This window comes from Apteryx rowi, unplaced genomic scaffold, assembly GCF_003343035.1.
Source record: "Apteryx rowi isolate R43461 unplaced genomic scaffold, aptRow1 scaffold_719, whole genome shotgun sequence".
In the NCBI taxonomy this organism is placed as follows: domain Eukaryota; kingdom Metazoa; phylum Chordata; class Aves; order Apterygiformes; family Apterygidae; genus Apteryx; species Apteryx rowi.
In genome coordinates this window covers 11,622-155,800 of record NW_020451004.1, presented here as the reverse complement: position 1 = coordinate 155,800, position 144,179 = coordinate 11,622, and the positions used below count along the sequence as shown (strand labels likewise).

Sequence of the window (144,179 nt, the reverse complement as noted above, 5' to 3'; positions counted from 1 at the left end):
GAACAGCAGCTGTGGCAGGAACACAGGTATTAACAGAGGCACATTGTTCAGGATGGACAGAAATAAAGAAGTAAATGATTGTACCTCAAGGTTACAAARAACTTAATGAAATAAGAAGAGATGATATGGATAAAGCAGAATCTTTTGAAGTCAAAATCATGTGGGGAAGGATGATAAAAGATGGATTGCAGTTATAATACTGGGAGTTTTTTGAGTCAGATGTAGATATGGGTAGAGAGCTTTGGAATTGCTAAAGAAAGAAATCCTGCCAACAGTTATACATCTGTGAGAGACTTCAGACCTGCAGGTGGTAGCTGGCAGATAAATGAAGTGAATATTGATAGGATCAGTTAATCCTGGAGATGGTAGCCAAGAGGTTTCTTCATCAAAATGTGAGAATAGAGAAGAGGTGATGTGATTTTAAACTTATTGTTGGTAAGTACTTAAGATACAGCTGATGTCAAAAATAACCTGAAGTTTGAAGACTGTAAATGAAGTGATAAATAAGTAAGAATAACTATGATTCTTCATTTTGAAATGGCAGACTTGGAAGAAAAAAATGGAACAAATTGGAGAAGATCAAGGAAGCTGTCCCTGCTGAGAGGCAGAAGTATATTAGAAGCCAGAAATTTCTTTCAGCTGAAGTTTTATAAATATGCAGGATCTATATATCTGGAAAAAAAAATCAAAAAACCTTGGAGGAAAGAAAGACTACACCTACTTGCATAAACACCTTGAGATGGATATTAGAACTACATGTAGCATCTGCAAGGAGCAGAAAAAAGGAAGAATGATCAACAAAGAAAACTATGTCAAACTGGAGGTCAAGAAGTATGGGGGTCTATTAAAACAAACAAAACTGTCTCTCAGGGAGAGAAGATGGAGCTAACTAAACAATTAAGATATTAGAGAAGAAGTTAATCTAGTGCATGGTTCCCAAATTAAATTAACATTAAGCCTCAGTTTTCAAAGTTACAAAGACAGTAACATTGGCCATGAAAGCTAAAGGAAAATAAATGTGTGAATGAGGATGGAGATGGAGAGTACCTCAGCAAAGTGCACACAAACCAAGAAGACTGGATAATACTAGCCCATATAAGTTAGTACGAGATACTGCAGATCCAATGGCATTTTTTCTTCTTTTTTGTTTTTTAATCTATCAAGTCCGACTTATGACCAGGCTATTTATATGAGGGTAGCCACATCCATAGAGAACAGTAAATGCAGGTAGAACTCATATTAACAAAGAGGGTAAAATGTGCCACTTTGGTGTCTCTTCAAGGATTATGCAAGGTTTAAAAAAAGGCTTAAAGAAAAGTAAAATGTAACATGGGGACAAATGAAAAATGGGATACAATGCAAGATTAACATATGAAGATCATGCCACATTAACTTAATAGCTTTCTTTAACAGAATGGCTGATTGTTCCGTAGGGGAACTGATTTGACACACTGCCTTATAGGGAATTGCTGATGATGGTGAAGAGGAGATGTATTAAGGGAGAAACTGCAAGACGGATAAAGAACTTACAAAACCTATTAAACACAACAATGCAAGTTTACTGGTCTAAAAGAAGATTTAGTGGAGTTTCTGAGATATAAATTTGGGACTCAATGTTTTAAAATATTTTGATTAAAGTCTTAGAAGGAAAAAATGAAAGGGTATGGATGAAATCTATTGATGCTACAAAATAAGAAAATGTCSTCAGTATAAGGAAGGAAAGATCTATCTCACAGAAAGAGGGGGCAAAATGGCTCTCTGAGCTAGAGTAAAGAAAAGAAATAGGATATATCCAATAGTACAAAAGGCAAATGCTGCACATGGAGACAAAATGTACTTCAGCTTACTAGGAATTCAGTGCCTGGAAACAACTGAAGAGAAAGATAAAACAAATATGAACCTGTATGGATTGAGATATGTCTGGCAGAATTAGCAAAAAATTGTATGAGTATATAGACCATGAAAAGCTCTCATGTTGAATATTATTTTCAGTTCCAGTTGCTCAGACTGGAAAAGATGCAAAAATTGGCTATTAGGGCAACAGCAAACCTTCAAGAAGGAAGCCTAGAAAAGCTGGAGCTCAGCACAGGGGTTGGAAGTAGATGTAATTCTCTGTAAAAATGCCTAAATTGCATTAGCTGGTGAACACCTGTCTTGCCAAGCATGCCCAAACTTCGTAGGATTTCACAGATTTATGTCTAAAATAAGATGTGTCTTGAAGTTGAACCACCAGCCTCTGATGGTTCCTCTCTCTATTCAAGCATGGCCCTTGAGCTCCTTCACTGCTCTTAGTGTCTTGCCGCCTTCACTGGCAATCGATTTCCCCCTGGGCTTAGTCTGAAGGAGATGGACCACTTTGTGTTTGCCATTGCTATCTGGAGATGAACAACTCCTTACACACCTTTGAGAAACCAGTCTTAACTATGTGGGTGAAGATTCATAAGGTCTTTATTTGGTAAGAGTTCACAACTTAGTTGTTATTTTACACAAGCACGGTAGATTAAAACTTAAACCCAAGCCAAGTTTAAAATAGGAACAGTTAATGTTCGTTCTCACAAAGACAACTCCTGTTGCTGATACACAGGAGATAAGGAAATATGTTCGTATTTGAAACTGTGCATGCTCACATAACTGTGAGTAACCTTTCAGTCTGTGAGCAGGGAGTGGGAGGGCTGCTGCAGGCTTGCTGCCACCCCCTGCTGCTTCCACTTAAGTAGAAAAGTTTTAGCAGTTACTCTGTGCTATGAAACTTGCATTGGTTTTGCTACAGAACCTTTTTCTGGCTGGCAACTGCCTGATTGCTGCCTTTGAGGAGACAGGGGAAGAGTCTGACCTCATCAAATCGGGAGTAGAGACAGGGTCCAAGGCAGTTTTGGGTTTATTCATCAGAAGAGAGATTCAGCAAAAATTAGTTCTGCTCTCCTCACTCAGATGCTCTCCTTTCCCAAATCAAAATGAAGTTTCTGGCAGAGGCTGCAGACATGGGAGAACTGTACCAGCAGATGTACACCCTTTACAGGAAGACTTTATTCATTAACCAATAATAGCCAGGCTTTTACTCATTTAATTTTCTCTTGATAACAGTTGACATTTGTGCTTATGTTTTAAACTGTGAAAACAACAGATTAATCTGCAGGGATTTTTTTGCAGGAGGCAATTAGAAACACTGCCATAAGGTATATGCTGAGTAAGAAATGAGTTTATCCCAATTTAATTGAAACCGCACAAGAAAGCGGGGTGGTGAACAAGCCATTCTGGTTTTAGGACCTAATATACTGAACCTGTAAGTGCAGCTTTCACTGAATCAAACAAGCTCTAGAAATAAGGAAGAGTCCTGGATTTTCATGCAAACTGCCGTGTCCTTTAATTCTCCCGGAGCAGCAGGCGTTGTTCCCAAAGGTTAGCAGTGTTAATGAAGGAGGGGACCTCCTGGTCTCCAGGCCACCTCTGAAATTACTGTGCTTCTAGGACATGCATTTATGTAATGCTATGTAATTGAAAAATAATAATGAGAGAAAGAGGATTGGTAGCAAATTCAAGCATGCTAGGCACATCGTGTCAGGCTGTGCATTTCCAGGTTACTCCATAAGATCTGGCACACCAGTTCTCCATTCTGTTTTTTCACTTGAACTCCTGACCCAGTCCCTACTTACGTCAGAGTTGAGGAAAAAATATTTGTTTTTCAGCATCACATAAAATGGATTTTAAAAGAATCCAAGACAGCTCTCAAGCTGTAGACATTGAGCTGGTATAGTAAAACACCCCAATAGGTGAATAGTCTTACTGTTTGCACAGTCTAACTATAAACAACAATTCAGCTATTTCAAATATAAAAACAAATATGTCAGACACAAAAACTGACTATATCTTCTATTTCTTGTCATTTACACTAGTATGAAACTAGTATTAAGTGCACCATCGTGAAAAGCATTTCACAGAAGTTAAAGAAAAGAATTTATAGATCCTCAGTGTGTGGAGAGGTTAAGGTAGAGCCTGTCAGAGAATTATTAAGGCAGCTGAAGGGTGGCAGCAGCTGGTATTTCCACCTTATCACCCTGCCTGAAGGGCAGAAGTAGCTGGGATGAAGCTGGAAATTCTCTGGCTGTTTAAAGTAGCTTGATTTTTTTCTTTGAAATACTTTGTTTTATAAATCAATAAAAGAAAGCCCTGAGGATAAGGACTAAAACTCTGGCGCTGGTGAGAACATTATTCATCTTCCTCAGCTGGTTGTTCTGCCCACTGGCATACAATCTTACATGGAAAGCGATAGACATGCCGAACAGGCATGGGTGATAACTTATCTAAAGGCTATATCTATTGGGTCTATAYGATTCTATTGCAGGTAATGGGAGATTTTTTCTATTGACGTAAAATGAAGATGTGGCTCTGAGTGAGGATACTTACCAATGGGATAAAGCAAGTTTAGGTTTTAAAGCTACAGCGGAAATACAGTAAATATATATTTTTTTGTTATTATTACAGAGTGAAACCCAGTGATATGTATTAAGCCAGCAGAAAGGTTTTTATACTACTTTTTATAGTTTATAGGTACCAGCATTAGAAAACATTGTCTTATACTAATTTTTTAAAAGACAGATGGAGTAAGCTAGAACCTGACTATCTTTATCTCAAAGGTAGAATCAACTGCAAAAAAACAAGCCTTGTGCTAGTGAGGAGAAGCTCTTACACCTGTCTGTCAGTATGTAAAAGAAAATGTGATTTATTTCTCTGAACATGTGCTCACATACACAAAACTGACATGTAGGAATATCACATTTAGTCCTTTTTCACCTGTATTGTGTTCCTTTCCATCATCCTTCATGTTTTGCATACAGAAAGAAGAGCTAGGGAGGAGAGAGAAGGCTTTTCAGAGGGACGAACAGTCCCCAAAACATATAGGAGAAGAGTCTATAGCCACTGGTGACTCAGTCTCACCCACACTTCTGAAAATATCCTCCTTAGATTTCAAGCTCTTCAGAACAGAGACTTTTTTCCTAGTATGTTTGGAAAGCACCCACCGCACTCTTATTATTATAACAACATCCATCATATACAGTTAGTCCAACTGACCAACCTGAAAAATTCCTCTAACTCCTTACATTTGTATTTTGAGTATCTGTTATCTTATATCTATTCATTTATATCTGGCAATGCTAAATGTACACTGTACTTTTCGTCTTTCCTTTAGCATCTTCCTGTAGTCTTTTATGCTTCTCTTGGTGCTATTTTAGATGTGTCAACATTAGTGATCACAGAAAAAGGGAAGACTTCAGGATGATCTAACGGGTAGCCCTACATTAGGAACTGGTTTGACAAAGTAACATAAGCTAACCCTGCTTGGCCTGGTACAGCATGCCCAGTGAGGTAAATGGTAGAAATCATCTTAAGAGACAGCCAGACATTTTTATGGTGAGAGAAAATTGAAGGAGACAGTGACATATCTGAGGGGAAGGGCTAAGATAAGCTTAAAAAGGACAGACATGTTGGGAGAATTTGGTTTTCCTTGTATAAGTAATTCTTATGTTTCTATGACACCTTTTACTTCAATAACTGTTAGTGTGCTATTTTACACTAAGGTAAAAAGTTTGCTAATAAAATCGAATTTGATTTTTTTATAAAACAGCATACAGTTGCTTCAGGAGTTCAGGGCAGGTTAAATGTGACACATCTGAGATTTAATATTTGAAAAACTAGCTATACTAGCCAGAGATACTGCAGATTTAATGTGCTTGATAAATCACTGTCATTGCTACAATGGGACTGACATAGCAGGTGTAGTAATAGAAGCCCAAAGGAAACACAACACGTTGAAGATGGATGATATCAAACAATACCTTTAATGGAAAACGACTTGGACAGAAATGCCCTGAGCTGCTATGGTTCTTTATCACAACATCTTTTAAAATGTTGCAATGCTTCAACAGTAAATCTGAAACTGAGGTGTAGATACATGAATATATTGTGAGGATTCTGAAATGTAAGAATAGCCGATATAGCATATATGGCATACATTACTGAATGTAACTGTTTTTATTTGCCTGTCCCAAAGTAGAATACATGAAAGTAAAGTGGTACAAGTTGCTTGAGTCCTAAGCCCTATACCGACTGGGATCTTTCCACCATATCCTTCAAGTGTTAAGCACACCAGTGTGGAGTACAAGCAAGAAACAGAAAGAATATTATGATACAGGCTATGGACTGAATTTTCTGAAGCAGTTTCTCATCTGAGGAACGTGACTGCATCTGTACATGAACAAAGTATAGCTACAAAAAACCCAAAACAACTAGCTAAAGGCTCTCATTTGAAAATTAGGTTCTTAAAATAAAATCTTATAAACTTTGTGCAGACATTGTCATTGATACTCATAGTATGGTATGCTTGAATTTGCAGGTTATAAATAAGATTTTTTTTCTGTTTAATTGGCATTATTCAGCACTCTAGCATGCCATACATAGCAAAGAAATGATGTAGGTACTGACAAAGCAGTTGTATGGAATTGAAAGTCCTTCTTGGGAAGTGTGGTGTACATTTCATTATGTTTTACTAAAATATTAATTACATCTGTTTTGAAAAAAAAATGTCATAACTTTTATATTCAGCAGGGCTGCCTCTGGGCATGGCTGGATGTGTTATATATGCCTGTCCTTGATTATTTAGTTATCTTTAGGAGCTGGAATTGTTTGTAGGAGTAGCTGTTATTTCTGCTCCTGGGCTACACTGACATTATGCCAAATGTAAATATTAGTAATAAATCGGATGGCAATAGGCTAGTATTCCTGCAGCATTCATCATATTGGTCTACCTTTACTAAATTATATTTAAGTTAAACACAGTGCAACTCAGAGTGTCTGTGAAAAATAGAGCTCTAAGTGAGGAAAAKCCGCCTTGTTCTCTGGCAGCCAGGGAATTATAGGTTCCAGGGTATGATCCTGCTGTCATCGGAGCAAGCGCGAGTAGACCTGGGACTGCAGTAGGAGCGACGTAGATACTCCGTTGTCACAGGGAACACCTAGCTACAATATTCAAGTTGCACCTGATTAAATGCCTTTGAAGCCAAATAAAATATGAGAGTTAAGTAAACTGGAAGAGTGGGATTTACAGAAAGTAGCTGGCACAGTCCCTGTGCCTCTCTCAAATCCAGCCTTGAGTCTAGGGATTTGGGACTTATTGTCAAGCTAATGCTTTGTATTGCCCATTCTGTTCAAAGCTGAATGTACCTGTTTGTTTATCCTCCACACACAGACCTCTGCAATGCTGGTGAATATTGAAGCAACAATCTACGCGAGCCCTATTTTTCACAAACTCCCTGAGCTGCCCTGTATTTAACTAAAATATAATTTAGTAAAGGTAGACCAATATAGCCATTCAATAAAGTAGTTCAATAAATCAGAATATAAACTGTGCTTACTCCCAAAGAATGGTACTCAACATCAGTTTTTAATGTCTTTATCTAAACTGAAAATGATTTGGCTTAAAGGAAGCAAACAAAAGACCCTTACCACTATATTGTTTCCCTGTGTCATTTTACCTTCATTTTCTCTTCAGCAAAGTCTTCAGCAAAGTCATTGTGGGCAAAAATACAGTATAAAGTGGACATCATTTGCCTATACATGAGATACACTATTTTTACTGTGCAAGATTTCATATACCCTGCATTGCTGTTCAGCATTTGTTAATACTTTTTGGGTGCACAAATGGGAAGGCTTGGGTCTTATCTACCCCGGTTGCTCTCCACCTCTGGTTCTTCTGGTCCCATTCAGCAGCTCCCAGCTCTGAAGTCTCTAAAGGTCCCTGTCAGGAGTGAATAAATGTCTCTTTAACTGTATTAGCTACCAGAACTGTGCTTTGGGCCTTCTGAGGCACAACTGGAGCAAGCTGAGACCTGTGAATTAAATTTGCTCCCCTAAATGGATAAAAGACAAGAAATTTCACTGTGCAGTTTTACAGTTTTTGAAGTTTGTGAAACAGCAATAGAATGAAAGTTGTAGTGTCTTTTTCCTTCTATAAGTTATTCAATGTGGTGTGAAAATTGCAGGTCAAATCCTTTACTGGATTGGACCCCCCCTTCACGAGGGGTCCCTCCTTTGGCAAGGTTRTGTCCTTTGGTGACATTCTATCAAAAAAAATTTGCCCTAGATGTCTTAAACAATACTGTATCTTTTCACAGCCCATGTATCTATTATTTTATATATTTATACTTAGGATAACAGTCACCAAACTGAGTTAATAAAGAATATATATTCCATTCAACATGTCAAACATCGTAAACTCTGGGCATAGAAACACTGTAGGTTGGATCTAACTGTCCGTAATATTTTGCAGCTTAAAAAAATTGATCATATAATTTTGGATTCTTAAGAAAGAGCTCTCTGAATATGTTAGATTTATGATTGCTGAAAAGCATTTGAGTGATAAATCCTGTATCAGCTGCATAAGTGAGGTAAGTAATGCCAATCTGGGGAGCAACTTTACCTAATGGAAATGTAAACAGAAAATTTAATTGGTCCAAGGGGATTCCTTATGTCATTAAATATACAGCAGAGTCTGTATGCAACAAACTTTCTCCCAAAACTGATAATAAGACTAGATCCACAGCAGGACTGCCTGCCCCAGTGCTAGGTATGTATGTAATCAATTTATATGTATTGTCACAATTAATGCATTGGATTACTCACTTTCAATACTCGTCCCCCAAAATAAACCAGACTTCACAGTTGGTTGTATTGACACTGATGTGTTGACATTATCACTGTCTGTCGCAAAATTAAGAAAGCTAATAGGCAGAGGCAAACAGAAGTAATTATTTTTGAAGAATTGTCTACCATATTTTTACATGATTAAAATTTATAGTAATATTTGAATATCACACTCTACGCAACTCTTTATTATATTCTATATATGTAGCTAGAATCGCCGGCACTTGTCCATTGGCTGAGGCCACTTGGGCCATGCTCTAAGTAGTTGCAATCCTTTGTTTTTTGTTTTTTTTTTTTCTGATTTTTTTTCTTTTTGGAGAATGTAGGATTAAAAGGAGTATAGAGCTGCCGAACTGTCAGGATAATATAGCTTATATAATTCATTGTTGCTATCATATTTTCCTTTTCTGGGATAAATGCCAATTAGCAGGAACAGGGATCCCCTGTGAAACTCACTGATCTTCTTCATTGATGTTCCTCTTCAAACAGGTAATGATCTTTTTTTAAGATTAGGACCTGTGTTTACTCGTATATCCATAATCATAGGTGGAGTCGTTTATAGCAAAGCATAAAATACTACTGTTATACTTGAAGCCTTCAGCTTCTGACTATACCTACAGACTCCAGCTGTGAAAGAGTTTCATTCCTATTTACTATGAGTAGTAGAAGCTACCTCTACTTTGAAACCCAGAAGCCTAGATTATTGAAGTTCAAAGGCAAGTCTTTATATATCAGGACTGTTGTCAACGTTCTTACTTGACAGAATTTCAAACTGAAGAGCATAAGAGCAGATATTAATTGGCTGGATTACAGCAATTTCTTAAATCCACCATCTTTACTAAAGAAGAAAAATAAGACAAGCAGTTGTTGCATTCTTTCCTTTGCTTCTCTAGTGTCATCTTTTTCTGTATCAACAGAAAAAGCACCCTACATTGGTGAGGAAGGTACATATATAAATTTTTAGTAACCAGAACAATATGAAAAATCAACTGTTAGTGAGCCTGAAAATATCCAGTGCTGAAGAATACTTCTGAAAGCAACCCTCCTCTCTTTTATTGTGTATTAATTTTATTTATGTTCTTGGGTTAATATGAAAATTTATAGAAACGCATTTTTAAAACGGTAAAAATATGTTGAAAATTCTTGCCTGTCCTTCCCTTATTAAATGAATAGTGAACTGTATCTCAGTATGTAAGAGAACAAAGACTTGCTGTCCCCTGCAGGCATTTGGTAAGATAAGAAATAACCTTAAGGCAATATTGCGACTTTTGCAACTATTGCTGTTTTGGAGATGTAGGGTAACAAAGTGCGTTCCTTCAGTTTTAGCTGCCAGCGGCATTCTGCCCATGGAGGACAGAGCTTATGCTTCATGTTTTCTGCCTTACAKGGCTAATGCTAGAACAAAGAAATCTCTGGCATATAAAAGGGGTTTCATACTAATCCCTGTAGCCTCACAATTAAAAACATTTTTAAATGGGAAAGAAATATTGTCTTAATCACTTAAATGTCAAGACATAAGGCTATTTCCAAATTTGTTGCAGGATGCACCATCCTGAAATTCCATCATACAGAATGGGTAAGTGGAAAAACAAGGTGGTGCCAGTAGTACAGGGAGCTCTGCAGATCTAATCTCATTAAAGAAGAGCAAGCCAGATCAAGTGTTTAATTTTTGACTGAGAAAAATATTAAAAATTATTGTCTTAATAGAGAAATATTTCAAGGTTAGCTCTCACAGCACCTTGCTTTGAAAGACAGCTGCTGCTGCAGGGCAGTTACAATCCTGGAACATGACCAGATCTAGCACTGAATGTAGGGTACATGGAAATTAACACAGCTGCAAGAAAAACGTGGGTTATTCCTATTGCATTTTTCTCAGAGACAAAGAGTTGAATCATTTGTAATATAGAAGAATACGAAGACTCAAACAAAAATCTGTAAATTTATAAAGTATAAAATGTTTATTCTTTTCTGTTAGCAAAAGTATCTGAATACTTTAGCATTTTCAGCTGAGCCCAAGAACAGGAGGGAATTTATACTTTAGTTCTTACTATTCACAGTGTTAAAAACATGGCATAAAATCACGGCTGGAACAAAATATTAGCCATTACAAGCTCCCTGGACATACTGCCTATGGATCTCTGGGATGTCACGTGCTTTTGGAAACAAGAAGGCATTGCCTTCCTTCTCACATCATTGTAAACAAGAGGTGGTGGGAAGCAGGCCTAAACTCTTCACAACATGTGTAATAAGGGAGCAGAAATCTATCTGCAGAGCTTGTTAGTAACTTGTCACGGGTTTCGTGCTTGAGAATCATGACACTAGATAGTTCAGGTGTGGCACGCTAAATACATTTCTTTTACTCATTCTTCCAAGACTTAAAATAATCCCAAATGAGCTGAACTGGGTCAATACATTCCCAAATATTCACTGAAGCAAGAAATGTAATCCTGTGCGATCCTAATTGTCTGCTCAAGAGACTCCTAAAAAACAGCGGATGTTATATACATGCCTTGGATTGAAGACACTGAGACAATTGAAATTTGTTTGCCTCTCACTTGCTAGAATTTGATCATTGTTTTATATTACCGGTGTTAGATGTGACAATAGCAGAAATTATTTTTGTAGACACAGATAATCACCCTAACAAGTATTCCAATAGCATTAGGCTCATATAACATTACAGCTAAGACACGAGGCTCTAACCTTATTTATCCTAAGTTACAGCCTAAAGAATTTAACATACAGCAAACATCCTTTCAGGAAAAACAAACAAATTTAAAGTCCTCAGAGAAAAGCACTTACCTTGTTCTACCAGACAAGAATACCAACTGTACTGACTCAAAATTACTGTACTATTTGGATTAGGCAATGATGAGTTTGAATACTGAGTTTAGGTATTTGCCAAATAGGAGCAGTAGTCCAAATTTCACTCAGACTCTTGTCTGCTACTTGAACTGAACTTCAAAAAGCCTAGGAGGTTTAATAAGCTTAGTTTACACTGAAATGGAATTTCAGCCTAATGATAGAGAAAGGATATTGTACAGTTAGTGTCCCATGAGAAACATAATCAAGAAATATGAGTTCACTGTCTTTCCAAAGGTGCCTAAATTTGAATAGCTATGTGCATATTTCTCCATATCTATATATGACACAAGTGCTTGCGTGATGAATTGCCAAATTGGAGCAAACTGACTTACATAATCACAATGCAGTTATTTCTCAATCCATGAACACCACCAGGGAACAAAGAGGAGAAGTCTGTGTATATGGAAACCCTGAATACCTTTGGTGATGAGACTGTTGGGCTACAGCAATGTCCGTTTCTGCAAAGACAGTCTGTCTGTCTCCTGCTCTAATGGGTCCCCTGGCTCCAAATGGAGGTTCCTGGTTGAGGATCCCTAGACTGAGTTACAAAAGCAAGCAAAACTGCTTCTGATCATATTCTAGTGTTGTTACCTCATCTATCTTTCATTTAAGTTTTCCCTTTATATCTGGAATTATTTTCAAAAATTATCTCAATTACAGGCTATTAGAAGTGGAAACAGTGAAAAGCAAAATGCTCTATTAGATTGATTCTGGATTTTCCATGCTGATCTAATTTACCTGTGTGGCACTTAAGTAGTATGATCATGAGCTTTCTGTGAAACCATTAAATAGGATTAGACTACATGAGATCTGGTGCTGTGTATAACAATTCCCTGGAGATTAGTGTGCTTTTCAGTAGAAATAAACTGCTCCAATTCAATGAAGGCTGGCATTTTGCATTAATGTAATAATTGTCTGGAGACATTCTACAATCAAAAAAAAACAAAGAAAGCAATGACAACTACCAGCAAAAACTGTGTAGAATTAAAAGCTCTACCTTTGCCAAATTTTCAGTAGAGAAAAAAAAAACCTCTTCCAACCTCAAAATTCAGTGATTAAATGGAAAATGTAGAATTTCAATGAAATATGTACAATTAAAAATTGACATTTTTTATTACTGTGAACAGGTAACATTTCTAGCCTCTTCTTTTCATAGCTCTTCATTTTTATTCTTCCTGAGCTTGAATCCTGAGAAAACCTGGAGCCGTGCCAAACCACATCTTGAATTTACTTTGCCTCCTCAAAAACTGACATAAAGAGGGGTCTGTTGGGCATTGACTTGGCATATTCTCTGGTGCAGGAACAAACAGGCTGTTCAGTGGCTGAAGAGGAACTGGGGCCCTTGCAAGGAGTAGGATGTCCCTCTTGTATAATGATGAACTTAGCAAAGCGGGTGTTGCGCTTTAGAAGATACTGACCCAAACTGGAAATGATTGAAATTCCTGCTTCCTTACTTAAAACCTTGGTCCCCTTGCTCTATGCCTAAGGGGGCTCAAAAGTTCACTCTTGTTCACTGAGGACATCACAGAAACTGGGAGAMAGACAGAACAGAACTGGTGATTTACAGTGCCAGTCCAAACACCAGAAATCTGGGCTGTGACGGCGCAGCTGTAAATCCCGTGCCTGTGTGCTGACCCTCTCTAGTGACTCTGTTACAGCAGGACAGACTTGAGCTGGATCAGGCTGGAGCTGCAATCACTTTTCTGTTGAAGCGGTCAAAGAACTTGATAAAGAGATTTTGTCGTCCACATTTTAGGCTGTTTTTTTACTTTGTGATATATTTTAGGCAACTGTGGAAGGACAGCTGATTTGGCACGAAGTTAGGATGCGATGAACAGATGATATCTTATCCAAGGTAAAAAACTACAACAAAATTAACCCTTTAAAATTCCCCAAGCAAATTTGAATGGATGGAGTGAATTGATAAATGATGCTTTATATCGTAAAGACTAGATGTTCTGATTTGATGCAAGAAGCCAGGTCAAATCCTGAGGCTTTAGTAAAAAAAAGAGTTTGAAAGGAATACAACTATTTATAAAGAGCCAAGTGAAACCGAATGCACATCTAGTTGTCTGCTAGGATGGAGTCTCGTATATTCCTGTCACCTTCCTGGTACAGAGTTTCAGTTCACTGAATCGCAACATTAATGGCTGAAGAATTGACAAACTGTATTAAACAACCATAAATAATAATTTTGCAGCCCTGGCAGAAGTTCAGTATAGCTGCTCAGCAAGTATGAACTCCACTATCACAGAGGATTTTGAGATTTAAAATGTTATCTTTGTTCTAATTATATGAATTTTTACACTCTGGTGGTGGCCAAACATGATTCTATAAAGTTTTCCTCATATATATAGTAGACCTGTACACAGCTTTTCTGTTTCTGACAGACTACCAGTCACAATATCTTACTTATTCAAGGAAAGTATCACATTTCACAAAGTGGAATAACTCGAGAGTAGAGGAAAGTGAGCGATGGTCTGAGAACGTGCCTGTGTGTCTTTAGACCTCTTGGATCTTGAGTGGTTTCTTTACTTACATCAGAAAGAAGCTCTAGGCATTTCTTGCCAGTTTGTCCTAGGGTGGCTCTCCAGAGCCACCACAGACAGCTGAATCTCAGTGGCTCAATCCTGACACTTTCTGCATCGACTGAATGGCTACAGAAAGCCAGACTGTAAAGGTCCCCAAGTATTAGGGGATTAATATTAGTAGTCTATCTTACCTATGGGTATAACAACCCTCTGGACCTCACTCACCAATTAAACCAGGCCCTGGATTTGTGCTTCAGTCGCTGTTCCACCTGAACAGTTGAATTTTTACAGAATTTTTACCAGATTGCCAGCAGTGATGACTGCCGTGACGCGASGGGTGGGACAGGCCATCACCACCTCCTTTAACTCGCTGACTTCCCACAGCCGTACCCAGGGCACACTTGGCGCAAGGGGCGAGTCAAGGGCATCCCCGGGAAGAGCCCCCGACCAGCCACCCCTGTCCTTCCCGTCCCCTCTGTCCTCCTGCGTCAGGGTCCACGGGGACTTGCCAGCAGCAGCGACTGACTCGTTATATTCATGTCTTAGTCCCTGCTATTAAGAAGAAAATCAAATCAATAACTRGATAAAGAATTTGACAGAGTGGTGGGCAGTATTTTTTCTCTGTTTGGTAATGTGAAGTGCTGCTTTCTCTTCACAGCTGTAAAATCAAAATTATCTCATTTTCAACAATCTGTTTGAACTTTCAATTTTCACCTTTCTTGTCAATCAGAGGATGCAGAAAGTGAAATAACTTTTTGGTGATTGGACACATGGAGTTTTAATCATCTGTCAACTGCTGTAAATCAGCAGAAAGAACAGCCAAAGACTTATTTCAAAGTCTATAACCAAAATGTCTAAAACCAGTCAAGTTTCTCTGACTGATGGATTAAATTAAAAAAAAGAAAATTAGAATTAAAATTAAAATTAGAATTAAAGTACAGTGGGTATTGAAGGATGTTAAATACCTAAGGGAAAAGGTATAATGAGCTTAAAACACTTAAAAGAGTATGTATAACCTAATGGTAAAGTAGACTYTGGAGAACATAATGCACTAAGAAATTTGGTTAAATGGAGATTATATTTAATTTCTGTGCCTAAGGTTTTTGAAGGTAAACACAAGCATTGGTTATTTGCTCTGAGACTACCTAATAAGCACCAGGCAGGCCATCTCTTTCTTCCTGTCACCATTATTCAAAGCCAGAATTAAGAATAACAGTTTGATAGAGGTTAAAATGAAATGGAATTTGAGTAAGGTGAAGCTTACTGTTTACTCATTACTATTAACTCCATAAATACATCAGTCTCTAATTTAAAAATAATGACCTGGCATGTGGCCAGAGCCGTGGTTCCCCTCCCTGTCTCACTGCCATAGCTTCCCACAACTCTGTTTGTTTTCTTTTTTATCTTACTCCATTCCATCCTTGTTGCAATTATCAGCCAGTACTAAATGTAATAGGGTGAATCAGYAAGCAAGTTTTCTGTATGGACAGCAGTAGATGATTTATTTTTGGCATTTCCTTCCCTACTTCTCAAGAATGTTCTTCCTTTTTCTTACCCAACACCTACTTCTCTTTCAGGTTCTATAAATGTTTACTCATATTATTTTTTGCATTGATTTTTGTGCATAAATGTTTACAAAGTCAGATCTGTTGTATCTTTTGAGCCTCTAAAACATCAGTTCTCATGGTTAAAGGAATTCAAATAGTTTTTTCCTAAAGGAGTCATAATTTTTGAAGTTTTCCATTCATGACAGAAAATGAATTCCAAGTTAAGATGAAATTTAATGAATACTGACAATGCAATTAAAATTTTTCATATGATGGGTAAATCCCAAGAAATTTGACAAGAAGCAAATAAAGGTAGTTATGAATCACAGTTCCTTTTTCTTTGCGGAATAAAAAGAATGCAAATTAAGAGACAGAGAGAGTCATGAGCAAAACATTCCAGTACATCATCATCAAAGTAACTTATCTTCACTCTTAGGTTCATTCATCTCCTTTTCCCTACTGCCTTTAATGCTCCTCCATGGATCAGTGCAGAGGATATTAGAACTGAACTCCCCGCCTGTGGCCCGAATGAAGCAGTGGTAAGAAGAATCCTGATAATATCAGTGATGGACAAACCTCCCAAAGACATGGAAGTACAGTTCAGATAAGGCTCAGTACTGTCCCGTGTTAAAGGATCCCAAGACCCTTTACAAGTGGCGCATGCAGGCATTACTCTGTCTCTCAAAGAAGTGCAAACATCTCTGGGATAAAACAGTTGTTTAACAGCACAGTATAGTGATGCTATGGGATGCAGACAAAATAATGCAGATGGGTTTAAATCAGTGGGAATGTTTACATGCTGAGGAAATAAGCATCTGCAGAGTTAATGCTCACATGTAGCAATTCAAAATAATACACTGCAACACCCTTCCCCTTCTCAAAAGGTGAACCATACTCATTAGAATATGAATTCATTAGAATATGAATCATTTCTTAATTTAAAATGTCTAGAATGGTAAACAAGACCCGTAACAGGGCCTAGATGAAGCTCATCAAATTTCTGATATTTCAGAGCAATCAAGGTAGCAAATTCCAAATCCTTGGAACTTCACTGCAAACATTGAGTCAGAAATATTTTCAAATATTTCAAATGGACTCATGTACCTCATCCACTTAGTGCTGTGGTACTCTGAGGAGAAGGGAGGAAAATCACAACTGCTGGGCCAGTAGTTGCACGCACTTATACACTGCGTGTCACCAGTCCTGACTGGGTGCGATCAGGATAGCAACAGATAATAAATGTAAAATAAGACAAGAATGGACATTTTGATGGGGGGAAAAGAAAAAAAATCAGTGGTCAGCGATGCTTCTTTATATTGCTTAGAAAACAACCCTTATCAGGGCAAAGCAGAGAAGCTGTTGATGTACAAATGGCTATCAAAGGGGAGAAACATTAGAAAACAAAAAGAATCCTGCTAACAGAGCTTAATCTCTGCCAAAACAATTATGCAGGTTATTACTTTAGGAACACACTGATAAGATAACAAATGTAAACACTGTTCAACATACTATCAGTATGAACAGATTTTTCTAGAATCAGATGTTATTACTGAAACTTTAAATTATTCAAGTTTTTCTATGTGTTTATCAGGATTCTTTTTAAAAGTTACATATGGAATGGGACACCATTCCTTACAGTAATATATATTTTATAAATATGTAGCCTATCTAACAGGAAAAAAAATTATCAACATTTAAGAAAACTTTGAAAAAACACACTAATAATCAAAATCTGTTTACAACTTTCAGTTAATTCCCATGAAATATTTTCAGAATTGATTAACTCTATTTCACAGTTAAATTTTGCCAACATGCATTTTTTCCCCAAAAAGGTTTATGTGTAATTTCAATTGGTTGATAATTTCACCAACTGTAGTATTATTTTACAGCTTATTAGATACAACATCACCAAATTCAGAAGATTTTATACAATTCTAACATATGTTGGTTCAAGGTCAGTAATTAATTTGTTATATTTAGCATGGACGGGTCTTCTGTTTTGGTTTCTTTGGTTTTTATTTTATTTTATTTTATTTTATTTTATTTTATTTTATACATTCAGCAGAACAATAATTTCTAGTAGGCCCAGATTTCAGTGTATAAAAGTTTTCACTTTTCTTGGTCATATCACATCTTACAGATTACATGGGCAAATCCCAGCTGTGACTTGGACATTCCTCTAGGATAGAGAATTTGCCAACTTTCATTCATTTTCTTGATGTTCACACAAACAAAGATCTCCATTTTCTGGTACGTTTAGAGAACTCCAGGGCCCGCCCTCCTCCAGGCTACAGAATTGATGTAGTTTGTGGGGTGTGATAAGAGAAATGTTGCAAGGTTTTCAGTATTATTTAATTAAGGTCTAATGCCTGGAGTTCAGTAAATAAGCATGTGAAGTAACTGCCTTATAGACTGGTTGGTACCAAGATTTGTGCTAGATCCGTGCAGGGGCGGCACRAGGGCTTTGGGGGCTGATGGGCGCTTGAGAGCGCCCGCGTGATGCCCCCTGGGCGGCCCTGCGGGGAGCGGTGTGACATAGCCTGATGCCTACTTACTAACTCTGCAGCGGGCATTTCATTTCTATTCTTATTCCCACAAATTTTCTAGTGCTTCTTTGCAATTAGAAAAGCATGAAAGAGCTTAAAATCTGGAGTTAGGAGGGCAGAAGCATTCCTTAATGTTTTTTCTTTGTTCACTTCAGGGGAGAAGGAGGGAACAGATTCAGCCACAGGGCTGTTCACCAGCGTGACTGCATTTCTCCTGCTGGCAGCCAGCGCGGATACAACACACCACTCCGTGGAGCGTGCCTTTGCGGGACCTGGGACACCGGACGCGGGCAGGAGCGGCAGGCAGCACAGCCGGCAAGGGGGCTCTCCCTGAGACAGTGGCAGCCCTTGTCAGCAGCCAACTGGTCTGGGAGGGTATGACCGTCAATTTTCTCTTCTGTGATTTCTTTTCATTAGCAAAGATTAGTCTCGATTAAACACTAGTTATTAGATCAACAGGAATTAGATCAGGCAAAGAAGGAGAAAAAAACATTACATTTAGTGATAAAATATTTGGCATAATTCATACCCAACATGCCTGTGAAAAGTGTTTTCTAACTATACATTAGAAAGAAAATAGAAGATCTGTGTTTGTTTATAGCTCGAATCCTGCAGACAACCTTTCCTGCCTCCCCCAAAACATAGAAACATGTCAACTTCCAGGACTCTCTCGAATAAAGGTATCAGCTAATGACAATCAGCCTGTAAGTGGTGCCCAGGTGCAATAGTAAATACAAAATAGTCTTGCCTTGCTGCAAATGAGCCAGCATCTCCAGTTTAGGAGGCAAGAGAATTTGAAGATGATTAAGCAGAAATCTGCTTTAAGAAGTTTTAAGAAGGATTTGACAAGAGAAGCAATTTTCTTTTGCACTTGTCACATTCAGCTTTGAATCTCACTAGAACAGAGCTTTCATTTCACAGGCAGTCACTCACTGCACACCCAAGCTTTAAAATTTAATGAATGTACCCTTTGCAAGGGACTCTGGCAACAGCTTGGATATATTAGTAAGCTCAATGATGTCAATCAGAAAAAAGAAGTGTGAATGATGTCCTTCATTGTTAGAATCACACTGAAAATTTCAAAGCTTCTGTCTGTGTGCTTTGAACTCCAGAACCATTCCCTGTTTTGAACAAAAGCCCTTAAAAAAATTAAAATCATAAAACAAGATATATCTGTTATTTAATTAACTCTAATAATTATATCAATTAATAAGTATATTTTAGAGGAAATATTTCAAATTTAAACTAGCCAATGCTAACTTTCATTTAGCTACTTTAAAAAGTAGCAACAACTCACATTTGTAACCATTTCAGCTAGTGTTAGTGTAGTGACTAGAATTTACATACTGCTCTGACAGGATTTACAAACATGCCACAGCAAGACTGCGGTTAACCTCACGGATTAGGCAGGAGCAGCAGAAAATGGGCCCAGCTGCTGGGAATAAAAAAGCAGGAAGAGGCAGGGGGCAGGTCCAAGGAGAAAGAGGGGGAGTACAGCTAAAGCTGTGCTTCTGGAGAACAAGGTAAGCCTCTGGGATGTGGGTACTGGTGTCCTGAGCAATGGTAGTATGGGACTKGGGTGGAGGAGAGCTGAGCCACCCTGCCGCCTTCTCACTCTCTTCTGGGACACAGGGCTGGCCCAGGTTTAGCAGCTGGTTTCCAGTCCCTTCCTGGTGTCACTGGGACTCTGTGCTGACTGTCTTGGGAGAAGCCTCATGTTCTGCTCCTGCAAATTATTTCTCTCATGAAAGTGCTCAGTGCATGTCTTATGGACTCGGCTCTTGGTGTGTCGTGCTAGAAGCGGAGGGGAACAAACGCAGGTTTCTTGCGTGTGAAATGGTGTGTCTGGCATGGAAGGTTGTTTCAAGCACTGCGTCTGTCTGAGATGGGAGCTTCTTCAGCTGATCAGAGCTGGCTGGAATCGGGCTGTTTGTATCCTTTCCTTGAAGTTAGGATGCCGATGGGCTTGCAGTCCCTCAGGACTGGGTTTTGTTAAGGTACTCTGAAGAAGAATGATGCAGGTCTGTTATGTAAGATGGAACAAAACACAAGGTACGTCATCTCCTGTCRTCTCACCCACTCTAGCCTTGTGGGATGGGTGACTTTCTTCTTCCTAGGTTGCAAGAAACTCCACAGTCCCTCCTGTGCTTGTAGGAAAGGGTGGTCTCTATCGTGTCTGACTTCTGGCTGTGGGTCTGCTCTTTTCTCCTTCAGAGAGAGCCCTAAATCTCAGACTATGCTGTAGATACCCAGCTTGCTCAGACTCTCCCCCAGCCTGCGATCTGGCTCTGTACTTGGGAAACCTCTGCCAGCAGAGCAGGCGCAGGGCCATGTGGTATTCCCCTTCACCCCAGGGCTCTGCCTGGCCTGGACTGCAGCTGGCTTTTTGCCTGTGCTCCCCTTTAGTAAAACATATGCATACACTGAACTGAGCAACCAATCCATACCATCAGGGACTGTATCTACAACAAGTATGTGCAAATGGAGGGGAAGGCCAGTATAGGACAGTATATGGACTTAGTGGGTCTTTTAAAATTTTCCTTTTGAACAATTTTTTTTTTTCTTTTTTTAATTCTCATCCCAGTTTATCCTCTTCTTGAGCTCCCATTCACTTGGAAATAACGGGAACTTTTAACTTGCATTTATAACTAGAAATGTTTCGCGTTTCTCTGTTTCATGTTGCTGATTGTTCTGATTTGGTTTTGTAGTCCTGGCTTATTGTGTTGAAAGTAGTAGCTGAAAGTAGTAGCTGAAATAGCTTATATAGGAGCCATAACTTGTAAACAAAAAGTTGCTTTTTAATATGATACTATTCTAAGAATGATTTAGTCTCTTCATCAGAAAAACTCTAAACTCTTGTTCTTGCCGCATCACTCTTGATTAGGACTTTCAAGACGATTCTGATAATCAGTGCGGTTCTGATAACGTGTGCCCTCTGGAAGCATGAGTGAATAACAACTCAGCCCAGCAGGCTACTAAACTGAGCAAATTGGTAACTAAGCAAGGAGACAACTACTTTGCATAAGAAAAGATTCATGCAAAATGTAATTATTGCTTTAATAAACTAGGATTAGTCATTATCATCTGACTTATTTCATAAAGCTGTAATACTAATTACATAGGAGGTTGCACATCAGATCTACAAGCCCAATTAATCCTATATGTTCTGGTTCCCAAAATATTTATGCTGAGGACATGGCTAATTGTTCAGTAATATCTTTTTTTTTTGTCAACAATAATGAGACTTGCTACACCTTTTTAATTAATGTTTTCTTGAGGCTAACTAGGATACATATAACACGTTTTATACAACTTAGAGCAAGGAACTAAAGGCATCAGGCATAGGATACAAATAACATTTTCTGTCTAATTCTTGCTGTATCCTGTTATTGTTATGTTGGATTGGATCAAGAAAAGCTAACTGTACTAAGAAAAGTATAGTTACCCAAGAAAAAACAAATTTGTAACACTAAAAGATAGTTACCCTTCTTGATCATTAACTGTACATAGAAAGGAAACAGGAAACTTTCAATAAATTTCCAGTGCTTGGATTGTGTTGGATTTAACAAAGAAACATTATGGATTTTATTTATGTATGAATGAAATATGGACACAAGGTGAAATGGCTTATCTTGAAGACTCAGCATCACTTATTTAAAAAATAAAACTACTTGGAAAGCAATAACACTGTAGGMGTGAGTACTATTTTTCATTTCCAGGTTCTTAAGAACCATTATCTCTACTTAGAAGGTAGCATATTGCTCTCCAATTCCTGAARTTATTCAGCAATTGGTAAGCAGTTTGTGTTTCCTGCTTTGTACCTTATGCACACATTTAAATACATTCCTTAATGCCTCTGAGTATGCATCCGCTTCTCCTAAGCTCACAAAAGAGTTGTATTTGAATGTGCTTATACATACATCTTTACAGGATCAAGGCTTAGAACATCTGTACCTTTTGTAAAATTTTTGGCATCTAGCTCTATATTAGATGTGATATTTCATACTGAATTGAAAAGCCACAGGAAATGATAGAGAAGCTATTACTTGAAGAGAAACACTGCCTGTAAAAAGGACAAAGCATGCTTATTATTGGTCTCTGATATCATTACAATAAAATTCCCATCAAAACTGAAAATAAAGAACAGCAGTGTAAAAAGTCTTGGGTGTTTTCTAGGATTTCATTGTTGAGAGCAGCCACTTAARTTATATATGTAACATATATGCTACATAACATATTAACATAAGTTATGTTTAATTACTTTATAGAACTAATTTGCTTTTGGAGGTTGATTCTAGATTTAATAATAACCTGCTGCTCTTAACACAAATCTGTTTTGTTTACTTTAGCCAGTTTGCTGCAGAGGTGTGACCCAATGTCATGCATCAACTGGTGTAGCTTATTTGATAAAACACCTTTCTCAATATTTTGCATTTACTCCAGCTGGGAGGTGATGGTGGTATATGCAGCAAACTATATGCTGATAGGATTTAGAAAGGCAACTACACTTTCTGTTTTGGTGAGGCTAACTAATTGTTTTAGAAAGCTGGTTATCTCCTTCAAGGAAGATAGGCTGGAATGCTAGAGACCATCAGATACTCTGATTTTATTTTATATCTATCTGGAAATGGAGAAACTTTTCCTTGGTGAAATGCCACCTGCAGCATCTTCTCTGTTACTCAGAGTATGGACTGAATAAACTCCTCTTCCTAGCCATTTCCTATAATCAGCATCATACAAAAACTTTTGCTTGTGTTCTCTCTGCTGAAAAATATTGCAGTTGGGTTCTTAGTGAAGATTATGGAGAGGAAAGCAAAATCCTACTCTTGTTCTGAATGCTAGCAATTCCTTACAACAAACTTTCTGCTTTAGGTTATAATACTTAGGAGCAGACTTTTTTCAGTTATTTACCTCAATACTATATACCACTGGCTGCAAATAACACAAAGGTTTAAATAAAAGATTTTCAGCACAGAACACATCTGAATGCAAGTAAAGTTCATGGTGAGAATAAGGCTTAATTCCATTATCTCTTCACAGTACGGACGTTTGCGTTGGGAAGTATGGCAAGAGTGAAAACTGGAAAAGGTACATGAATATCCCTGGTAGTAATCTSTAGCTAGATCTTAGTCACTTTGAGCCTGATACCATCAAGAATGCATTTTGTAACTGTAATCTGTCTACAAAACCACTACATGGTAATACTCTAAATCTGCATTTGAGCAGTACCTTTGCTTTTAGACTTCTGACACTCCTGGGATTACTGCCACTTGCTTTACCCCATCTACAAATCACACTGAAAGCTCGTCTGTACCAGAGACAGTCTATTATACATCTTCCTTTATCTCTATTATCTTGCCCATTTTTTTGTCTTATTAATGCACAGCATACTGGAGCACCACTTAGTGCTGATTTATATTAGTGTCACAAAACCTGGGACCTGCAAAAAAGAATTCCTTCCCTCAAAAGGATGATAAATAACTACTTAAATCTGTAATGACATTAAATGTTAATTGTTTTCTTGAAATGAATCAGTTGCAAGAGGTGTTTGAAGGAAGAGTAACCCAGAAAGCATGATCGATTGAAAACAAAGCCTTTTAATGCACTTCTTCAGGTATCTCTCAGTGTGAATGACACTTGAAAATACTGTGCTAGTTCACAAAGAAAAATGATGATACTTCTGCAGTAATGACAGTAGAGAGCCTCTTGTAGGAACAGTAAACTCTGGCCATTTTTAAACATGCCTAAGATCTGGCAAGAAAAGACGCTGAAACTTTTATTGCAGCTGCTGACCTTCTCCAAAGGAAAACTAGCAACAATGAAGTGAGGGATTTAAGTCAAAAAGAGGTTTAGAAAGGGATACTGGACACCTTGGCTGGTACATAACATTATGTTGTTGCAGAGCTCTTCGTGATCAAAATGTTGTTCCAGTTCTTCATATGACAGTTTTGTAATGAACAAAGACCCCAGAGGCATTCAAATGTCTCTGAAAGAGGTGCAGCAGGATAGTTATCTCAGGTTCTTTTGTAGAAGCCACTTCTGGTGAGGGAGTTACCAGAAAAATAGACTGAAATCTGAATTTTGTTTAGTCTCCTAACAGTTCCTGAATTATACCAGCCGACATGACGATGATGACTAATATATCCCCGAAAAGCATGAGTTGTAACATCTGTTTTTTTGTGTGTGTGGTTTGCTTTATTTAATGGATATGAGTATTAGCACGCGAGTAGTTGTGAGCTGTCTGTCAGAGGAGACTGATATCTTGAGCATCCCTGAGAAAACATGGATATCTCCTAGCAGGAGCCTGGATGGGGACAGAGGTTTTGGACTGTGTATGGTCTTGCCTAAAAGTAAAATGACATTTAGATAATTAAGTAGTTCGGGACTTAATTATATCTACGTAGCCACTTAAGACCAATCTTCTTGCTCTGTTAAGATTTGCCTGACTAGGCAATAATTCAAAACACGAAAAATGCCCTATCTGAAGCTGTGGTCACTAGACTGTGCAGTGTTGTCCGTCTGCTTTACTTATGAATGACAGTGGCATCATTTAATACCACAATGCAGGTATGCTTTCAGCATTCTTATTCTGTGAACTAAAATGTAGTCTTAAGATTTACTGTTATGTATGTAGTTCTGGTTTACATACTTTTTTTTTATTTTATTTTTTTTGGTAGAACTAGTCTGAGGAAGGAACTGTATAGACAGAGGTTAAATACAGCGAGGAGAGTAATTATAGAAAAGAAAGGGATAAAAGCTATTCTGCACCAGGTAAAATTATTCCTAGCTCTGAATACCTTGACTATGGAGGAATTTCTAGTGACACAGATGGATGGCCAAATCAGCTCAATATTGACGTGATGTGGGGTATTACTTGCCACTAGATGTGGTGGTGGTAGATGGCCCTCTCGAGACATGCATGTGAATGTCATCATTAGATTTTAACCATTTCTTGCCTTTTTCTATCTCTGGTACTAACAATAACTTCCACTAGCTCTGATGAATGAAAATATTTTCAAATAAGAAATAGAAGGTTGTATTTTTCCTCTGTTGGGCAAAATGACTCCATTGCTAGTGAAAATACATATTATTACTAAACACGCTATAACTGAATAGGATTCTAACAGCTTTTTTTAAAAAACATAATATAAAGCTTCCTGTTTTCTATCCTTAAACCTGGAGAAGGAAACTTTTGCACCAAATGCTACCAGAGGGGTAACAAATACTTATGGAAGTATGTGTGCTACAGCCTAGATAAATTCATATATTTCACTGTTTTTGGCTGAAGTGCTCCTCAGTAATGAGGCTTTTTTCCCCTCTTCAGAGTAAAATTTCTAAAGCAAAAACATAACTATTAGAAGATGAAACAAAGCTTTCCAACTTGGGAACTTCTGAGACTTCTTCATTACTGTACTATTTTCTCACTTTTTCAAAATGCAAGTTGGAAAGGCTAAATACAAAACAAATATTTTTCAAGTGCTCTTAGACAGATAGACAACTTAGTGATTACTCAAGTTACTAATCTCAAAATACACTGATCTATGTTAACACATAACACATCCACCTTGAAAATATAGGAATGTGCATCTTTTAGCATCATGCACTTATTGTGATGCACAAGGAAAGGAAAGAAATTTGTTGAGAGAATAGCAAGAAATTGTTTTTTCTTATTAGTGTTACCTTGTATAATACTATAGCCAACTGGGGTGAATGGAGGACATGGAATTATAATCTTTGGCATTGGTAAATCAGATTAAAAAACACTCTTCAAACATTTGTTCCCCTGCAGATGGTGGGTTTATATGACAATGGTGAGAGAAAGCTAAAGACCAGGTCTTTTGATCTAACCTTTGTTTATGGATGATGTATTCACYTTTCCACATGGCAGACAATGAATTCTGAGCTTCTATACCTCTTACTCCAGCACGTATTCATACCTCAGAGAACATACAATGTTCCTATTCAGATGAGAACTGCGTGTAGGTGAACGTCTACTCTTGGATTTGAGAGGCTCTAGCATGATGTGGTCAGAGCTCAGAATGTTCTTAATTAAGAACTCCCAGTGAGGCCCGGATCTGCCCAGTGACAGGACTAATACAGCCTTTATGGATTCTAATGATCAGTTCCTTCTATGATAGATGTGGGGGGCAATTTCTCTTGGGTAGAGAACATAAGAAAAAAATTCAAGGCTCAACAAATGAATAAAATCATCAATTCAGGATGAGAGAGTATGCAAGAAGACATCTATATTACATTTTCATCAGAGGCAAAAATTCTAAGTATTTTTTTCTTGAGTCTAGTTATTCAGTACTACCAACCATAAGGAGCAAAATTCATACTTGGTTTATGCACATAAAGAATTGGAAGAATAAACTGCTAGAGGTTCTAACTTGCTCTAAAGGCATCTTAAATCTTTTAAGGATTGGGTCCTGATTCTGCATATGACTCTGCCTTACCAGAAACCTGCATCCATGCGGAGGTCAGTTCTATATCCTTAAAAGAACCCTGAGCGTGTTCATGTCACGTGCATAACTGGGTGGAATTTCGTTCGGCTGTTTGAAGACTATGTGTAGTTGAATTTGACTGGAGAGAGACTGGCGAATTTTTACACTTTCTTAGCAAACTGAGTCCTAAGGCTTTGCAGCTGTAAATCTTTATGATTGGATCCTCAAGTATGGATTTTTATTTATTTATTTTTACAAGTCTGAAGGTGGCTACTGCTGCAAATTTCTACTAGTGAAAAATGTCATTCCCAGAACCATATTCCTTTCATTTAGAATTCTGGGTACCTTGAAAGATGCACACTTATCTCCACCTTCATATTTACACATCCTCCAATTTGCACCCAAATGCTCCCTTTAACAATGACACATATGTAATTCCAACTGTATCAACATCTAGTTAAAATAACTAATAAAGTGCAACAAAACAAATGTATGACGGGGGGGTTCTTCAAAGATCAGTCAGATCCACGCAAAAACTTTAAGGCCTGTGATGTAGCAAAAAAAAAACCACAAGGAAGAAGCTGCTGGTGCCAATGACAGTGAACTAATACTTGGGAAATAGCTTGGAATGAGAAGCCATATAGTGTGGTGTTTTGGGGGTGTTTGGAGTGTGTGTGTAACTAAAAATACACACACACAAAACAAGCCAGCATGATTGAGGTGGAGTAGCATGTGATTCTTATTGTCTCCTGAACTGCACCCAATACTCTGTCTGGCATACTCAAAGGTTTGTGAGCATTTTACAAAATGCGTGAGATGTGAGCAGCTACAAAAGTGGTATTATATATTCCTATATCAGCTTTTCACAAAGCTGTGTGAATGCAGAAAATTGCAATTGCTGTAACTCCCATTCCAACATGTTCATGTATATTTGTTTATAAAGATTGTTCAGGATAATCCATTCCTTTCAATCCTTCTAAAGACAAACGAAAATTATGAATTAAGCAACTTCTGTCCCCCTAGCCTTTTGCCACCACAGAGGCTCAGTCTTGGTCTGTTTAAACTTCTGTGCAAGCTGATCTACTAAATTGATAATGAATCTTAGCCTTCTTGAGTTCAAGATTCCAGAAACCATTTTGAATACCATCCTTTGGCTTGAAAGAGGACACGAACTGAGAATGCACGTGCTCTGAATACTGCTGAGATGGGGGGGGAAGACTAAAATAAGTCTCTAGAGTTTATCTTATATTAGTGACTCGTTTGAGGTGATCAGGGACTACATTAAACACCTTGAAAAGACCCCAGATGGATGCTGACAGGATATTTGTTCGATATCACTCCAAACATGATTAAGTATGGAAACTAGTATTAGTATGTTCTAAATCTTCAAAAATATTGACCCAGAATCTTAAATATGGTTATTAAGTAGTTTGACTAACTGGAGGCTTATTTGATAAAAATGAATGTTACCTGAACAGGCTGGAATTCTCCAAGACTCAGTCCACCCTACCATCTATGCTGTAGCTAAGAGCATGCTGGGTTGTACCATCTCTAGAAGCATCATGGCTACCAAAGGCTATGGGGAATTTTGGGGGAACCTTCATAGCATGGTGTTAGCACAGTTGGTGTACCACCTCTTAAAAATCCTGGGCAGAATCCTATTGTTCCCTGAACTTATACAGTTTCAAGGCAAAGTGGTGGTAAGGGGCATGTAGTTCCCAAATTATGGTTCCCACCATAGTATTTCTCTTAACAGTAGTTGAAAAAAAACATGATATTTTGTTCAGTTTCTAAAGTGCATCTCAAAACCTCACAACAAACTTCAGAGGGAAAATCCTGTCACTTTTTGGACTCATGTTAATGAGGAAGCCTTAAAGAGTCACCTGTTATAATGAACTTTATTTAAACTCTTGACCACTGAGTACACTGTATTCATAACTTTAACATTTCCCAATGGAATGTTTACTGTATGTTTCTATAAATTAAGCATTCATTGCATAAAACTGCATTCATTTGTCTATCAGCATACTATATAACTTATCACAAAAACAGATAAACCAATAAAAGATTCTTGAATACATGTAACATTGGTAAGCAGATAATATCAGTAACAGCTTATCTTCACAGGAAATAGCTCTAAATGAATCCCTCTTGAATTCATTTAATTAAGAAGCTGAAAAGGAAAAAAAAAAAAGATTAAGTGCTGAAAAATGCATATAAAATATGGCATTGCAATTATTTTAACAGAATAAACAAGTATTTCAAAACATTCATTTGAAAAGTCATTCAACATTTGCATGATGATTTCTTTAATTTTTATATCCCATTAATTACTAAGCATGAAAGTTATCAAAATAAATAAAATTTGAGTGACTGAAACTTAAATTTTCCTCTTAAAAAATTTAAAAAACAAAATGTACTTCAAACATTTGTTCTCTTCAATCAAGTTCTGCATCTGCTCTTACTATTTAAATTGAGAACTACCTCTCCCAGGAAATGTTTCAGATTTATTCAAAACATTCTTTCTTCATTGTTAAACTGGCCCGAGTGGGGAGATTCTAGAGGACTTGGCAAGGCTCTGTAGGGCTGCAGACACTTAAATTCTTAATATTTTAATAAACAAAGAAGTTTCAGATGATATTACATCATTGTATACCTATTGTCATTTCTTTTCCCCTGGAACAAAACTTCATACTTCAAAAATACGTATATGTTGCTTGTCATTACTTTCATTTAAGGATTTCCAAGTACCTTACCAAAGAAGAGTTATCTTACAAATGGGGAAGTGGGAAAACAGAGGAAAAGTCTTGTATATGGCCATAGTGTGAACTATGTGAAGTACTGAATGGAGGAGTTTCTTTAACTTCACTGCCTCTAGCTTTCCATAAGAGATCTTTCATCTCCTTACAGATACGCAGTGTGCTCTAGCACATGCATGTTGTAGTAACTTTTAGCAGTCAGTTTTCTATTCATGGCATAACTGCTTAATCATTACAAAACATCCATACAAAACCATAAACTTAAAAGACAGTGCCAGTACAAAGATGTTCCCTGCTGCAAAAAGTTGACAAGCTTACTAGGCAAGACATATAAACCAAGGCAAAACAGATGGCAACTGGCTGGATGCTGGAGGGTGAATTGATTTTTGAAAGGGAAAAGCCATCAAGAACAACTGCACGAACAGGCGAATTGTAAGGTGCTGAACAGAGGAGAATGTATAAGACCAAAAAAAAAAAGGTAATTCAGACCTAGGTTAGAGGTATAAGGTCATRTATAGGAAAAAAATAAGAGGTGAGAGGAACAGTGGTAGTGAAAAAAGGTGTGTGTGGGGAAGAGTGAAGGGCTGAAGATTACAGTTAAAAGGCATGTAGATTTGTAGATGCAAGAGGGCTTAAAGACTTAATGATATGCTTATAACTGTAGAGAAAGATAAATATTGTCATCAATATTGTAAATATTATGTGTGATTTTGGATAAATACGCCACTGCCATATTTATTGTTCCTTACTTTCTGTCTGTAAGCAGACTGTATCTTTAGCCATTAAGAGATAATACAGAACATGGGATAGGGTAAACACAAACTATGTAGAAGTTATAAAACAAGTCTAGGAGGCTAGATACACAAGGAGGAAAAACAACCCTTCTCCCCAAAATCATAAACCAGAGAGCAGCAGAAGAAGGGAAGGGGAAGGAAAGGTTTCTGAAAAATCAAGAATGACAAAATGGACAATATATGTTGGAGTAGTTCTGAAAACAAACAAACAAAAAGCCCCACCATATCCCATTATGGCAAGCAGGGGAAAACAGAACAGAAAAGGTTGGCCAAACTGTGGTCTTTCAGACAACAACTAACTTGACTTAGGTAGAGGAGACAGGAGTAAATAGTAAAGCTAGAAGACTTATGGGAAAGCCATAAAAGTAAAAATAAAGATTGTTACAAGTGGTAATTACATAAAGAAGGTCCTACTTACAGAATGGCATGCACACGGTTTGACACAGGGCATTGCCTTCTGAAGAGCTGTGCTATGGGGCAAGCCACCCTAAAATACAGTTCTCTATTTCTTTAAAGGACTAGAAACCTGCACTGAAATTGGAAGCTTTACACAGATGGGAATGTGGAGGTCTGTGAACTCAGTATGTTGTTGGATGGCTTGGGTAAGCAGAGGAGACTGTGCTGTTTCCTCTTGCATTTCACTGGGCAGCTTCTTTCTGAAGAACACGGTGTCTAGCCAAATTAGGAGAAGGAATACAGAAAATGGTAAATTTAAGATGTATTGTTTTGCATCTTAATGCATCTGTATACATCTGCAAATGTATATTATTGTTCTCTCATATTTTAGAACAATCCTGATTTCCTCAGATTTGAAGATAGCCTCTTTTACGTAATGTTATAGATTTGATGTGAATTTCAGTATTTATCAGAAATAGATTTATGAGTTCATAAACTCTAAGTGAATCAATTTAATTATGCATGAAGTCAATATGGATAACATAACATCTAAAAAGCCGTTAGTATTACTCAGATTTATTAATAAATTTAATTTCATCAGTCTGAAAATACCATTTTTTCTATTTACTAATATTTTACCTGTAGATTTTAAAGAAATAACTATTCAATTTTAATCACTTGTATTTAACTTCAACTGCTCAATATTATACAGGATTTGTTTACTGAAATGAACTTAATTATGATAAGTGTGGACATTTCTCATATGGTATATATAGTGTATGCAAGGAATTTTACACCTCTAGGGCATCTTGCAATTTGTCTTTTCTTGGTGCATTGACTGTTTTTATTTAAGCAATAAACAAATACTTCATGTCTGATTTAACATTTATGTTTCTTTGATGAAAATAAGCCATACCTTCCTTATTATGCTTTCTTGGCGCTTAGTTTCAGTTCTCTGTTAGTCAATACATAATGTATTTTTCCATTCTACCAATATATAGTTCTGAAAGACTGATATTTTTTTATGGTCTAACTAAAGACTTCGTATTACCTTTTCAATACTATCCATGCAGATACAATAGCTACAAAGGATAATCTGATAATGAAGCACTTCACTTATCAAAAAACCTTACAGCACTGAAAGCAACTTAATGAAAAATTACATGAAAACTTCAAATTTTCAGGCATGCAAATCATCTAAAATCAGATTTAAAAAACTGCAAATGGTGCGACATGTAGATTGAAAGCATAATTAGAGATGTTGACAATAAAGAAATTGTTCTAAGAAATTTACCCACAAAACAAAGTAGAAGAGACAACAAAGATCAGCTGGCAAATTTGAGTCAAAGCTCACAAAAATCATTGAGAGACTTTTTTTTTTTTTTAGCATCAGTAAATAGTGAATAACACTTTTATCTGTCTGTCTTCTTGAAGAAATCCATGTTACAAATATTTGCACTCCTAACATTCCCTAGCTGAAAGTGCTCTTACAGAAGCTGGTTAATGTTTAAATTTAATGGTAACACCTTGAAACTATCACCTCAAATCAGTGTCAAGCAAAAGAACTATCCTTGTCTTGAGAAATACTTAAACTTGTTTCAAGAGGTCTGATTTAACTAAGAAAAATAGCAAGACAAAGAGATAGTAATTGCTTACAGCATGTGAAATATCATAGTCTGTATTAGTGCACTGATGTTTTAATTCATTTTTACTGTCTTTCCCCATTCTTTTAAATATTCTATGTGTGTTTTGGACCACAACTGCCTAATGTGTGGTTTCCCTAGAGCTTTCCACTGTAATTTCAAGCTCTTTCCTGACTGGCAATTTAACTTACGGTTCATGGTTTTGGTGTATAGTTAAGGATATTCTCTCCGTTCTTCTCTTGCAGTTACTTGACAGAAAAAAATCTATGCTAATATAATGAGATTTTATTGCTCAGTAACTTAATATATACTTAATATATCACTTAATCACTGAAAATCTTGGGGTAAGGAAAAGTCTTCCCCAAAAGATTCTCTTAGATATATCAATACTCCTGTCTTACCCAGAAAGCATTATAAAGGGAAAAATGTTCAACATGTAAAGTGACATTTATTTGATAATCAAATACAATATCTTTCAACAGTTAATGATAGAAATTAAAAGTTTTAGCAACAGGAAAAATTCCATCTTGCTCCTGTAAAAAAAAAAAAAAAAAAAAGTGGGTAAGTACAAGCACAAAAAGGCCTTGCCATGGTAAAAATGGCTCTAGGAGAGGCATTTGTTACATGTTGGATGAGTATCCATCATGATTCCATTTACTCAGTAAGAAACTTCCATGATGACTCCATTTATGAGTGCATCTTATTGCCAGTTTTTTGCATCACCTCTCCCATTCTGAGTGTTTATTTGTAAGAGTATTTTACCTGCATATTCATTACAWAAAAAAAAAAAAAAGAAAAGAAAATCCAACCCTAGCCTTCAAGAAAAAATATACTATGGAAGGAAGAGTTAAAAACTTAACTGGAAAATGTCTAAAGGGGATGAAAAAAATGTAAACACAGTTCTACTTTCCCCTACCACATACATATGGGCTCCCTAAAGAGCACATTTATAGACCTGTGCTTTTATCTAGGACTCCCCTGGACCCTTTACTGTTTGTCACTGAAAAGAACAATGACAATGGCATTACTGGGGTCAGGGAAATAACAGCATTACCAGTCTTTTGTTTTATGCATATTAGAAAAGGAAATAACAGTCCTTCGCCAGTCTTTGACTCATGATTTATTTTCATCCACCGTTTTTTGATATATCTTCACGACATGCAGGTCAGTGGTGAGRAAGAGGATGCACAGCAGTTGTGTTACTTTTTCAGTTTTTATCAATGCATGCTGCTTCACAGAAGACTTATTTAGTTGTTCAGTGACAGAGTACACAAGTGACTTTCTTTGAAATAGGACAGTAAAGTTGATGCTTATGACTGTATATATAGYATTAAAATTTCAGTTTTCTTTAAATATTGCTTTAGGTATGCCAACATAAATATTTTTTTCTTTTTTCTTTTTTTTAACTGACAGGTCATTAGTATGCCTTGCTGTTAGTATTGTTAAAGCAAAGCTTTGCCAGCCTGAGGATCAGGAGGAGCTATAACACAACACATCACAAAAAGACTGATTGATAGTTTCAAGGTGAAATCTACAACCAGTGAAAGTAAAAAGACAGACAAATTTCACATCTTAAGATATATCTACCCTGGGATTCTGTTGAAGATGCTAAGGAAATGAAACAAAAAGATGAATGTATATAAGCGCAGACAACTTAAAATACAGGATATGAAATTAAAGGGGCAAAGGGAGAAGAACAGAATTAATATACTTGGTCCTATATTCCTCTTTAGTGTTCTGCATGCTCACTTCATTAAAATTCTTTCGAACTATATACATAAATCAAGTAGAAGCTTCTCTTCTTAAAAAATGGTATCTGTTTTTATAGCAAACAGATTTGCCATGAAGATGACATGGCTGAGATCTCTGAAGTGTCAAAGAATCAATAGCCTGTTTATTTACAATAGCACTACAGAAAATGGGGTCAGAGCTCCCCAAGAGACACACAGAAGCCTCAAAGATTTAATGCTGCAAGGAACAGATAAGTAAACAACCCATTTGGAAACTAGCAAATGAAAGTTGATAACAGCAAAGGAGTAGGATCAGTTCTAGTGACAGTTTTCAGTAATTTTGTACTGAGTGAGGATTTAAGACTGAATGATTAGTTAATTTCCATTAATGGAGAATCTAGGGCAGTACAAGCAAGCCTGTAAAATCTTGCTTAATTCTGCAGGAGCAGTAGTGTTGTAAAAAAAAAAACAACCCCCCCCCCAAACCCAAAGAAAACTGAGTAACACTGAGCCAGCTATTAAATGATATTTCTCATGTTCTCATGTATCCACACAGGGTTTATTCTTTTATGAATTTACTTGATGGGTGTTACTGATTAGTAAGTTGCAACAGTGAATCTACTTAGCTCCTTAGAACAGAATTTGGTTGATGGATCTAATAATTCCTTCATAGTAACAATATGATGCAGCAATACCCGATTGTAACAGGGTTGTGATGAATCATTTCTTACAGCACTATCCTGAATTTCTTTTGGTCTTTTCTTCACTTGCTTTAGCACAGGAATAGGTGCACTTCTCTTCCACGTGCATTGTAGATTTAATTAAATTTCTTGAACTTGAACCTTTGGCAGAATTGAGAAGTTCTCTCTCTTCTTGTTTTTCTGCTTCTTGATGTCCTTCATTCTTAGCTTCAATACTAAGTGAGGAGACTAAAATCTACACAGGGCTCCAACTTCTACTAGAAATTCCATAGAAAAGATAGGTATTTTCCTAAAACTTAAACTGGCTTCCAGAATCTCTGATATTTTACCAAATATAGATTCAATGGTGAGAAAAGAAAATCTGTCCCCCCAAAACATACAGCAAACACATAAGCAAGAAAATGTAAGGGAAAACCCTATATTACTTAAAATAAGATGCTTAAAGCTTACAATACAGTAGATAGATAAGTAGCAAAACTGAGCAAATAGGTCTGCATTAACATCTATGGTGCTGTGTAGATAGACTAACTCACATAGCATAATCATGTTCACAAAATACTGTTCAGTCTCAGAAGTCCCAAGCATCATACAGTAGTCAAAAATCCCCACGGCTAATATTCACAAAAAACATACAAGGTCTGAAAGATAACAGTCTCTGCAGTATAAGCATGTTGTTGATAGGTTATAAGAACATTCCTAGGATGAAGAGACTAAAATCGAAGCCATTATACCTTCAGGTTTTCTTTACTAGCTCTGAAATTTTAGAGTAAGGAACAAAACAAACAAAAACTTCTTTCACTTGAATAAACTTGTTATGAAAAGATGCAAGTGAGCTCAGACCATGCGCAGGCATTCTGTAGCAGCGCTGCTTGAGTGAGTCAACAAGCTGCAGACCAAGCTTGTAATCCCTTTAAGTAAGAATATCGCACACATAGGAAAACTGAAATCTTTCACCCCAAGTCCCCCCAGGGCTAAAAGGTAGTCTCTAGAAAGGATATCAAGAGGCTGTACAGACTATCCCAGATGACAAACTATTAACCGCACAGTAATGAAACCTTGCAATATTAGACAACTGGGCTCTTTATATACTTCTTCCCTTGACAGGAAAGACTAAAAAGCAGGAGCAGGCCTTCTGTGGCTATTGCAAAGGGAAGAGTTTTCCTATCTTAAATATGCTGTTACTGAATGCCAGGAACAAATCTAAGATGACCTAGATTAAATGTCAATTAACCTACATGAAGAGAATAGAATAAGAAAACAGGTTAATAGGTCTCACAGCAAAAGCTAAGAGAAAAATTTTATCTATTATCTTAAAAGTAAGATTGGTTTAGTTGGTTTTGCAAGGCTGAATCCTATAAGCAGAACAAAACACAGACTATAAAGCTGCCTGTTGCACTAGTGCACAAGGCCTAGGCATAGAAATCAGCTCTAAGAAGTATCTGAGAAAAACTGTAGAAGTATTCCTCATATGATTCTTTAACAGTGACCGTAAAAACAGCAGAACTCTTAACATTAATAGATACACTTCCGTACTAATGCATCCCTTACTACCAATATGTATCAGATGGGATTTCAGAATGTCAAATCTTTCAGAAAACTGTTACTATACCTACCTTGTACCATGCATGTCATTCACATACTCTTTCATCTATGGTAATGGTAATGCAGACTAATATTCTGTGAAGGATTAGTCTATTGGTTTATAAATTCACTGGAAATAAAGGCAAATCTCATCTCTTTTAAATGCACTGGCCAGCTTGAGGAGAGAAAACAGCGCTCAGATGCATATTATCTGTACTATAAAGTCTAGCATAGCATTTTAAGACTATGTCAACTATACACACACACACACACACACATATATATATATTCAGATGTTTCAAAAGAAAAAACTAAGGCCTAATGTACCTATTTGAAGCTATTACTGACTAAGGCTAAAGTACATAAAATGTTAGTTGCCTGTGAGCATTAACAGGAAAAAAGGTGAAAATGGAACAAAGACTGAGGCAAAAGGAAGAAAAGTATAGTTTCAAATAGGATCAGAAGCTAATGGATTGAAACTGTTGTCTTGGAGGATACAAAGGAGAAGGACTCTTCCTCATTAAAAATATTTTAGCAATCTTAAAACAAAGCTTTGGACGGGAAAGATCAACAGGTCTCTGTTTTGTCCTACAAACTTGATGATTAGGGAAATGTCACTGTATTGCTAAGTAGCCTGGGCCATCATTTCTAAATCACTGATGACTTTGCCTAACTGTACCTTTCCTTGGTTTCCTTATGCTAGCTAGGCTTTTTCATGTACTTCTGAAAATGATAACAGGATCATAAGAAAATGGTATGGGCCATCCATCTCTGTTCATGACAGACTACTAAAAAAGAATAGAACAGCTGATGTGAAGAAGATGTGAATCAAAAGTCCAGACTATCTCTGTAGGTAACCTGCCAGCCAAAAGCATCTACCTACAAAATGCAGAGAGACCTTAAAGAGCCCCTTAATCCTTTCTTTCCTCTTCTGCTGTGGCTGACAAAAGAATGGGGAACTTTCAACGATAAATCAGAACTTAGCACTACACACTGGTTTGTTTTTTGTGTGCCTTCTAGTGGTTTTTTTTTGTTGTTTTCTATGTGTATATATATATATATATATATATATATACATACACACACACACACACACACATATCTTAGCTACAAAGATACACAAATGAATATCTAATAAAGGTTTAAAAATTCAAGCAGGTGTTTCCTTTTGCATTTTTCCTGGCGTACTTGTGTATGCTGTGGTCTGTGCTCAAAACTGCTGGTCTGCAGTGACAGTTATGATAGGCCCATTAGCTTTTCAGACCTTCTTGGTTTGCTTGAATGAATCACCATACTTTCTGCTTCTTCCAGCTCCCATAGACTTCAGTGATAAAAATTAACTAACAAATTCTTAGCTAAAAGCTATTTTAAAACATACACAAAGTTATTAAAATATATAAAAAGTTATCTAAAGTGAGGATTTAATAAGAGATTACCTATATGGGTAGCCATGGTATTTGGAGCGGAATATCGACAACAGGAAGCTGAAGAAAAAGACCACCAGACCCAGGCCTACCAGGCATATTACTGGAAAGAAAATAACTTTGTTTACTAGTACATAAAAGATTTAAATCTAGAATGTCTACAAAGAATATTATTTATGTCAAATCATTTATGAAGAATTTTGACACAGAATACAGAAGTGTTGCTGCCTTGCCTACTGATGCCCACTATCTTCTGACAGGATTGCAGACACATGCGGAAATAATATTTATGGTTATTAAGCAAAATAACTTGTCTGTATGAATGTATTTTCAAGAAAAGGGAGCAGCAATCTGCAACTCAAATGTTTGTGGATGTAAATACCTTACTGCTGATAATGGATTTAATAACCCTGTAAATTATTCATATCAAGCAATGTAATTTACAGGTATTTGCTTTTTCTTTCCAGAAAACAAATTATGTTTAGAAAAATATCTTTTCACTAATGGAGTCATGTTCTCTCTAGTCAACTAAGGCTAAAGTAATGGTGAAGGCAGTATAGTAATTACCTTATCTAGTTCTTAGTGGCTAAAACATTCCACTGTAATAAGATCTAAGGCTGGGGGCCAGATTATTTTTTTCTCTGAACTTGACAGCAGCATAAATCTTTAGGTTTTTAAGATAAGTAACAATGATGCAGACCTTTTGATAGCATCCAGATGCAAGCACTTTGAGCCTTTTCAGGCTAAGAACAAATTAGGAAAGTAAATGCTTAAATTAAATAACATTTGACACCAGTTGGCACCTGTGTAGTAATAGYATAAAACCTTTTCAGTCATGATAGCTTGTTCAACTGTGTGTCAAAAAAAAAGGCAGCATCTTACAAGCTGATGCACATAATTGAGATGCATCTCATCTACATTAGATAATCTTTCAGTTCTAGTGAGCTCATTTGAATTTAAAAGCTTTTCTTCTTATCCTGTTTCTAGTTTAGCCAAACCTTTGCTATTTAATTGCAATATTCATGCTTCAAAAGTGTGCTGGCTTTGAGCAAAGATGAAGCAAGTGAAACTGATGATAAATATTTTTTATTAAAATTGACTATGTGGCAACTAATGTGTCAATTTAAATATAAAATTTCTGCAATTATTTTGAGAAAATTTACCCATATAAAATTTTTATAAACATATTTCATTGTAAAGAAATCATGAATTTCAAATACAATTTCAAGGTATGGATGAATAAATTGTCAAGCATGAACAGTGGAAGGCAGGTACACAGAAACCATTCACATCAGGGTCACAAGCAGAATAGAGTTTGAATTTGTACTGTATCCCACCGTTACTTCACTGTGTCCATCTTCACAGACTCAGATGTCAAACAGGATCTAAGATTACATTCCAATGAAATTCATGTGAATGTCCCTTCTGACATTGGTATCAAAGTTAGTGTAAAAAATTTTAAGAATTTAGACATCTACAGCTCATTGAAGAAAACCATAAAATCACTGTAGACCAGAAATCCCTAGCTAACATTCAACTAGCAATTAGGAAGAGTTACAAAAAGCTTTTACATAAAACAGTCAGCTACTCCTCTCTGAGTGCTGTGTATGGCATGGAAGATACTAAAGAACTGAACTAAGACAGAATGGTGAAGCAGCATAGAAAGTCTGATACCTTTAAAAGGTCCTGAATTCCTTACATTAGAAAAGGGATAAATAAGAGGGGCTATGAAAAAACATATTACGAAAGGTACAAAGGCTGATGGAAGTATTCGCGTAAACTTATGTCCTGTTAAGTAAGAGGCTGTTCAACGCAAGAGTTAGGAAGTTTAAATCTCTGTGCTTAAGCAATTCATTGACAAAAAAAGCTTCTAAATATTCTGAATGATAAAAAAAATCAGAAAAATATAGAATTTGCACTTCAGGATGAAACTCTTTGGACATTACAGATTAAGATATGTCCTGTACCACATCTGCTGTTGGGCTTTTACCTTCCTCTGGGACATATGATACTGGCAAAGTGTACCTAGTAAAATAATTTTCATACTCCTTTGGATGTTGTCATCTTAAGCAACTTAAATGCCTAAATTCATTTTGAAAATGATGTTTTGAAACTTTTGTTCTTTACCTCATTAACTTGCAATACAACTGAAGAGCCAAAAAACCTTCATATTGTACAGTACTGCATTGTGCAGATACTGTGTCAAGTAGTAGCTTGGCTAAGTATGCTTAAGATATTTTTATACTGTTATAACTTCATGTGAATGCACGTATAGTTACACAAGTTTGATACTCTCTTAATCTCCAGCCCACAAAAGGTAAAAATTGGTTTAAGGGAGACTTTTTGAAAACTTAATCAGATATATATTTGTAATTTTTCAATTTCTTTTAATTGTGTAAATATTTTCTTAATTGCACTAAGTAACTTACTTCTTCTTTTTCCAACATCGCCTTTGGATGTAGCAGCTTCATTCAGGAGTACCATTCCCATGGTGATAGCAGCGTCTATATTGCTATTGTCAAGGAAACAGTAGATGTGTGGCAATCTCAAGAAAGCCACAAAGGTACATCCTACAAACTAAAGTTTTCATAAAATGAAATAGTATTTATATATAAAGTTCCACATCACAATCTGTACTGAACAAATACACTCATCTATGGCAAAAATGTGCAGTAACATTTTTATTTACATATTCTATGTAAGAAAGGAAAGACGATTCAAGAAGTTGCAAAGGCCACAAGCGGGGGACACAGTTTTGATCATTATGGAAACAGCTATTCCCCAATACCTTACAGTATGCTGTATCTTGAAGGTGAAGTATTTTAGAAAATGAAGACTAAAAGAACCAGAAAACATTCAGTGTTATTGCACACAGTTCTATTAATTCATTTGTTACTTGATGCAAACTAAAGCCATTAAAATGCTTTTAGATAGACATTATCTCCTTTTTAGTTTCATATTGCTTAATAGTTTATTCAGCAGGGAAACATCTCAGAGGCAAAGTCCTCAGTCACTTTCAGTGTTTTACTGTCTAATTATAAGTGTTACAAGTGTGAACAAGTACATAATGATAAAACAAATTAACTAATCTAGCAAGATCTTAAACCATTCACTTAATTGTTTATTTGAAACTATAAATAAAAAGGAATGGTTACTACTGTGCTTAACACCTGTTCTGAACAGGAGGCATGTGCGAATGCCATACTGAAGTAGGAGTGCATCATGGGATCTCACAATTTCAGAAAATATGAACTTCACTTGGACAATACATATTTTGATAGTTTTCTACTGCATTCATAGCATGCTACAATGTTCTTTGCTTAATCAAATAAGTCTTCATTTCAAAAGACGGACTATTTTAGCGTCTGCTTTTCACACAATAACCTAATCTCCTATCCATCTACCATATTCTTTTATCTTCATGTCTGCAGATACCTCAGTGCTCTATAATTGCATCTGCAGATACTGTTATTCCTCAGGAGACAGAGTATTTTTAACTGTGTCTACATCTTATTTATGTGTTGGTGTATGTTTCAAGAAACGGAATCAGACAACACAATGCAACGTACTTGCAGGTGTTTAGAGAAATACCCTAATATTCAAAGATAACTGAATCTTGAATGAGGAAGAATTTTTTAAAATATTACTTACCCAGGGGTATGTAGGAGGATGACAGACTAACTAAAAACTTAAAGAATGAGAAGACATTTCTATAGACCTACAAAGAGGTATGTCAAATATGCTACATCCATGAACAATATCTGTGTCCTGTAACATTATACAGGACTCAAAATCACCAAGAAATGTGTCTTGCACTATTCCTATCAATGTCCATATTAGTATTTTTCACATTAGACCAAAATTTTAATACTAAATTTCAGTTATACATTTTCAATTAAACTGAGCGTAAGCAAAAGGATTTAGAAATGGCAATGCTAACACCACACTTAATCTGAGAGTAGCAGCCTGATTTGGGTTTGGTATTTCTAAATTTCAAATACATAGAATGAGAAAACTCAAATCACAAATAATAGGACTAACAAAAGCAAACACTGAGGGTAAAAGGAGGCAAATGCTCATCTCAGCCAATAGGCAATATCAAAAAAAAGTATGTTTAAATACCATCTCTTGGATATAGACATCTACCTACAGTCCTAAGTTAGGTGTTTATTAGAAATAGATTAGTAGCCCAAATTGCTTTCTCATACCCGCACAAGGTATAAGGCGCATGCTCACTCTTAGGAAAAAGTGGTTATATTCAAGTTTTGTGTAATACCCTTTGCACAGGAAGTAAAGAATTTAAGATCTATTTCATTCTGAAATTGAGGCACTCTCCATCTTTCTGTTGATGCTGGCCTACTACAGAGGAATGCACAATTCCTTTGGGCAGAGAAGAGCAAGAAAGAGAGACTGCCATTGAAGCCCAGTGATTCTGGGGTAGAGTGTTTTTCTTCGGATTCCCATTTTCAGTGCTATTTATAGATTTTTTTTTTCCAAAGCATCAGAAACGCRTACATAGTCAGTAACATGGGAATTGATGAAGGTTTTAAGATAAACATCAGCATCACTATTTCTCCTCTTTCAGTGGCTGTTTTGAAAGAAAATGTCTGTAATTGCTTGACTCTTCCTAATTTAATACAGTCAAGAGGCATGCTCTGCTGATTGTGTTTAGGGAACTGGTTACTTCATGGTACTTGTGCACCAGGATGCCTCCATTATGAATCCCAGAAGGTCCTAATCATGAAACAGGCATTAACACATGTATGATTTTACACCTAAATACTTTAGTCATTCCAGATACAATTGAAAAGAAAAATAAGCTGGAAGTAATGTGAATGTTCCAGCCATAGTATATCTTCTGTAAGCAGTACAGAGAACCACAGAAAAATCACAGGAGACTAACTTTGTTATAGTTATTATGATGTCATTATATTGCTACTGGGGAGCACTGTGATGGACTAAAATACTGCATCTCTCTAGGATTCATGAATTTCATATGTGCATACTTTACGATCAGCTATTTCAGGAACAATCAACAAAGTAGAATTAAATATTCAGTCCCGTCTGAGTATGAGGTAAAACTTCTTTACTGTGAGGGTGACAGAGCACTGGCACAGGTTTCCCAGAGAGGTTGTGGAGTCTCCTTCTCTGGAGATATTCAAAACCTGCCTGGACATCATCCTGTGCAATGTGCTCTAGGTGACCCTGCTTGAGCAGGGGGGTTGGACTTAGACAATCTCCAGAGGTCCCTTCCAACCTCAACCATTCTGTGATTCTGTGATATATCTGTAAAGAAAAGAAAATACACCACCAACCTATAATCCCATTATGGAGATAAAGGAAATGTACTAAAAGAATTAAAAATTGAACATATCAAATACTAAAAAGTTCTCTGGATTTCAGCTCAATCGAGTTCTCACTATCGGTAAAGTTTCAAAGGGAATCCTATTGGAACCACACTACTATACTGTGCTGCTATCTAATAGGCATTACTGATTCTAAATACAAACAGCAAAAATTAGGTTCAAATCATGTCCAAATCCGACTGAATTAGGGAAAAAAGCAAGGAAACACAAAGATTATACTGTTCTGACCTTGTTTCTTTGGGCAGTGGGAACAACTAAAAACTCCGAGTGTATGTGATCTAGTGGACCATGATCACTACAGTGGCAATGGAATAGGTAGCTGCCATTTATCAGAGTTTATTTCCTCTTATTTTCAAATCCTTACTATTTTGACCTTGTCTTTTACTTGTTCATTATTTTAATGGGTAAGACTGAAGATGAAAAATAAAAGGAAGACCATAATAAAACTAGTAGGGAAGTGTACAAGTCATTTGGAGCTTCCAAAAATAAAGATATTGTTTCGGGAAAATATTTTAAAATGGTCTTTAGGACTTGTAACATTTTCTGTGTATATAGTTTACTCATCACATACTTATAGCAAAACTTATCAAATGAAGAGTAATACAATCCATCTGCAGACTTGTTTCCCCTTATGTCATCTTTGGGCTCGATCATGTTCCCATTAAAGCCGCAGGGTGAAAAACTCGATCCTTAGACATGATTTCTTCAAATGTTCACATCAGACCTAATCCTGCAGCTAATGAAATTGGGTAACATATTGATTTAAACACTGATTTAAAAGGCATCAGAACTAAGCAAAGATTGGTGCTTTGGAAACTAGCTAGTATCTTTAAATGCAGAGTTCATAGATTAGGTCTTAATTTCTTTAGAAAATTCTGTAAAATATTCTAATAAAAAAACTCCTATTAAACTCTAGCATGCAATACGAAAACCATAACAAAAACATTCCAGAAGCTTATTATTGGACTTGACAAAATATTCATTAACCAGAGTACAAATATTATTAATCAGGCCAATTTAGTTTTTAAATTACACAAAAAAAGTGGAATCCATGAGACAAAGTCAATTGAAAGGGCAAAAATTATTTTCTAAAAATTTTGCTTGTTAAAATTGTTGTCTAATAATAATTTTATTTTACCAGATTCCTCATTTAGGTTTATAGCAGTACTTTTGTTCTTAGCTTAACTGAGTCAGGGGAAAAAAACAAGATTTGAGGGCAACTTACCAGAGCCTTTCAGGGAAGTGCTAGTCTCTGCAAAGGTTTTAGACTGCTTCATAAGTGGAATTTATTTGCTTGATTATCTCATGCAATACTGCACTTAAAGTAGTCCTTTGCCATTTCCCTTATCTGCTTGCTTCTGAGAAAAAAAACACTAAAAAGCCATTTGGCAAATGACCATTCTGTAACAGAGTTCCTATTTTCTTATCTGACTGTATTTTTAATCCATTTTTCTTATCATCAGGAAGAACAGTTTCACAAAAGGAACTGTCTCCTCTGCAATTGAGAATTTTAGAGCAGATCTATAACCAATTGAACTGGGCTGACTGTCTTCTCTCTTTTGGAGTCTCACATCATTACCGCTACAGCTTCACTCACACTGTCACTATTTTTGCTTCAACTCTTGCTTTCTAACTCTAGTTGTCATTGTTGAGCTTTCAGCCTCACTTGGTTGATTTTTAGCTTCAGTGACACTGGTTTCAGAGCTTTACACTGTAAMACCAAGCATTTATTTTAACTCTACAATGTTGAAGTAAAAATTCAATCCTACTGAGTTGTGATTTCAATGCAATCATGAGCTGTTTACCACAGAATATTTAACTGAAGTCATTTTTTGGCTCCTGTTTCTAACTTTATATGTTGTGTCTTTTCTTTACTTTAATATTCCACAAAGGACAGCAACAGTCTTACCACTGAAAATAATCTTTTACAACATCATATTCGTCTAGCAGCACAGAATTTAAAGTTTTGGCAACTGGTTACTTGGACAGTTTCCTATTTGCAAAAAAAAAAAAAAAAAAAAAGCATCAAAAGATTTATTTTCTAATTTCTTTTTATCTTCCTCACTGTGTATTATGAAACTATTCTGAAAAGATGAGGGGAATGTGGCACTCAGATAAACTGTGGCTACCAAATATTTCAAATTCAGATGTTCATAGATCCTGACAAATGTATCCCTGTCTAGCAGTGTGTGTGTGTGTGTGTGTAAACCCAGTAACATTTCTTTTAATTTGGAATGATTTTATTTGTACATATTAAACTTCTGCTGCCCCTTTTCCCAGCTGGCAAATGCTTTTCATAGAAATTGACAACACATTATTTAGTTAGTGCTTTTGAAAAGTTTCTGAATGCTTTGATACAGGAGAAAGAACTGTTTTAAAGGAGGATAAAAAAACAGGCTCATCATTAAAATTCATAAGATGAAAAGATCAGCAGCAACAGAACATAACATTTAGCCCTGCAAAAACAAGATGCCTGATTGGCAGTATAAAAAAAATATGATAGGATCAATAAATTCCAGAGTGATAGAGACATTACAAAATGAAAAATGACTGCTAGTAAATTCTGGATTCTTTTTATTAGCATACTTTAATAGAAAATTAAATTGCTATTAATTTCAGCTAGAATGTCCAAAAGGGAGAAAATCTGATAGGTCATTAGTTTCCTAATGTGATATATCATTTATAACTTTCCTTCAGAAATTTAGTACTAATTAGTAGTGAGTAGGGAATAAAAGGAGGTGAGAAAATAAATTGATTGACACTTGGTTACCTTTGTGAAAAAAGTTTTGTGGTCTCATTCATATTCTACTGGATTACTGCCAAGAGTACAAAATCCTGCATTAGCATTATTCATATCAAGAAATTTTACCTTTTAGTTGCAGATCACTTAATAACACATGAGAAAGAAAAGCAAATGAACAAAACACTCACCTACTTACATCTGTGCTCAATTTATTGTTAACTAAAATGGGGACAGGATATCACTCAAACTTTAAAAACTTTTGGTTCACTTTTAATCATACATTGAACAAAGAAAAACATATTTTTTTGCGAAGGTTACTATAAAAACAATATGATCAAAATAAGCAAAGCTGTGTTTTTTTTCTTTTCTGAATTTTTTTTGGCTAGGGGGATAATGATTAAAACAAGCAATCCTTTGCTGGCCCCTTATGAGGTATACTCTAACCTAGAGAGAGATATGTCTTAACTTTTTCCTATTAATATTTAAATGTCTAAAATACTTGCTGTAATTTCAGAAATGCTGACCACATTAGGTTTTTTTTTTTTTTTTTTAACTGAACCATTTCAAGGTGGATTTAAGCAGACTAACTGTAGTCAATTATATTTGAAAATTCTGAGCACAACATGAATTCTAGTGGTTTTATTTAGCAAATATTCTTCAGCTATTTACATTTCTTGAATAAAAGATAATAGTCACACTTCCCCCAGCTGGAGAATCCGATTTCTTATTATATTTCTTATATTTCTTATTATAGGATGATTCTTATTATAGGATGGTTCTGAAAWGAACCAGTTCTCATGGTTTCTTTCAAAGCACTGCTGCTTCAGTTCATGAAATAATGAGCAATGATTCTAATATTCAGCTTATGCTATTCAATGTGCAATCAATTCTGAATTAGACCATAATTGCGGTCTAATGATGGACCATGATGATTCAACATGCCTTGAGGGCTGAGGAAAGGTGGCATCTTTAAGATACCAATCTGTGTATATCTCATCTCAGTGAAGAGGGATGTGTCCTAATTCATAAGCTGAAAACATGAAGAAGAGTTTGAAAGTGATTTATTTGAATTTTAGGATAAACTTAATTTAAACATAAATTGTACACAGGTAATCAAGATGTACTTCAAATTTTTAGTTGATTTAATTCTAGTTGTACTGATGCTCACAATAACAACCCACTATCTTTTTTCACCTCAAAACCTTCTGGCTTCAGCTACACCAACTATTTCAAGAAATTTAGGAATTATTGCATGAGACTTGGCATATTCTGAATGTATCTCTGACCGAGAACTAGAGAACTGGGTATAAATATGCTCAGTGATGTTTTCAGAATACCACTTTAATCAAGCTGTTATCTAAGGCTGTTTTATGAGGGGGAATATTTCAATTTTTTATTATTAAAAGAACAAATAGTCTTTAAAATCCTACATGTCTTTCAGGCACTGCTTATCTCACTTTTGCACTAAACACCCTACTTCCATGGTTGCAACTTAACTTCTACTTGGGATATGGGAACCATGGCTTTTACCCTCTATCATTGTTGCTATTCTGCTCTGATAATCCATTTTACTCATTTTCAACACTTCATACTGGATACTGAACTTACTACGCTTATCTTTTCGTTTTTGAGGGAGGGGAGGGAAGGGGAAATATTAACAAATAATATTCAGAACAGAAAGCCCTGTCCAGCTCTCTTCTCATACCTTTTTAACAATTATAAATGCCTAAGCACTTGTGGTCACTGAGTACAAGGCAGGAGAATCCTGGAAAAATTGCTGATTCATTGTATGACAATGCAGGACACTTGAACGCCTTGTGCTTCAGCCAGCTCAACTGGAAAACTGAAAAAGCTGAATTTCCCTGAAATCCTGATGCTGTATCTGAGTAGAGGTATCCTGAGGATATAAATTACAAATAATATACAGACCAAGTCAGTGGCTTACAATAAACTAGTTACTCAGTTATTCTCTTTAATTTTCATGAGAGAATTGATAAACTGCTTTAACAAATTACAAAGAACCTATGAAACATCAATAATGTCATTGAGTGACTTTGTTAAAAGAACCATCTGAACTTGTGTGCCCTTTGGACAGTCAAAATATCCAAATACCATGGCCATTTTCTCTGATTTCTTGTTAGCATTGCATTAATACTCTGAGATTTCTAATAGGATGTGGTGGGTGCAGCACAAACATTCAAGAAGATTTAGTTTCTGCTATACAAAGACCACAGTTTAAAACAACACAGCTTGTCTATGCTATGCTCTATGCTATGCTCTGCATACTCTATGCTATGCTCCTATTTTCCACCAAAAGCAGAAACTCCATCAGCTCAGGAACCGTACCTCTACAACAATTTTTACTCAACTTTCTACTTTCATTCTCCTAGGCTCAGCTTCAAAACCTCTTTTACCTAATAACCTTAAGTTCAGAATTGCTGTGACATGCACTAAAGAGCTCATCTCAGAAATGTTCCCTCCCACTTTGCAAGCAAACTCAAGATACCTTTCATACCTTCTCATCTCAAGAGTATCCTTAACACACTGCAAGAGTTAGGTCAGAGGTGAAGATGGCTGGGGGAACAGACATCATTTTCAGGGAATGCTATACTTTGCTGACTCCTCTACCAGTCAAAGTGTGATAGAAATTCCAGGAATTAAGTTGAAAGGAAGGAAGTGCAGAGTGAGTTTAGTACTCTCTGTAGGGTATCTATCTCTCAGAAGAGTCTTAGATCTTTATTTTTCTAATTCCCCTGTATTCCTGTAGCCTGTGTGAATGGCCAGAAGGCTGTAACCATTCACAACTCCACAGCTGAGCCAGGTCCAGCTCCATAGGTAGCAGAAGTAGCACAGTAATACTACATTCCTTGTAATGTGTCTAATAACTTCTGCATTAACGAAAATATTATATATATCTTTTGTTATACTAGTGTTATAGCTTTTCATATCTTCCATTTCTCCTAAAAAACTATTAGGACTCCCTTTATATAGAGCCAGGGCAGCCATTTTGAGAGCTTTCTACTCTTCCCAGCTGCTCAACAAAACATAAAATGTGTCTGAACTAGGGATTACATATATTTGAGTATCAACTGACATATCTCAGTTCCCCCCAGAAAACTTTCTCTGGATGGAATCTGAGTATTTTCACTTAGAAGATTTAGCAGGAATGGTAACAGTAGCTTCAACCAGACTTTTGTGCCTATGGAAACCCTGTGTATGTCCATGGTGCCTGCACRGAAAGGTCAAAGTATCCTGCATCAGACCTAATGTGCCTGAACTGCACAGATGGTTGGTACATGCACAGCAACTCCAACACATCCTAAATGAAAAGGTCCACGTTACTCAGAGAACATATATACAGTATGACCAGTGCCTTCTTAGGGAAATATGGCAACACTATAGTTCCGCCTCCGCCCTTGAAATATGCAACCGATAACAGTGAAGAAGCTGGAATCGTGCATTTCAACCACTTAAATGCCATTTAAACCAAAGCATTCTCCTTTACCGATGTTCATCATTTTAACAGAGTAGAGAATCAATTTTATACCAATATAAAATCTCCTAAAGTGAAAAAGAGAGCTTCTTTATTATTTGATTAATTTAATCTTCATTCTAGGAGATTTTCACAAAGATTATCTTTCTAATCCAGAGATAATCTGATGGATCTGCCCTCTTGCAATGTTTTTAGTCATTTGAGAATGGAAAGGCTATATAAAAGCTTTAGGATCAACAGAGAGAAAGATTCTGGAATGCATTTTAATTTGACTGGAACAAGGTAGTCTAAAGATACCTAAGTTTGTACTAGATCGTTAACAAATGTTTATGCCTCTATTTGGGGTTTTTCAGCCTCACTTACATCCTAATTATGCATACTGATGTAGTTTTTTAGGATCACCTTTAAAACTAACTTTGGTGAGATAATTTTTACATTCAATCTTTATGACTTTTTTTGGTTTTGTAAATAATATTTGATGGAATTTTAGGGTTCAAATTCTTATAGTGAAATTCGCCACCATAAAAAATATTTTTTTCTAACCTTACTTACATTTTATAATCTGTTTCTACAAATTTTCTCTCCTAGAGACATACAAATCATGGAAGTATACATATGTCCAGAAGAGGTAGTTGTATAATAGTCCATTAATTTACTTAACGTTAAATATTACCAGAGGTTAAAATAATTGAAAGAATTTTCTTAATAGCATAATTTCTTAACTTTCAAATACAGATACACTCCCTAAAACAAACTGTATTTGAACTATTTGTCAGTATTTATGATGTGATTTCATTTTCTCCCACTCTTCTAACAGTTGTTTACTCTCTTCCAAACACCCACCTTATTTTATTTTCCAGGACTTATTTATTTCAAAAATTATACTTTTTAGTATGCTGTCTCATCTCTTTGTTAGTACACAGTTGATCCTTTCACGTGCACACATCATCTCTTTTGCTCTCTCTAAGCACCTACAGATCTTTTTAAGAATATCACACATTCTTTTTCTATATTATAAGTCATTATCAATAAGACCTAGGCTGGTATTGCACTTTCCCTCACTGTTAAAGACCTGTGGAATACCTTAATCCACACATTTTTTTCTCAGCTGAATGTACTCCAAAACCATTCAATTTAGTAAGAGCCATCTGTGGATCTAAAAGGCCAAAAAACTAATGTTTCCGCATCTTTTAGCCACTGAAACAAATATGTCTCTTAAAAATTAAAATAACCATTAAAAATATAAACTAGTGGCTAAAGAAACCTCTAAAAATATACTGTCCTTGAAAAAGATCATGCTATTGTCTTCAGCCCGTGGTCAGTGAATGTATCTTGGCCTGTGACTAGTGGTCAGATATTTGCAAAAGGCAAACACGAAAAACAGGGTAATTGCCATAGCAGCTGGCAAAAAAATTTGCTTCACAAGAGTTTGTACTTCCAGTGGAAAATTGCAGAGAGCTAGAAATTGAAAATGGTAGAAAAACACTGAACTACAGAGTCAATACATTCATACAGAGGTCACACACCATAATTTGAAGGCAATTCACCAAATACAGTATCCTTCTAATAGCTGGTGAAATAGAATTATATTGTATGCTCTATGTATATTGCATGTTGCTACGATGAATGCCAAGCTGAAAATTTAAAGTTCCTTTGTATTTCACTAACACCTAACAGGCTTTAGAATCTTTCTTAAAAGGTCATATTATGAATTATTTTGAGATCAAAGCAATAGGACAAAGAGGTAATGGAACAAAAGATCAAATACAAAACTTAATTTTTCTAACCAGGATCTCCTTTTGCTTCATTACAGTTTAGGAGGAGTCTGGGAGCCTTCAAAAGAGCCAGAAGAGCCTATGAGATATTTAGTATATCATAGTGGTGGGCAACATAAGTAGAGAGTAAAAACATGTATTAATTTGTGTTTTGCCACTTTGGACATGGATTTCCATAATTAATTAGGAAACGCCTAAAAATTGTGTGCCTTTAGTTATACCTTTTTCCACTGTGTTCTTCTTTCTTATCCTTCAGATCAAACATATAAAAAGCTCACTGATGATAATCTCACTGTTTTAGTTGTCATCTTCTTTCACTTTTACGTAATCTCTGAGGGTCATAATTTGATTCTAGCATGCAYATCTGATAGTCTCTTACTACAAAGAACTAAATAAGGACTGTTCTATTTACTATGACAAAATTTCAAGTTCCTGCCCTCAGTGATTATATTTGCACTAGCCCTACTGACACACAGAATGACATCTTCCATTTTAATTTGTTTTGTGGTTAAGGTTCCTTATACCAAAGAGGCACTTAATACACTTAATTTAATTCATTCTATAGGATAGGAGATGTCTTCCATAATAGGTGTAATTTTAATCTTATATAAAAGATTTGCCTTTTTCTTTGTAACTGATCAGATTTCTTTTTCCTTTTCAATCAACATCTCATACCCACCTACACAGCTGTCACATTAATTCTGTTTTGGGAATTYAAATTAACAAACTGAAGAGAGATTTCCATTTTTACTTAGGTGCATATGTTTTGTCAGCATCAAACTTAAATAAGTTTAATAGTAATAATGAGAAAGATTGTCAGGTTAACAGCAACTGCTAATTCCTATAATAATTCCTTTAAATTTATCACCAACTGTACAAGCAAATAATTTGCTTAGTAACTGAAACCCTTTTGATAATGAAAATATTTACTGCAACTTTTAAACTTAGTATGCATTATAAGGATTTATTATTACTGCAAAAGGAAAGAAACAGGACACATGCCATTCCATTCAATTTCATTCTCAAGGGGATGACACAAACTTGGTGAAAATAGATATATTCATTAGACCTATTGATTAGTGATGTATCAAAGGGACAAATGAAAGAAATCAACTTTCACACAGCTTCTCCGACCTTACTATTCCTTACCTTTTTCCCTATATCTTCACATACAAAGTCATAATTACAGCACAATGCTGCATATTCCAGTGGTAATTTGGCTTACAACAGTCAGCATAGCCTATATTTAGTTATTTTTAATTACAACAATAACACTGATTGTGCAGTTTATTTCATATTGTTCCCCTCAGAAAAAGACAGCTCTTAATCCCACAGTTTTATCTCCTCTGCTTCTGTCTTAATAACCCTACTCCTCACTAACTTTTACACCAATATTTCAATACTCTTTTCTTTAGCTGATTTTACCTTAGCTCTCCAAGAATGTCAAACTACCCTGTATATATATATATATTTTAAGGCCTGATCATTTCCACTGACTCTTATTAACTATGACCCCATTTCTGCCAGGAAAGGGCAGCAAGAACAGACAACAGCTGCCTGAAACAGCATTAGGAAAGAGTTGGACTTTTCAGCTTGGAAAGGAGAAAAGTAAGAGAAATCTATACACTGAATTCTATAAAGCCAAAATTGGAAGGAAAAAGGCAGAAAAAGATTAMGCACTATTTCCCATAACTCAAGAACTAAAATCACCCAATAAAGTTACTGCATGCAAATTACAGGCTAGAAAAACAACCTAAAGGAATAACTTTTGCATGCCACATAAAATTAACACTGAAAATTCACTGCTATGGAATGTTGTGAGTACCATAATTAGTTCAAAAAAGATTAAAAAGAAATGAGAATGTATTCATCAGTGGCTAACAGCTATAATGTTCTGTATGTAACGTCTGGCTCAGAAATCCCTAAATCACTGATTATGGTCGGATGTTTTTTTTCTTATACTCCTTCCCTAACTATCTGCTTAACAGTCACTGTTGGAGACTGGACACTGGTCTAGATACATTCCTGATTTGATCCAATGTATCTGCACTTATGTCCATAGATGTAAACTCTGATGTTAACATGAGAAGATGCTAAATTATATTGTTAAATCATAGTATGTTCAGATACATCCTGTCCTCCTTTTTATGTGGTCGAATTAGGTATCTACCCAACAAATACATTGTCTTAACAGGATTACTTATATGAATAAAGTTATTCATCTGTGCAAATTATGCAGTCCTGGGTCCTCAGAGATCTTCAAACCCTTCAGAAGCAAACACCTTGCACTGTAGGCTGAGCAATATCTAGCATGTTGATAGCTCCAAGTAAGTTACTGCTTTCATATCTGTTTACCAAAAAAAGACTGTATAAATAAACTTATTCTATGCACTTATTTTAAATAACTTTTCTGCAGTCTGCCATATTTATTCAACTGTGGGTATATTTCAGTTTCTGTGATGACTTATTGATCACTTTTTTACTTCTCAAGAAAGTCACAATATTGATATAATTCTACATAAACCCAGAAATTATTATGTGTGTAAATTACACACAGTTGCTTGAAGCAGTGATCATCCGTGTGATCTAGAGATAAATACCTTTATAAATTACATAAAGCTTCATTCTCAATTGCACATGATAACAAATTTCTGTTGCTCCTGGGAAGGAAACCAAAGTTCGCCAATTTCAAAGAAAAATGAAAACAGATGTTTAAAAATACTACTGTATCATTATGCGAGATTAAATCTAACTTCACTTTAAATTTACATCTAAATTCTATTCCTTATTAATTTTCTTCTGCAAGTAAATATATTTAGTTATAATTTATTAAACTATTCCCTGCCCCTCCCCCCAAAAAAAGAAAAAATTGTACCGGACAATCTGTGGCTAGGAATGATCTGTAAAGTAGCATGAATAAAAGTAAAACTTGCCTTTTGTTTTCTCCAAGGCAACAAAAAAGCTGAAACATATTGGATCTCATTATTCAGCCCCATAACATCCCCTTCCTGCCACATTCATCTCAGCCTTACGGCATTGTAATGCCATTGGCTACAACACAATTGACCATCACCATAACAGTTTGGAAAGGAGAATCAGATCCATGTTCTAGAGAAAMTCAACAGGTTGAAATGAAAGAATGAGGAGAGGACAGTAGCTCAAAACCTTGATGCAGAATGTTCTGAAACTATCTCATGACAAACCAACTAATTGTGGGATAGCCAATCTGGACAAAGTTTTTATTTGCGTATGAAAACATTACCAAAGACTCCACTGATTCTACTAGGTTGGCAAAAAAAATCAAATGGAAGTCAAAGCCTTATGGCAGACAAGACTGTTATACACAGTGGCAAGACTACTGCCATGACTTGCAGCTCTGGTGGTTCAGATGGGATGCTAGGAATAGCTTCTTCACTTATGTAATTGCCCAGAGAGGTTATGCAATCTTCATCCTTGGAGTTTTTCAACACTTGGCTAGCCAAAGCCATGGAAGACCTGATTCAGTGTTAGTGATAATCCTGCTTTAAGAAGAAGGTTGGACTATGTGATCTTCAAAGGTCCCTTTTAACCAACATTTATATGATTCCATGATCAGTTATTGAAGTCAACTCTTCACGGCAAGAGAAAAGGGGAGCAGAAAAATAAGAGAAGAATTTGAGTAACAGTTATACTGTCAGCATAATACAAAGCCAGCAAAGTTTCTGTGTAGTAATAGCTAAATACATCACAGTAAGAGAAATGTGCAACACAACAAGCACCATCATATCTGTGCATGTTCCTTCACTCTGATGGCAGATACCCACCCACAAGGGCTTAACTAGCACAGTTTTGGCTGTCAGTTCTATGTATTTGTTCAATACTTGAGATAATAGCCTGTTTCTGAGTGCCATCTGACTGGTGGAGCAGGCATCAGTGTGTGTATTAGCACCAGCTTAGCAACCCTGGATCAGCTTGAACTCGGGCTACTGGATATTTTGCACCATATTCCTACTAATGAGAAAAACTGTATTGGGATGCCAAGACAACTCTGCAGATTTGGATGTATTACAGTTTGGATATACCAGACCTCTGTGTCGCCAGGGTGGAGCTAAACTGTTCTGGACTGAACAGGTCCTGGAACAAGTACAACCACAGCTATGCCATGTTCTACTGGGGTTTGACTGGAGTCACCTCTGCCCACAGCCAACTCAGGCATCTCCCCATGCACTGGGCAGTCATCTTCAAGCTGAATAAATCATCTATGGACAACAGAGACTTGATTCTCTCTCTGTTCCATGAGTGAATTTGACTAAATTACAATGCTAAAGATATGTCTTAACTTGCAGTATCTAGTCTGCAGAGTTTACACTTTAACCAGATGAGACTGATAAATGATGGGAGAAAGTACAATTATCACAAATTCATAGATGGATAAGCCTGGATATCAAGTGATCAAGTTATTTTAAAAAGATCAAACAGCAATTCTGTTGGAGAAATTAAAGATGAAGCCATATTTACAAATTCTTAGCCTCGGCATACGACCACACAACCGTTTCTCCTCAAACAATGCAGTCTAGAACTAACACGTGTAAGTGAAACATACGAAACATCTATAAATCCTCATTCCATAACGTAAAAAGAATAGCATAATTAAGCAGTCTACCTCTTACATAATAAACTATGTTTTTCTCTTTTTAAAAAGCCCATTAATATTTTTTCTTCATTATTCTACAATCTGAAATTCAAAAAGACCTATGTTAAAATAGGGTGATCTTTCTTTCCAACTTCTAAAAGGACTCTTTACTGAAGATGTAAGATACTCTAGACTCCAGCTCCAGTAAGATGGTCCTTGACAGTCATCTCTAAGGAACCCCAGAATCAATCAGGGCCCAGTCTTGGATTTTGGAAATGAACTAATGTCGTCATTCTTCTTCTAAGGGGAAATTCTTCTTGAAATTCTTCTAATTCTTCTTGAATTTTTAATGTGTTCAGAAAGAAAGCATTTAAAATCTAACACACTTGTGGTCTGATCTGTTGCTAAATGCAATGTCAGTATTTTGGCTGTTAGAAAACATGTTATAGAAATAAAATTACTTACAAAAATAATCTTGATAAACAGTAACAGTAGGTTTTTTTAGAAATGTTTTACTGAGGTAGCACTATATGTGCTGTATTATCACAATGACTTTACTTATTTCCACTGTATTACTCCTAAGAGGTAGTAACAATTTGTTAAGACTAAAACTAGTCTTTTTAAATTTTATAAAAATATTGGGTATACACCTAGGATGTACACAGTAACATTGTGTAGATGTTACTGAATTCAATTTAGCTTTTTAATACAATTGAAACAGAATACCTGATACCTTCATAAGTGCTTCCTACCAATGTCCCTTCCTTATGTAGTTATAGCCTTGGAAAAAATAGCAGATCATTATATGGAAATCATCTAGCAGACTGGGTAGAATCACTATCTAAGCTAACAAGAATATAGCAAGAGATACTTGAACAGTTGTGCATTGAATGGAAATTTGTATTTTCTTTTCACATAAAARGTATTAAGAATTCACTTCATAGAGAAATACAACACTCTTTCAGCATCTAGCAGGAAGTGACAATCTTGTCCCTGCTCTTACTACTACTAAGTGAAAAGAAGCAACCAATTGAAGCATTTAAATCTTCAGCATAGTAATGCTTTGCTTTAAAATGCAGTGTATCTCTTAAAAACGAGAGAATAAAGTGAATATGCTACTGTTTATCAATCTGGCATACTTTTTTCTAATTCCTACATTTTATATCTACATTTTCCAAATAAAAATATAATAAAGAAGCAATGAAGCAGCTAATAATTACTACCAGGATTAAAAGGATAAAGAAGTATTAATTCTTTCATGCATAACTGTTAAAATCTGTCAAGACCTCATGTCACTTGTGAAATTTGTGTCCAAAACCTCAGCTCAATAGCATTGAGCCATGAAATGAAACCTTAGAGAATTCTTTTTGCAAGTGACAATAAATAGTCTGACTGAAAATATTCTTTTAGGCAGCTACTTTAATATAGTTAGTCAGCTTCTCACTTTAAAGACCATTTCTGCCAACAAAAAGATAGTACTTTCATGCCTGAGTCAGACATGCAAAATATGTCATAAACAAAAGTTTTGGTTTTCTTAATCTTAACTCCCATTCTCAAGCTGCCAATTTGCAGCCAAACAAGGATTTGTTTTGCATAACATTTGTTTAAATTGTGGGCAGTTTGGGAAAAGCAAAAAACATTAAAAAAAGCATAAAGATGACACCAATAAGCTGCATATTGTTTATTATACAAAATCCTTTTCTTTTAAAATATAATAGCTGTCTCTGTGCACTTAAAGAAAAAAGTATCAAATTAATAATCAGTGAGTTTTGTCTTTGCAATTTTCAGGCAAACCTTTAACTCTCTCTTCCCAAGAAAAGGAGCCCAAATTTAGAAATTATGAACAAATAAATGAGCTTCCAAATCTTTAATTGCTACAATCTCATTTTGACACAATGTTAATCAGGGCATGATCTAAAAACTAGAAAATTCATTAGGGGATACTGCATTTACTCTGAAAAATACGATCATAACTTCGAAATTAAATTTGCTGTGGCTATCCACTGAGCAAATGAGGTTTAACAGGTAGCAAATTGATGTCATGTAACTGAATGGAGTGAAGCAAAAAGATATAACAGATCAGTGTATATCATGGTGTTCTCTTTGGATAGTAAATGCCAAAGACAGAGGTAGCTGGGAAGACAGAGGAAGGGCAGGATCTAAGTCAACATGCCTTCAGGGAGAGGACAAGGCAATAGCTATGATCACTGAACTCTGAGATTTGGCTATTACTTCACAGCTTGGGAAAAGTTATTTTTTCCTCTATTCTCCTTAGAGGAAGGTAATTGTGATGAAATGACTGTGCATTAATGGCGGTTAACGGTGACTACAGTTTTCACTCAATGAACATAGCTGATTAGAAGCGTGACTTAATGAAATCGGAAAGTATTTGAGTATATTTACAGATTATTAAGACATTCACAAAAAATAATTTAGCTCGCTCTGAATCAGTAAGAGTCTTTCTGCCAAGAGACTTGGTATCAGAACAAACAGGACTACGTTATTTATTGTCACAGGAACAAGAGGTAATCTGTTTAGATTAGTTGGAAAAAAAATGGAAAACACAAAGACTACTGGAGGACAAATCACCTTCATACATAACTGGTAAATTCCAGTGTAGAAAACTAGTATGCTCTCCTTGAAAGTTAAAAGAAATAAAATAAATAATTTATAGCTTATCACTTTTAACCTAATAGTGAAAATGAGAAGAAAATTACTTTCTGCTACTGACAAAGATAACAGTGAATGGAAAAACCTTAAGAGTAGTAACCAGGCATTATCATAACAAAGGAGATAACAAAGTACACATTAGTGAAAAGCCATGCCAGTTTTCCTTGGCAGTAAATAGCAACAACACTGAATATTTACTTAATCATATAGTAAGTAGGCCAAAATGCAATACCTGCTCAAAACTTCAAAGATATTCACTGTCAAAGCAAGCTTCAGCTTGCCTTTTTTTATTCAGCACTATTTTGAAGGATACTCAGTAGAAGAATAATATGCGACTCTGCAACAAACTGAGCCTGACTGCTTCCGTGTATGTAACTCTGTAAAATAAAAAGAAAATAAAAAACAATTATCTCTAGAACAAAAAATCCACTGAAAATGGCACAACCAGATGTGTGTGAATCAAAATAAAACCTGTTTTGCATAAAAATGCAGATAACAGCAACAGCTACAGCTGAACAGCACAGTTTATGTACATATATTTAGTAAAAAGGAACGTTAAAAGCAGCGCATATTTAGGCAAAGTACATATATACAGAATGTAGTATTTCATATGCAGTTACATTATGTTGGACTCATTTTCACACTACTGCTAACATGGAGTAAAGAACATACATTTGTTTGCTTAGGAGATACATTTTTGAGAAGGGAGGTGATGAAATCAAAGATGTGCCTTAGCATGGTTTTCACAGAAGTTAAAATCGAACCTTGCAATGTTGTCTTTAAAAAGTCAGCCTATTTTTGTCTTATGCAAATTGAGTGAAGTTTCTTCATACAAAGTCTATTCCACCTTTCTTCCCCATGAAGGCACAGGTATGTCCATAAAAATTCCTAACGCAAAAATAAGATGTCTGGTTTACATGGAGTCGCAAAAAATGCAATGCTAGATGCAAATACTAAATGCCAACCTAACAAAGTCAATTTTTTTAAAATAATTATTGTTAATGGGCTCATTTTGTACATTTATTGTTAAGAACATATAGCATATTATTCAGAAATTGTTAGAATGTCTTTTTCTTAACTAGCTATTGTATCAAAAAAGGAAAGAAAAAATTTGAAGGGCTGCAAATATGTACAAAATGAGGGAGATTTTCTCTCCTCCACTGCTGCATTAATTATATGTAAAATTAAACATATCTATGTTTTCAAAGGGGTGTGTGTGTGTGTGTGTGTGTGTGTGTGTGTGTGTGTGTATCTATATCTATCTATCTATCTATAGATATTTTTTTTCTCATTATTCTGATGCATAGATGCAATTTTCACCCCACTAAAATACACAGAAAAATGCTCGCTCCAAATAAGGGAAAGAAAAGGGAAACCTTTTGTCCTCCTCTTGGTTTCAGGGTTTTGTTTGTTTGTTTTAACTCATACCTTTTGTTTTTATTAATTTTATTCTCAATAGTTCTGCCTGAATACCACCTTTGTCAAGATTCAGAACAATTCAGATTTGACATATTCTGATGTCTCAGCATACAGAAGAATGCCTTGATTCACACTGATTAAATTCTGGTTGATGTACTGTCAAAACATGTAGTTCATAAGATATGATAAAACAGTTTTTATTCAGTGGATGGTTACCTACTGTTTTCAAAATTCAATTATATTATGTTCATTCAAACAACCAATTCAAAGCTAAATCAGGCAAGAACTTCATGTATCTAAATGATTCCATCTCTCAAAAAAACCACCTTTTTTTCTTTAACAAGATAAAAATCACTGATCTCAAAGATTATCTCATTTCAATAGTATATGACAACAATCCAATCTGTACTTCTTGACTGCTTGTCAGGGCTCCTTATAAAACTCACTAAGGCAAAATAGGGTAATATAATGAAGGAAATAGGAATATGTCACATTAAGACAGTTAATGATGAAGTTAAAATGCTACTTAATTGATTGATTCTTAATCACCATTCTTTGCTGTACTGTGCATCGTGGTATAAAGGACCTCTCTGCATTACTCCTGGCATATAAAACTGTCACTAGAACACATCTCCCCTGGCAATACAAATATTCTCATGAGAACATTAACCCAGTCAACCTGATCTTGACCTTTGTATCCAAATATCAGATAAATTAAGGTTGTTTACCCTGTCATTTTTCACAGCATGGTGACTAAACAATGATCCAAAAAAGGTCCTTTCCAGTGGACTCTTGACTTAGTTGTGACCACAGTTATGCGAATAGTGAGCTTCTGTCATTATCCCTCATGCAGCTAAAGCAATACACTTACAGATATAAAAATATGTGTGTGTGTATATATATATGTATGTACGTACATATGTATGTATGTGTAACATATACATACATATGTACATACACATATATATGCATTTGCATTTATCTGAATCCAAGCATGCATTTCATTACAATCATATCATCTTCTGGTCTAAGGCTTTTAATTATTACAATATATACTGTATTTATTAATATAATGTGAACTACTCATAAATAATTTAAATTGCAATTTGGCAAATATATAAACCATTTTGGGTTCTGTTAAGCACAATGAAGAAAGGAATAAATTTTTATATATTCATGCACTTCAGATCTTCAATTCTTTGTTACTTAAAAAAGTAAAAAATAGGCATTTTAAAAGAAAAGTATAACAGGGTCTAGTAACATTATTTRGTTACAAAATACATATATGCATATATACTTTACTACTACCAGCCTTTCGCTGTGACATGCTAAATTGCATCAAAAAGGTACAATGGGAACTAAAGAAATAATTCTGTCTTGAACAGACAACATTATTATCACAGTCTAATCAAACTGACTGGTTGTCACATGACTGTTGAGACTCTAAATGCCTTCTATATTTGTAAAACACTTAGACAAGAGAGGTCATTTTTACTGATATCCTTTAAATTGTACCATATCCATTAAAGCAATTAAAAATTGATTTTCAAAAGTGTCTGAATAATACGAACTGATCTTCCCTTATAAAAGCAATTTGACATCTCCTGTTTTAGCCTCAATTATATACTTCATTAAAATAAATTATTTTTCTCTTTCTATATCTGGTAGCAATTTAAATTACCATAACACCATATATTAAACAGAATCCAAAGTATTTGTATACACACATACACACGTGTGCGCACACACACACAGAACACATACAGAAATCCTTCCCTTCCTCAAGATAATTTACTGTTAAAACTGCTTAGCTTTCTTCCCAAGAGACAGGCAGATTGTTACCCTCCAAAAAAGTAAATTTTATACTACTACTTCTGAAGACACAATTCTATCCRCCACTGGGGAGGAATCACATTTTAGGTGCTAGTCTTAGTCACCCAGCATAGTAATTTTGTTAAAAAATATCACTCAAGTTATTTTGTGGGGCTTCTTGTTTCAATTGGGAATATCAAGTAACTATAAAATATTTAGGTAATGAGACAGGTCAGTCTCATGTGTATCTAGCTGCCAAACCTGTACATTAATGATCTTTTAAAAATGCCAGCAAGTATGCTTTCAAGTAGGAAAATTTTAAGCATGACTCTTCATTAGTTATTCACAGTTGACAAATTGACTGAAAAATTCTCTCTCAATCTGAGGATGATGAGAGTTCTCTAAAGGTAAACACACTTGAAAGAGGTACATGTACAGAGTATTTACAATGCAAAACACTATAGTACTCAAGGCCCAGTTGAAATGCCACAAAGAATAGGGTAAAAGCTATAAAAAATAATTTCATTTTCAATGTTTTTATTTCTAAACATAACCCGATCTAAAAAATTTAAGTCTTGTCTATTTGAGAAGACACATTTTGCTATGTTACAGCAGCGGTATGGATCATTTGAAGTAATGAACTAGCAGGGTTGTCAGTACAATGATATAACAAGGACATGACTATTGGAAAAACATTCTCAATCAGGAATCTTCACCCGCCTGTTCATTAAATCCCCAAAGTAACGAACTTTATTGCATGATGCTATATGTGTATATTTTTCTCAGCATTTTTTAATTTGAGGCTTTTCCAGGAGCTGTTTGTGAAGCTCTCAAGGTATGAAGGGCATTACCAGCTAGCTGGAGCAGCTGAAGTCCAGCGCCTAAAAAGAAAAGTCTTTAAGAAGCCAAAATCATGAAACCATAAAGATCTCTTTACCGCTATTAATCAGATGACAGACACAATCCTAACTAAAACCTGACACTCAGTCATGAAAGAAAAACAGCATGGATTAGAAAAAATTTATTTGCAAATGCTGAAACCTGAACCAACCTAAAATGAACAACCCCAAACCTAAAACAGACAAAACCTGGCTAGAAGACCTAAATCAGAGACTATAATTTGAAAACTAGCTGATGAATATGAATTTTGGGCTAAGCATCTCAAGGGGTATAATGTTACATCTCTATATTTTTTAATGTGAGTTGCTAAAGGCATAGTCTTGCTTGCAAGGAAGAAGGAAGTTCTTTGATATAATTCTGAAGATATTATATGTATATAAAAAGCTAGTAAGACACAATTGTTGCCTGCTGCTCTTTCCCCAAGGAGAGGAGAGGAACGGATACAGGCAAAGTGAGCAGCCATCTTTATTTAAGACAGAGAAAGACTTCAGGTAAACTTGAGAGAGAGAGAGAGAGATATGGAAGCTAGGTGAAATGTTAAACAAGATAGATGTTCACTGTCCAGTAWTTTTAATTTCTCATTTATCTTTTAGTTTCTTTGTTCCATTATTACAAATCTGTTTAGGCAGATTATTCCYAAAATTTGCCTAGTAATAAACCTAACTCTGGGTGATCATGACACTTCTCAAATAGCTTTCCAAGACATTATTCCCAGAATATTCAAAGCGACAGGGTGTATCTCTACAGAAGTTGCAGGTCAGTCAGAGAAATAGTAGTGAAGAAGTCAAAGAGAGTTTTCCAGTGACAAAGGTTAACCAAAAAAACTTCCATTCAATGATATGACGAGAATCACCTCAAGTTATGAAAGTACTTCACTACACTTCTAATGAAAAATGGATCGTAATATTTGGTGAAAAGCATTACAGGGTGTGTTTTTGCAAATAAATTTTCAGACAGATGTTCTGAACAGCAGACAATAAGCAAGCAGAGTAGAAGTTTTTAGAATACAGAAGATAATTAGTTCATGTAAAAATGATGGCAAATAGCTTTACCTGAAGACACAATAGTGAGAGTTGTGTGGCAATTGTTCTTGTGTCTTATCCTACAGGCACATGATGACATYGTAAGGCCACTCAAGACACACAGATTTTATTTGAATAGATATATATTTATGCATATGAACCTGCACACAGCAGACTTGTATACTGCAATGGCCATTGATGACTCAAATTTCAAAATGCATGGCCATCTGGAACTCCTATTTACCTAAAATAGAGCACATTTTAAAGACAGTAATTTTTAAAGGAATTTTAATTTTGACAAATTGACTTTCCAACAGTTCTCAACCAGTTTTCTGCATACTTTTTTGTGGTTCCACAGCAGCTTTTAATCAGGTAAAGTTCTTGAATTTATATCCAGATAATCAAAATAAAGGATCTGGTCACATATATTTTCAGTGAGATGTCATTATTTCACACTTCTTCTGTAAGAAGACTGCTGAACTGCCTACATACAAGACATAATTCTTGTGAAATTTTACTTGAGACTATGAACTAACTATTAAATGACTGAGAAGTAARGTTTCTGGCTTTGCTATCTTCTCTGCTTCTTGACACTGAAGCCATTTAACATCTGGAAGCTCTGTAAAGTACATCTGGCTGTAAATGCTCTATGCAAGTGCTTTAAACAAATACATGGATAAACTCAGTATTTCTCTTTAATTTCAGGGGTATCAAGAGAGAGGACCATATAAGATGCAAAGCCAAAGCCCATTAGAATAGATGCAGCCATGATTTAAGCAGAAGAGCTGTGCAGACACACGATTACCACAAGTGGTGCAAACGCAAATGCTACACTGGCAGGACTAATAGTGGAACGGAAATGCAAGTGAGTGATATTTTGAACAACTGGTCCCTTTCCAGCTTTAACGTTCTACTACCTTGGGTCTGACTGCACAGAAGCCATTTGAATTGCTAACCGAAATAATCAAGTCCCCACATCAGGCCATTTTGTTTGGCAGCTAGAAACAATTGTTCAATGCATACAAATTTCTACAAAGCAGTGTTAAATATTTATCTACTGTTCCTAAACTCATTAAATATTTAGWGTTATTGAACTGCAGATGCCACATATAAATAATCCCTTGCTATGAGAGTCAAGGATAACAACTATGTAATATATTTTTAGATTTCCCTACATACTGCATATGCTTGTGATTTCCATTCAAGAGTGATAATTGTCATTGTTCAGAAAGACACTTGCATTAAATGCAATCTCTGCTCTTTCCTTCCTTTCTGTTATGCAATGTAAATAAAATAGAAACAAAGTAATTGGAAATAAAGCCTTGTTAGTTGTATTTTAATTCTTAATGCAATAGAATTAACTTCTGGTGTAGTTCACATCAAAACTGAAACACGATCCTGTATTTCAGGTGCCCCAATACTCCTTCCTAAAATAAATACCACAATGTTTATTTTGTAAGAGTATGTGCATGAAGAATGCCAGGGTGCAGGGAATTAATTAAACTGAGTTTGATTTCATAATAGCATGCCACAAAAAGCTATTTCCTGAAATATTATTACTATGGATAATTGAGAAATAGCTTGCCCTGACTTTACAAGACATGACACATGTCTAAAAGCATATTTGAGACCAAAAATATCTGAATCAAAAGCAGACTACTGCAATAGCCAAGGTGTGTATTTTTCATTTCATACCAWACTTTCTAAATATATTTCATTATTTGATCTATTCTATTTAGCTCATAGCTCACTTATTTGAAAATTAAAAGGTTATTTCACTTATGACACAGAGCATTTTTTTTTAAGAACTAAACATACAAAACAGAATAAGCTACAAAAGAGTACATTACATTTGTCAGCGATTGTATTTGTCACTTACAYTGTGTCTGGAATTTCTTGGACTAAATATTCTGGCAAGTAGTTTCTATTAAGGTATGCAAGCAGATGTTCAGATTTAGCTAACTGAATAAATCCTGAGGAACTACTGTATATAATGTGAGAAACTGTTGGATGTAACAAATAACAGACTTAGAAGCTGACAAAAATTAGTGATTGCACTGTGAGGAATGGTTGGATTTCACAGATGGTTAAGGTGAAGTTAGATGAGAGATGGCCAATTTCCACAAAAAAACAAAGGGAGCCTTCACAGCCTTTGGGGAAATCAAATCTTGCAAGACTGGTGCTACCTTGGTAACAGTATCAATAACACCATGTAAGGCCAAGATGTCACCTTTTCAAAAATACCAAATTTTATTATGGATGCAGCAAAATTGGGGCTAATGGGCAAAATGTAATTAGGGGCCGTGTGCTTATTCGGGAGGAGAAAATTGCAGAGGAAAGGAAGGAACAAGGTGGAGAGAGAAAGAACAAGCATGGAAAATGGAGAGAAGGAGGGACAGAAGGGGCCAGTCCAGCGTAAGCAGGCTGCTGGTCAATACACTTGTCTGAGCCCTGTACCTGATCACTGCAGTCTGTCCTATCTTCTTATTAGACTTATGCCTGACTATTCATCTATTCTCTCTGTGTGTGCCTGCCAGCAAACTTCAAGCTGGACTAGCTGGTGAGTAGGACAACATGTCTAGATGCCAACAACTAGAGACAGGGGACATGGGTGATGGGGCCCTTAGGTCTGGGGGCCAGCAGCTGTAGGGGCTGTCATCTGCAGGCCACTGATGGACCAAGTGTGTATGGAGGGGTGTGCGTGCACAAGAGACTGCTGGCAAGTTCTATCTTGATCAGCCCAACAGAAGGAGCAGGATTAGGCTGTGTTGTTCACATTTATGAGAAGACTGTTTATATGACTGCTGGTTGAGGCGCTGCTCTCTGTGTTGATTCGTGAGGCCAGCCGTGTTAGTGCTGTGTGTATCTACATCTTTGCAGAACCAGCTCAGGTGCCTTCCTGGCTGGACCTCAGGGAACTGCGGCAGCTTGGCTCTGTGGGGCTGGGACGGGAGGCACTCTGGGGTCTCAGAGCCCACTGCTTTGGCCCTAGCAAACTGAGAAGGAGCACTCCTCTGGGACCCAAAGTTTACGGGATTTGGTTTCTCTTTACAGTTTCTTTTTTTCTTTGATAGTTTAGATACAGAGGAAAATAAACTGGTTGAAGTATGGAGGCATGGACTAACTAGCTGTCCAACTTTGAAACTGCTTGTTGACCTTATGAAAAGGAGAAGGAAAAAGTGCTTCTGGAAACTTTGTAAGTGTATCCAGGTGGATATAAAAACAGAATTCCTGATTACACATCCTGTCTACTTTAGGTTTTATCACCAATCTAGCCCTACTTTTTACCAGATGTTTGTTCTGGACCAGATTCTGTTCAACACTGCTTTTGACTGCTCATGGTCTAAGACCCTATTCTTTGAGAGAAAAGGTGGGAGAACACTATCAACAAGTTCCTGTAAATTACACTAAAGTTTCCAAGGTTTTGGACTCTTCTAAAATGCAAAGGATAATAGTTAAATTCTTATCTCAACAGCTTAAAAATGTTTTTTAAATATCAAAACTTATTTTTACTCCAATCTGTCCCTCATCTTTTTCTCTCAAGACTAAAGAGCTCTTTCTGTAGCAGCTTTCTGTAATTTCACCTTCCTCAGTTATACCTAAATCAGCAACACAAAACCACAATATATTGGCAACTCTTTTAAAGCAAATAATCTTTGAAGCTATAAGACTTTCAGTCTATCTTCTAGTCCTGCAAGGAAATGGTGGAAGGGGTGGGAGGAGAGAAGGAGAAATAACAGAACAAACGTTACATGTTAGGAAATTATCCTACTCACCTCTCCACTTCAGCCCTTTTTCTCTTCCCACAGCATAGTTTATACTATTTCTTTGAAGGAAATGCCTTTTGACAATGTCTACAGAGTTAAAGGTTCTATGTCACATTATATTTATTGAGATGATTTTCCTACAACATATTTAAAAGGTTATTTTAAAGGCTGGGATTTTTATTCAAAGAAATCTACATTCTTTAATTAGTCATTTTCTTGTGCATCTATTCAACTTCTAATATACTGCATTGTAAGATTAATGTTAACCATAGATTCACACAGCGTTTTTCTCACATCTCTCCTCATTATTGACTTAACTTTGTAAACCTCTAAAAAATGCCTAAAACCAAAACTAATTCTAAATTTTCTGTTCAGAGTTGTCAAATTTGTTATATTTACAGGACAAGAACAAGGAAGCTTCAAATATCTCAGTATGGTTTTGCAGATTTGATGAATAAACCAGATATTCATCAAAAAAATGAATCTCAGCATTTCATTCTTTGCACCACTTCAGCTTATCTTGTGCTTTTTCAGGTTCTTTAGATCATTAGGTTTCCCCCATCCATAGTTTTCCTTTTTTCTAATGCCATGTTAATCCTGTTCCAATACGCTGTATTAGGAGCAGAGAGAGAGAAAGAGAGAGGGGGAGAGGGAGGGAGAAAGAGAGGGAGGGAGAAAGAGAGAGGGAGAGAGAGTCCAGTCCTCTTTAGCAAAGCTCCATCCCCAGGAAATAATAATACTACAACATTTGCTTCTGATGTGCGAAAAGTATGAGAAAGGACAGGCAGGCTATGCCTTTAACAATTCACATTTAAGGAGATGCAGCTCTACAACTTGGGATCACCCAACTAAAGACACTTTTGATATTATCCATCTTAATGATAAGCTGAATTTGGATTGTGTGTTGAAGAAATCTCTAGATGGGGACTATCTCCTGGAAGAGAAAGCAGGACAAATTCAAACTAATATACATAGAAAGAGGTGAAGCAACATCCTAGTTAACTAACCCCCTAAAAGAGAAAGTTATAAGCTCTACACCAATAGAGAAAAACACTTGATTTGTCTTCCTTTCCTATATTAACATTCAGGGTGAAATTCATCAAAAATAGGAACATTATGCAAGGCTACAGATTACTTAATTATGACTAAGCCTTCAGAATGGCCTATTTCAATTCAAGACCAGCAATTTTGCTAAGAACATACACTAGATATAACAATTTTGTTCTTTTCTCTTAATCTAGGGGACAAAACCCCAWAATATTCTTTTTCACATCAGAATTTTATATGTTTTAAATTAATGTCCAAGACTAGTATGATTTTCAGCAGTATTTAAATGTCTAAAAAGCAAAATTTCTAAAACATTCTCTCAGAGTACCATTTATGTGCTTTATCATTGTAAGTGTGTATGCAAAAAAAGATGAAGCATGTTACTGCAGTACTAATTCTACACTCAGCAAAGCATACACTTTGAGGCCAAACACTAGGGTATATTAATTTAATGTTTTATTATGTGTTTTCACAATCATATGCGTATTTCTCCAGAATTTTTTTTTCATGTGAACTATATAACGCTTCAGGAACAACACCCTGCCCAGCAAGATAAAGAATAGAATCTTATGAGGGCTCAAAGAAACCTAGCTTTCAGCCTCCCTTTATTACAGCTGTTTGTTTTAATATTATGTTTTCTAAAGAACAGCATAGTCTCACTTGGAGCATGCTTACCATATATCCTTATTTTATTATTAGATAGTAGAATCGTTCCTACTATCAGGTCAGTTCAGACATGCAGATCAGAGTTTTAACTTGCTTCAGAACCCAACAGGAGACTAGAAAATTAGACTAATCATATGCAGTTATCAGCCTAGGCAGGTCTTTGAAAATCTGAAAAATAGAATCTTAATATATTTCATTATATTCTTTCAATCATAAAAGATACTGTTATCTGCTAGGGATAGTATATGTACAGTAGCCTATTTCATTGTAGCAGCCAGCCCTCAAAAGCCCTTGTCATGGTCACTGAAGTGAAAAACCTGAGATGATGCTGTCTTGGGCCTAAATCATTCACATGAGCAAGAATGGCTATCACAGTAGTGTATGGACATGATTTACCAAAATTATTTTAAACYCTTTTTTTGGACAGGGGAGGAATTGTGGGTAATGGGTTTAAACAATACCAAAACCAAATAGCTAAATATATGAAGCAATATCTTAAAAACAAGAGACATACATAATATCTTGACTCCCGTTCATTCACTGAACAACTCATGAACCTTTGACTATTCTAATCACATATTAATTTCAAAAAGTTAGGAAAATGTCCAAGCATTTAATAAGGCAATTTGTTTTATTGTAGATATTCGGTTATAAAAGGGCAAATGATGCTTAATTGCTTCAAAATTTAATGTAGTATTAAACACAAAATAAATCTAAACTCACTTACTTCCAACAGAAATCCTGAGTCATTTAATTTGTATTTCTGGCAAAATGAAGACCATATATGACTAAAGCAAGAAATGTGCAGCCAGGTATTTGAACCCGTAGTTTTTTCAGGGGTCCCAAAATCCARTCCAGCTCAGTTGCAGGTCAACAAGACCAGGATCAACAAACTGCGAGGAACATGCCAATGACTGATCTCATACCTACAGAAAAGAGGTAACTCTAATAATTCACACTGTGTGAGAACTGCTGAATCATTACTGCATATTATTGTTTGTAGCTGAGGCATACACAAAATGGTGAGGAATAAACAGAGCAACTACTCCAGGGAGTGCTTATGCACTCTTACTGATTTTGCTCAGCTGGTGCTCAAGCATTGCACTGTAAAATATAGTGGGATATCGGGAAAATCAGCTTTGGACCCTGCAAATAGGAYTCTGTGCATGAAAACATTCTCAGCATCCTTTGTATGAAAGTTAACATAGATGTTGAGATTCTCACTTACTAAACATGACCATAAAAAGTAACAGGTACTTTTGATGGGAGAGTTTAACAGCTACTGCTAAAAGGCTGATAATTTTTACCCTATTTCAGAAATATTTAAGGCTGATTTTTAAAAAAATGTGTATCCTACACACACGCATGACAGAATCTTATACAGAATCCTTGGTACACTTGCAGAGTTATTAAATGAATATGAGTTRCATCTTCCATGCCTGAGTGCACTGCTGTGCTCACTGTTGCCCCAAACCAAAACATACTACTGAGAGAGCAGCCAGCTTTCGCAGGACTGGCTGGCCAAAACAGACTGTGCTGGCTGGCTTCCACAAAGTCCATCTGGCACGAAGCAGCACAATATGATCTGGGTTCCCAACCCGAGAGCAAAGGTGGATAGAYGCTGCCTGGTGTTGCAGACTAGCTTGTTGGAAAGGGCAGTTGATATCACTTAAAACTGTATACAAATCCCAGTTGATGCTACTGCTTTGATTGCCCCTGACAGCTTTTATGGGTATACTGCATCACTTTACATACTTAGGGTATCTAGAAGTGCTATCAAAGGAATTAATTAGTAGAGGTGATCCCACAAAGGCAGAAACTGTGAACACTCTGCTCAGCTATACAGAGGCTTAGATACAGGCTGCTGAATAAGAATTTATTTTAATGAGAGAATTCTCCCACATTTATYAACTACTGAATAGTAACAAGAAAGAGAATAGAGCAAACCTTTGATGGATCATTACTTTGTAGGTTAAATTTAATTTTAAAACAAATAGAAACTGAAGTTATAGAAGACGTTGGGAGGACTGAGAGTATCACAAAAGAACAGTAAACGAGGGACTGGAAATGATACAGAGACAGTGCAGAGATTTAATGTGTTAGGAGTATGTATGAGTTCAAACCCTATTATTATTCTGTCCAAGATAGGAAACTAATCAGATTTCCCTCGTCTAGTAAGATTACCATGGGATTTAATAAGCACGCAGGTTACTTGTCTTTGCATATGTTTTCTCCCCACGTAGTTAGGGTTAGGATACATGAACATAGGTTGGTTACATGCCCACATTCATAATGAAGTTCTGTAAAAGGCTAGCATCCAGTGGGTCTATTTTCTGATTTAAGAACAGCAGTTGAGACCATGGTGGAACTGCATAGTCTCACCTGACCTTTAACATTGTATTATCTACACAACTGAAGCATTTATTTGACTAGCAGACCTTTAGTTCACAACTAGTTCTATCACTATTTTGGTGCTGAGATTGTGAGTCAAACTTGGTGACCTCAAAATTGAAGAAAACAATAGTACTTCTATGTTAATTCAAGTGTGTAAAGTCTATTCCTGATATTGTGCTCATCAGGTCTTAAAGCATGAATCTAGCTTCATTTCAGATGAGGTAATCTGCAGAGACTGGAGAAAGTAAGATTTTTACCCTTGCCATGGTCAGATCACAAGGTCTCACCAAATACAGCACACCTTTATTTATTGTAGTGATAGAGAATATATTTTTAGTGAAATGCCTTTAGAGAACATCAGAAATGCTGGCTGCTCTACAGGGAACAATTTAACTTAATCCACTTCACCAGAACACTGTAGTGGTCTATGACTGCTACTGATGACAGCCAGCTTCTTTTCCACATAAATTTTGGTTGAGTTCTTATATAACTATCAAGTACAATTTCTGCAAAGAACATTTTCACACACACAGGACAAAAATGTCATTGACTGTAATTTGTTATTTCCTAAATTCCTCTGGCCCTTTTTCTTCTTCAGTTAACATGTACAAATTGCTTTAAAAAAAAATCTGATGATGCTGAACTATCTTCCATTATTTTCAATCTCAAACATTCTGCTTCCATCTGTCAATGAATATTCCCTTTTAATTTTATTTTGTATTAGACTTATAATTAGATTGCCTCATCCCTTAAATTTAATGGTAATATTTATCAATTTTCACCATATAGTGCCTTAGTTTGAACATCTAATGTTAGATTACAAAAGAAGTGACTAGCACAGCTCAACTACAGCTACAAAAGGTCAAAATATCTCATAAAAAAGTGGATAAAGTGTAGTATTTCGAGACGTTTTTCATGAATGGCATTCCCCTAAAAACTCCAACATACTATTAATAAGAATTATTTTCTTAACTCTAAAATATACTTGTATTTTTTCCATCATTTTAACATTAAGCGTACTATGGAACCTATCTCATTGGTCATTTATCTTTCTTGTAATAATCAAAGGCTAAATATTCACACAGATACTATCATAAACCTATAGTTACTTTGGATATAGGAATTAGGAAGCAATGAAGACACAGTGTGTCCAGACAATCACATGAGACTGCAGTTAAATAAGTCTACTTTTCTCCTAGACAAGTTCTAGGGTAAGACAATTTGATGTCTCTCCCCTTCCTAGCACCCCAATCCTGTTATCCAAGACAGCATGAAGATTGGTGTGCTGATAAACCCTGGATCCCTTTTTTACCATTTCTGACAAAGAATTGGTCATGGAACTGAAATAGCCATTCAACTGACTTCATTTTGTTGTTATTTAAATTATGGTTTAGAACCCAAGATTAGTAAAGTTTCATATGCTTTTAGATAAGAAGAAAACATCCATGCCCCTAAATTCCATTGATTTTTCTGTGTTTGTAATAAAAAATTTCTTTTGTCAAAGAGAAATTACAGCCCTTTTGGATATAGGCTTCACCATAATAGCCAATACTTTTGCCAGCCTTAGGGTAATATTTGTTAACCCAGAGATATTTTTAATTTCTTAGCTAAGAACTAGGATATTTTCTCTTTTGAAAATCTGAAGTGTTCTTTCAATTGGTTTCCAAGTTATGAGGCAAAAAAGGTATCTGACCTGAATGGGAAGTGCTGGAAGCACAGGTGAAGAAGAGAGGCTTTACAATGACACTACCCCAAAATATACTTGGCTGAATTCAAACATCTGTGAAAACGACAAGCAGAAGCAAGGAGAGGTGCAAACTCCAAAATTACCCCAAAAACCAATTAACAGCAAATAATTCAGAGGAATGTAAGATACAGAGGATAATCATGTGTTTAATGCATCTCCCTACCCCAGCAAACTGGATGCTGCCCCTGTTTCAGCTACAAAGAGTGCAGAGAAATACTGAGTTATTCCAAGTACAACTTTCACAGTTGACCACCAACAGCAAGTTCCGTAGCTGTGTAAGTTGAGCGATATAGGATCTTATCTGCAATATTGCATGTATAGGGAAAATATTTTTATATGTAGAATGCTGTTTTAAACTCTGAGTAACTGGGGAGATGAGAGAAAGGTTGACCTACAGGCATGCTAAACTGGGTATGAAATATTAAAATACATTTATGACAAATATTTGCATTAACAGTTCTCAACTTCAGTCCCTCAGCTAGAGTGGCGTGTAACAATTCTGTGTATTAATATTATTGTCTATATGATTGAGCAGTTAGATACATGTCAGAGAGGAAAACCTTGGTAGTCGTGGTAGCCATTTTTGCCAAAGCCATTTTTAGTACCAACTGCAACACTGCCTGCACATCTATTTTTAAAACCTTAATATTTATTTTGAAAAGAGCTGAGTGAACACAGTTTGGATTAATAGACTCACAATTAAAAGGTATACTTCAGTAGGACTGGGGGAGGTCTTTGCTTCCCATTTATGTTACACATTTAAGTAACCACTGGACTGTTCTTCAGAGGAAGACTGACAGCTAATTGACACAACAGGAACACAAGTGAATGGAGCTACAACTGCCATTAAAGTACAGTATTCATATTTGTACTAAYGTATTTGCTTTTGGCTACTCATATTTCAGGACTTTTTTGATAAAAAAAAAGCAACTGTTGTTTGTGTGAAAAAAATTAACTGTTTCAAAAACTCAAAAGTTTTATYAACAGAGTTTTTATTAACTTGCATACATGTGTGCCCTGGGATTTTGTCATTATTTGACAGTAAACCAGAATAAAACCTTAAAAATTGGTATTCTTTATTACAAACAATTTTATGTACCTAATTATTCAAGTACCTAAAGCATCAATATTTAAGTCATTTAATAAGAAAGGGTATATTTTCCACTACAGCAAGAGTTTTATTATGCTGTTCAGATGCAGGCGTATCTCACTATCTGATGTTGTTATAATAAGATACTATTTCAGTGATCTAAAGCTTTAAGCACTGATGCTTAAAGTTTATTACATACTGTAGCTCCACAACCCTACATGTTAACATTACTCTTGGGATAAGGAGGACATCTCTAATCAAACTTCTAAGAAAATAGAATTCAGGCTGGCACACATTATTTGAGGAAAAGTAATTTACACTCCTTTTTTAATTCTTATTTTTCTAAAACCTATTTTTCATATTTAATAGCTCTTCTCTTCTCCCCATGCCTCTACAAGCTACCTTAGCAGCCTCTGTCACAACGGAATACTGGAATTCTTATCTGCATTAGAATTTTCTCAGTGAAACACAGGTCTGTTTGTATCTTCTTCTCAGTACAACCTCACTCATTGGTCTTTGTTTCTGCTAATTAATGATTAATTTACACTTTCCAGAATTACAAAGGAGAAGGGGACTAAGAAAAGAGACAGGCCTAATATGACTGAACAAAAAATTAAAAAGGCAACTGAGTCCATATTCTCCAAAGAAAAAGGGTCAAGACAAATTCTTAGTAAGTTTGCTGTAGTGTTTTTTAATCTTCACATCAATATTCTAGAATAAGCCTATATTTTTCAGAATTGCACAGCTGAGCTATTAAAATATTTGCTCTGTGTTGCCCAGAGCAATTTTTTGCACAGGATATTAAATCCAGTTAGCATACTTGAAGAAGTAATGCTGACATGACATAGAAACTAAGAAAAACTATTCTCAATTTGTCCTGGTAAAGGCTTAAAGGAATAACTCCATGTTTTAGAGTATAAAATTTGAAAGTAGACACACTTGACAAATAGGAATTTATTTCATAATAAAAAATGCTTTGAGTTCGTGATTTATGAAGGCAGCTATGGGAGTCACTTATTTAAATTCATTGTTTAACACACTGGCAGATGCTTCCTAATTATTAGAATATAAGAGAGAATTTTTTCAATGGACATGCTATACCATTAAACATCTTGTACTTCAGCAACTATGAAATTTGTGATGATGAATTTTCTAAAGTTCTGTTTAGAATGACAAGCATTAACTCAATATACCATAAAAGTCAGTAGCTAAAAATTTTATGCTATGATACAAAACTTCAGATCTATTTACTGTGCTACCCTAAGCAAGTATTCCAGCCCGCAAYGAATAAAAATCAAACACTGCTGTCAGCAACACAAGCTGCATTTCAGCTTCTTTCAGTCAGCTATCTCAAGCAAAAAAAAAAGACAAGAACTGAAAAGTTCTAGGACTACAAAAAACGTCTTACTGACATTCAGAATGATCATTACATTCATACATAAATATTTCTAAATATTTAAAATGCTAGTTCCACTAAAGAAGCCATAAAAATTAACACCTAGAAGAGCATAATCAATAGAACATAGAATGTCCATGTATTTGGGAAGAAAGAAACCTGGGAATTACTTGAAGTCAAATGAAAAATTCTATTAAGATGTAGTATGTGCTTGTTCATGTGTTCATGTGTGACTTTGACAGCTGTACTACAGTATGCGCAGAAGTTAAAAGAATTTTACAATGTATTGAATTTATGCCATATGGAATTGCAGTATATTTCAGCTCAAATAGGAGAGGATAAGCATAGTCGCATTCTACAGACAGCAGAAGTCAGAGGTATTCACAGCTCAAATATGATGTCTAAATTCACAAAACAACTCTAATTTTAAACTATGTTTTCACAATGCATTTAGTGTTTTGAAATAAATAACAATGAACAGGCCACTGTGGACAAATAAGCATTTAGTTTAAAGGCAAAGGCCATATAATGAATTTCGTTAACAAAGACAATTGAAATACAAAGTAGATACCTGAAAGAGCAGAGCCACCATTTCATAATACATGATTCTTCTTTCTCTGTGGCAAAGGACAGAGGAGATATAACTTTTCTTTAGTAGATCATGGCTTTAGCATGGAAGATATGAGGGCAAAGACAGAGTTATCTATATTAAAAACACCAATTAATGATCTACAGTAAATTTTCAAAATCCAAACTACCTCCATTCTGCACACACATCTGGATTGCTGAAGATGCTGAAACTCAAATAAACTCATTGTACAGAGCTAAACTCATTTTATTAGTCAAGAATTTACAACACTGATATGCAATGTGAGTTTTTCTGCCTCTGTTACAGACCAAAAATCCATCTGAGCTACCTAACTTAGCATTCAAATTCTAACTTAGTAATAGAACACATTAAACTATATTAAGTTACAGCTAAAAAAAACACAAAAAACAAAGCTTTATTCCACAGAACAAAATAAAATTATTAATATCTCTTGAAATCCTCCTTTATTCAATTTCCTATAGCCTTTATTATGGTCTCAACAGTTTCTTTCATGTACTGCTAAATTTTGTTGACATTGCTTTCTTCAAATGAGAACAGTATTAGTTTATCTTTTCCAACAGACAGTATTTATATTAGTTTTTTTTTTTTTTTGATCTGAAGGACCAACACCTGATTTGGTGATCATTAGGTGTGGTAACGTAAGAGAACTGACTGCTCAGTGATGGTGGGGAGGGGAACAGGACTCACAGCTTTTCTTACATTGTAAAATCTATACGTTTTTGTTGCATTGAATTTCACAGATCTCTAGTGCCTCTGTTCAATTCTAGCATTAGGGCTACAGACAAAGGTTAAAAAGCTCCCCAATAAGATTTTGTTTCACTGCTCACTGCATGAGTTTGAGTAAATTTTACTGTAACTGCATAATTCTAATATTAGAGCAGATAAACTACTCAGGGTTACACAAAACGTTAAAAAGTTAAGCATGCATAGACTAAATTCCCAGCAACACACATCTTTGAAGTTACRATTAAAGTTACGGTTAGATTTTCAAATCAGACTTTGGAGTAAGCCCCTATCAATTTGCAATAAAGTACTGTTAATTTGGACAAGGTAGCTGAAATGCAAAAACCCTAGATTGTTCGGTTTTTAAGAGTGTATTAATTTACCCAGAAAAGAGTACAGATGTCAACAACAAATTTTATGTAGGGGCATTCATATGTTAAATGTGAGAGTGCTATGATGCTCCTGAAAGAGGAGGATGAGAACATATTAGTAAGAAAAAGGAAAGAAAGAACAGATCAATATCTCATCTGAGAAGGTCACTGGGAATAGGCCAAAAGGATAGAACAAAGATAAATAATCCAGAAGTTAAATTGCTCACATGAAGTTCAGGAAAGCTGGTATGCCATAAGGGATATGGCAATAAAGTAAGTAAATCCAAAAAAGATGTCTAAGATATTGAAGGCTCTTATGGGTTAAACCTCAAAATACCATTATTAAAAAAGGAAAAAAAAGGCGATCCTGATTAGAAGGGATGGAAACAACACTACAAGAAACCACGCAAGAAAGAAGTACACTACATGATATTGATTAAGCAGACAGAATATCACAGTAAAATATAAATATAAATGAAATATAAAATACAGCACGTACTGAACAGTTCTCCCAATTAAAATAGTCAAGAATAGAAAAGTTCCAGGTCTGAAAAATGTTTCTATGGATGTTCTCAAGCTGAATAGGAGAAGTAGCAGTGAAAAGATGCTTCACATTTGTGCAGACTAGATGTTTGGAGAAGACTGACATGCATTCCAAAACCAACAGTAAGTGCAAGGAGCTAACAAAATACAGAATACTTTTTTGGTGCTTTATGCTGAAGGTGATTCTGAAAAGATTTTAAGAGAAAATAAAACCAGAAGTATTAATTGAATAGTAACAATAAAAAATATGATGAGCCTCAAGAAATTGTAGCAAGCCCCAGGGCCATAATAAATATTATGCAAGAATTAAAACAATCCTTAAACCTCACTCAGGGCATTTCATTTGGTGAGACATAAGTTACACCTAGCAGTGGTCAACACAGGATTTCTGTATATTGCACTGAACTATGGCATTAGTTCTGTTGCAATTAAAGTTGGTAATAAAAGTTGCAGGTATAATAACATCAAAGTGATCTGTTTTGGGGAAAGGTGTAAAACAAAGTTAGTCTTATCCATGAAATGTTGTAAAATAGATGGAAAAGGAAAGCTTAAGAGGCTTTAAGTGGGAGAACAATTTTCTCAGTAATTCTAGATACCATGTATGGATTACTTCATCRCATGAGCAACTACAAGATTAGGTCAATAGGTAGCATATATCAGGAAGAAAAATTTAGACTCAACATCTTAGCACAAAAACAATCACCAAGACAAAAGAAGACTAAGACTTGAAGATTCTAGTGGAAGAGAAAAGACTTTGAACAAGTTAAGGACTGAATGTTGGCTAGTTACCTCACATAAAYGAAATGTTCAAAGAAGATTAATGCACAGCAAGAACCGCCATCACAAATTGATCTGAAAGCATCATCAGATCTGGATCTGGTCAGCTTGAGAACATAAACCAGACTTTAAAGTCAATAACATATAAAATATAACAGCTACAAAAGTTAGACTAAAGAAAAAAACAGATTCAGGATCTAAAAAGACAAGAATTTCACTGTAACTGAAGAATACTGATAGTTCAATGGACAACAGAAGAACCTCCTAAAGACAGAAGGCTAACGCAGCAAGAGATCTGAATAAAAACAAGAGAGCTTTGGACACAAGGTTAGAAGAGGAGTAACTATCTAGAGAAAATAATTATTCAATCATCTATGGAAGAAAGAAAGAGGAAGGATCTTGGTGGTAGCAATGATCATGAGTAAAGGCCAGATAACTGGATGGCATCAAGAATCAATCAGTCCTCAAGATTAGAAATTAACAAGCTACTGCGGGAAGATACAGCATATTATCTTTTGCTTTCTTTCCTGGTATACCTTCTTCTATCCTCCCAAGCCCTATCCTTCATCTTAAATATTTCTAAACATTTCAGTATGGGCAACATAGAATCTTCCAGAAAAATTTCTGTGCTGCTTTGGCTGCAATATACAGAGCTAAGAGGTACTAAAACCAGGCTTGTGAATTATTTCATGTTTAATATAGCTTAGGCTGCAAGCTTGATGCTTTTGTCCATTCAGAATTCCTTAGCACTTGGAGAATAGGGAAGAGAGAAATAATGAAGAAAAGGTTTTCTTTTGGTTTATTTTTTATTCTTTAAGAGAACACAGATTTCTTCTTCTGGTAAGCTATTATCCTATGGGTAATGAACATACAAAACACAGATCTGTGTTCAAGCAGTAGACATTTTAAAAAACRTCAAAATGACTTAGAAACTTCCATCCCATTTTTGTACGTACTTAAGTAACTAAAAGTCTATCATTCAGATACTTAGAAGCATCAGGGTACCAGATCCAAATAAATGGCTGGATGTTTTTGAAAACATTCAAAAACCTTGTCAAGTCTTAAATATTTTTTTCTCTTTTCCTGGCATCCGGAGAGATCCAAATTTCTAGACTTTTTAAAATCTAAGTTACATTTGAACTAAGAAAATATTTTTCTATTAAAAGTGTATTTTTACTGAACATTTGTTCCAAGCCACAAATGTTTGTACTTTATTGTAGTGCCTACAGTAGTTATTTGGAAACTAATCTATTAAAAATATCTAGCATAGGAACGCTCAGTGCATCTAAGGTGAACCTGAAACATGGTTCTCTTGCAAAGTGGCAGAAAGAGCACAGATACCTTGGTTTATAGAGTTGGCATGAAGTAAGGGTGCAAAACACAATCTTCACATATGTGAACTGGTCACTAACTTATTGAGTTCTTCAAGTTTAGCCCCAATGTATATAATCCTTTCTATGCAAAAAAATAAAGAATACATAATAATTCTTAAATATTTTCATTGATACATTTGATTTGTCACAACAATATTACAAGATTGTAAATCAAATCTGATTAAAGACTTTCACAAAATGTATAGTGTTTTCTTAATACTTCCAGAGTATGTGCAGTCCATCTAAACTGAGCAAAAATTCCAAGTTTGCATTTTAGATGCGTGCTGGAGTGAAACATATTCACTAGCTAAGCCTGAACCTGGATCTGACAGACAGAGCACTGACTCAATCTGCTGCATTTCTCTGAATTTAATTAATCCATTAATTTACTGCTGACAGAGACAAGCAAATCCCAGTGTGCTGTTTCTTGTTTTCTCTAAATGAATTATAACAAAACTCCAGTCAACAATTCCCAGAAACCTTAGTAATTTTGTCAGTTTTCAAAATTCATCTAAACAGCCAAGGTTCTTTTAATTTAACAATACACATGCAATCTGAAGACCATTTCTCCACTCATTCAACAACTTTAGTACAAAGGTTGTTCCCAGCGTTGGAGAAGCAGTTGTTAGCTTGATATGAACTTTGCCTCCTTTCACCTCTCTGGACTTTGAAGATGCCTTTCACTTCTTACAGATTAATTAGGTGATTCTTTTAAGAAAACAGGTGATTTCTCAAATTATCTTTATTAAAAGAATAGAAGAAAAAAAAAGTTTTCTATACCTCCTTAGTTTATGCAAGGTAAGTAATGAATTCTAAGCTCCAGTTACAAAACCTTCCTGTGACTCTCAATCTTCTAGTCCCATGCTATTTGAAAAGAGCACAGAGGCCTCTTCTCTGTACATAAAAACATTGGGGTGAAGCTGATTCCAAAAAACTCAACAAGCTATTGATTGCTATTGCTATTGATTTCAAGAGGGTCCAAACTTCACTCCAATGGTTTACTGGATATAGAATTTTAGGACATTAATATATAGAAAGGCATACAGTAAGCCACATAACAGTATAGAACAAACTATCAAGTTAAACCATTTACTCTATATTAAATTTCAATCTAATATATTTAGTTCTACCTATCTGTTTTAGAGGTTAGAAATGCATCTCCCCTAAGTCCCTTCTAAACTGACCCAGGGAGTGAATTCTTTAGTGAACCAAAATGTGACTACCACTTAGTGCATGAACAAAAACAGTAGCTGGGAGATACTTTAGGACACCTTTGCAGTAATGCTCACATGCAGTCCAGCATCCCATATTTAGCATTTCTAGCTTCTTTGGGATGAACTCTTCTTTTCCCTTGCCCCTTATCAGAATACTTTTTTTTTTTTGTCATGAGGAAAATACTCCTTGCTTACTCAAAAGGCAACTAATAGATGAAACACTGATTTTTACTGCTTATCTCAGCAAGGAACTGTGATTATTAGAAGCTACTGAGGATAATGTATGTGCTCACACTTCTCAAAGATTATGAAGGGAGGGGATTTGATCACACATGATTTTAAGGAGAGGACAGATAGTCGCAGTCCTCTTAAGTACCAAGTCTACTGCCTCTCAACTTCTGCTAGCAAGAGATGAATCTCTCCAAATTGAATCTAAGTAGATCTTACTTATCCTAAAACTTTTTCAAGTGATATGGAATGCAACATCTCCCTTGATAAAAATACTCTAAGATGCAAGTTATTTTCAACACTATAGAAAGTGCACTGTTATCTTTCTGCCTAAGAAGTTTAAAAGCCCCCTACGAGGAAACATTTCTTCTGTGTTTAAGCATCTATCTCCAGTGATATCTCAATATTCTCTCAAAAATGAATCTGAATAGCTGGCTTGCATCCTGATTGCATGTAGCAGGGCTATGCGTTGCAGTCCACATCCCATTTTCCATTGCTCTTTCAATCTGGCTAACCCCCCAAAGATGCAAGTTAGCATATATATCGTGTGAACAACAACGATATCCTGATGTGAAACAAAGACAGCGTTAGCACAACCATATAGAACATACTTCAGTCCTGTAAAAGAACAATTAAAAAAGTTTCTTTTTGATGGTGAAACAATTAAAATCTTTATTCTTGTGACAATACTTCTAGTATTTTCATATCTCTCCAAGTTTACATACTTGAATCATTTTCAGTGAAATTTTATCTTATCAAATGCTGCAGACAAAGCAAGAATAGCGTTGTACTTGGTAGTACAAGTACTTTTCACATACTCAAAATAGATGCTATTAATGACACTGCAGTAAATGTTTATATTGAGATTATGATCTAGGAAGGTCCCGCTAAATCCTTCCCTGAGACACTTATACAATGTTAATAAACATCTACAAATTTCTAAACACCCTTCTATAAATATTCCCCCAAAGTTCTAATCACATACGCACTTACATGCACGCGTGCGTGCGCATGCACACACACACACCCTGCTCTCTAAAGAAACATGGTAACAAGCACACCCTCCTTTCCCAGTACTGCGGTTTCCCCTACTCACACACATCTCTGGTGGAAGATAGGAGTACTCTGGCTTTTTATATATGCATGCTGCTCCCTACAATCCGCTAATGCACACACCAGTAAGAACACACCCCATGAGTCCATGTACACACACCCAAGGTGCGTGTCCCTAGTTATTGCATCCTATACTCTCAGTCTACTAGCTGGATGGCAGCTACTCCTCCACTACCATTGGATGTGGAGGTTGCTCTGCCAGGCCCAAGCAGAAGTCATGATGCCACTGGGGCGACTTCTAGCAGGACGAAACCAGGTTTTGACTGCTGCTTTGTTCCCGCTCTGAGGTCTCTCCCCACGGGTACAAATTCTCAGGCTCCTTTTATACTTATTTTCAAATGGATTCTTTCTTTGTTTCAGAAGTCTCTCTGTAATTCCTTGGTTACTATTTAATCCAGCTGCTAGTGGCCATCCTCTTTAACACTGTTGGGCAAATGCCCTCTCAGAGAGTTTTGGTGCCCCATCCAYGCACACCGTTCACACTCACATTCTAGGCCATTTTGTCAAGGGTAGGCCTTGCAAGGACCCCCACACCTTCTTTTAAAACTGACATCACACTAGCCACACTCCCAGACCTCCAGTACCAAAACTGCCACTCCTATTTGTAATCTCTTAATCACATAGAAAATTTACTCAAAAATATTTTTATAGTAGTGTCTAGATTACTAGGAAGCTCTGGTCCCCAAAAAGTCTTACTGGTTGATCTCTCTGTTAAAAACTGTTTAAGGATTGAGTCAGTTTTTGATCCATTTAATGCGTGCCTTGTACATTCCATGTAATACAACTTAAAAAGAAAAAAAAAAAGAAATGAGAGAGATAGAGAGAGAGAGGTCTGAGAGAAACATGTCACTGTTAAACATAAACAGAATAACCCCACACTGGGCAGCCTACACTTATCAGAACATTCCTCATATCCAGATAAAAAATGGGAACTAAGCTGCCAGAACCCTTAACTTTGAGAATTTTAGCAGCTTCCCAAGACATGAGAAAAAAATAATACTACCAAACCAAAAAGCTTTAGATCTATTATGTCTCAGGTATAATTTTCCTTTTTTATTTGAAAATGTACTTCAGGCATTCTTTTTTATTCTCTTTTAATAACATCTTCATATATATGGTAAACAGTTTGAATGGGTACTTCTTCCTGTTTGTTCCAAATGCAGYTGCATATATCTGAAAGTCGACTGTTTCCATATTTTCAAAATATCTAGAAGTGCAGAATCAGCATCCAGCAGTAAGTTGCTGGAGAGCATAGGGAGATGAAGGGAACCAAAAAAGAAGGTAACATTGATACAAAGTTATTCTGAGCAAGAATTATAGTAATCAAGAAGTAATATGTCAGCAGCAACACTGCATAAATTAATAAGGAACACAGGACAGAAATAAAGGCAAACTAAAGCCCCCTAAAATTAACTCAGTTCAGCCTTAAATTTAATATGCAAAAGTAACCGATAAAGAGAGCCAAAAAATTAGTGATGTATCAATGGTCAGTAGAGCAATAAAGATACTGTAAAACATATCCTCATATAAGGACATGTACATATATATATATATATATGCACACAAACATATCTTTGCATATGTATGTCAGGTGAAAATTTTATGGCTGGTTTATTATTAACTACTTCATTAACAATACTAAAGAAAGTTTCACTCTAGTTATCAGGTGGATTTTTCTCACCTTCATATCCACCTCCTCCACTCTATTAATGATATATTTCTTGAACTAGGGATAAAGAGAGCACACTCAAAATATGCATTGTATACTCATAGAAAAATATCTTTAAAATCCCACAAACTTTGGAAATTAAAAAACAATACATAGATATAGTCAGTAATCATAAGATAAACATTTTATGCAAATTTTCAGGTGGCTTTAGGTTTAACTCTATTGTAATCATTGCAGATTAATCATCTAAAATAACCTTTTATTCCTTTAGCCTCCTGTGTGCCAGCTTCCGATAATTCTTGAAGAGAGGTGACTGGTGTTATACAACAATATCAGTACTGATACATGCTTTTATACTAAAAAGCAAAAAAGCCACTCATCAGAGAGCAAAGCAGTCATATTTAACAAGACTATCTATGACCAAGGAAGCTATTTTTCCCCCATGTTGAATGCTGTATGACTTATTTTGCAGTATTTGCTATAAATACTTTCTAGTGCCATTGTTTAATCTGTTGCATCGAATTCCACATCCTGCTTTGAGACAACGCTGATTAGAAAAGAATGATGCTGAAAAAGAATGATGCTATGCTTCTAGAGGGAGGTCATTCCAAATATTTCAGTATATCTCAGTCTCATCCTAATAGTAGCTCAAGATTCATTACACAGGTTTCTTGATCATTATCTACAGCATGTCCTTCAAAAGAGGTAAGCTAAGCTGGTTAACAAAAAAAGTTAAGAACAACTTCAAATATGGATGCCAATTGTTCAGATATCTTAAAGATATTATAATTTTATTTTTAAAAGTTAGCCTGTGATATTATAACTGAAGATATTATCAGTAAAGCTGTGCTTTTGTTGCAACACTTTGGATAAAGTTCCTTAACGTCCCTGTGTATCTGGAACTTTAAAGACAGTCTTTAGCCTTGCAAAAGATTTGTCTTCTATAATGGAAAAGCTTAACTGAACTACTTCTGTCTGAATTACTGTCTGGTAGATGACTGACTTTGGACACTTCCTCAAAGATTTTATAACATGGTTATATAAGCTAAAGATTGGATTTCTTCAGTCTTGCTTCTGCATTCTCATTTGTTTCAATTCTTTATTTTCATGTTTTTTATCTTCTTAAAACTATAAAAACTACTAGGATTCAACCTGTTAAGGTATGCAGAAAAATATGAAAGTACACATTTGAAAATAATACTGCTTTATGTGTTGAAATTTGATTTCTTTTCTATTTTTATCTTTTTAATTCAATGAATTACTCCATCATCAACAGGAAAATTGAAAAAGGATGCATTAATCCACTGTTTCAAATATATGTGCTTTCTTGGAGACAGGCAGATTGGCAGGAGTAGAGATTAGGCAGCTAACAACAACAAAATGGAACCGGGAAAAGATGGTCCTCATTCTGTAATATAAACACTACAGGATGACCTTTTCATATATTATAAAATATATATTATCAGCTACATCATAGCTCACTAAAATCAGTAATATTCTGACACAGGTATTCTCCACAAGCAGAGTTCTTCACACAGTATCCAAAGTTGATCTAAAGGCCGTCATAGGTAACCGTTTGGAATCTACCAGAAACAATGTGTTTGTTACCAGGCTCTTGAGTGATGCTAGCAGGGAAACACAGTCAACTTTATAAGACAAGGGGTACTGGTAATAACAAATGAAGACCTATGTTTACTACTAATTAGTTCCAATAGTCATAAAATATGGAATTTTTTTTCTGACAGTAACAAAAAAAATGTTGCCTGGTTCTGAGCAGAGCCATGGTTTTGCCTAAATAAAATACACCATCCAGCCTCTAAGAGTATTTGAAGATTACGAAATTTTCCCTATGAAGTAATGGCTATTTTCATACATCTGAAATACTTCAGATTGCTAGTGAAACACGCAGCACTGAAACACTTATCAATCTTTATTTGCTAATCTGTGCATTAGATCAGACATGAGAAACTCAAGTAAATCACAAATATTATTTCAGATTATGTAAGTGCAGTAAGGATTTAGAAGAGCAGCTCTCTGTCCGCTAGCAGTGGTTACCTCCTGTATTAATTTGCATGTAAGTATTAAAAAGTGTGAAGTGAGCCACATGCAAAAGTTTAGTGTTAATATCTTTTCACGTAAAATTCGCTCAGTACTTTGAAATATATTCAGATTTTGTGCTTTAGGTAAGCCGTAGGAAAAAAAACACAATATATAAGAAATAAAAGTCATAAGCCCCTGAAGTCCAGTTCAAACTAACTCATACAGTCAACACTTAAAATACAGGGTTTGAATGCCTTATCAAAGGAAGCACAAAACTCCTAGTTTAGCCATCATAAATAGCTTCTAACGGTATTTGTATATTATACAGGAGGCTTGCACTGATTCTGTGTGCATGTTTACATTCCAGTGCTAAACTCTGAAGTACCAACTGGTAGAAGAAAGCTGACAATTCAATACACACTTCCCAGAAACAAATGCATATTTAATGTCAATTTCCTAAAAAAGAGGTTCGAAATGTATTTGGAAATTACTTTTTTTCCAGAAAATGTTCATAAAAATCTGAGAGAGATCAGAGTGGAAGTTGACACTGTATCAGGACTGACAGAAACATTCAGAATTTATTTTAGAAGTCTGACATATTTATCATTATACTAATATCTAAACCGTATTAAAAACTGCATTTCAGTACATGCAATGAGAAATCGGCTACACTATAAAAACACTGATAACAGTGTTATCTCTTCTGTTCCAGCAAATATAACCTCAAAGAGGAAGCCTCCTCTATTGACAATTCAAAGCCTTCTTGAGTATTCACATTACGGCTCTGACACTCACTTGACTGATAAGAGACGGAAAGTCAGAAAAAGTTTGAAGGTTACTCTTTTGTCTCTCTTGAAACTAGTATTTTTAATACTATCTAGCAAACCCTTTCTGACAAACTCTCTGTAACAGAAATACACTGTTTCTTGGATAGATATTAAAATTCAACCTCTGTATGTTTGAAAATGTTCTATGCCTTTTTTAGCTGACCAAATTAAAATAAAAGCATCAAGAATATTCAGATTGACCTTTAAAACAAAAACAGGAAGCATTATAATTAGGAAATATATACACATTACAATATTTGTTAGAGATCTAGTAAAAGATTGAAGCCTTTTTGAATTGTTTATGTCTAGGATTTTAACATCATCAACTTGAATTTGTATTTCACTAAACTTTCAAAAGAATTGTACAGAGTTGTATATATATAAAAAAAGGACCAACACAGAAATGAATTTATCTTCCTAGTACATTAAAAAGAAAGCATCTATGGACATGAAAGGGGCAGAATTTCATCTGCTGTAATGCTTAAAAAAAGATGATAGAATATCCATATTCAAATGTTTGTTATGTACAAAGAAGGACACAATACTTTTTAAAGTTATTTTCACATTTTAATAACAGTTATTAAATTACTTTAATATGTTTCCTCAGTTGCAAAAATCTTGATTTGATAATTTAACCAAAATTGTATCAACATCATATCTACAAGATCTAAAGTAAGACAGGACAGAAATTGAAGAGCTCATTAAAATTTTCTGCAATTATTATGAGTTAGCCATAATTGTACATAGAGACCCGCAAGGTTAGACTTTATTTAGACACCACACACTTTATTTCCACACCAAAATTGTTTTATAAATTTGGAATGAAAAAAGCAATTTACCTTTTGCTAGTCAGAGCTTCGAAACACTCGTTCTGAGATGTCTATTTGCTGTCAACAGAAAATTATAAGATTGAAGAGAAAAGATCTTTACCTTAACAAGACTCTTCAAAACATATTTTTGTTCACCTGATAACCAGACTAGCAAAGTCTTAAAAGTACAAAGCAAAGCAGACAGCAAAGCATATTAAGTTAGCAGATTCTGAGGAGTCCCCTGAGGATCAGTCTTCTGAAAAAATAGAGAAATGACCAGCATAGAGCTTCGTGGGAGTTAAGAATTGTTCTTTCCTAACTAAATTTATTTCTCAGAGTAATAGATTTCATCTCTTTATAGTTTGCAGGTTATGTGGTTTGCAGTTGGTAACCTGCAAAATTTCTATAATAAGAGGCTTGGATGTTGTCAGACTCATTCCTGCTGAGTGGGAAAGGGACAGGGATGAGGAAAGCAATGTATCTTTGAACATGGAATTTGGCAGCTAAATCTCCACCAGAAAACATGAAGGTAAAGCTGATCAAGGCAATCCCCCCCCCCCCCAAAAACAGCAATCAGAGAACAGAAAATATTTGTGTCTGCATCACAGCCTGGAAGATGTAGAAGAACAGGTATTTGGTCTCTATTTTTCCATCTCTCTTTCTCTGCAAGAAAAGTCTTGGTAGGCTGCTAGGATAAAAGTAGACATGACCCAAAGAATTATTGGATTTGGAAAGTGAAGAATGTTCATTACTGTTAAAGGACACTCTTAAAGGAAAAAGCTCATAAAGGAAAGCTCTATCTAGCTGTACCTTTCATATATATATGTATCAACAAGAAACAGATACATATGCAGTTGAGGATCCATTACCACAACATATCTGGTAAAATGTACCACATACAGAGATATCAGATACAAATCAGTGGTTGAAATGTCCTTATGGAAGCAGAACCTCCCACCATGAATCACCCTTCACATCAGAACAAATTTCACAATTTCACTGGAAGAAATCCACCAGTATGGATGCAAACATGTTTATGTTGTGCTGCTGATGGCTCACAGGCTACATCTATATTAATGAGTAGAGCACAACATTTCCAAAAACCCAATGTCTACACTATACACACTGCAAGTGGTTTTACTTCAGACTAGTTTCTGTCTGGTCCTATGGACTGAACAGCCAGTATCAGCTGGGAGTGCACTCCTGGTGTGCATCTTCTGGCTTAGTTTCATCCAAAAAGAATGCAGTTCGTGTGCTCTACATAATGTGAACCAAAGCATGGAAAGTAGGAATGAAGGTGAGGTGGGCTTCAAAAGACCACTTCTTATCTGAACCAAGCACTGGAGTAGGTGAACTCACAGAAAAAAGGAAATAGGGAAAGGACAAGCAGAACTTCAGTAGAAATTCTGGGACTCTGAAGGAGGAGAAACAGATATTAACAGATAACTCAGACCAGTATGATGGTGGAGGATATGAATGTGGTCCTGGGCAGTCTGCTCTAGGTGACCCTGCTTGAGCAGGGGGGTTAGACTGGATGGTCTCCAGAGGTCCCTTCCAACCTCAACCATTCTGTGATTCTAGATAGATATTGAAACAGATACTACTAACAGCAAATCTCAGTGATCTGAACTTGACAGCTGGCAAATTCCATCTTTAGTTACTCACTAATTAAACAAGAGACAATATTATTTTAAATGCTGTTTTCACAGAAAATAAGGACACTGTAATGAAGCAGGAAGTATAAAATGCATTCAGAAGAAATGACCTCAGTTGATTCAGTAAATTAAACTGAAAGATAAATAGCAACAAATTTAAAACTTTCCATTAAGACCCTACCATTTCAGGAGTGCAAATTGAAATGAAAAATTAACGAGCCATCTACACTAGAAAATCTGGGGACTCGAATGAGCCACAGACTAAGAATCTAAGTTTCTTAAGCTTTTGGAATCTGCATCCCACATTAAAAAAAAAARAAAAAAAAGAAAAAAAAGTGACCTTTCAGGGAAGTATTCCAGACCTAACTGATTAATAATCCCAAATAGAATACAAGAAAAAAACAGAGTTTAGAAAGAATGGAACAAAACTGACTAGCAAATACATTTCCCTCTTAAAAGGTCAAGAAGCTTAGAGATAAAATGAAAATTGTCAGAAGGTAAGCTGAGGTGGATCCTGCAAATGAAAATAAAACAGCTCATATTTCAGCCATTCAAAAAGAGAACAAGCAAAAAAGTAAAGTTAATATGCAGTAAACGATGGTAATGACCCAATCTCCGAATTCAGTTCTCTGCTTTCTGCAATGTTGATGATGAATAAAAGAGAGACAATGGTTATATAGCTAACAGAATACATCTATAATATATCAAAAGTTGAAGGAAAACTCAAAGAGCAGAATTACAAAACTAGTAAATATATTTTAAGGCCTAGTAGCAATTTATTTAGGTATTTATTTTAAACAAGCCTATCATAGGATGTTAGTCTGTATCTACAGAATCATGACCATAGAAACTATACAGATTCTGGAAGCAAAATAGTTAGATTTCAATAACATGAAATGCTTTGAACAAATTTTGAAATAAAGAATAATTAAACATATGAAGGAAAATGAAAAATAAGATGAAATATGGCACTGTCATTCCAAAGATAAAAATAGCAGATTTATCATGCATAATCTGTTTCACTAAGTAAATAATCCTCTTGACAAATAAAGTGTGGTATCATTTATCTGGACTTTGGTAAATCGTTTTATACTGTTACACGTGAAGCTGGAGAAAAAGGGGTTTGGAACCAAGATTATAATGGGCTGAGTAACTGGCTCAATGGGAGACAGAATGGGCTACTTAGATAATAGGAGGCTAGAAGGAAGTCTGGATCTTGGGWTTAATTTATTAAGTATAAAGTTAATTACTTAAGCACAAAAATAGGCACTAATGAATTCTGCTGATGCCAGAAGAATAGAGAAAAAAATCACTACATTATATGGGAAGAAATGAAGGTTATATGCTTGGAAAGTCAGACAAATTTCCACAAATTAGGTTATCATTATCCCAAAAAAAACTCAGCTGGAAAAAGACATGCACTAGAAAAGTACAGAATGAATATGGTTCATTAATGTGATCTGTCTATTAAAAAATTAAGTCAGATCCAGGATACAAAGCATTACATCTGCAATATGTTATACAATACTGGTTGCCTATACTCAAGAACTATCTAGATCTGGCAGAGAGCAAGCCAAAAGAATAAAACATTATTTTAGATTGAAAGAATAAAAGGGCTTGCCCAAGCCTTGGAAAATGGAGGCTGACAGGAAGCATGTCCATAAATATACACAAGAGTCAGGAAGGAACTACTTAATTCCAGCACAAACATTGATACAAACAAATGGCAAATCAGTCAATTCCACACAACAATTAAAAGTAGCTTCATTATAATACAAGGGGCTTCAACAGCACCCTAAAACTAGTATGGGAACAAAATGTTAATCAGTTTAAGTCAAAGCTTTCTATGAGATGTACTTGCCTGTGGAGGGTCATGACAGGGTTAAGTTGGAGGGGAATTGCAAGTAGCAAGCCGTGGGAAAAGGTGAATGGGGGAACTGTTACCAGCTCGGACAAGAAGGAGTCTCAACAGGAGCCTCAGATAAACATACCCAAGGACACCGGTGCACGTGGGAATGATACATCCTGAGAAAGTACAGATAAACCAGCAGAAGCCAGTGGGAACCAAGGTTAAAAACAAAACAGCTTTTCTCCACCTAGGAAGCAAGTAGCAAGATACAAGGCGTGACCGCTGTGTGCGTGATCGATGCAATGACTGGCTACCTGTGACAATCTGCATGATGACTGGCTTAGCAAAGCGTATCTGTGAAATCGCTGAAGCAGCTAACTTCTTAGTATAAATATGCTCAGATACAAACAATAAAGGTCTCAGGACACAAACCCTCCTGAGCCCTTGCCAATAATCCGCCACACCTGCCCATGACTGGAGAATGCTGGAGGTCCCTCCCACTTCTGTGTACTCATGCTTGGAATTAAACATTTAAGTTATTTGCTGGATCAGAGCTATATTAAACAGTGGTCAAGTGCAACACATTTTGGAAGAGGAAGGAGAAAGGAAAGAACTCAAATCAATATCATTATCTGGACAAAATTTGATGATAACTTGCCAGTATGCCTATTATGTTAATAACAAAACCTTACAGTATTCTATCACTCTCAAAGGGATTAAGTTCCACTGAAAAGAGGCTCATTTGCAAGAGTTTAAACATATCAGCAGACATACATACTAATTAGGACTCTACTAGAAAATTTCTTCCAGTTTTCCTTTTCTTCTTCACATTGCTACTGCATTTTAACTATTCCAGTTCAGTTCTCTGCCTATTTTCAGGATTCGTTTTACCTTGTGTTATATCTCCTATCCCTTTTTTGAAGCCATATTCTTCAATTTATGCAAAAAATAATCCTCTGAGTAAAAGTGGTCTGAATATTTCTCTTTTCTGTTTCATCTAGCAGTCTTTCTTCAGCTTTAAAGAGGCTGTTGGGGGGGAGGTTCATTTGTTTATCATTCTTTAGTGAATGAAGCTTTCCCATATTTTAGTAGGATTAGGGAAGGAGGAAATAAACAGTGAAAGAAAAACAGGAAAGAAATTAAAATCTGTGTATTGCTTCTATTTTTCCATATGCTCATGGTTTGCAAGATATAGGCAGGCCTAGGTTTAATATAGTGTGTTTATGGGAAAAGAAGTATATAGTGGAAAGACTAGAGCAGCAAACAAATTATGGTCCCTCTGTGAGCACTACCTAAAGTGGCATATGAATTCATGTCACATCCCCGTGGTTTTGTATTTTCCAGAGGTTATTAATAATAATAATGCAAGGGATCAATTACTGAGATATTAAATGGCTAACAGTTTAAATTTAATTCAGTTTGGTTCTAAAAAATCCATTCTCAAACTGTGCAGTTGATGTTGCCCTCAAACTGTAGAGCTGATGTTGCCAATACTTGCATTATTTCCACTTACTGTAGGATAYTTCTAGTTAAATACACATTCAGAAGGTGAGGTAGCTAAATTTGACACTCTGCAATTCTCTACTATGCCACACGCAAGGGCTGTATGTACTAATATGCACAAATATTTCTGCTCATTTCCAGAGCTCAGTTTTAAAGTTCTATTTTTACACTCACAGCATTTTAATTGCAGTATACTGATTTGTGTACTAGAGACAATCTATGCCTTTTTTTACCCATTTCCAGCATTAATAATGTCTTAATAAATGACAGCATTGGACAAGATCACACGGTGTTTATTCATGCTTTGTACCATTCATCAAAGAGCTCTCAATTTTTAGGCAAATAAAACAACAGCAATTGAAAAATCAATTTTCAGTTTGGTTCTATGACTCTGGTATTTAGCCACAGAGAAGACTATGGCATAATTCTTTCTTTTATCTGACAAGGATTACCTACTCTGATTATGGAAGAATTATGGAAGAGAAAAAGGCACATGAACTAACATTGATATATTTTTTGTTAGAAATTTTTTTTCATAACRGTAATGATAAAAATTCATAGAGCAAAGTCTTCATTCATTCCATTAATGCATACTAACAGTGTGAAGGAATGACAAGTCCAAAAAACTTCCCTATTTATATAATAATACTATTTCCTCTTCATGCAGAGGATCCTGCTATGCTAAGTGATCTCAGGACCAGTGAGCATGAAAGAAGTCATTTTATACTTTTTGTTTATTGCTCAAAACCTAGATTTGCAAGAACTTCAGTACAGAATTCTGTTCTGGGTTGTACTGTACCTGAAGTTAAAGTGGTCCAATCTTTGGCAGCTTTGAAACAAATATTAATGATTGACTTTTTAGGTGAAAAATACTCCCTCATTTCAGTACAAACATAAAGAAGAACTACAGTCTAATGAATGTGGAAGTTTAATTCTGTAAATACAGAATACTAAGAAACTGTGAAGTATATTAAATCTGCTCCCCAACCCAGTTCTGTACATTGTATTAGCTTGATGCAAGGTGATTGTAAAACATTTAAAGAGCAGACTAACCTCAGCTGTGCTATGCAAAAGAATAACACTCCTAAGGGTGGCTCCAGGCCAACTTTTCTAAGAGAGCTATGTGGCAGTGCCACAAGGACTTTTTTTAGATGGAGGACAGCAGTGTGCTTGACTAAAAGGTAGTGCAAGACAAAAATAATTTCTCAAGAGAATGTGTCTAAAGCCCATTCCCTTTGTGAACTTGCTTCCAAACGATATGGACATGAACAGAGTTTGAATCCTGAGCAGCAATCAAGATATACCATAAAAGTTAAATTCTCTCCTTTGCTTCCCCCACGGAAGAAACTTTCTATGTGGAGGGAGCAGTTGAAAGATACTCACTTTCAAGCATTTTTGGTTACTTGTTTTGATAAATATAACTTTACCACTTGCAAAGTAGCTTTATTACTGTACCACTTACCACAGCAAGGCAACTCACTTAGTAATGCCTACTTCTACACACAAGCACCGATAATGTAACAGCCATAGAAGTTATACTTGTAAGCAAAATCTGACTAAACAAGTATCACAATTATTTTACAACTTTCACTTTTCACCAGGCTCCTAGTTTATGAGGCTACAGTTCACATATTAAGTATATTCTACAGAATTCCAACAGTTCAGGTTGAATTTGTCCTTTGGACATAACTGAATAGCAGAAAGCTTTAATAACACAAGCTTTATGGAGTTTATTTTTCTGATGACATAAGCATTACAGATTCAGTAAGCATGTTCTTCTAACAATACTGAAAGCTTTTAAGTGTATTTTCAAGATGTAGAGCAATGAGGAGCATTGGGAAGATGAAAGTGTCTATTACCCAAATATACATTCTAATTTCCTGTATAATTACAACGATTGTAATAAACAAAAGTAAGATTCTAGGAAATGAACATTACAAACAAACACTACAGATTAATTAATCCGAGAAACACAAAAATCGGGAAACAAGGCCCTTCATTTATTCAAACAATCTCACCATTTATTATAACACCAGACCAAATTTAATTTCTGGTAACAGAGAACTACTMCTCCAAAAGAAAAATCAATATATGTTTACTGGATATGTGTTTTGCATTGGTCTAACTTTACCATATTGAAATCAGTGGTAATTTTACTGCTGTCTTGAAAAAATTTCTGCTTAGCCCAGCGGTTAACCCTTTAGTATAGGAATTTTACTATAGGAATAGCTTTGGCCTACCTGAGCATATCTGAAGGCAGAAATGGTTCCTTAGCTACCTGATTCAGACTCTGGTAAGTAGGTTGCTAGGCAGTAGGGAAAAAAACAGAGAGTGGGAAACACTTCTACTATGCATCAAAAGGAATGGTAGAGAGAACAGTAACTGCAGTATCATTAACATCGTTAACCTTCTGAATGTTCATGATGCTTCAGAAGAATATGTGAGGAAAAGAATGAAAACAGTGTCCCTCACCATACTAGCCAGAAGATCTGGCTATCAACACCTATTCAGGAAAAAAAAAAAAAAAAAAGAAAAAAGAAAGAAGTGAGTGATTCAAAGAAAAGAAAAACAAAAACATAGATATGGTGCTATTTAATGTCCAGGACCTCAGAAAAGCATTTGACATCTAGAACGCAGGAGGCGCTTTTCCTGAGGATGTGCAGTACTGTCCTTCTGCTTATTAGAGACTCAGAAGAACAACTAGTATGTAGAAGAAAACTTTTCAGTTTATGTATTAATTTTGTCTTTATGTCTTCTTCTATAGTTTCTTCCTTCAGGAACAGTCAATAAACGTGAAAGATTAACCAAAGAAAGGAATTAATGTTGGCACCAGAGCTAGACAAAAATGTTAGAATAATTTTTGCTTCCTTGAAAACATATGAAACATATTTATCAGAGTATCAAATAGCAAATAACTGTTGCCTTGCAGATGAGGAAAAACATCAAAATTCCTTAAGCTCAATTAAAAAAAAATCATAAAAAGTATCTGTCTGAAACAGAGACTATGGGTGAATTAGTCCAGGAAGGGCTGTCTGCAGTATGCTGCTTCATTTACATTAACACACTCAAATACATGTCCCTTCTCTTGACATTGTTCACAGGCATATGAGAAATCTAATACTGCTATATTGAAATGACAGCATTAGATCTTACTAGCAAAACTATATGGAGAGGAAAGAGCTTTCCAGCTGAAAAAGTCACCAGGTCTATAACACTAGAAGGCTCTGCAGTATAGCAAATATTCTGATACTTGCCTTGTATTTCACAAGATGACTTACAACTGCAGAAAATTTACTTCAGCAAGAGGAACATCTGCATCCTTGTATTATAGGTTATCTTCTGGAGGGAAAAGGAAAGATTCACAAAATAATCCAGCTGAAATAGCGAAAGATTGTGCTGTGCAATAGGGAAAGATTATGCTGTACAATGAAGAAAAAAGTAGAGTTCCTTCCTCCTCTCTTTTCCCTACTCCCTCAAAATCGTTAAAAGCTTTCTGAAAAAATTTAGAACAAAACAGGCATGCTTGATTTTTTTTAATAGTTACATCTTTTTTTAATAGTTGCAGGAAGAAGATCTGCACAGCTCTACTCAGGTACAGAGAAAAATCTCTACGAAGACTCCAGTCTTAATGCTTTCTTGTTTCCAGTATGGATACTGTGGGGATATCATAACAGTGATTGTGCCACTTAAGCAAAGATCTGCCTTCAGGAGCTCTGAAAAGGTGCAGTGTGGAGCTAAGTCAAATTTTATTAAAGTCAGTGGTATATTTTAACTAAGCACTTGGCTAAATCAGCATTCACTGAACAGAAGGACAAAATTTACCCTGACTGTTCCTGAGGGAAATAAAGAAGATAAAAAAACTAAATTAAAGGAATGATGTGGGTGGTCAAACATTGGAACAAGTTGCCTGGAGGGGCTGTGGAATCTCCAGCCTTGGAGATTCAAAGCTCTCCTGGACCAGGTCCGGAGGACCCTGATCTAATATTACCAACTTTGAGCAGGCAGTTGGACAAGATRATCTCCAGAGGTACCTTCTAATCTGAATTACTCAACGATTCAGCTTAGYTAGAGAAGGCCCTTACCTTTAAATACTTACATGATCAGTGAAGTCCTGGAAGAGAGAACAACTAGATTCCTATCTAGCACTCAAATGGATTTAAGGAAACAACTCTTGTTCTAGTAGTAACAGAACAACATGAATAGGTTTTCCCTTGCATCATTCCATTTTTTCCCTTAAAAAAAAACCATATTTTTTCTTACTGCATTGTCATCCTATCTTCCTATCTTCAGCTGCTTCACAGCTTCACAGACAGTTGAGATTTCTTTGACTTCTGACATAAACATAGCTGTTCTATGCAAAGCAGTTCTTCCAAATTAAATTGCTTCTGAAAGTCTAGCTATACTTCACCAAGGAGGGGAGAGGAGGAAGAGGACACTTGTTACTTGGAAGGATAATCGGTCAATTTAAATTGAATTTCTGCTGTTGTGAGTAGCAATTAAAATGTGGRTTTTTTTCATTTGATGTTATCTTGGGAGGCTACTTGCTGCCTGATTACTTGTTCAAAATCTAGTTTTACTTCATGTGGAACATGTTTCTTCCTTACTCTGCCAAAATTACAGTACTGCAATAGCACTGGGGAAAAAATTCATGTTTGAACTTTTATGGAATGCATGTTTCAAGAATTGTTCGTTTCAAGAATTTAGGGGTTCTTGTGTCTGATCTGAGCACTCTTCCATCACCACAATTTGCTCACGTTCTTTTGTTCCCACAATAAAAAGTACAAAATATAGGACAAGATTTTCCTTTTCTGATTTCAAGACAGAAACAGTCATTATACAGAAAGTTACTGAAATGCTAGCTATGATCACCCTTGAGATCTCAAGGATTAGGACAGATTTCTTATATAGGTTAGTATTTCTCCCAATACTATTTTAGACATAATGTTGCCTGTTGGTTAATATGCTGGTCTATTAACAGAGTTATTGAGATAGGTTAATAAAGAGTTTGTTTTATATTAGTTTTACTCCATACACTGCAAGTTGTTAAGTTTTCTTGACTAAATCATGACAGAAGTTTAAATCAGAAGTCTTGAGGAAGCCTTTACTAGCTGCGCTTTCTGGGTAAACTCACTACTTGAATGACCACAGGAAAGCTATTTCATTAAATACATAGTCATAATGTAAATAACCTACTTCTCATTTCTATGGAGTATACTAATACAAATAATTGGCTATTCAAACCAGAAATGTTAAGAAGTATTTTCAAGACCACAATGTGATATACTGTTGACAAATGCACCAAAACATTGCTGTAATACAAGTGAGGACAACCTGAATATCTTAGGCTATGCACTGATATAATAACCTGTATGAACTTTTTTGTTTTTTTATGCAAATGCAACACAAGTTTATAATGACAGATAACACAGCAAAGTGACTTTTTTGTATATTGATACTGCTACCAATCAATCTGGACACTTTCAGAAAAGCTGGGCATTACAAACACAGTCTTGGTGAACTGTATTTCATACATATTTCCATTTAGGTTGAAGGAACTATGATTTACTGAGCTTGAAAGGGAAAGTCATTTTTTAAACCAGTTCCAAGAAATGGTTGTTTCTTTTAATTAGAATCATATGAAAAAGCTATGTAAGAACAACGCTGAAGAATAAATTACAGTAAATGACATTTTGTCATGCTTAGCTATATAGGACTAATGTGAATTAAGAATCTTGATATTCTAAACATAAAAAGTCATGCAGAGTACCTTAATTTTCCATTAACAAATGGAAAAACGAATCACAGCAGTCTAACAATTTTTTCATTTGACTTCAAAAACACACAGATTACTAGATACCCCCATCAGCAAGACCATTTGAAAAGGGGTAATTTAGGAAATGTTCCTGCATAAGGATCAGTGGTTATAAAACTGCTAAAGTAGAAGAAAAAAGTCTGAATAAACAACTCTGCAACTGGACAGATATTTATATTTGATCTGATACTGCAAGGTGTTTTATTTAAAAGATCTACTAAATGGATACAAATTGCTACCTAAGGACAAAATTTTTTGCTATGCTTAAGCAATTTTAACAAGTTTTTAAGATACAAGACACGTAAAAAAATCCAGTAAATATGGTGCAAATAAAACCATTATCTGTGTCACACAGCATCAGCTTTTGTACAAAAACCATCTAATATCTGACAATAAGAGCATCATATTTCCCTCTCCCTGTAAAAACTTTTTCAAYTTCTAATCATTTCTTCTCAGAGAAGGAAGGAAAATTAGGAGCTCTGAAACGGACCTTAACTTGGTATTTTAGACCTAGCCTGTCCTTTGCCCTGTTCTCCTTTATAGTAAATTTTCAGCTATTTTCAAGATGCAGTCTTAACAGTATTTGCACAGGAAGAAATGTAGAATTTGCATCTAAATCAAAAAAGGGCTGGTAATTCCTGCATAGACATACGTCAATTCAGATGAAACAGGTACAGAATTTAGCGTCGCATGTTCACTAAATGCCTAAGCCTAAACAAACTATTAAGTAAAAGGTGAAGAACTCTAAAAGTATAATGGAGATGAAGAGATCATGTGTCAAGTTAGAAGACCAGCACCAGTTAAGTCAACCCAAAACAGAACCAAAAAACATTATCAAAGTTACTGTGTGATTATGCTTTCTACATAAGAAACTATTACCACTTGTACATGGACCCAAATACTGAAAATAGATGAAGTCTGTGGGGAATAAGGGAAGTAACTACAACAACCTCAATAAGAGATTATAACAACTTCACAGAATAGACCCACAGAGAATTACAGAAATATGGTTTAAAAGCTTCATTCAAAGAATACAATTGCACATAGAAAGTAATTAAGGTAATCGAGTGCAGAATCATAAATACAGTGCGTAAGACAAAAATTTTAAAAATTGCAATATTACCTTTATAAGATATTGGCACTCATAAGTAGTGTTGATTAATCAAAGTGGACAAATGGCTTTTCATCTTTTGACAAAACAAGAATTTAAGGAGGAGAGATGAAATGTCATTTAAAATTAGGACAAGAACAAAGCAAACAATAGGAGACGTGAGGTAAGGAACAGTTTATGAAGACAGAATACTATCACTTTCAAAGTGTGGTGGCATTTCAGGCTCCACAGCTGCTTACAGAACTGAACAACTAATTCCTTCTACGAAATGAGAAAAACTAAGCATTAGGAAACTTGAACCTAACATTGAAACAATTAAGGCTGGTACACTATTATATACTTACCAACGCTCTTGAGTATAGAGAGTAGAATTTTAGAATATGATCTTTACATACTAGTACTGATGTTCCTGTACATTAGGGCAAATTTGGAATTAAGACTAAATCCTGGACACTGAAGAGCAGATGATTATTTAAATTTCATCCAGATATAAAGACAGCTTTGCTAACTTAATGAAAGATACTGCTATAATGAATTGTCATGGTTGAATAAATGCCAAARAAGTGTTATGTAGGTAGTTTTATGACTTTTTATGACTTCGAATTCAGAAGACCATATATAAGTGCTAGAAAAATGAAACAGGAAGGTGTTCAATAATATTCTTTGAAAAAAATTAGAATCTAAAATATGTAAAGGTTTACAGAATATTTATGAAGCTTTTTACACTGGTACATTTCATAGCTTTAAGTTACAACTGTACTGCTCAGTGGTATGTTAAATAAACCAGGAATTTGTAATTCTGCACCTAGACCTTTTTTGAATTCTTTGAATCTGACTGGTGCTTGTTTTACTTACTAACACAGACAGCTCCAAAGAGGTGGCAGTACTGACACATAAACAATGAGAGACAGGTGAATCAGAGACACAAAACAACTTGCCTGAAGTCATATAACGGACCAAAAAGAGAATAGAAAGTATATGTAGACCAATCCAGCAGGTTATTAACTAGAATGTGAGATCATCTTTACTAACATTTTTATTATTTGGTTGCTTATGTTAACACTCCCAAAACAGTAGCTTTTCAGACACTCAGGCAGGATATGAAAGTTCACCCTCAGAAAACTAAGACAAGATGGCACAAGTTTAGGAAACAAAAAAATTAATGGGACATTTTTATATGATTTAATGTAGGCTACACATCAGAAACAGGTCTTTAAGAAGGGCAGTATGTATGAAACTAGATATGGTAAAATTAATTTGTCAAGAATGGTGTTTTTTCTATGCAGTATTTCTCCTTTCTGTCACTCTGTAGGAAGGCATCATAAATTTAATACAGCAAGGCAGTAATGAAAAATTCTAAATTTTTATAAACACAGTATTTTACAGACATTATTTATTACATTATCAGTTCTATTTCTGCGTAACAAAGTYGACAGATGGAATCATGTCATTTTATGACATCAATATGCTGCTATATTCCTGATACAAAGCAGATCAGTAATCAAATTCAAACCATCACTTTCTGCTACTCAAATTAAGATATGACACATCAAAGGAAGCTTGGGAGAAAATTTATTCTTTAAGACCTAAGCCAGCCTCTGTTAACTAGTGATGGGCAAAGCTGAAAATAGCTCGATATTCCACAAAGTATGGAAGAGTTTCCTGTCTGAATAACTTAACTGCATGTTTTGTAAATCCCATTCCAACAACTTATTTGAAAAGTGGTAAATGGCAGAGAGTGGTAGAAACCCATGGTACTCTACTTCCCCATTTGGCAAAGAGAGCTTCTCCTTCTGAATTTTAATGAACATTTGCTAATTTGTGAGCAGGGACCAGCAAGGGAGAGAGTTCCTTTACAGACAGCAGTAGTAGAATATAATAGTAATTTTGGCAGTACTGAACTAATAGGAACTTCCTAAGCAAGCTGATAAAACATTTAAATTGAAGGAGCAAAGAGGAAAAAACATTCTGTAAAGTTCAGTGGAAAAGTGACAGATACGATGGAAATCAGTAAAAAGTGCATGGGAACATTTACCATCTCCTCTAATTAAAATGCTGCAAGTAAGAGGTTTCAAACCTCAAAGTTTGTGTAAATGCAGCCTGATGGATTGGGGGGGGGGGGGGGGAAATCAACAGTTCTTGTTTTTTCCCCTTGTGAGGGAGCACATTTCTACAAAAAGGCACAAACCTGTTTATTTTGAGGCAGTTTTATTTGGGAAAGCATGTGGTATTGAACATTTTATAACACATTCACTGCTGCTGGGAGCCTGATAGAGAGAATTTTGAAAAACATGGCCACTTGTTTCAGTGCTCAAATCAAAGATGGTGGTACTTTCTAAACACCTGAAATTTTGTAAAAGACTCTGCTTGCAATTTAAGAATTAAGACCCTGGTCCACTGTCATACAGTGCTACAGAACTGCAATCTTTACAGCTGTAGATAGTCACTGGAGGAAGCGCCTATCTATACATTACTTCCCCACAAAATAAAATTAAAAGAATCCACCCACCACTTGTCCATTCTGAGGATTTTTATGAGCGTATGGGGGTCCACGGATGTGATTCCACATTTGACCAGATGTCATCGCAAACACAACACACTGGAAAACAGAAAAACAATACATTTATTTATCCAGAGGAACTGAGTAGAAACCCATTTTGTTGGTGATGTTACTTTTAGGCACATAATTGTTTACCTAACCAAATACCATATCTACCTCTATTAGATGCTTAGATGTTTTTTTCAGAAGTGTTGTTCTCATAAAATTCTTAATGACTTCTGTTAGAAAATGAGTTAGCTCAAGACAGGGATTTTCAAAATCTCACTTGAAATAATCCTGTTTCTATGTGCACTTGGAATTGCCACATTTGCACATCTAAATGGCAAAAAGCATGCATGGCAGTAAAGGGCATTCATTGCAAATGTTCTGAAAATTACTGTTTGAAATTTATACAACCTTTTATGAAGTTATTTCTGTCTGTATTCTAATATGAATGTTTAGCCTAACTGTTTGCTTTCAGGTGTGTGAAATGATATTAAAAAAAATCAGAAAAAAGATCCAATTCTCAAAAAAAGATCTGTCCCATGTTACGAAATTCTTACATGTGTGTCCTATAAAACTGTTTCATTTTAGCTATGACAAAGAACAATGATGGAGTCTGTAGGAAAGTGAAATTCCCTATGAAAATAAATGTGGAATTACAGTAGGGATGTAAGAAAACTGTAAAAATGGACATAACTTGTTGCAGAAGGTCATACTGTAGAATCTACATGACAAAAATCACAGTCATAGCAATAGTCATTATCACTATCCTAAAGAGAAAAATATAGTATTTTTTGATTGCCAAATGAGAAGAACAGAAATGGAAAGCTTGGATCACCTAACCATGTCTTCTGATGTACTAACACATATTTCTTACAAAAACTCCAAGTTAGGTTCAGTTTCTATAAACACTTACGTATATGCTCATTTTTACTGCATATGAATAGTCCCACCGGCACAGTATGCTCAGAGTGATTTAAGCACATGGATCAGGAACCTAAAAATTCAAGACTAAGAGGGATGGAAAGTAATGTATTGGGTTGCCACAGTACACATTATGATGGTTAGCTAAACCAGAGTGGACTATTTTTTACTAGTAACAACTATGTTAAAGTGGGGAGGATAATCTTCTGCTTTTCTTTAAAGAATGCTTAGTAATATATTTGTGAAGTAAATGACAGCTAGTGAGGCTCTATTGCCCAGTAAACACAATATTGCCATTTCCAGTGATAGGCTTTGTACCAGCTTTGCAAAGTCTTATGATTGATTCTTGTTCGGCTTTATCCAAAGTTGTCTTGGTTTGCTTGGAGTTTTGTTTTAACTTATTTAGCTGTAACAGCAATTTTCCTAAAGACTAGGTGGTCATGCTTAGTTTATATTACTTTTGTTTATCTTTGCAGAATATAATCGTGTTTTATTGTTTTATTTTATACAGATCGTAATAGCAAGTAATTATTCTATTTAGGATGAAAAATTTATAACCAACAAAATGATGCACTGTAGAAGAATAGAGGTATGAGATAATAGCAGAAGTCTCAAAAGTGGGAACACAGGATGCAGCATACCAGTATGGGAGGATAAGAGAGGGGGCACTGTATGACACCRGAGACCCCAGGCCTGTCATTATTTCACCAGTGGTCAAAGAAATACTGACCTGAGAGCTGGTCACAAACCAAACAAAGGACAAGCATCCAACATATTTAAGACAATCCGCATTTACACAGTAAATTCCAATGTACGGTGTAGTCGCAGATCAAGGAAGAAAGAGCAAACTGTAAAAGCGCTGGAAAATGATTTAAAAAAAAAAATAGCCCCAGTGGACCCTACAGTGAGGAGGAAGAAAGCCTCAACATCATACTCCTCTCAGCAAAGAAGCTGGGACACTGATGATTCCCTATAACATCTCCCCGCCCCACACTAAAGACCCCGACCGCAGGATCCATAAGGAAACAGTGGAAGTGTGAGCATAACATTAGAGAAAGGAGAAGATACTAGGAAGTGTGTGTAATTGTATTCTTTTCTTTTCTTTTTTTTAATAATCAGATCCAGATTAATAATAATTCTCTGATTACACTGGTAAGATTTCAATTACACTAAGAACAGATTCTTGGCTTTAAATATAAGGCGTGTTTCATTTTGCCTGTAACAGGATTTGGAGTACAATAGTATTGTAATTAATATGGGAGATGACAACATATTGGTAGTGATTATTAGCAAATGGATTGTGTTTTAATTAATAATAGGCAATGAAGTGAGGAGAGTACACACTTCCATTACTGGAAAAGGGGACTAGATAGTTATTTCTATACTTTGCAGATTGCTTTAGCAGAGAAATTTACATTGTAATTTTGTCAATGAATTACACAGGAGATAGCAGATGCTTATGTGAAGGTAACAAAAGGGCAGAAATTGAAGATAAGAGTATAAAGGTGAGATCAAAGAGATGTTTTGAAAGGTCAAAAGTTAGAAAGCTGAAAAATAAAACACCAAAAGAGAAACAACAGATGCATATGGTTTACAAATCTTGGCTCTCTAAAAGTGAGCTTTCTATGAAAACAGTCACTTTACTCTTTCCTAAATTGCTCCATTTAATTTATGCTCCTCAGGGCAAAATCTGCTTCCATATGGGAGGATAAAATAAAATAATTCACTTTATATACAGTAATATGCTTTATAACTGATAATTCTCTCAAATGACTGAAGATTTTTAATGTTTGCCAGTACAAATACATCGCCTCATAACACAGTAATGTCTAACAAAAAATGGCCATAAAGTGCTTTGTTCTTTAAATGGAGAGAAACTAATTTCAAGTATTAATATTATTGAAAAGGAAAGAGTTAACAGCATGGTTACTTATCCTAAAGGCATCTTTCAAATTCTTCCAGTTCAGATTATTGGATTAGTTTTCTTGATTGCTAACACACTATATCCTGGATCAGGCATGATTTCCTTCCAAGATGCACCTCTTCAATGTGTATTTCAAAATGACCTTTTCAGAAGGCAAATAATGTTCTCCAGCTTTTGACTTGTCCTATTCCACTCTTAATCTATTTTAAGTATACTAAGAACACAGGAATTCCATCATTTTCCTAAAGCAAATATTCAGTATGCTACAGATAGCACTTGACATTCAAGATCAGTTTGCTCCATTCTATATTCTCCTATTGCTACCACCCAGTACCAATCCACTGTATTCATTACTGGAATCTGCACAACTTCAAACACTTGCAAAATATCCTCAGAAGGAATATATACCTCATTACTTGTAGAACTTATACATACATGATAGATACACTGATAGCCAATGCTTACCACTATGAAATTTCAAACTCCCTTGCTTCCATACGATAGCATGCTTTGGGATCCAAAATTTCCAAAACACCTAGTTTACTCCTATACTGATTYGGTGTTTCCCAAAATTAAAGCTTCCCAAATTCCTTCCTATTAATAAGCAATTTGCAACATGTGATTAAGGACTTCACATTTATCTAATGGGTTCATATTTTATGGATTTCAATGGAACAATCCATACACAGAGAAATGGCCCATTTCCAGTTTTCTAGAATTTTGTCAAAGTATAGAAGACGAATAGTGGAGAAGAGGAGAAGATTCAAGCCGAGGCATTTTCCTCTGAGCAGTTCAAAAGACTTACAGCTTCACTTACATGCTTCACTTACACTTACATTAAGCACAGGAAATACTATTGGTTACATACTGTTATTTGATTCTGGAACAAATATATATTTTGGTGTGCTAATTATTGTTTAATTCAGGTCATCTCTAAGATAATTAATTAGGACACCAATAAAAGACTGATGCATATCAATTTGGGCTTTCTGGGGGTAGTGTATCCTAAAAAWATATCATTGAGTAACATATTAATCTAGAAAAATATATGGAACAAAACATGACAGACTATTTTGGAATAGAACTGTTGGAACTCTGTATTTGGGCTCAGGATACTCCAAGTGACAGCCTGGTACTAAGATGACAGATTTTTCTGCCCCTGATTGAAAAGGGGTAGAAAACCTCATTCTGTCCAGGCTCTATAGATCATAATTTACAAAAGGAAATGGTCTACTTGAAATCTAATCCTGTAGGTGGTTCATTTAAAATCTTCTCTCCTACACTTGAATTTTATTCCTTGCTGAATGTATGGGGAAGATTAACAAATTGTTCATTTAAACAAAATGCATGCCACGTACACTGGGAGGAAATGCTAATGACAGCACATGAGAGAAAACAGCATAATCAGTAACCATAATTCAAGAATAATGCCAAATATTAAGGCACTCTAAACACAGAGCTTGCTTTAAGATCTTGTTAATCATTTAGATATAAAAATGAATGAGAGTCCAACAGGTACTAGGCAACTTCATCTCTGAATTGATTCAGTACAAGCTGCCAATGGACTCATCAGCTGAGGGTGTCACAAGAAGATAAATATCCTCTCGCTCAAGTCAGAGCAGAACAACAAACTACCAACATGGGGTGGCTCTGAAGAGGCAAACAGAATCATAGGATATAGCAGTAGCCTATTCCTGCCAGAGCTGCAATATGAATGCCATGCACAGGTAAACTCATTTTACATTCCATCTACAATTCTAGCAACACACTTTCAAGACGTATTAATTCAGACTGATGCAGGTTGAGAAAAATCAAGTGAAACAATTGAGTGAATAAACAGACCTGTATTACAAGGGGAAAGTTGAAAAGCTTGGCTTATGCTGTACAAAATACAAGGACAAAATGAAAAAAATATATATTGTTCTCAATTAATACACTAATATGCTAATGCAGAAGGAAGGAGCAGATCTACTAAGCTGTAAAATGCTGGATTGGACTCAATAACCCTAGATTCTCTTCCAGTCTTGGTACCCATGCTTCTGCCTCAGCGCTTCTGAAAATTAAGCCATAGCTGATGCTTCTCAAATGTTTCTTCTTTTGTCAGTCATATGATGGCAGAAATTGAATCAGTAACAAGCACTTCCTGATGCACCTTAATTGTCATCTGCTATCCTCACAAGCTATATCCCATCTAAAAGTGAGACAGCTATGTGGCACAGATCATATTTTTCCACCAGTCTTCTCAATTATTTGAAAACAATGATATTATAAATGGATACACTACAATACACTGTTAAGCACATTCAAACTTAATTGATCATTTATGGCTTGATGGTTTAGTTTATTAATATTTCGAACAGTCTATTGACTAGTTTAAAAATTTCTCTAAAGTTAACCCTACAAGATCTTCCAACTGTATTTTATGCTAATGGTAGAATGTTAAGGTCAGTACTATTGAAACCAGTTTTTCAAAGAATTTAATCTTTGTCTTTATTTCTTAGTTTTTGTATCACTTTCCCACAGCCACATAAAAGCCTTGGTTATTTTTCTTAACCTTTCCGATTATTCTAAAGTGATACAAACACTGATGTTAATATCCACAGAGTATATCATAACATTACTGCTTTTACCAAAAAAAGCTCTAAAGTTCAATACCAGTAATGAACATCAGTAACATTCTTTAATAAAAACATTTTCCTGCTAAAGTTCAGACAAAAAACTACAGCTAATTATAATATTGATTAATTTGCTGATTTTCAGTGAACAACACCTAGCAACTGATATTCACCATGAATGAGAGTCAGCCCCAAAATCTAGGTTATGAATCTTTGACTGACGGTACCATTCTGAACGATGTACTCATGCAATACCTTCTAACTTATTGTGCAGGTATGGAAACATACATACTAACATACAGAACAAATCAAAAAGCATTTTAGTATGAAAAATCTTCCTACCAGAGCGGCCATGGCCCAGCCGGTCTTGTTGTAGATGAATTCTAAATTATTTCTTCGCAGATATAACAAGCCACCAACAAGAGATACCAGAAGAGCCAGTGCAATTGTACCAGAATAGTTAGGAGGCCTRAATACTCTAATCTAGAAAAGGAAAAAAAATAAATGTATACATACAGATCACCTTCCATTTAAACAATCTGGAAGCATCTGAAATCTTGGTTTGCAAGGACTAATCAGTAAAGTTATCCTTAAATAAGGAAAAGTAGCCCTCTCTTTAATAAATACATAACATATGATAAAAAATAGTTTTAAGTACTATTTTTAAACAGATAACCCGTTACTAATCTGAAAACTTAAAAACAGAATATTCCATTATTATCTCTTCTTTAAGAAAAAGAAACTGTTCAACCCCCCAAAATTATTTCTTCAACGAATTTGCAAATGGGTATGTCTGAATTCAAAAGCAGCTACCTTTTGGATCTATCTGTTTTGTATATAATACTGCATGCATGCATTAATTATTAAGAACTAATTATCACAATATCACTACTTGTTTTCATTTAGAATAAGATTACATAACATTTAACGAAGCAAGACTGGAATATATTCTGCAAGTTGCAGAAGTTACCACAACTGCTATGACTGTAATTCATATTTTGTTTATTTTTAAGAGTCTATGCTTGAGAAGAAGAAAGGTATTAAGGAAAGATGGTACTTACTGTCAGTCCATCACAGACTACCAAGATACATTTGGCTCCAACTTTTAAAACTGTCAAAAGACTTACATGAACATCTGTTCTGTCAGCTATCCATTTAGCTAGCTGCTCAGCTGCAAATCCGATTCTCTGCAGGTCAAATGTGTCAGCTCTCTTGGGTTTACCTTTTGGAGGAAAATGCATGAAAGTCGGAGCAGAGTTCATATTCAGCTATAAAAACAGAAAAAATAGCAAAAAAAAATTAATTATGCTAGGCTTACAGATATTTACCTTTTATGTATCAGACAACAGAAGTCTAATTAGTATGAAAAATATTTGCCTTCTCAAATATAAATTACTCTTTTCATACATCCTCAAGTACAGTGCGGTGGAAAAAAGTGCTCAGAGCATTCCTTCCTGTTTCTTTCTGGTAGATTCTTTAGGAAGCTTAGTTATCCCATAGGGTACTTCATATGCAAACTTTTCTGAGTAAGAGTATCATATGCTCTAAAGTTCTTACACACAGTGCAGTGTGATTAGTAAAACAAAGTCCCCACTCTCTTTCAATTTATTAAAGCGTATTAGGTTCTAATTCCRGGAAGAAAAAAGTTTATACACTTTGACATTGTTTACTTGCCTAACTCTCACCAGTCTGAAGTTATCTAGTCTAAACTATTCATCCAGACTTCCCCTGGTTTCAAGGCAGACCCCATCCAGCAGTGTTTATTCTTTTCTGAATACGCAAAGGCCTAGAGAACTCGCTTAGGCTATGTAACTGCTCCTGGGAATGACACGAATGCTAATCCACATGCTGAAGTCATGGAATTACTCATGGTGCATACAGTTTGGAAGGTTGTTTAAATGAAACTCAAGGGAACTGAGGTCTTTAATTAAAGAAATAAAAAATCCATAATATGATAGATGGTAAGTTCTGTCAGCTATATTTCATAGGGGAAAAAACTCAAAGATGATAAACAAATACATTTATATTTTTTATTTGCCACTTTATATTGCAACTTCATATTTATCTTGCAACTTGATCTGTGCAAGCTGATACAGGATAATATACTTTTGCTATACAAAATTCCTCCAAATTCAGTTTATTTCAGAAACAGTGAAATACAACACTTGAAGACATTTGAAAATTAACAAAAAAATTGGGGAAATATTTAAAGATGGTACAGTATGGAGTTCCTTAAATAACAAATGCAGAGCAAACTTATTTGTTTATTTGTTTTTATTTAATTGTATTCCTGCAAAATGAGTTTTATTACATTAGCAAAACATATTATTTAATCAAGTACAGAACTGAACTTATCATCAAAAATTACCAGTTATTAAAATATTTCCCATCTAAGCAAAAACTAGCCCTCTTCTTTAGTGAGCTGATTCAGAAACACAAATATTCTCAAAAGGTTAAGAGAAATGTTGCAAAATATTTTAATACAACATTTTATAAGATATAGAAACCTCCTGACATTGTATAGAGCTTGCATGCACTGGCTCTGCAACTGCTTTGTCATTTCTCTATAATAAGAATAAAAGCTGAAAATCAAAATCAAATTCCTTTTTTTTGTTATGGCATCAATATTGTATTACTGGTAAGTAAAATTTAAATCTCTTATTATATGCACACATAAACACAAAGTCAAAACAGTATTTATGAAAAATCCACCTTAAAATAGATATCAGTCATTAATGTCCCTTATTCTTAACACTTTATTTCTCAAAGACAGCCAACAAAACTTACACATTTAATGTAATTTGGTGTAATTTTTATATGCTTTTAAATACATGTATCATCTGAAGCAAATTGAATTTGTGCTTTTTTAAACAAGGAACAAATTGGACAGGACTATTATGCATTGATTGGCTGAATGATGAAACAAGATATTTTGTATTATTGTAACCATGTAGGAGGATGGATAATTTTTTTAAAGCCCATCTGAACTAAAATTAATAGCAACATCTTAAGAACAGCCATTTTTTTTATACAACAAATTCCAAGATGATTATTGGAAACAAAAATATTTACTAAACACAGTAATTAAACTTTTATATATATTTAATATTTGAACAATAAATACTAAACATTTGCCCTGAAAATTTTTAGATCACATTTCAGTGAAGGTGGTTAAAAAAAAATCCTGAGAACTTCAACACTTGTTGTTCTTCTTAATCTGTGTTCTTAGTCCAACCAATGGATAAATATCAAACAGGAAAAAGCATTTTGGTATTTAGTATTATTTTTCAAGGGTTGCATTTTACTTTTCTCGACTACTCAATTTCACAGTAGACCTTACACTATTCTCCAAAAATTGATTCCTCACCCTTCATAACCGCTCCACAAAATTGAAAAAAACCTCTGCTCTTTTCCCTGAAGAACTTCCAAACAAACACAGAGTATTAGAGTTGAAGACTACCTCACATAAAGACTTTTAATTAAGAGCTTTTTTCCACAAAGATAAAGTAAAGGAAATATTTAAATGTAAAGTTACTCACACTGCACTTAACTCCAGAAAACCAAATTAACAATGGGTTGACAAAATTTCACATAAATTTACTATCAGCTAAAATCAAATATTGTAAACTATATTTGGAAAATGCTAAAAGTGGCCATTTGTATAATCGGTCTTTGCTAATATCATAGAAACTCTAGTACCTGGTATTTGTAACCAGGGAAAATTTATATAATGAAACACTTACAAAGGTATATACCCACAAACAGAAAACAAGTTTTCTCATGTTATTTAGCAAATTAGCATGCAGTTCTAAAAATAACTGGTCTGTACAAAGCAATTTAAGAAGTTTCACAGTATCTAATATTTACCTGCTGAAAAACATCCGCCCCTTCATCATAATCCACTATTGTGAAAAACAGTTTGTTTGAAAAAGCAGATGAATAGCGCCATGAATTGGCCAGCACTTGATACTCTTCATTAGCTTGCCTGTTAGAGAAAAGAACCAAGCATACATCAGTGTGGCATTCACTAGCAACAAAGAGACTGTAACCATCATTCTCAACACTGATACTATCAATTAAAAGAAGTTTCAGCTAATTACACAAATCTGCTTCTTCCTGCCCACCTTCCCCAGAATTACAAATAYGTAAAATCAAACTAACACCAAAGACATCCCACAATATGTTAACAAAAAAAGGAAAACAAATGTTTTCCAAAATTAAAAGCCTTAAAGCAGGAGTGAAACAGGAGTAGCCTGAGTGGCATCACCCAAATCTGCTAACAGATCCATGCAAAGAGATGCTTGCACGGCTCTYGGGTACAATATCAGGATTTACTCACTGAAGACAGATATACATCAATTCTGAAATTAGTGGAAAAAACAAAGAAATGTGACTATAGTATTCTTCCTGAAGTAGAAAAACCATAGATGGAGGTCTGCCTACTTGAACAAAAACTGCTAAACACTGGAGAAATTATAGTAACTAATGGAACAGCAGCTTGTAAGTAGCATAAAACACTCAGCAATATTTCTATAAAACTTGTTTTACAAGTGATAAAAGATAAGTTTTGCACAACACAGAGGACTAAAAAAATCTTTTCTATCATCATTAGGAAGTCACACTGTTACTACTCAAACTTGTGAAAAAGCCTCCTCATTGCAATATTGTCAGCAGTCCTTCGCTGTCTCTGCATAGAGGAGAAGGATCTGGGATCCTTACCAGCAAAGAAGTTCTCCAAATACAAAATCCCGAACCATACAACCACAGATTCTCCCACAGGACATATCCATATGGACAAATAATTCAGAAAAAAAGAATTGAAAGAATCTTTGCACTACTTCAGGCTTTATGTATTTTCCTTCTCTATTTCCATATTACATATTAATTGTATCTATTATAGAGTCCAAACCAAGGCTTCACCATTTGGCAACTTATCTTTGTATGTGGAAGGATGAAAGAATAGTGTAACTGCATTCTGTAGCTTTTCTCAAAACAGTGTTTCTGTAAAATCAGTTTAATGTATATGATGGTCCAGAATACTATTTATTTAAAAGCTGTATCTGCAAAATTTGCTTTTACTGCAACAGAGAAACTGTGCACTAGTCATTTATATTGTATTTTGAGAAAGCAAAGGAGGGGGGAAGAGGAAGATAGGGGCTCTTCTGACGCCTCTGATCCTATTTCCTTATAACTGAGATCAGCCTCAGGCACAAGCTATATTATAATTCCAGTAAAGCTATATTAAGGAATATACTGTATACAAGAATATCTATCATGAAAAAGAGTTAAAATGAAATTTGATCATCTCTTAAAAAAAAAAAAAWAATCCTATGAAGCACAATGAAACTAAACTTTCACCCTTATTACCTGATTGACCAAAAGCTGCTAATTATCACAGTTACTCTGCAGGCAAAATTTGTAATTATAAAAAATGTGTGATTTACACATTGGCCTGGTTATTTCTAGAATCAGGTATTTTACATCAAGCAGACTAACATATTCACAGCCATCCTGAAGAGGGCAGTCAGACAACATCAAAGGGATGCTGTAAAAGCTTAAGTAATATCGGTAGGGCATTGTTCTGTTAAACCTGCTATATTAAAGCTGGACCATCTTTATTATTTGAACAAGATAAGATCCCTTCATGCTATCATTCTTCTTAGTCTACCTTTAACTTCTGCTGAAACAATATTTCTGGGAAATTCAGATACTCCAGTTATGCTCCAGCTATTTGATAAAACACTCTTGTTCTCCTCGATCTCCATGTATTTTGCATCTTTAAATTAAACTATTTTGAACTAATATAACAGGCATCAACCTTTTCAGAAAGTAACATTTTGCAAAAAGTCCTCTTAAATTTTCTGCAACATATTTGAAGTTCAATTTCTTCCTCTCACTGAAGATAGTAAAGTATTCTGTAATATAAAATTACAGCAACTTTTGGTAAAAAGATACTGAAAAGACAAACTATAAACAACATAGCTGTTTGAATTTAATCACTACAAAAGTTGTTCAAATTCTAAATGCAAATACTTGCATTTACATATTGAAACCTAACTCTTCATTCAAGTAGTGAATAGAGAGCTGAAAAGCAATACTTATGTGCCATTTGAAAGCAATCCTCTTACCATTCTCACTCTGCACACAACTGTTTCCATCTCATCAAATAATTTTATATTATCCTTCTCATTTCCAGAAGTAAATAAGCTCTACTCACTAATGAAATTAAATTAATATTAAAGTATTTTAGAAACAGGAAAGTGCTGAACTTGAAAATAAAGCAAAATAAAGGCCTTTTCCTGTCCATCATCTAGAAGATCCTTTACTTATGGTGTCCATCATGTTTTCCAGTGCTACTGGACATGCATTTTCTGTTGCTGAGAGCCATCCACAAAACACAAGCAGCACACAAAAAAGAAATATTGTTTCCAGTAATGACTTTGGTCGAGATTTGAAAGCCAAAACGTAAAGGAAGAAGACAGCTTGTRAAGAGGTGATAGAGATAATTCAGTGATGGAAATTTAGTACATGCTTTTTAAAGATAACAAACCTGCATGCACTATTACCCAGTCTGGTTTCATTACTTCCTATCACTGTAAATATAATACAAATAAACATATATGCAATGCAAGATAGTTGCTTACTACTAAGTCCCCCAGTTCAGTTCCCCCTCTCTCAAAGATTTGCCTATACGAATAACTTTACAAATTGCAAGTTGTCCCATTTACCACAATGGGACTACTAAGAACACATAAAGTTTACTTTTGTGGGTCTCAGTAGAATTGGGGACTGAATGTGAAGCACAGGCAGAAGTGAGTATTACAGATAACTGAGGGGCCTGCAGGAGTGAGACTGAAATAACAAGGGACAGGGAATACAAAGCTATAGGATTACTACGTACACAACCACGAGAACATCACACAGTTATTTTATTAGAAGTACAATTAATTAATATTCTACATTCACTTTATAATTTCCTATGGACACACTACTAATGTAGTCAGCTGCATTAATAACATTTTGAGGTGTGGGTTACTCCTTTCCACATGAACCAGTATTAAAAAGCACAAGCATTTGGTTCAAAGAACCTCACCTCCAATTAACATCAGCTAGTATCGATACTTGTTAGTCCAACATCATATTAAGGAAAACAGAAACTGAATACTAGAAAAGAGTAAAACAGACTGTGGAATTCTTAGCCAAAGAAAGCAGTAAAAGCTCTTTAATTTTTGGCACACTGTAGGCTGTACGAAACACTTACAAATGTACAATCAGCAAAGAGCGCACTACCAGGTGACCTACCAGGTACTAGCCATCTGTTTAAAGTAAACTATCATCAGTGCTAGCTTACCTCGCCGATTATTTTGCTGTTATTATCYGGAATGGTTTTTGCAAAATGAAGAGAGGAGGAGGTTAAAAAGCATCTGTAATTTCTTCTTGGTATCAAGACAATAAATTCGGAGAGTTTGCTTGTTATATTCTCAGTTAGGTTTTTGTTTTAGGGTTGGTCTGTTTCATTTTACTCAGCTTTCTGCAGACCCATAAAGTCATGGCTAAAAGCATTAAAGACTGTCCAGAAAATTCACCACACACTATGAAATTAAGAGACTATAAATACTGGTTGAAAACTACACCAATTTTACGATCTAGATCTCTATAATAAGAGAAAGCAAGTTAAAATCCATGATATTCTACTTACAGCATCCCACTATCTGCCCAGTATTTGGCAGACGAAAAGAAGCTATGAGAGCAGATTTTGTAGAAGTTGCAAAGTACAGAGTAAACAAATCTGTGACCACAAAAAGAAAAAGGAGCCACCTATGGTCCAGACAAATAATTATTGCCCTGGAAAACTGGACTTCATCCACACTGTTATTGAGATACTGAAGTGCACTGGAAAAGCAACTGCACAGCTTTCAGTTTGCTCCTTCCACATTTCCTGTTCCTTTTTGAACAAAAGTTCAAAAAATTATTCTCTTTCAGTACAGTTAAGAGACATAGCAATGATTTTCACGCTACCTGCTCTTGATCAACAGGTAAAAACTGAAAGGCAGAGGATCCTGGTTTTCCTTTCTGATGACACCTCCTTGTCAGAATTTCCTGATAACTAGAGGATGACTCTTGTTGTTGACCTACTCTTCGATCAGCTACTTGAAAACTGTTTTCTGAGACCTTCTTGAACAAGGAAACCATTTCCTTTCTTTTCTACCAGGATGAAAAACTTCATCTTGGGTGTCTCTTGTTTATAGGATAGACACTAACGAAATTATGTGGAATCTGTTCTCTCAGCTATTTTGTCACTTCTTTCTGCACACTGAGTCAACAGCAGAAGGTGGCTATATTCAGAGCCCTTCAAGCAGCACACACTACGCTAAGCTCAAAATTTAACAACACACCAACTGTATGTTCAATCGTAACTTACCTTTTGTACAATCCCGAAACAAAATACAGAAGCAATAGCTATAAGCAGTTGACTTGGACCTCATTCTCCAGTAGGCTTTTTGCAGTGGCTACAAGCTTTTCCCAACAGATGCCATCAATCATTTCTGACAAAATTCAGCCTCATCACTCAAATGGAACACTAGAAGTCATTAGAAAGCATGGGCCACACCTGCAGAATTGACTCATCTCCCTCATGGCACACACATATATATAAATACACACACACACATATGTATGTATGTATATAAGTATGTATTTATACATACACACACAACTTCAGCTAATGGGAGTAATCGGCGTTCCTCTCAAAACAGTTTAACTTCCAAAGTTTTACAAAACAAGAGTCTGGTCAATACTGGGGGTAAAAAACCACTAGCTACAAAATTTTCTCTATATTACAAGCCATTTCCAGCTTCCTGTTCACAAAAACAGTCCTTGGAAAACTCTGTTTCCAAGTATCAGGAAACAGGTTTGTTACTTCCACAGTGAAATAATACTAAACCTCATCCAGGACTGAAATGACACAATTTTCAGTTTGTGCAGTTTATAACAGTTTGTCTCTACAAATGGATCACCTGCCATTATTATAGTTCCATTTCCATTTTTCTCTATTCCTCTATTCCATTTCCTCATTTTTCTCCTGATCATTTATGATGCTAGTTCTAGGCTTTAATCTTGATTTGCAATGATTCAAACAAGCTCAGTTATGTCTTAAAAAACAAAAACAAAAACAGAAAAAGGATGGAAATGCATAGACATAACCAAACACAAAGGCATACAAAACAAAACGCATTTGTTTCAGGACGCTTGAAATTCACTGAGGGATGTAAATGTCTAATTTACACGGACATGTTTTAACCATTACCAAATTACAGACTAGTGAAACAGATAAACTTAAAGACCCTGTCCATTGAAACACAGCATCTCAAGCCTCTGACACTGCTAGGTTCCTTTGAAGGAACACTATTTAGGGGAAAAAACAATGAAACAAAAATGTGTCCTTCTGTTGTTGATTGGTTTCAATTGCAGGGGGAAAACTTGCAGAAATTATCTGTTTCATTTTTCTAAATAATTTCCCTCCATAAATGAAAACACTCAAACAATGACTTTAAAACTTGAACAGGACAAAAATGTAAAATGTTAGGAAAAAACAAGTCATCTCCAATATATATCTGCATCTAAAGCAGAGATGGTTACTGCTGCCAGTGAGCTGAGAGAAGCAGGGCTCAGAAAGTAAAATAAAGACCTCATGTAATTTGCTTAGGAAGTGATTAGATGGTACGGCAAACAAACAAAATAAAACAAGTTAATGATAATAATGAAAGAAGCAGAGAATAGTCAGCACAGTGACGGCTTCAACAGGCTAGTGCAGCAGAAAACCAAAGCACTAATACGCAGTGAGGGGAAAAAAGATGGTTGAAGTCTGTTTGGTAAAACAGTGCTGATCCCTTTGGGAAAATGTGGCAAAAATAAAAGAGGGGACAAGATCACAGGAGGCAGGAAGACAAAGAGCAGAGAAGTCAGACTTGGAAAAGAATTTTTATCCAGAAATACACTCAAATCAGACTAGTCTTTATGGTTCCTGGATGTAATACACAAAATACAGGCTGAGAAATAATTTCTGCATCACTCTGAAGATGCTGTTGTCAGAGTGACCATCCTTTTGTTCTCTCTCTTACATACATAGGTCATTTTTGAGTAATACCACTGAACGGCATGGGTACCAGACAGAGACTGTCTAGTTGACTGAATGCATAAGCACAAACAAAAAACGGAAGCTGGCTTTATATGCTGAGGACTCACTGTTTAAAGGTAGATTATTTCTGACTGTTCAGCCCAAACCATAAACTTCAAATTGATTCATCATAATAGTGTAATCAACACACACTTAAATAATGGAAGTCTGAAGGTCCAGTGCCGTGTCACTACAGGAAATTATTGTTCAAGGGATGCTGCTCATCTTCAGGATGTACTTCAATAAATTACCCCATTCCAATTATAGGAATACTTGGACTCATAAATTACTGCTGTAAGATTCCCTTTTGATCTCTCTTCCAATGTGCTGTTGCACAGTATACGGAACAAGAATAGGCCTAGCAGGTAAAGTCAATTAAGACTCACCCACTTTAATGTCTTGGGACCTAAATAGTTTCATCAGACATATTTCCAAGCATACACAGAAAAAAAAATCTGACTGTTATAAAATCTCCCCTTTGACTATAACATTCAAGAGCATATAGGATGTCTAATCTGTTATGGTTAATTCATCTCTCAAATCAGTTATGTCATATTGAACCTAAATAAATTTCTCCACAGGAATACTGTGCCACRTATGCAGCTGTGAAGGCACCAAATGGCTTTGAATAGTTTTTGGACCAGAAAATTTAAACTTGGTTGTCCAAAATGCTAGACAGAAATATCCAAATTCTGCTTTAGGATAAAGCCCATAATTTCTTTGAAAAACACACTCKAGAGGCCTGACTAGAATTACCAGTAGCTAGTATACAAAGCTATTGGTTTACAGAAGCCTCTATGCATTAGGGAACTGGATGGATTCAGATAGTCTATAAATACATTTTCTAGTCTACAAGGTTAGTGAAAATATTTCATTAAAATGAATATAGAACCAATCTTTTTGGCTCATAAAGCAAAATTTGTAGTTGTCTTTCTAGAAGCTCCCTTAAACTAATCCAATTTGTTCTGGTCAAAGAGTAAGTTCCAATCAGTAATGAAAACATATGATTTCTGACTTTTAAAAGTATATACTGAAAAAGGACAATGTCAAAAGATTAGAAGAAAATCAAGCAAAATTAAGTAAAGGGAATTAAGTAAGTAAAGGGTAAGCAAGGGGAAAACATTAAATACAGCAATCTTGACATATGAAGTATATCAAGAACAAACAAGCCTAGATCAACAAGTAAGTTTGACAAAAATTGACAAACACAAAACCAGAAATTTTTAATGACATTTTCCAGTTGAACTTCAGGAAGCTAAGGAGAAAGGATCAGATGTTAAATAACTTTTAATAGACAATATCTACAAAACATATAATACGCTTTGATTTTAGTAAAAAATTTATAAACTACTTTGACTAAAAGGATAATTTTTACACACGCAAGTTTCATCCAAACATTTGGAGTCTCAGGCATTTCTTTGTATGTAACATTTTAAAGGTAAGTTGATATCATTTCCACACACTTTCACACACCTTTAAGTGACTTACAACATGACTGAAGTGACAATGCCTTCCTTGCTGTGCACAGAAAAAAACTATTTTCTGAGACAAATGTGGTCACAGAGGTCCATACTATATGGACAGGTAACACTTTTTTTCTTTTCTCTCACATCAGTTGGATTAAATATCACCCTGATAAGAGTTGGCCAGTATCACTCAACCAAGTTTTATTCAAAATTTTGAACTCCTCTGGTGTTAAAAAGGGCAGGAAATATCCATCTTCATACCTTCTAGACAATGTCCAGACTAAAGCACTTTTCAGCAATGGATGGACACAAGAGATTTATACACTTTTAGGCTGGTAGAGAACTTGATCCTACACCGATTCTATATCCAGTTTGAACATGTGCCAAGGTGCTAACTTTCTGGATGCAAGAAACTACCACTCCATGAACGCTGGCATAACCATTCGAAACACTTACAAGATAAGACATATTGATTTGTAAAAGCAGGGGCTCATTTTGATGATAAACTTCTACAATATAGCCAAACGCTAAATCAGATACACAAAGGAAAACAAAGGGTATAGGTCACTTTAACAAGACGGGATACACATGATCTCTACCAGCCTCAGATGTGCAAATCTACAATGGTTTGTTTTAACGACATGGTCTTTCACTGCTCTTCTCCAGAGGAAGAGCACAACCATTACTTTCATCCATAATGAAATGTCAAATATAGCCACTAAAGAGAAAAGACAAAAACAGCTTTTTAGTTGATGGCAGTGGTGCAGGAAACCGAGCAGGCACCCTTTTTAGGGGAAAAAAATATGCTAACACTTGCAGCAACGTTATTCAATGATTTCAGCCTAGGTGCTACTTTATATTTGAAATATCGCACTGATTTTTCGTATGCAATTGTTCTGAAAATATTTTGATGAGTAACAGTTAACTTAAACCTTGGACATAAGTATCCTCACAGAACATTTACAGATTAAGTTAAAAATCTATTTTTGCTTTAGGCAAAGTGGTGAGTGAATAGCTAGTGATAAAGTAATGCATGCATTTTCCAGTTCTGTATATTCATTCAGTGCTGCTGTCAATTAATTAACCGTTGATTTGAAGATGTCGAAGTTCCTGATAATGGTTTTATGTGCAGTACAATCAACCTCATTAAATTCCTTTTATTTCACATGGCAAGAGTGGATCTCAACTTCACATTTAAACAAACCTAACTAAAGGCAATATGTTGATTTTTCCTTCCCTCTCTGCTTCAAGATTTACTGTTGCTATATACATAAATGCCTAAAGTGGCATATTACAGGCTGAAGTTTATAAGCTCTTTTTCAGTACAGTAAACAGTATACAGTTTTAAGCAAAATTAACTCCCTTAATAACAGTAATATTTGTGTTGTTTTCACAGCTGTACATAACACAGGGAAGGAATTTGATACCTCCATTATAATGATGAATAGACTGACCCCTTAAAAAGCTGAACTTAGTGCATCTCTTGTACTTTTAACTACTGGGTAGGAAAATAAGAAATGATTTAAAAGAGTATGGTAATTTCAACTCCCATTTCATCTCCTAAAGTTGAACTCTGGCAACACAAAGAAGAAACAGCAGCAACTAAGCATTGGAGGTGGTAAAGGAAAAATTCCTTTGATGCTGGACCAATGGACAGCTTCTGTACCTACTCTTTGCACTTCACAGTTCAGATGTGGAAGGTGAACTGAAGGAATGCAATTTACATCCTTCTCCTCAACATTAACCAACTGATTCCTATAACAAAAAAATTAATCTATAAAAAAAAAATTATAAAAACATATGATTACAGGTTTATATCTTATGATAGTAYACATGAAAGTTTCTATTGTAAATGTCACATTCCATCACCTAAGAAATCCAGCAAGCTGTTACATCTATCAACTTTGCCTATTGTTTAAAGCACACCTGTTTAAAACCAAGAAACAATATTACTTTGGATAGAGCTTACCTAATTCATAGCCCTGCAGAGCAATTTGCTGCCTATTTAAATACTGGTTAGAACACCCTGCAAAATAATCCCACCTCTTACTAAATGCAGTAATTTTTAATGCATATTTTGGCTGGAGAAGGTTTTATTAGCTCATTTTCTGATTTAGAATGCTAATTAAATACATGACTACCTTTCAGTCCCTTGGCCCTATTCCCATGTCTATAGTTAGCTTATTGAACTAGGAACTTACAGAGAAAGATCTTGGACTTAAAAGAATACCGGTCCCACTCTAATATATATTCTAACAGGAGCCATCAGTATACATCAAAGTACAGTACCAGACAGTATTCCATAATGAGCATGTCCTCATGGAAAAAGGTGATAGCAAGTAAGAACTGCTCAGAGCTGTGAAATCACGGGGTAACTCACATCTGTATCAGAGCCTTGGACATCACTTAACTGGAGGAATTAGAGAACTGTCATATTACTAAATGGTAATTAATCACTTCCATCACAAAGCATCTTTGGAAAGAATAGGGCCAACTGATAATAGAACAAAGCATATTTCTTAAGGAGAAGGTCTTCATCAGTGGTGTACGTTTTATTCAATTGTAATAAAAAACACAAACTGAAACTAACCAGGTATCTAAAATTCATCATACAGATTAAAAGCAAGTTGAAGAAGATGCTATTACAAGCAGTGAGGCTTTAAATTCTCAACACCTGCCCCATGCAAAGAACAATCCTACTTGTACTACACATCGCTTAAAATGTTCACTTGAAAACTGTAGTGAAGACAACAAAAAACATCAGTAAGGTATAAATTACCTGCAAACAGAACACTGCCGTTGTGGCTGGAGAGCAGTGAACATCACTATCACAGAGTAGTTACGAGGTGGAGCCTTCACAAATCTTCGGAATTTGTCTCCATTCATGCGGATGACTGAACGCCTTGAGCTCCACTCCATAAGCTGTTCCACCTTTTCAGCCAAAAGATTCTGTAATCAAGTACAAGAATGAGGAATGCTTACACTTAAACTTCAAGAACTTTGTGGCTATGTTCTGCCTTTGCATCCTCCAAGCTCCTGTTCACTTACGGGGCATATCTATGTAGCTTATAGCACAACTTAGTCTTATACGTACATTTAATAACAAGCTGTTTTTAAGTATCCTAAAATAACTCAATCTCTTTAAGAGAGTAGACATTTAAAATGAAAGGAGACATACAGGTTGCTACTTCAGGCAAAGGAGTACAGTAAAGTTGACCTTCTAAAAGAAAGATACCATTAAAAATTGTAAGCTTTAGAAAATGCAGTATTATGTTACATTCATTCTACACAGTAAAAATTACAGCAGGATATTGTCAGTCTCTCATATATTAAGCTGAAAGAAAAACATAGCTACAAAGAGAGAGAAATAGTCATTATGTTCAGAATTTCCCTACAAACATGCATCTTATTTGAGTGGCGTTTATGCTAATATAAGTTTTGTATTTTGCTATAGACAGAAGTGATTGTACTTTCTTACAAACTTACCCAGGCACTTCCCATTGTGAGATCATATTTTCAGTTGCTTTTAAGATTGAGATCACCAAATCATTYTGGCTGGACTATGAGCATTAAGAAAGAAAATATTTGCTCATGTGTAGTTTTTCTTTCAATGAAGGCATTCAATCACATGAATGATCTAAAAGCAGGCTATGAGATTTATTGAAAGATGGCCCTTGTATCAAATACATTCATTTAACCATTCCTATGAAAATCTATTTAGGGTTTTTTTTTTTTCAAGTAAGTCTGAATTCACACATGCTCAGTAGAAACTTGCTAGAGTTTCATAAGTTGCCTACTTTCACTGTGGTTGCTTTAATCATGCTCTAAGTGAATTGCTACACTTACAGTATACCAGGATCAATGCAACCATCCATCTTGTCTTAAGTGTTCAGTTCCCTGCTAAAGGACACTGTGGAAGCTGCCTATAATGAATAATAGCAGAAATGAAAAAAAAAAAAAAGCTGAGAAAACTGGAATAATATGACTCACACAGAAACTTATTGCTGAGGGAGGGCAGGGAGAAGAGAAAGAAAGAGAGAGACGGATATGGAGACAGAAAGTGAAGAAGGGGCAGCAAGCAAAAGAGAAACTAAGGCCCAAAAACTGGAAGGTGCAAGACCTGCGATAAAATAAGCATGAGCTGGCAAAAGAGTAGACAAACCAGTCAGGATCCACTGTGGAAGGGAAGAACAGACCCGCTTAAAAAACATACTGAAATGGGGACCCTCTAGGAAAAAAGAACAAAATGATGGGCAGGACAAGGGTAAACTTCAAACATTGTACAAGAACAACTGTCTGGGCAAGGAGACAAGGCATYTTTTCTAGGATTTTTAAAAATAAAAAAATACAAAAATGCTCTCATCTAATAACATTTTGACAAATCAGCAAGGCTACATAAGGAGTCAAGATACATATACAGAGGGGGGGAAGGAGCAAACTTCAGGGATAAATGAAAAATACATTTTTAATAGAATTTTTAATAGAGACCTTACACCACAAAAAACTAGCAGAAGATGGCCCTTGTAAGGAGGGCCTTGCCTCCTTACAAGGCACAGCTGGTAATTGAAGTTTTGATACTAACAGAAGCTTTGATCATCATAAATTTTGAACAGCTTTGAGATCACCATGTTTATTTGACCCCATAAGGCCTTAATTTTTTTTAACTTTCATTTCTATTCTTATACATTTGCTGATATTTACAAACACAAATCTGAATGACAAATTACAACTTTGCTTATCATAAGAATACTAATGAATCAATTAATACTATGATTTTTTACTTTTATTTAAGTCTTTTGATTAAAAACAGAATCACCAAGGATATCAGCTAAAAAATAAAGCCTACTCATTTCCAAGATTTCTTAGGATTGGCAGTGTCTGGATTAAATCTTAGTGTTCATTTCAAAAGATACGCTAGTTTTACATGAGGCACTCTAGTTAGTAACATTCAATAAAACATAAGGAGCTAAGAAGAATGTGGAAAATACTAGCAAAAGCTTCAATAACTGAAGCAAAAAGATAAATTGAAATGAACTATTAAAAAGACATAACTTTTAAATTAACACAGAAGGATGCATCATGTTTTACTTGGTACAGAAAACCAGGCACTTTCCAGAATAGGCCTTACTCAGAGGAAAGAAATATAACTCTATCATAAAGTATCAGTAAGTGATTTAAAGCAAAAGCATGACCTTGACTGAAAAATAGGGAAGAAATAAAGCAGTGCTTTATTACTGCTACATTATTTGTTTCTACTAAGTAATTGACAACACGGGAAGAGACTTCCTTAAAGAAGTCAAGTCCCATAAAAAGCTTTATATAGAAACTTAGGCTACCAATAAAGATTTGCCCTGTTTTTTTCAAATTCATCCATGTGTAACATCACGTTCAGACAGCTCTTGAGCAATACTGTGAAGATCACCAGAATGTTCTCAACCACTTATGCCTTTTGTATTTTTTAATGCACTAGGTAACTAAACTGGTATCAAATTTAAAGTAAAGCAGGTAACTAAACTAGTACTTCAGGAGTATAAAATCATCAAGCAAAATTTTATTACTAGCTTCAGTGGATTCAGAAGTCATCGAGTTCTTTCAAATGTAAAATCATCATTCAATGGATGGTGAATAATCACTTGTATAAATGACAAAACATGTTTCTGTAAAGCCAAACCTTCTTAGGGATCTGACTGCATCTAAGTATCCTAACACTCCGATTTACTTCTAGTCCAGAAAGTCTCTTTTTGCAGAGTAGTTGATATAAGATACCTTGAGACTGATGGCTCAAGAATTCACAAGGAAGTCTGTGGAATTTCCTGTATTTTAAGACTTTCTGGTTTAGAACAACTTTACAGATAGAGGAAGGTCTGATACTGTTTTGTCATTTATAAGACATTTGTACAATGCATGCTGCTGTGTAAGCTATCACCTTTTTCTCACCTCATTTAACAATAAAATTCATGAAATAAATCTACTGTTAAATGAGTTTCCATTTTAGCTCTGCATTTCAGTTTTTAAAGTTCAGCACCTGTATTCAGGAAATGTGACACATTTCAAGGTTACAATTGTATTCCGTGACTTCAGATCAAACAGGCACCTACTTTTCAGTCATCACACTCATAAAATTGACCAGTTCTGTCTAAAAGGAAAAAATGTATATTTTAAACAAATGCTAAAATTAGCAGATCGGCCTTAGGAACTTTATAATCCAACATGGACCTTTTGATGTTTTTATAATAAAGAAAATAAAAAGTATAAAATTATAGAATAAAAATTTATTTTAAAAAAAGAAAACAGTGTGCTGAATAAATGTATGAGTATGGGCTGTATCTCCAGTCAAAAATTTTCTCCTCTTTAAAAGATGGGTGTGTTAAAAATAAAGGGAAACAGCAAAAAAGAAAAGCTGACAGAAAGCATGTAGAAACAAGAGGCAGAAGTTTCCCTGTTGCCTTAATGGAAAGAAAAGCTATTAATACCCTGGAAAGCGTTGTTAGAAAAGACAACAGCATATCCCAAATTATTCTTGTCATCTACTTTACATAGAATGAAGAAGACATGAAGTTCAGCCTTTAATATTTTTTTCTTTTACCAGTATGCATCATATGTTTACACTTCATTACCATCCAGCTATACAAACTGTATATAAACTGTCACCAAAATGAATCACCATTAGGATTCTAGACTTCCGCAAAAATTTTACTGAATTGCCTCTTTTCACCCATTTGGCAAACTTTTCTCCCAAAGGAAATCTGGAAATAAGAGGAGATGGCTAATTCCGACTCACTGAACAAGAAACATCATGTGACGACTGAAAGACAAACAATTGCAATTCATCTCTAGAAAAGATGAGAGAGAGAGAGAGAGACATTCTCTCAAATTTGTCCAAGACTGTTGAGTTTTCTGCTGCTTTCCACAGTCTATGGTAAAGACCTTACATTTGTTTAAACTTGTTTAGTTATAGAATTCCTCTGAGCACTTGCTAGCTTTATGCTGCTAACTCAAAGTGACTGTTTTAGCAGAAGCACTGAAAAAACAGCACAAACATATATCTGAGGAAGACAAATTCTTCCTAAAAGAAAGTTGCAATATTGATGGTGCAAATAAAGTAACTATCAAAGGCCTAATGGCTAACAGTCTACTGATAAAAGCATACAGAACATTCACATCAATGAGGGGGAGGAGCAGCCACACCTCATTTATTTATTTTCATTAGCTGATGCCTCTAACAGAATAAAAAGATACATAAGATCTATGCGTGAAAACAGTACAAATGCTCACATCTTAATTGCCATTGCTACAGTGTGTCACAGCAAATGAAAATAGATAGTGTAGCAACATTTTTCAAAACTAAATAACTCTTACAAACAAAATTGAGAAAATCAGAATCCAGGATATTTTTGATACCACAATGAAAGCAGTTCTTTATTTAGGACAGGGATTTCCCCATCAAAAGAACACCTATGAAATCCATTTTTGTTTGGGGAAGGGGTAGAGTCATTAATGTTCTGGCCTCAATCCCGTAAAGCAGATGAGCAGTCCCCGATGAAATACGGCTCTTAGGACAACAATTCTAGTAATTCTGCTTTTGTCTCTATGGCTAGCAAAATATTTTCCCACTTGCAGTTGTTCACATCACTGAGTCAAGAACAAAGAAAAAGAACAAAGAAAAAGAATGAAATTTGTCTGCTATATATCCCAGTTTCCACAAATGTGATGGAACAGACTATGTCACCTGTCCAAAACATAGGCAAACCGTGACAAACTGTGAGCAAGAAGATCCTGGCAGACCTCGTTTCTGGCATCTGCATCTAGTTAGAAGCCCCCCAAGTAATTGCTGGTCAGGACTGCTTCCCAGAGATCCAGCATATCTTCTCCCTGCTTCTTAACCCATCAGAGTTTGGCATCTACCAGCCTTCCCTTTCATACTCTGTGACTAGCAGATTAGCAACTCAAAACACAGCTTTATTTATTCATTCTCCCAAGGTACAAGGCAGACAAAACAAATGATAAACAACAATAACAACGGCCATGTACACACAGATCTCCCCTCACTTGACAGTTAATCTTCCTCGGGCAGATTTGTTAAGTTTCTCTTGGCCCAACTCAAACCATCTCTGCCTGGGGGGGGGCGGGGGAATAAATCATATTTTCCCAGTTGCAGCTTGTTTTGGCTGGCCCTGAACACCACTGACATTCTCAAGACAAGCCTCATTTCTTAGGTCAAAATATTTAAGATTTTAAATTCTTGTTGATTCAGATTGTTGATCTGGCAAATACATATCACACCAAAGAGTATGACAAAGGGTAGTTTTTCCTTGGTTCTCACTAAAGCTTTATCAGATCATCTTTACCATTATTATATTTTCCACTGGTTCCTATTACAGAAACTGTATTTATTATTTTCTTTCTTAAGCTTCCTTTGATTTACTTTGCCTTCACTCAGAATAACATCACACAAGTAACTTAAGGCAAACGGGCCTATTAAAAAAGGCAAAGAACAAAGACCCAAAGCCACTGTTCAGAGTTTCCATTTCTAAATGAGCCTCTCGCCATTTGAAACGTATTGTCTCTACCAATTAGCCTCCTTCAGCTGGCCAGTTTCAGCTCTTCCTCAGCTAAGAGGGTGCCCCTGACTACTACTAGACATATGAATGGGGAAGACATCAGCTCTGGAAAGGCAGGGTCAAGGGTTGTAAAGGGAGACATAGATATTAATAAAAAGTCCTCAAAATAATTTTAAGAATTCTAATTCTAAGAATTAGATGGGGACTTAATCTGCTGGTAGTAATTCTGTCTACTACTAAGGCAGAAGCATTGCTTATTACCAAGCCATTCTCCTTTCCCGATGAAAAATTCACCTTCAGACTGCTAGCTCAGTCTTCACAGTCTCTGCAGCGCAATGAATAAAAGCCAAGAGTTTATAATTAACAATTTCATATTATGTTTGCTAGTGGGGGTGAATTAAATTTAACTACACATTTTAAGGATTCTAAGTTATGATTTGTCAGTCAAAACATTTGAGGTGACTTCCACGTTCCTTTATGCATATGTCACCAAAGACTGCTAATGCGGGCTGAAACACTGCCATTGATGAAGACTTCACTTTGTTCAGTCAGGGGAGTCACAGCCCCAAGAAGTGTTAGCTTTGTAGGTAATTACTTCAGGACAAAATACACTGTAAGAAACAAGGCTGTATKGATCAAGGCACATAAGATGCCTCGTAAACCTCTCTTAATCTGAAGTACATAGTTTAAATTCCAATTTCTTGTAACATTCTTCTCTTTTAGTCTTTAATTACATTAAGAATAATAGGATAGAGAAACTGTACTAAATAGATGCACTTCAGCAGTTCCTTGGTAGCTCCTACTACTAGCTCCTATAAAAACACATCTGAACAAGACTAAACATTCAGAGATATGGAATTAGTGACTCCATTAGTTTAACAGCAGAAAGGACAATGAAATTAACATTTAAAAATGATACAGTTTATTTAGTTTTAGTGATTAATTTCTTGTGTTATTTTTTCTCCTGATACCTGTCTATATGAGAATATAATTTAGATTACCAATATTTCATTTTTCTTGAACATAGGTCCAGAATAGATTTTTCTTTGTCATTCATAAAACCTGATAAAACAAAACTTGCATATTCTCAGGTAATCTTATGTAGTTGTATCATTTCCTAGGCACCAACAAGGGAAAAGAAAGATGACTCCTTTCCTGCACAAACCTTTCTTTGTTCTTCTGGCTATAAACCCTGATACATAGCTTCTTTATTTCCCTACTAACCAAAAACATGAGTTTCTCTAACTATTGCTTACAACTTCTTTCTCTTGTTTGTAAGAGTAAACTCTAAACAAGGGCTCACATGGCACATGGACATTAAGTTACTTAAGAAAAGTAATTTCTTTGGTCTTTCCAGATCTTCACTCTCCTCCCTAACACTTCCAAGGTTATTCTGGAACCTGGCACAAAACTAAAACATACTCTTTATAAAAAAGTTTACTCCTCTTGAAAAAAAGACCTGCAGTATCAGTAGGATTATCTGAAATATTACTTATTCCCTATTATGAAATTGTCTACAGTCAAGCATTGAAACCACTGACCATGTCAAATTTACAAACTTCTTCAAATAAAATTACTTAATAGACAATACAAGAAGCTCAGTCTAATGGAGACCTCCAGGATTAAGTACCTGATTTTACAGAGGGCAAAATGCCTTTCTACAGCAGAAATCAGCATCATTTACATCAAATTCTGGAGGCAATAGAAGCACAGTCTGTTCTATAGATCGCAAATTTTCTATAGATCATCATTCTGTTGAGAATGGCTGTATCAGTATATTAAATGTTTCTCTTCCCTTGCCTCCTTTTCCTCTCCAGCTTTCCAAGATGTTTCAAAGTTTTTGTTTGTTTTAAAAGAACCTGAGTTAATGCAAATACTGCTAACCATTAATGTACAAAGCAATCTGGTATGATACTTTTATTCCTTCCAGACAAATTATTTCTTTAATTTACAAAGAACCATTACCTAAACACGATTAGAGAAGCCATGTAAACTGGCACAGTATGACTGACTTGATATCATGCTCCACTGACTTGAAATAAAAATAGCTGTGATGATTTACAGTTGAGGGTTTGCTTCTTGGAATCAGACACTGATTTTCATCTTTATACTGAGAAGCCTACATTTTGTGATATTAAGCCTAAAATGTCCTTTTAAGTCTGAACAGTTAAAGTAACACAGAACTACAAGTACTGAAGGCTTTTCATTTTAGCCCATATATGTTGCTCTATTAGCAATTAAAGAAAAATCTTGTTGATTTCCTATTAAATAGAGCTGTCATCTTCTGATCATTACACAAAAAAACAATATTAATATAAATTTCTCACTGCACAAAAATGCAAGCTATAAAGTAGCTTGTATAATGGTTTACATGGTTGTATTCTTTGCAGGTGATTTCTTAGGGTACCCTTCACAGTAAAAATGGATTTCACTGAAAGATCCTTAATTGCCATAAAGCACACTGCAAAACTGACAACCGCTTTCAAAATACAGAAAAATTGTTCATTTTTGTAAAGAATACTTCTCAAAATATTTATAATTTGTCACACATTTTATTTTTTAGCAAGTGGAATTATTCATGAAATTATTCACCTAATATTTAATTAAGTCTGCAAAGCCTACAATCTAATTTATAGAGCAGGATGTTAGCACTGCAAACAAGTAAATGGTTAACTTTAGAAAAGAGTACATCTACTGTATTGCACTAAATAAACACAAGTTAAACAATTTAACACAGAAGTGAGCTCAGGAGAGATGCCTTAGACTATTATAGCCTTTTCCCCTACTTTTTTATTTTACTATTGTTTAAGAACATGGAAGCAATTAAAAATGTAACAGGAAATAGCAAAAGGATGAATTATGAATTAGAGAAAAGATGCTACAACAAAAGCATCAGCTTAACCTCAAAATGTATTTTGCTTAGGTCACCTTTACATTGTAAGGATATTACTCTTGGGAGAGCATAATATAAGGCAACCAGGATGATTCCAAAAGTACTTGTTAAACAGAAAGGCTTAAAAAGTCCAACTTATTCTCAGCGGAAAACACTTCAGGGTGACCTAGCAAAAATATTGCAGAAGTGCTTGATTAAAATATGGGGGGAAAAGCCTTTGCAAAATGTTAAAATGATGCAACACTTAAAAATTAGGAAGATTCAGCATAGATATTTCAATTCAATAGTAAGATGTCTAATCTACTAATTCTAAATGACTGTACATTTTTTCAATATTTAGAACCCTTCAGATCCCTGTCACCTGGATATGAGCCTATTTTTTAGAGTACTAGTTTATGATTTTTAAATAGATGTTTCAGGTTAATCCTATGTGCAATTATTATTTCAGAAACAAAAGCTCATTCAGAGTCCAGGAACAAGTCTCACAACTACAGATCATCAAGGCATGCTGTCTGGCAAGACTCATGTAGTCTGCCATTTTCAAAGACTTGTGAGTTTTAGCTAAGACTGAATTTAGCTACAACAGCCTTTTAAACTAATTTCTGTATGTTGAAGCCATTACCATTTTGAGTTTTAGGAATTCTTCCACACATCTCCCAAGAGCTTTAATCAAGTTTAAATTTGTTGTAAGCCTCACCTCACAGCATTGAACAGCCTGGCTGAATTTACAGTAGAAAACTATGAATTAACTACTGGAAGCTAGTCAAGAGCTATTACATAATTTGTGAACCTCTCTCTTACTACAAAGAATACTGACTTCTCAGACACATTATTAATGTGTTTATTTTTAAAAATGAAGTAACTTTGGCTCCCATTCCTTCCCCTTCACTCCTTTAATGTTTGCTGTGATCAGCAGCCAGCCTTACTTAAACTGTCTAGATCACTTGAAGAAATGTCTTTTGTCTAGTAAAAGCCAAGGCTGAATAGTATAGAAAATAGATACAAGCCTTTTTCTCTCTCTCAAATGTCATTCTTCTGTTGTTCTCTAGGCCTAGAGTCCAAAGTGGCTTTGAAAACATCAAAGCAGGGTCTCTTCTCTTGAATTATATTCTTGTTTGACAACTTATCTTCACAAATAGTGCTTGAGAGAAGTTGAGCATTTCTCCAAACAGTGCTACATTACCAACTGTTCCCCAACAACATTATTGCAAATTGTTACGGTCTATTGAATCTCTTTAACACAAGAGAATTATTCTAAAAAAAATTACTGTTACAGAAAAAGCTAAAAGAACTTGGTAATCCAGGATCAGGTTGCTCATGTATTAAATAGTTTTGTACATATCAGTGCATGTACTTCATGTACTTTATATAGAATGAGGAGATGCTGCTCAGGGAGAAATTCAAGTAACTTGCATTGAACAATGGAAAGGAGAGAGAAAAGGGAAAAGAGAAACGGGAAAGAAAACCCGTTAGAATAATTTGTCCTGCAACATTTTCTGTATCCATAAGAGAATGACTAGAAAATAAATGTCAGCTTTAACTTGAACTTGATGTTTCTTTGGAATAGAATTCAGGCAATCAGAATATTGACTTCAAGTCTGAATATGATGAAGACAGTCTGCAAGTCTGCAAGCCTAGATTTCATCCTCCGCAAATTGATGCTAGATTTCATATCTAGTCTGGTTGTAGGTTCAGTTAACATCTCTAGAGCAATTTCGGAACATCAGATGGAAAGTATAGTATTCAAAGCACATGGCTGTGACCAGACATTGCTTTACTGAACAGTAGTTCCAACCTACTTTTTGCTCTTGGTGAATGTAAAGCAAATTCTACTAACAAAACTGCCTTTTTGCTCAAAGTGAAGGCTGAGGCTCTTTGTTCCATATTTCATGATAAAGTAATTCAAAAATCTACATTACTGGAAAAACCCTTCTATTCCAACAAATACTTACACAATGCTGTTGAATTACAGGCTGGTGAAAAGCATCTGGTTGAAAAATGTTCTGGATATGAGCTATGCCAGTAAGGTGTGTATGCCCAGTTCAGAACATACAAGGCAAATCAGTATTTTAAGTGGTAGGAGCAAGAATATCTCATGTACCTAGACAAATATTTTAATATTTTATAAAGCCAAACATAGGAACTGAAAAGTGAAGATTTGTTTTGTCAAGTATTATCATATCTCACCATCCAGTCAGAAAACATTTCAGTTTTCTGTTCCTCTTTTTGGAGAAGGATTCTGTTAACTGTATAGAATGGCCTGACTACTTTATCTCCCAAAACTAAAAAATGTGTAAGCAAAGGTCATGGGGTTGCCTTTTTGTTATTACTAAGAGGATTCTGAAGTACCTATTCCCTATTGTAACCTTTATTACTAATAAAAAAAGGTTACCTTGCTGATTAGTAGACTGGGAAAGTAAACAATGGAGTTAAATTTCTCATCTGCTTCATCACTTCTCAATACACTGCAAACAGTAATTGAACTGAAAGACAAATGGCAGAGCATGAATGTGGCGATAAGCAATAAACATTTGCTATCTTGTGACAAGCAAAATCAGCCAAGTAGGTACTTTCTGAAATAATCCTATGCATATCTAACTATGCACAAATTAGTCAATGTACAAGATAAGTACTTCAACAGTTAGAATCAAGAAGTTGCAATGAAAATTGTTATCAAATAGCTTTAGAGTGGAAAAAGTTAATACTGTTACCCAAGGCCGTGAAGCATCATCTAAGTAGCCACCACAGATATGAATTTCATATCCTGCTTAAAATTCCAGATGTCAAAGAACATTGAAATAACATGAAAAATTCTTAATTTGAATTCAGTTTATACAGTGTCATAAAATATAAACGTTCAGATTGCACAGCTAGCAGAACTAGTCAGGTACTCAGATCACTGTAAAATGGGAATGTTAGAATATTGGCTATTAAAGGTCAGTGTGACAAAGAAGGCATCAATGTATTGGCATATGAACTACTGACCAAACGACTCATTTTGGCTTTTTTTTTTTTCTTTTTTCTTCTCTTCTTCTAAGAAATCTAATATTACCTATTTGATTAATTTTTGTCCACATCTTTTTTTAAAGAACCTTAATTATTCAAAGTTACTACAAATGACTAGGATTGTTTTGATTATGGATGTATCATATCACTTTCTAGCATCTCACTAACCAAATTCTAACTCTTTCCTGGTTTGTTAGTCTAATCACAAATCAAATGCCAATCCCTTTTTTCGTTTCTTCTACTACTGATATGTGTAACTAAAAAAAGTAAACATAAGTGCTGATACAACCTCAGTCTCAGAAAACCCATAATCTACATACCACTGGAAACTAGAGGGTACTATCTGGGAAAATACAGCGTGTACCTGTCTTGCTCCTACTGTCTCTTCCTAAGCATTGCTACTGGCTGCTTSTCAGGGAGGGACACTGTGCTAGGCAGACCTCTGGCATGAGACCTACAACAACAATTGCTATACGGGCAACTTCTTTGCTGCATAGCATTTCAAAGATCAAAATAAATCAAAATTTTTTCAGTTTAGATACTACCTCTATCATTCTGCAATACATATTTTTTTCCTGTTTAACCAAACAGATTTTTTAAGGATAACATTTCTATTTCAAAGCTATTCACTTTAATAACTCCTGCTGCTTTTACAGATATTTTTGGAATGCTTTCTTTCAAACATGGATGACTTGGGAAGAAACTATTCAAAAACAAGTGATAGCACATCACCAAACAGTGTATATACTAACTAGTTTAAGTTTGTAATTGTGTGAAACTTATTTTTAGACAATGCCACATCAGAAGTTAAAATACATGTTAGTACCTAATGGTACAGCATGGCCACAGTATTTCCAGTGTTACAAAACTCTCGTCAAAGGATACATACCATCTACAGCATATTAAATATTTATCAACTGCAAAACTTACGAGTAGTAAAAGCATCTTCATATAAGCATCGTTTGCCTTTAAATAAGACTTATTGTTCTCTTGGTAGCAAAATAATCTGCCGTATTCCTAGAATTTATTGAAAGACACTCATAATCTTCAACATAAAGCTATGTTTCCTCTCCCCCTCAAAACATAATAGATAATGTCCTAAAGCCACCTCCTTTAAAGAAAAAAATCTAGCTGTCCCAGCTGTTATTGCAGGAACACCTTTCGTTCTTTCAGATCGTTGCTACTACAGCTTCAGTCCTTTTAATGGATGAATCAACTTTTCCCTGGATACATCTAAGTAGGATTCATCTGTGCAGAKTGTCCTAGCCCTCCCAGGATAGCATCGTTGCTTATAGCCAACGGTACTGGGCAGGGGGSGACGAAGAGACATGGAGAGGGGCAGCGATGGGAGACCGACTGGCAATAATTCCACCTAGAGAGTGATGATTAACTTCTCAGAAATAAAATTAAGTGAACCCCTTTTCAAAAAGTTTGCAAGTGAAAGGCAAAGTATTAAATACTTACATAACCATCAAACTAGAATCTTTGATGCAGAATTCAAGGGCTGTTTTCACAAAGAACAACAGTGGTATGGGCTTATTTGTTTCTAACAAGGAATTGTTTTCCCTTCACTTGTTATTTGCAAGATTCACCTATTTTCAATTGAAAAAACAGACTAAGGACCAAATCCACAGAGATGTATTAGGCATGCCAGCCAAGCCCAAAAGGGTTCTCTCCAAAATCCTGTCCAGCTGTACTAGAAACAAGAGTTGCCCACATCTTTCACATACACAGCACTCAAAAAAACATGGCAAAAAACTCTCTTAAAAGTCTACCTGCCTGCACATGACAAAAACTTATCCCAGATTTGGCAAGGTTGAAAGTTGCTTTTATGTACATCCAGATAAGATTCACAGACTAAAAATTCCCACATCTTTTTGACTCCCAGACTGGGTCCAGTCATAGACTACACTCATAACAGGTTTGATGTCAAAGAAAAAATTTCTAGTAACACTTTCTCCAATGGAGTAATTGAACAGTGGATCCAACTGCCATTCCATAAACCAAGTAGTGATGAGAATACTCTCACTGAGAAAGCTGAGTTCTCACTCTTCTGCCCAAGAGAATCAAATCGCATCCTCCACATTACTATGGCCACGTATTTGCAGCACTCAATTTAACAGGGGGATGAGCTGGGAAGGATGAATTTCAGTCCTTGTTTTAAGTTCTGCTTTTAAGATTAAACCATTACAACCGATACAGAAAAAACACACTGTTTAATGCTTTTCCTTTTTCGGTCTCCTCTAAAAGTTTATCTGTAATTAGGTGGCTAACACAATTAACACTAGTGACATAAGTTGGAACAGGGAATGAAAAAGTTGGAGAAAATATATAAAAGTTTGATGTTTTGAAATCAGGTAGGTCTAAAGTAATTCATTCTTCCCTATTTAGGGAACTGCCTGAAGCAATCTCATAGTGTTTCAGTTTGAGAATCAGTGAGTATATTGGGATTCAGATGATGGGGAAGAAATAAGAACTGTGCTATGAATAAAAGGGGAAAGGATACCAAAGAAAAAATAGTTAGGTGTTACCAGGTGAAGCCTTTGTATTTGTGATCAGAGAAACAGTAAGGTTTCACTAATATTATTTATTCTCTTTATGTTTTACCCGTAAACCTAAGTACCTATAGGATAAAGCCTCCAATGTAAAGACATGGTAGAAAAGACATTAACATCACTTAAAATAGCATTCCTTCTCTCACCACATGGAAATTATAGTTCTTACAGCTGCTATGTCTGGAGTTAACAGGGTTAAAAATAACTGTTTTTCTGCAAAAAATGCTAGATTTTGCTTTTTCTAAAGAGACAAATTCTAATTTCAAGACCTAACAAGTCAAGAAATATTAAGTCTTAATTCTGTAAAAAAACCAGTAGAGACTGCTGATTATTCTACTTCTCAAGTTAAGGAAAACAGAAAGAATACTCCTGCTGTTGAAATGCAGGTTGTTTAAAAATAGGGAAGAAAGGTAAAGGAAAAAGTATCTGGCAGTTTGTTTTTAGTGTTTGCTTTCAAAGTGCTCACCAATGTAGAACAACAGAAAACTAAAGGCATGGTTGTAAAAGCCGTATGTTCCACAAAGGCACTCTCCTTCAGAGCAATTAGAAGGATAATTTTATGAAGTACTTCCAATGTTTTTTTTTCAGCTGAAGAGCAGGCAGCTCTCTGTCCATCATCACCCGAATGAATTTTGATGCATTCTGAAGTCCACTGTAGCCACAGAACAAGCACACGGTATGATACCCCAGTATATATTCTCCAGGCTTCTCCACTTGCAGCTCAGGGACATCCTGAGATAGAAATGCTACTTTTGTATTTAAAATACTTTGAAAATTCCACAAAGGATAAACACTGAAATATTAGTGAAGTCAAAGGCTGCGTTATCTTTACAGAACACATTCATACATTTGGCGAATAAAATTTATGCAACTTCTTGTCTCTTTTGGGTTCGCAGCTAAGTGAAAAGATACACTACAGCTAATTCAATTTATTATCTAACATTTAAGCATTCTAGTTTTGAAATCTGCATTCAATAAAGTCAATACTTACACACTAGTTAACCACTCCACCTTCCAGAAATGCATCTCCAACTCCTGTCCCATCTACTTTTTAAAATCAGTTTGGAGAAAAATATGTATCTCAGAAGCCTTGTTTTGCGACCTCGTGAATCTCCAGAAGCAGCTTTCACACAAAAATCTCACTTTATGAGTGTAAAGGTCTGCACCTTCTGCCTTGTGACCCTATATAAAACTGCTTCCCTAGTTTCCCAACAAATGCTATACCATTTTCCATGATGTTGAAATATTAAAGGAAGTTAGCTATACCAACAGGTCTATAAAGAAAGTTAAACCAAATCATCTTCCAGTTAAAACATAAGATATATTGCCATTGTTATTTTTATGATAGCACAGTGGTCTAAGCTATTCGGTCTAACAGTCATATCTTCCTATCAGAAGGAAGAGAGCACAAAAACTGCAGCAGTGAGTGGCCAATAAGCAGGGAACACTGTTCTGATCTATTTATTTGTCAATTTAACATTATAAACTCATTTAAAAAGATGACCTAATGGGTGACTTAACTCACTAGTGAAAGATCAAGCTAGAAAAAATCTTTGATAAGCTTAGGGAGCTAAGTTTAGGGAGCAGGAGGGGAATGAGAGGGCAATACTTTTGATAGATTAACAGTAACTGCTGTGAGAGGAAGATTTACAAAAGTCTAAAAACAAAGCAAAGATCTGATAAACAGAATGTAAAGCTCATCAGTACTTTTTAGCACCAAAATTGGTGAGTATTTATTGAACACGCAAGAATATCAACCAAGTTCACCCAATTAAAAGGAAACATTTCAATCAAGAACATTCATTTCAGGTTGGCTGTATCACCATAAACATAATTAATTAGGGAAATTTTCATTATTGAAAGTGGCTGAAAGGTCTTACGGCCTTAAAAATATCTCAAAAATTTTTTGCTTATTAGCCTATTCCAATTTTAATCTGGCATAATTTTTACTCCATGATGTACCAGCGAGACATGGTTTCCTATTTCATGAACTGGGCACTAGCAAATAGCTTTTCTACAAAAATGTACTATTCCTTGTTACAAAACTTCCTTCCCCCTTTTGCTGGGGGTGGGGAGGAGAGAAATCAGTATTAGCTTTATGAATGTGCCCCTCCCTAAATAAAATTCTCAAACCATTAAAATTAATTTTTTTCCTCTATACTTAGATGAGAAGAAAACAATTAGGAAAAACACCCCAATTCTGACAAGTCTAGAAAAGAAACCTATATAATGAGAATTATATTAATATTTAAGAAATCCACTGCAGACACTTCAGCTCATCCCCATACATTTTCACTGAAATAATACATCAGTGACAACAGGGAGGAGAAAAGCATCTCCAAAAATTAGATGCAATTACTGTCCTAATTCCTGCAGACACAAAGACTGAGAGTACACTTTATCTCCATTTGACAGAAACCTATCCTTTCACAAGAACACCATATGATTTGCTATAAACTTTTAGTTCTGAATCACATAAAAAATAACAATATGAGGCATTATTTTCCAATTTACTATCCTGGCACATAAGTATTTGTCTTCCATTCCAACAATTTAGTTCAACTGAATTGAATTTACTCTGCAAAACAATATAATTCTAATAAGGAAATCATTTATAAAATATATATAGGACACAATAAATAGAAAAATTAAAAATAACAGTCAAATATTCTGCACTTTATTTACACTAAGCTACATATGCAGGAATGAAATTGTATGAACATTAATCATGCATACAAATGAGCTGCTTTATACACACTGTACAAATAGCACTTCTAATAGACTGAAATGATTTGACTGTCTAACTGATATATTCTTGGATATTTGGTCAAGCCCAAATATCCAACAATTCAACTGTATGTTTTTTGTTACAAGGTGAAAAGAGACATTCAGTATTTTTCTGAAAAATGTTAGTTTGCCAAAAATACATGAACATATGGTTCAAAAGATGAATAAGAATACAAAAATCCAAGTATTCAAAGATCTCATAAAACTCGACAGGGCTCCTGGGCCTGATAGCTTTCTACCAGCTCTTTATAAAAAAAGGGTAATCTGTGGTATGACTAAATCACTTTGCATATACACAACTCTGTCTTCAGAGTAAGTTACCAGAATCTGTAACATTACAATTAAAGTTTATATTTATACAAAAACAAATACTGTTTTTTGAAATACATAATAGAGAGTTTCCACTTCAAAATACACAGTTAACACAAGAGGAAAGTTTATTCTTCTGCTACTTTTAAATTACATTGGCAGAAAAGTAATAAGATGCAGTTAAGCCAGTCTTCGGACAATTAAAAATGGCAAATTTCAACCAACACAAGGACTTTCATGAAAGGGTCTATTTAAAAAATGTTAGAACAAAAAGATATATAGCAGGGGCAAGCAAAATCCTGCACAGGGATTGTGAGTTTTAAAAGAAAATTGTGCTGGAGGGAGTTAAGTTCCTTAACCAACTATAAAAAACACTTTACAGTTAGCTGTGTTTACCTGCTGATCTTTCCTCACAGTACATACTCAGTACAGTTAGCAGCTCCTTCTTCTCTTATCCCCATTTGCATTAGCACAGAAATGAAAGTATTCACTTTTCCCATGGGAATGAATGAGAAGAAAAGGAGGAAAGGACCACTGACTGCTATCTTCCTGCCTGTGCTCCTGGCCACGGGAATTGTAAGTGGAACAGAGAGGACAGAAAAGAGAGACTTAGAAAATTGGGCAACTTACTTTTCTAAGAAGAGTTTCAGAAGATGTCTACTTATTCTAAAAGTGATATAGGATCAATGACAATATAGGGGAAGAAAGGAGAAGATTTGGAAAATGGCTGAGAGAGTATGAGCATAAAAGATGAGAGCATCTGCCACAGTCAATACATGGTTGAACAGTATATTTAAATACTGTTAATAATCTATATTAACATTATATAATCTATAATAAATCTATACAGCTTGAAGAAGCGAGAAGTTACATGCAAGGCCTTACACAAAAGCCTTCAAAAGAATCCAGGGCAGCTGTATTCAGCTCCGAACTGAACAACCTTTTATACTATAGAACAATATATTTTTTCTTCTCTAATATTACAATGATAAAGATTTTACAGATCAGATTAGGTTGTCCAGAGAATAACCAAAATAACATTGTCTTCATTCTATGCTCTTAATTGATTTTGTGCAATGAATTACTATTTCAGTATTGCTGTTATTTATACAAGCAAGAGTCCTAAGAAATTCTAGTCAAGGAGCAGAATTTAATTGTGCCAGGTACTGGACAAGCACAGAACAGAGAGACAGTTCTTGTCCCAAGAGCTTAGAAGCTATTAATATAGCAAGAGATAATAGATCTCATTTGTTTGTTTCTGTATGTCTGCACACAGAATATAACGAAGGACCTTGGTTAACATGATCCACAGTTGCTTCACCATATCTATTGTCTAACCACTGTCAAGTTTTTGGAAGCATGACAGCAAAAGAGACTTAAAGAGGGATTTAAAAAAACAGAAGTTTTTGCAATGTTTTCTGAGGTTTCTTCAATAGGAAAATATTAATAAACCGACCCAAAGGTGCTTGGTTTTAGATTTAATCAAATGGACAGTGAAGAATGACACCGCAGGATAATCAAAAGTAGGAAGTTATCAAAAATATCTGCTTATGCACAAAAAGAGTAAAATAAAATATTTTCTGTAGCTTTTGTTTACTTTAACAATTCAGAAGTAAATGTTGTTTGTCACAAATATTAAAGGATCAGGGCCAGAATACAAACAAAAGGCAGATCTGATAAGTAAAATGCTGTCATTTTTTTAAGTTTTCAGAGCAGTCATTGTTTTAATATTCATTAACTATAGAGACCCTTCAATTTATCCCTGAAGCCCTAATTATTGTGAACCCACACTGTCATCTGCATTTTTTTTGCAAGAATGCATCCTCTCCCTTTTTAGAAAACTTAATTAAATCTTTAATAAGCCAGTATAAATGTAAAGGATGTGGAACACAAAATATCACCTTATGCATATTTATTAAATTTCTATAAACCCTAAAGCATTTCTCCCCAAAGCAATGGTATAAAAAAAAAAAAAAAAAAGATTTCAGTTTACCTGCCAATTCCCTTTCTTGTAATAATTCCATCTGTCAGTCCTCATGACAGGGACCTTACTACTCCAAATCATCTGGAGATAGGCTGTAGGGATGATACCACTGCTAGATACTAAGCCACAGCTGATCACTTCCTCGGGTAACTGATTAAAACAATGTTATTCTAATCATTGTGTGAAATTAACTGTGAAATCTACCCACCCTCACCAAGTGGGCAGTTTTGTTTTCATTTTCTTGCTCAAACTCTTTCAAGTAAAGTCATCTGTAAGATCACTGAGGAAGTTAGCAATGACATTCAAGTGGTGTCACCATTAGGCGGATATGGGATCTCATGTTGAAACTAGTGATAGCACCAGTGCAACTTCTAAAAGTTCTTAATCTAACACATTTACCTCAGGTAATTCATTAGACCTCCTTTGACAAACAAAGATGGATTGATCACAGAACTGAATGCTGATGGTTGTATATATGCAAATGATCTTGTTCTTATAACAAACATTACTTTTATGTAACACTAGCATATTCAAGAAATTCCAGATGACAGAGAGCGAGGGAGAAGTAGTGAAGCCAGAACAATGTTGTAATGGTTTAAGCTGCACTGTTCTTGGAGATATTTATTCAATAAAAAAAAATCTTATTTCCAACTCTGAGGCTTGTGATGAAAACTCTGTAAATGAACTGATTGATTAGACATTGGTGCAGTGCTGATTTTCTCAAGTTGTGTAAAATTCAAAACAGCTATGAAAGCATGACTTGCATTACTCATCTGGTCTGACTTTCAGATCTACAAATGACATTTAGAATGTCAGCACTGCTAATTTCAGTGCTGAGTACTTTGATAGAAACATTCAGCTAATATTCTAACAAATGATCCCACTAACTTTCAAGTACCAAATAAACCCAATGATTAAAAAGATAGCAGAATAGCTAGTTTGTCACTCTGCAATGCAGTTATGCCTTGTTGATACAAATATGTGGCATACTGAAAGAATACACTGCATACAAAATGAACTGCAGAACAGAAATCAGTCAGGGAAATTGTGCTGGTTATAGATAATTTTCATATTTTAAGCCAAAGAGAACAATTTCAATCACTGAATCTGACCTACTACAAAACCCTTAGAATCACACCCAACTGCTGTATTAATTTCATGATTTATATAGTTCAAAGCAGACCTTTTAGAAGAAATCTTATTCTAAAGACTGAGAGACAAAAGAGACTAAATCACCAAGTAAATTAACTGGCAGTTTTTAATACATTAAAAAAATTGCACTTAATTTATCTCACTTGCCTAATGCTTTCAGCTGTCAAACCAAATAAAAAATTAGATGAGAGACACTTTTCTTAACAGATCTTTCCCTATATAGTTTCAGATTGCTGTCAAGGCCATCCCTAATGTTTGTTTTTATACAAGGACTTAATTTGAGCCTTTCACTTCTAGGCACATTACAAATATTTGTTGCAATTCTTTTCTAAATGCTTTGCTATTTATCAACATATTCTTCAGCACTGATACCAGAACTGGCTATAATATACTATCAGTAGTCACACTTGTGCCAATACTTTGTGCATACAAAACTCCTTCAGCTGAATATTTTCTCAATTGTTTATTCTGGAATCATGCTCACTTTCTTCACAACAGCTTAGAATTGGAACTCACTTTCACAGAACAAAAAGAAATGCAACAGAATTACAGTTTTCAATATTTAACACAGGACAGGACAATACAGAATCTAAGACTCCTAAAATCAGTGTCTTCTGACTATAAATTTACAAGGTCGTGTTTACAGTGTTTTACAGTGTTTTGCAGGGACACCATCTCATCAAGTACCTTCCTTGTACATTTCTTGAAATTCTTGATATTTAGTGTTTCTGCAATTTCAACTAACAGTGCCATGAACTAAGTTAGTTTGATGTTCTGGCATGTTTGTATTATTCTTTGTGTTTCATTCGATCTTCTGTCACAGYGGAGACTTTACATATCCCCTTGAACTATATGAGGCACAGAACACAAAACATAGTCACATATTTCTTTTGGAGGTGTAAGACTTACTCCAAATGTTTTTCCGTACTCCAAGCTTTTATCTTTAATAAAAATAGAATAGATAAAGAGCTATTTCTTCAAAATAATGAAAGTTCATTTTTGGTAGTAAGGCAGATCCAGAGTTAAACTATGATTTGGGAAGCAAGACAACGTTCTCCCAATTGAAAATATAAAACAATATTTTGGGTTGCTATAATGTATTGTTATATCACCATGGGTTTAGCTCAGTTTTTCAAGAAAGGCTGATTGACAGTGTACCTCAAGAGGAGTCAGGTTTTATACTGGGTTGATCTCCATCATAAATTCATTCCAGTTTTGAAGGAATACCACCGAAAATACTGCCTCTCATCCTCACACATGCCATCCTAAAGACTGTAGATGAATTGTCACCTCTTCAAAAACCATGGCATGTCAGAAATATAGGTGAAATGAATAGCATCATGCTGCTTGTCCAAGAAAGCACATTTTTTCCTTTTGTATAAAGCTTCAGAACAAATAGTTGGGAGTACTGTTTGATGGATACAAACTTCAGTGGGACATTTACACAGACATACACATTCACAGGACTAAGTATTATCAG

The 144,179-nt window shown here is 35.3% G+C and overlaps 1 protein-coding gene across 2 annotated transcripts; it reads right to left on the bottom strand.

Annotated features, from left to right (window-relative positions):
• Positions 1 to 28,516: 28,516 nt before the first annotated feature.
• TUSC3 (tumor suppressor candidate 3) lies at positions 28,517 to 133,360 on the bottom strand. 2 transcript variants are annotated; one of them, XM_026087481.1, is made up of 10 exons: positions 133,299 to 133,360; positions 122,232 to 122,401; positions 111,677 to 111,794; positions 108,937 to 109,077; positions 108,152 to 108,292; positions 102,314 to 102,403; positions 58,631 to 58,694; positions 40,088 to 40,162; positions 37,671 to 37,761; positions 28,517 to 28,803 (listed from the first exon to the last, which is right to left on the bottom strand). In XM_026087481.1, exons 2-10 carry the CDS (start codon positions 122,369 to 122,371, stop codon positions 28,788 to 28,790), a joined length of 876 nt encoding a protein of 291 aa, XP_025943266.1. In that variant the 5' UTR covers positions 122,372 to 122,401; positions 133,299 to 133,360; the 3' UTR covers positions 28,517 to 28,787. The 2 variants fall into 2 exon arrangements, with proteins under 2 accessions (XP_025943266.1, XP_025943265.1); XM_026087480.1 differs by lacking the exon at positions 28,517 to 28,803 and adding an exon at positions 32,555 to 32,755.
• Between the last annotated feature and the right edge of the window lie 10,819 nt (positions 133,361 to 144,179).